Genomic DNA, 118,268 nt, shown 5'->3' with positions numbered 1-118,268 from the left:
AAACAGTTCTACTGAGGTTGCAGATCGAATCTCAGAGGGCAGAGCATTGCACAGAACCAGGGCCTAAATGGAGAACGTTCTAGAACCTGCGGATTTCTTCTTGGCTCTTGGGATCAATAAGAGACCAGCATTTTCAGAGCGAAGGCACCGGACCGGAACATAGGGGGAAATTAAACCTAAGAGACATGATGGAGCAAGTCCACGCACGATTTTGTATACTACCAACAGAACCTTAAAATCACATCTTTAGCTAACAGGGAGCCAATGCAGGTTAGCTAAAATGGGGGTAATGTGATCAAATTTTCTTGTCTTAGTTAAAAGCCTCGCTGGAGCGTTTTGTACCAGCTGAAGGCTCTTGATTTTGGACTTCGGGAGACCGGAGATTAGTGCATTACAGTAATCGAGACGGGAGGTAACCAAAGCATGAATTATAATCTCCGCTCCGACTGAGACAGCATAGGGCGAATTTTAGCAATGTTGCGAAGATGTAAAAAAAGCTGTTCTAGTAAGATTCTTAACGTGTGTTTTAAAGGGCAGATCGAGGTCAAATATGACACCTACATTTTTGACCGAGTCACTCTGGGTGATATTACATTTGTCAATGTTCAGAGCAGTTTTTTAGAACAAGTCACGGCATTTAGATGGACCAATAACTAACATTTCGGTCTTTCAGAGTTAAGGCGCAAGAAGTTGAGTGACAGCCATTATTTTATCTCAGTGAGGCAGGCCTCCAAATTTCCACAGTTTAGTGAGGCAGATTCCTCCATTCCACCGGAAGATACAGTTGAGTGTCATCTTAGCAATGGAAACTGATATTACACTAAATTATATCACGTAATGGAAGCATGTAATACTGAAAAGAAGGGGCCCAAGTACTGAACGCCACAGGTAACACTATAAGGCTAAGATGTAATTTCGCCATATTTAACACAAAGCATCAGATCTGAGAGGTACAATCTGAACAATGAAAGGACGGACCCTGAGAGACCCATCCATTTTTCCAGCCGATCTAGTGAGATACTAGGGTCCAAAGTAACAAAGGCAGCACTAAGGTCCAGCAGCAGCAACAGTGATGAAGCGCCAGTAGAAGATCATTGGTTACCTTAACAAGGGCTGTGTCAGTGGAGTAATTAGCCCTGAATCCTGATTACATAGATTCAAAAATATTATTCTCAGATATAAAATCACTTAGGTGGGTTCAAATCCAGCTCCCGGCCTTACTGTGCGGAGCTTGTATGTTCTCCCCATGCTTGCGTGGGTTTCCTCCGGGCACTAGGGTTTCCTCCCACATTCCAAAAACATGCATTTCAGGTGAATTGGCCGGTCCAAATTGTCCCTCGGAGTGACTGAGCGAGTGAGTTGTCTGTCCCCCTGTGCCCTGCGATTGGCTGGCAACCAGTCCAGGGTGTCCCCTGCCCACTGCCCGATGATTGCTGGGACGGGCTCCAGCATCCCCGCGACCCTACTGAGGATAAGCGGTGCAGCTGATAAGATGAGATAAAATCACTCAGCCGCTGTGGCCCAACTTTTTCAAGTACTTTAGAAAGAAACGGTAGGTTTGACAGATCTCATTTGGTTATACATTTCCCACTTGTTGCCTATGACTTCTCTATCATTTAATATCCTACAACATTTATTGCACCAAGCCAAGGCCGAAATTTACAAAATAAAATTGTCATGGCATTCTAACAAACAGAACGTGTGCACAGGTTACCGGCTGCCATCTAGTGGCATACATTTTAATTGTTCTGACTTGCACGACGGTACTATGTGGATTTGTAAATATTTCAATTAATTTTCGACTGTAATTTACCCTAGAACCCTATTCATTGGAAAAAGTCTCATTTAAATCTTTGAAATTAGAATGTTCATTAAAATAATGTAGTTAACATTTTTCACAACGAAATTAGACGTGACACACCAGGATAACCAAGTAAAAGACTTGCAAAGGAAAAAAAGTTCAGATTAAAAAAGAATACTTGTATAGATATGCAGTACTGTATTTGTAAGCTAGTGCTCGGAGACTGGCCTGAATTCCACATGCATCATAAATATAGTGCAATGGAAAATAGTGAAGAGACATTGGCAACATCAATGAGTAAAAATATGACAAACTCTTAATAATCCACCCCCCTCCCTCCCCACTTTTAATCATGAAAAGTGTAACCACATGTCAGCGCCTTTATGTTTTGTTTATTTAAAAAAATTATGAATGAAATTATTAGGTAAATTGTGTACGGGTTGAATACAAGCAAGCAAAATGGATTGTATTTTGCTTACTTTTTAGGGACATTTAATACAAACAACAAATTGGAAATTAAATTGCGTTCAGAGTAAATTGTCCATTGTAGGGTTCCTTAGCCGCTACGGTTTCCATGGTAACAGTAACTCGTCGATGTCAAGGCAAATGTTTGTTTAACGGATCTTAAAACTCGCGCCAAATGTCATTTAACATGACGAAATGGCACAGGTGACAATTAAAAGTTTATATTTAAAACGTGAGACACAACTTTGGTTTTATTTATGAGAACCGAACGAGCGCTTGTCGCATGAAAAAAAGGGTCGACAATCCGCATCAAGATGTCAGAAGTGCTCCTCTCTTGTTCTGACACGGAAGAAGAAGACGTCGATGAAGAGTATCAAGAGGAGGTTGGCGTTGAAAATGTTTACAAATGTGTTTTATTGACTTGTCTGAAAACCAAGTTACTAACTGTAAACTGGTTAGTTGGAGTTTGGGGGATTAGCAAGGTGGAGGAAAGAATGTAAGGGATGTTTAAAGGGAAAAAAGATTAACTGGGATTTTATTTAAAAAAGGGACGGATTTGGTTTTATTGTAAGCATGGGATAAGGGGCCTGAGAATCGACGTGACTCTAAACATGCACATAAAATACTATATTCCTTCATTTTTCTTTCTGCCGCTTATCCCCAATAGGGTCGTGGGGGTGCTGGAGTCCATCCCAGCTAACTTTTTGCAGTGGGCAGGGGAACCTCTGGACTGATTGCCAGCCAATCACATAGCACACAGATACAAACAACCCTCCACTCACACATTCATGCCTAGGGGAAATGTTTACATTTTAATTGACGTGCTTGTTTTTATGTAAATGGTCTGCATTTATATAGCGCTTTTCAAGTCAATGAAGACCTCCCTAAGCACTTTACAATGTGCTTCACACTTTTCCCTTTTACACACTAACTAACCGATAGCAGCGTCAACCATGCAAGGGAACTACCTGCTATCTATTCAGTGTCTTACCCAATAACATGGAGGAGCCGGGAATCGAATCTACGAGGTCTTGACCCCAAGATGAGCGTTCTACCTCCTGATGCCGCCCATTGTGCGATTTTTGGGAAGGAACAGGAGTGCTAGGAGAAAACACACTCAGACACAGGGAGAACATGTAAACCCCACAAAGGTAGGCTGGTAGCTGGATTTTAACTCGAAACATCTGAAGTGTGAGGCAGATAAACAATCACCCACCATGCCGGCAAGACTTTAAGAAAAAAAGACATTTAAAAAAAAGAATATCAGGATAGATAATTTACGTTCTACGTGTTCTGTCAAATAGTTTAATGACATTTACCAGCGATATTGTTTAAAAATAAGACTAGAATAAGATAAGACGATAACTTACAGTACACATAGGGCAATATATGTTTTCACAATTTTGTGTGCTTGTTTTGGGCAGTGATAGCCATTGTGAAAAAAACTCTGAATCTGTTAGTCCTCGTTTGAAGGGACCTGAACCATCTGTGAGGGCAGCAGGTCAAAACGGTGGTAGCTGGGATAAGAGTAGTCCTTAAAAATGTTGTCAGCTCTACCAGCAACGTCCAGCCGGGCTGCGCAGAGAGCAGTCGATAGTTTTCTGGGTTGTGTTAATGACTTTCTGTAAGGGTATTTTGTCTGCTTTTCCTTCTGATCCAGAGTTTGATTTCCTTCAATTTCCATTCCAAACATGAATGTTAAAAGAAGATATAATGGGGAGATATGGGAAGAAGGAAACGCGAAAAGGCAGAAAGAAGTAGAAAAGTAACGATTATAAATAGGGATGAAATGAATGAGAGTAAGATGGAAGGATATATACAAAAAATTGTATATAAATGAAGAAAGAAGGAGAAAATGAAATTAACTAATTAACTCGGATGGTGCAAAACAACACACTTGATGATCTTTCATTATCTTTACTTAAATTTTGGTACTTCAGGCCTACGATGAGATCCCAGCATCGCTGCTCAGCTACTGTGAGGCCTCCAGATTGCGAGCGGCAGCTTGTGAGACGCTCATCTTGGAAGACCTCGAACGTATGATCCCTAACAGAATTTAATAAAATACAAAACTGATATATTTCATGGCAAGAAAAAAGGGAAACTTTAACCATTTTCTAAGCTTTGTTATCTCCCTTTGCATTGCGTATTTGTGTGATTTCAGATCTGACTGCCTCAGAACACAATGAAGAACCAATGAGGGAAAATTCTGACAAGATTGACACGGACAAGAAAATGAAATGTGAGATGGTAGGTTTATTTGCTTACATAATGTTGTGCACTGTACACTTTAAATTGCTTAAAACATTTTTATAAAAGAGTATCTTCTACTTGTAGTTGTATCTGTACAATTACCTCTAACCTCATGATGTCATTATCCATGCAAAGAGAAAGGTTTTTGTATTACAATATTTATCCAACCAAGGTATGTATTTTACTTTACCCTCCTCTTACATCACTTAGTATGCAATTTGGCCTTTCTAGATGTCTTATGCACATTGCCAAATCATTTCGCTGACATTATCACATGAACAAAAATGTCTGATGCAGGAAGACTTATTTGATGAAGAAAATGAAGACAGCAGCGCCCCCACTGGCAGTTCTCCGAATGAAAAAGAGTTGTCAATTATACCGTTGGCCAACCATGGTATAATACTGCAGAAATGTTAATGATCACAAGACGGCGCCATAATACTACTGTGGTTTCTTTTGTTCACCAAGTTTCAAGTGTGACTGAACTACAGCTGGAAATTGAGCGAGGGGAGCAACAGTTTAAGGAAGAGCTGCAGAGATTTATGGAAGTGAAAAAGGTGAGTTTGGGAAAGTCTCAGAGGTTTACCGGTGGCAATGTTGTGTGTTTCGGCTCTGCAGTTGCGTCAGGAACAGGCGGATACGATGGAGTTAAAGGCAAAGGAAAAACTTGAGCGTGAGTTCCAGATTCAGCAGGTTAGTCTTGTAAAGAAAACCCAGGAAGTAAACAATTGAAACCATGATGCGAACTGTTATCAAATTTGGTATGATTTTATAATACTAATACTTTGTTCAAACAGGATTTAGTCAAGGCCATGAGGAGACAAGTGGGGGAGGAGGTGTTACGGAGTAAGGAGGAACAGAGGGTCCTGGAAGAAAGGAAGAACAAAGAGATAAAAGATGAGAATAAGAGGAAGCGGGAACAAGAACAGGAAAGGTTAAAGGTGAAACTGAAGGATGAGGAGGAAAAGGACAAAAAGAAGATAATGCAAATAGAGCAAGAAATTAAGATAGCAAAAGACAACAAGAGGAGGAAAGAAACAGAAAGTAAACTTGAAGAGGTAGTGAAATTAAGTCGGAACAAGGAGGAAGATGATAAGGCAATAATGAAGATACAAAATGAAGGAGAAAGCATAGAAAAGGAGCATGTTCAAGCTCAGAGGACACAAACAGACACAGAGGAAAAGAGAAATAAAAGGGAACAAGAAGAGAGACACAAAGAAATTATAAAGCAGAGGATAAAACAAGAGGAGAACAACGGGTGTAAAAAATCGGACAGGGAACAGAAGGAGAAAATGATGAGCAAATATGATGAGAACAACTCAAGTCTTGCAGAGAAAGAAGAGAAGGAAAATGATAATATCATTGAGGAAGACAAAGTCTGGATGAGGAAAACGGAAGTAGAAAGAATGAGGACGGACATAAAACACAGTGATGAAAAAACAAAGGAAGCAAAAATGATACATACAGAAGAAGACTTGATTAAAAGGGAACAAAAGGTGAGGAACAACAAAGAAGTTAATGAAAAATTTGAGGACGTGGAGGAACAGAGGTTGAGAATGGAAGATCAAGATTGGAGCAGGAGGAAAAAGATATACAGTGAAGGAACAGACAACCAGGAAAAAAGAAACACGAGTGACCAGACGACTGAAGACGAAAAGAGGAATCGGCTGGCCTTAAGAACAAAGGAAGAAGAAACATTAATGAAACTGGAGGCGGGAAAAAAGTGCTGTACACAAAAGGAAGAACATGTAAACTGTAAGAAAAAGCTTGAATCTAATAAAAATCAGGACGATGTTGAAAAGAGCATATCAAACAAAGTGACAAAAAAGCTGGACAAAAATGGTGACAGGACGAAAGAGGAGAGTAATAGGATACAGGAACATGAAGAGATGATAAAAAATATAGAGGTTAAGATCATTCAGAACAAGGAGATGATGGATGGGGTAATGAGGAACTCGGAAAGTGAAGGCGACAAGAGAAAAAAAGAGGGAGAAGGGATGAATGTAAACGTGGAAGACAGGTGCAGTAAGGTGAACAGGAAAATTAAAGCAGAAAAGGCAAATACAACCACAAGTGGGGAAAACGTGAAAGTTGAAAGATCAAAGGTAGGAGAGATCGAGCAGGCCTTCGAGGATGTGGGAAAGACTAAGGAAAATGAGGGAGGAGAGAGGAGTGAGGAATGGCACAATAAAAGCCTTGATGAAGACAATACAACCAACTGTGACAAAGACACGAAGAAATGGACTAAAGTAGAGAAAAAGGAAAGTAGTAAAATGTCTGAAGAAAATCAGATACTGGAGAAGGAGGAAAGGGAGCAGCAAAGTATGAAGCAGTGGAATGATGACCTGACTTCAAACAGGGAAGAAAAAGAGAGAACATATAAGCAAAAGAGAGACAAGGGGACTCAGGAAGATGTAAAGAATGAAGAACTTCTGAAGACAAATGAGAACGACTTTGAAGACGAAAAAAGAGGAGAATTGAAAATAATCTGCAGAACTGAAACAAAAAAGAATATAACCCGTGAGAATATTGAAGCAAGCGTCCATCAAAACATCCACAAGAACAAGTATGAGACCAATAATAAGGATGTACCTCACAAAACCCTTCAAAATATTAATGAGAACCTTCAGGAGAACATCCAACAGAATGTCAGTAAGATCATCCAACAAAAGATCCATGAGAACATACATCATAAAATTCTTCAAAACCCCCGGAAAAACCTTCAGGAGAACGTTCATAAGAATGAAAACATCCAAGTTAATTTTCTTAAAAGCATTCATGACAACCAGTCAAAGATCCATGCTAACATCGACAATAGGAGCTCTCAAAACATTCAAGAGAACGTCCCTCAGATTGTCGCTGAAAACATCCAACGGCAGATCCATGAGAACATCCATCAAAAGATCCTTCAAAATGGCCATGAGAACCTTCACAAAAACGTCCATCAGAATGTGAGAGAGAATAATCAACTGAAGGTCAGTGAGAATGTTTTGGAGATTTATCAGAAAATCAGTGGACACATCCAACCCAAGATCCGTGAAAACATTCATGAAAATATCGATCCAAACATCAATGACAACAACCAGGGAAACAACTATGAGAACATTCAGGATAAAATACATCAGAAATTTAGCGAGATCATCCAACAGAAGACCCAGGAGAAAATTCATGAGAGCATCAATACAAACATTCATGATAACAACCAGGAGAACAACGAGACCATTCATGAGAACTTTCAGGAAAATGTCCACCCGAAACTCAGGGCGAGCATTCGACCAAATATCCATCAGGACAATTCCAAGAACATCAATCCAAACATCCATGATAATAGCCATGAGAACCTTCACGGGAATTTCCAACAGAATGTCAGTAAGAGCATCCAACCGAAGACACACGAGAACATTCTTGAAAATATCAATACAAATATCCATGACAACAACGATGAGAGCATCCAGGCGAACATCTATGATAACGTTCATCAAAAACCCTCATGCCAAAGCGGCCTCTCCCAAGTACTGGTTCAAAGGAGGCTTTCTTGGATGAAAGAACGTACCCCGTGGTCAGAATTGCAGAATAGGAGCATCCAAGAAAGTTCTGTTGGGTCCAGGAGAAAGAGCAGAAGCTGTGCACAGAACAGTGACTTTCCTCCGCTTTGTCCCGACAAGTTGCTACAGGCTACAGGCAGGGCCGTCCTGCAGGAGGTGAACCACAGAAATCCTGGTCTACCAACTTCAAAAAAACTGAAATGATTCTCTTATTTTGTTTCAGGTAACCATCTTGGTTCTGGAGGACTTGTCAGGCTGCAATTTGTCCACACTGGCGCAATGTCCTCAACTCCAATCCCTCACGCTGAGAAGATGCGGATTAAAAATCTTGGACGGGATTAGCAAGTTAGAACAGCTGTGCTATATTGACGTGCAGGTGAGTACATCTTTAATTGTTGTCCATTTTGTCACGAAAATATATACTTTTTGGTTGCAGGACAACGACATCTCATGGATGGACTGCGAAAACATGGCTTGCCTGAGAGTTCTTAAAATGAGCCGCAACAAATTGACATCCATTCATGGCCTGAGTGGAGCAATGAATCTAGATGTACTAGAACTTTCCTACAACAACATAACACGCATTGGTAAAGGCATATAAAAATGAAAAAAACTTTTACGTTGTAATTTCTATTGTGTGGCTTAGGCGCTAGTTAGCCATATTTAATATTCTCCACTAGGGAGCAGCATTATAATGCTTATGCTCTGCTCTCTAGTACAGAAGACGAGCCCAACATCAAACACTCCGCTTGAGTATTCATTTCAGATAATTTCATCCTCCAATAAAAGGGAAATCTTATTTCCATTAGACATTGGGAATTATTTAACAGATCAGCGTCTTTAAATACATCATCAATTCTTACCAAATTATTGGAAAATAGCCTATACTTTATACATGTATTTGTAATTTATTTGATGCCTTTATACAAGGTAAATGTTTTTGTGTTCAACAGAACCTATTTTAAATCTATTTTAGCCACAAACTTTGTCATGACATAATAATAACTTAGTAACAACATAGTAACAACATAGTAATACAATTAAAAAAAAACAAATGTTAAACCTGCTTTGAACAATTACAACAGGGTAATAACTTAATAACAACATAGTAATAACATGATAAAGGCTTATCAAACTAGTAGCCCCTCATTCTAATCAGTAAAAAAAAGGTAGCTCTCAGGTTCAAATAGCTTGGCGACCTCTATTCTACGACGTCCCCAAAAAACAAGGAGAAAAAAACTCCAAGAGCTTTTGCAAATTATACTAACAGCAATTTTAATTATTAAGAACCACTTGAGAAGAACTGTGTTTTCTTTTAAAAGCATGTTTTCAAAGTATTGTTATTTTTCATCACTGCAACTCTTAGTAAAGATTAAATTTTACAATACATGGTGGTTCCGGTTCCCATTAAAAACAAGCATAATTTCCCCTTATTTTTACAAAAATGATAACTGGGGTCCCTTTCTCACTTCTAGCTGGTTTAGGGTCTTTGAGTCGACTTCACCGCTTATCTCTGGACCACAACCAACTGGTGAGCACAAAAGGGCTGAGGGACATCTGTACCTTGCTGCACCTCGACTGCTCCCACAACCACCTGGGCAGCGTGGAGGGCCTCGAGAGCAACGTTCTTCTGCGGACGCTCGATCTGACTGGAAACAGCCTCACTGAGGTTTTGTTGAACCCTAACTCAAATAAGACAAATGGCTTACTCAGATTTTGGTTGAAACAATAATTTTGCCAAAATCAGATTTCCATAGAAAGCTGCACAAATCAGTCAACAATTATATTGCAAATAACAAAACAAACAGAATTCTTGCCTAAATCAATGATTTAACATTGGCAAATGTTCTCTCTAAATCAGCATTTTTTTCTTGAAAGTCCTAAAAATTACAATCATGCAATCATGTTATTATGTGACAATTTGCAAATCTAAATATTTCACAAGATGCAAAATAAACAAAATAAAATATATACACATAAAATAAAGATGATTAAAAATGTCAGGAAATTGCAGTTTTTAACTTTTAAAAAAGACATGTAAAATAATGGTATTTTTACACAATACCAAAAGAGAAAAAAAAACATGCAAAGTAGCTTATTAACTGCTTTTTAAGGAAGTTCCTACAGAAAAGATCCACTTTGACGTGAAGTTAAAAGATATATAATAAAAAAGTACACGTTAATACTTAAAAATTCATAAAAATAAAAACATGTTTATTTTTTTTCCTGAAAAAAAATATGATTCGTTTTTAGAAATAATAATTTAAAAAGCATCGCATCATCATCGTCAAGATTTTTTAATTTAGTTAATAAAAATTGCTATTATTATACTTAGCAGTTTAATGAAACAGCTCATTGTATATATTAATAATAATACAGGAGACATGTACATAACCTTAATGTTCAAAGATCCTTTATATATTTGTTTGCGCCTATTTGCTTTCATGTTACTTTTATCAATTGTGATCCAGCCCTGGTGTGCATTAGGTTAAAGAAAAAGGAGTCAGGGATGTGAGGTGGATTGGGGGTGGCAGAGTGATTTCCTACGCGTGTTCAAGGTTTATTTTCTTGGATGAAAATGGTCAAAGTAAAAAAAAAGGAATTTTCCAAATACAGTCCAAATGCCAACCCAAATCCCCAAAAAGGTGAATAAATAAGAGTTTAGCCGAGCGCGTCTAAGAGAGACCTGTACATGCCTGCACTATACAAGCAACTTGACAGAGACAGCAATGATGAGTTCAGCCAGAACATGGCATCAGCAAGTAGAATATTTTGTAGTTCCGGACACCACTTTTAAGGATATTAGGAGCGATAGAAAATATTCAGAAGGTAGCAGTTGTAGGCCTGCCCATGTTGGGGGTGCATCATCAAATGTTGAAATTCATTATTTGACTATAATGAAGCAATGTAATAGAATTGAGCCCATGTTTAACCAGCAAGTCGTCAATAAAGTGCAATTAACAAGTCTCAGTCCAGAAGAACACATACAAGTGTAGTAATTACTAAATGAAACCACACTGTTCTGCCCGTCTGGAGCGTCTGACATTGATGGATGGAGCACGCTAACATTTTTGTAACCCCCCTCAGCCGGCTTGTGGTTAAGTGACAACCGGGTTATGTTCCTCCACTGCAGCCGCCCACTTTGCACGACCATGTCCTACTCAGGGAGCTGCGCTTGGACGACAACAGCCTGGCTTCCCTGCACCATCTCCCTGACTCGTGGCTGCCGCACTTGCAAACGCTCACATTAGCGCGAAATAGGTAAAATAAAACTGTGATTAAGTGTAGTAAACAACAATACAGTAATCCCTTGATGTGTTGCGGTTTATGTATTGCGGTTTTGCTACGGATTTTCATCGTGCATTGTGTTCTGCATTTTGATTGGCTAATAGGAAGAAGATGCTTTCTATCGCCAACAAAGTTGGACCCCTCCACCTGCTAAACTTGCTCCGGAGTCATATACGGGTCTTTGGAGCTCCTTAATGGCTCTCTGGCGCTTTTTAAATAATTTTGATAATAGAAAAAATATATATGGTTTCTGTAGGACAAAACAAGAAGGTAAATGCTGTTTTCCATACAGCTACCTGATGGCGGCAAAGTATTTTGAAAGAAAAGTGGTTCGGGTCCTTAATCCATACAGTTGTGCAATAAAACATCAGGATTATTTTGAATTATAATTTTAATTATAGTTTTTGTAAAAGGAAAAATAAATTGTATAGAGGAATTTTATTTGTTCAGCAAATACTTGAACCTGTAAACTGGGTTTGTTCTTGGGTAATTGATAAAATAATTTATAATTGAATAAAAAAATAAAGGTTTCTACTTCGTGAGTTTTGACTATCACGGCATGTTTTTGGAACACAACCCCCGTAGACAACAAGGGAGTACTGTAAAGTATACAAATATTCACAAACAGGGTGCAATGTGGTTCAATAGGAATAATGTAAAATCTGGTTGTCCGTTCTTCTCTATATCTGTCAATCCATTTATTTATTCTATTTACTTTTTTTTCTATTTTCTGATATTTTCTTTTTTCACTATTGTTCTCTTCTTTTTCTTTTGTTCTTCTTTTCTTTTTTTTTCTTTACCTGCATTTATTCAAAAAGGTTGAAATTTCTTTAGAGCACCTCAAATGTTTTTCAATTTGTACATTTTTTTGTAAAATGCCTCATATGAGAGGTATTTCTAATATTTGGAATCTCTCAGAGTCAAATAAGGCAAGAAAAACATTAGATAGATAGATAGATAGATAAATACTTTATTCATCCCCGCAGGGAAATTAACATTTCCAGCAGCATCCCTTCGCTGAGAACAATACAATAATAAAACAAAAGGAATACAATATACAAATACCCAATGTGACGTGCTAATACCCACTGTAGCATGTTGTATAGAGTATTTAAATACTGGTAGTGCTACATAAAATACACACTGCAATAAAAGTACGGTAATATGCAATGTAGGGGGTGTGGTTTAATGTGGGCCTTTACTCCGCTGGGTGGAATTAAAGAGCCTCATGGCATGAGGAAGAAAAGATCTCTTCAGTCTGTCCGTGGTACAAGACAGTGACAGCAGTCTGCCGCTGAAGCTGCTCTTCTGTCTGGATATAATGCTGTGTAGTGGATGTGATGAATTGTCCATGTTTTACTGCAGCATTATTTTTTCAGCTTTATGAAAAAAGGTTGTTACTTTAAAGATCGCACCCAATTCTATATGCGTATTTCAAAAAGTTGTGACCTTAATAAAACCAGTGTCTGAAACTCATGACAAAAAGTTAGCGGACACCATGGGCAGACAACTCGGAAAAGTTGCCTGCCCAGCCATAAAGTTGCCTGCCCCATTTTTCACAATTTGAAACACAATAAGACGACTAATCGCAAAAAAACCCATTGTTACAAATTCTTAAGGATTGCTAATCAGAATGTATAACAAAACAACACTTTAAAATTAAGTTTATTATAAATCCACTTATAACATTCATTGCATTTATATGACATCGCTGTATTCCATCTGCCATCAGCATGTACCTGTATTTACTTATATTCATTCATGTTCTTTTGAATATCTCTTCTGGGGCTGAGGTTTTGGCTTGATTCCTAACCACTTAACCATTTTACTTGTGTTGCCTGTGCGTCTACTTTGGAAAATCATATGAAAATGCGCGACATTATAGCGCTCTGGAAAGTCAGGAAGCACGAAGTTATTCGATACAGGGTTCTGATTGGCTGCCGAGTATGCAAGTTGCCAAATGAACCAAAATTTCAAAATTTCCAAAACGAACGAAGATTTGGAAATCGGAATACAACGTTTTACTCCCCCCCCCCCCCCCCCCCAAAAAAAAAAAAAAAAAACGTTTTTTTTTTATTTTTATTTTTCTTGAAAAAGTTGTCGGCCACCTGGGCGGAGATGTTTTGTAAGTTGTACGCCCGACATAAAAGATGCACGCCCCGGGTGTCCGGGCAGACATTATTTCAGGCACTAGCAATGTAAACAGTCCATGATTGCAAAAAAATAGAATAAAACCAATGACAGAGAATGGACGCTAGTGTTTCTTATGTAACAGCAGCTATAGCTGGTGCTGGCTAAAATATGGTCCGCAGGCCAAAAAATGGCCCTTACAACCAGTAATTTTCAACCACTGTGCCGTGACACACTAGTGTGCTGTGAGAGATCGTCAGGTGTGCCGTGGGAAATTATCCAATGTCACTTTTTAAAAGTTAGAATTTACTAAAACATTTATGAATCATTTTCTGCAAATATTATGTCATTATCAAGTGTCCGTGCTGTAAACACTGGGGGTATTATAAATTATATTGTAATTTAACATACTGTTAAGTGTCATTTCATAACCATTTTGGTTAGTGGTGTGTCGCTAAATTTTTCCAATGTTAAAAACATGCCCTGGCACTGCCTTAGACCACTGTTTGGAACCCAATGAATTAAAGCATATAGTGAAATTCTATATAACGTAGCTGTCGTGTAGAAAAAAAGTAGTAAGTATCTCAGAGATTTCTTTCTTTTTCGGGTGGATGAAAAAAACAATATTATCCCGCAAAATATGAATAACAGATTTTCTTTTTTTTTTAAACATGAAATCAAAATTGTCCTCATTTTCATTCAAAAAATGTAGTAAACATTGTTTACATCTGGATTAGACATCAGGAAAAAACATGTAGCAAGGATAAACAGGCTAATATTTACACAATTACTCGTTCAATGACTCTTAAATAAACCATTTACCATTTTTTTCACATGACAGCGATACGGATGTATCTTTGTGTGTTCAAGGCTCACTCACCTGCCTGACATGTCTGCTGCTGTATCGCTAGCTACTTTAGACCTGCATTTCAACTGTCTGTCAGGTAATCAACAGTAAAATGTGCAAATGTATAAATGAATGTCAAACTGTCAAATAAGAAAACATGTCTCTTAGATGTCCAGAACGTGTGCCAGAGCCTAGAAGGATGCTGTTCCTTGGCTGAGGTTCACGTCGCTGGTAATCCTCTCCAACGGGAGAGCCGCTGGAGGTGAGAAGTCGGTTATTTCTCACTCGCGTGAAAAATCACCTGATTTGTCAAAGCGGCACATTCCTGAATTTTCCCGGCATTTCCCTTTGGGATCAATAAAGTATCGAGCGACGTTTTGACAGGAAGTCTGCAGCTTGTCGGTGGAACTGCGTGTGGTTTTCTTATACGTTAAAAAATGTCAAAATAATCTCAGCATTCTTTCAATCTGGGTTACTTACCCCATAGAGTTTTAATGTCAAATATTTTGTGAATGTGAAAACATTTCCAATTTAAAAATTTCAATACATATCCCTCCACTATTTATATTATTATTCAAACAACTCTTGCTACATGTATGTATTTTTTTTTGGAATGTATCCACCACACTTGAAATTACAGTATTCCCTTGATTTTAGCGTTCAGTAACCACCCGCATTAAGTGAATTTCCCCCAAGTAGGAAATATATTCATTTATGTCTTATAGAGTAGCACACAAAATCTTTTTTGTTCCCCCAGGAGCTCAATGTATCTGTGATATTTCCTCATAGCATCATTTCTATATTTATATTATTATTATTATTATTTGTTGTATGTGCATTTGTGTGTGTATATGTGTTCTCCAGTATAGATTTTAATAGAACGTCGGCCATTTCCATATATTTTCAACTCAAAGCTTACTCAAGTAGTCAGGAAACCAATAGAGGTGAAAGGCAAGATGTATTAGTATGATACTTCCATACCACATCCCCATTGGATCAGCATTCTGAAACAAAGGACAATAAAGGAAATAAGAAATTAACAAAATAAACTACAATAAATACATTTAAATTAAATAAATAAAAGGTGTAACACAAGAAATCTGTTGACTTGTGCCCATTACTGGGCACATGCAGTTTCCCTCCTTTGGAATACATTTATGCCGCAAAGCACTATGGGACTTGTAGGACAGCGATAAAGGATGCTCAGCAGAAACAAGCACTGTACTTTGTTAATTTTTCTAAGTAAAATAAAAGAAATTATACTTTATTTCATGGCAAATTTTAAATGCTGAAACTACGTCTATTTTCACAAGGGCGTTTTTCCTGCTTCTACGCTAAGATCCGATCGCTGGCAAATTGCATGTATAAGGGGTATTGATTTGTTACTAAATGATTAATTCTGATTTCTCCAATCAGAAGGCAGTACCCTAATTAGTAATTTTGTAAAATGCACTTGTGAAGAGACGCCGTAATTTTGCAATGGATGCAAAAATTGCCAAAACTGATTGATAGAAAAAAAAAACACCATTCGAACTTCTAACTGCGTCATGCCGATTACATTTTCTGCTTAAGTCCCATTTTATTGACTGTGTGAATGCTAAGGTTTAGGCAGTTCTTTAACACAATACCTAAAATGTTTATTTTACAATTCTCATATTGCACGTTGAATTATTTACTTCGACATCTTGGTTGTCCGTCACCACTTTAGGTTTGAGGCAACTGGAAAAAAAAAATATTCTCACATTATTCTAATCGTATTTGTTGAATAAGCATGCATTTCTTATACAGGCGTGATCATAAATTGATTGACGACCATTCTGTAATGGCAGCAAGTCCAAAACAAAATTAAGTCAACGCAAACTTCCTGCCAGAAAAACCATTAACATTTGGCTTAGGGATAATTGCATTACGGATTTTGTCTGTAAGAGCAAACTGAAGAGGCAAAACATTAGCGGCGAGACTTCGCTCAATGATTCCGTCCTCTGTGTTTTAGCAGAGATCGGTTACGCAATGTTTTCCACCATTAAAGCAATTCCCCCGGGTCTCAAAATAACATTGTCTTGTCAAAATCAACAACGTTTAAGAATTACAGAACACTTAACATGAATTGTGACGTGCTGGTTGAAAACACTGAACTTGCACGGCACTGAAATGTCTTTGAATTGCCAAGAATATCTTTTGTTACCATGACACCTGTGATGGAACTCGGTCAATAGTGTGTAAACTTTGGCCCGAGGACCACATATGACCCTTCATACTTTTAATCCGGCCTCCCAAACGTATATGGTTAGAATATCATGATATTATTTACATTGCCTTGCAAAAGTATTAGTCCCCCAAGAACTTTTTGACATATTGCCATATTTTCTAAGAATCAACAACATGTGAGGCACAAAAATGAAAAGAAATAAAATGTATTCAACATTTTATATTGTGCTAAAAAATAGAAATGAAATAAAAGTAGGAATGGCAAAAATATTTTCCCCTTTTGAGTTAATGCTTTGTACAACCTTTTTTGCTTCAATCACAGCCATAAGGCTTTTTGGGTATGTTTGTATAAACAAAAATATTTCCCCATTCTTCCTTAAAAAATTCGTCTAGATTCTTAAGGTTTGACCTGAGGTCTTTACTTTGGCTTGGTCATTTTGACTTCTTTATATTGTTAGTATTAAACCATTCTGTTGTAGATAAGTTCAGGGTTCTTGTTTCTCAAGGAGAGGCTAAATTATATACACTATCCCTTTAAGATACTCATTGCCCTTTTTTTGATTAAAATTTGTAAATACTATAAAAATATTTGGAACATTTTCATGAAAGCATCCCCTCTGCATTAAAAGCTCTTTGAAATGTATAAACCCACCCCCCAAATATCTTCCGGTGGACTCCACGTGACCTTCTCAAATGCCCAAAAGTGGAATTTACATTTTGTATTTCCACCCTCACGTCTTTCATCCCGAGCCAGCAAAAACAGTGACACGCATTAGGAATCTCATCACCGTGGAAAAAAAACACAGATACCGATAAATTTAGCTTCCTCTTTAAGAGTTGTGTTTCTGGAGGAGAATCCTTGCAGTGTGAAATATAGTAGGGAGGAAGGATGTAGATGATATATAGTAAAATTCTTAGATGTGTTGTTTTAAAAATATTACACAAAGTAGGGTGTCACTCAGTAAAGTGTGGACCTCTTAGGAAAAATATATTTGTTTATTTATTGCATATTTTTCATTTGTCTTGTTAGCAACCAGACTAGTACCTGTGTTAGGGAGAATTCTAGACATCTACTGTATGCACAATACCCTGCAAAAAAGGGGGAGTTCTATTCAAAGTATCAATTAATCTTTCTATATAGAACTATTAGTCTCTTTCCGTTCAGTTTTGCATTTGAAATGCCTATTTTTCTGCCATTTTGGTACTTTAAGAAAATCCAAAATTGTTACATTTATTCAATTGTATTTATAAAAGCAGACAAATGTATGCAGTACATTGTGACACGTAACTGTAAAATATATATTTAATGCTTTGACTAGATCTTAAAAATACATATGAATAAAGACTTGATTAATTGATTTTGGATTGGAAAATCTATAAGAATGATTTTTCTGAATTACAAAAGTAGTAATATAAAATAAAATGTTCCATTTTTTTCATATTTTTATTGTTTAAATATGAATATATTTCCGCAACACTGCAATGAGTCAAATTCAAAATTAAGTACTTTTTTTGTAAAATAATTACAATAATATATAGAAAAATAAGAACAATAAGAATCTATTTTCAATAACTTATTATTGTCACTGAGAACAAAACCACAATTTAATTTTTTTTTAATGACTTAAGGAAACCCATTTACCCGTGATTTTGTTTTTTGTATTTGTTGTATTGCTGAAGATTAGATTTTTTTCACCCAGCCCACTGGCACCCCACCCCAACGATCTCATATGAGGTCTGAAAGTTCTTTATTTATTTAGGTTTGGCCTTACGTTTGAAGAGTGCCAGACAACATGCCCGCAGGCACGCAACCGAATCCCGATCTGTATCCAAGAGACAAAAACACAGTCAGGTCGTGACAGACGACACCTAGCTGTCAATCATCGGCAACAAGGAAGTTCTTAAAAAAACGTCTTGTGGTTTAGTAAAGCAGCCTTTACCCAAAAACGTATCCAAAAAACGTCAATGTTTATTCCAGAAGGCATTTAATATGACACCTGAGAACATCAATTTTGTTCAATTTGAAGACTTGTTAACAAAGAACTGAGCCCAGCAGTTGCTGAAAAGAACTCATTCAAAGATATTGGCGTGTCGCTTTCAGGCAGTTTTACCGAAACTGTCCAGTCAGGTCAAGTCACATTTATTTGTATAGCCCTTAATCACAAAATGTCTGAAAGGACTGCCGAGGTTACAATTACACCAACCCCTGATCTTAAACCAACATGTGGGCAAGGAAAAACTCAAAACCTCAGCTCGAGGAACATATGAAACCTTGTGAAGGGGCCTCACAAGTAGTAATCCCCCTTCCATGATGACTAGGGTTCAATAGATTTAGCACTGGCTAACAGTGCACAAAACATAGTAAACATCAATAAAAGAAAAAAATCGGTAATACCGGTATGTTGAAATTTGTCCAGAAAGTGCATGACAGCAAGAATGCCGCAAGCCTGTAAAATAGTCCAAAAAAGTCCCTGACAGCAAGGAAACATCAAGCTTGTAAACATCCATCCATCCATTATCTGCACCGCTTATCCTCAGTAGGGTTGCGAGGCTAACATGCAAACTCCACACGGTAGCTTGAGTAGAACCTCCACACTTTTCGGGCTGCGCGCTAACCACCCGCCGCGGTGCCGCCTGACTGAAATACAGTGTAATAAAAAAGTGTAAATAAAAATAAAACACAGGTCTTGCTGCCTGTGTACTGAATGCATGATCACATAGCGCATTTTTTTTTTTTTTCGTTTCAGACTGCTGAAATGGTCCACCAAAAATGAACTGCCCTGTGTGGCCGCAATGCAATATCCTTAGTCGACTATTGCTGAGAGTCGCGGCCAAGAGAGTAAATTTGTAACGTGCATGGCGGCTCTTTTTAAACTGTTCTGCCTTAAATGAACAACACCCATGTGTCCCCAATCCATTATCCCTGGTCACCTATTTCTGCGACCAGAAGAAAGCAGAGTGCAGTTTTGTCGGGCCTGGTGGCTTTTGTTTTGCTGTTATGTCTGCCAGAAAGTGAACTACATATGTGTCAGCCATCTATTATCCAAGATCACTGATAGAGCGCACTTTTGTCGGGGCCCTTTAAAATGCATGCACAGTTTGGACCACGACGCATTATCCCTGGTTGCTGAGAGCTCGGGCGGGCAAAGCGCTTTTTCTTTTTTTGGGGGTTTTGGGTTTCTGATGGGTGCCGTTGTGGCCTGCCTAAAATAACGAGCATTGTTTTGGCCACGATCAAATATGCTCAATCGACTATCGCTGATATCTCTGGCCGGCATAGCGCTTTTTTTTATTCTAGGTGCTAAAGCAAGCTAATCCCACAGCAAAAATCTTACAGTCCATAAATAGTGGATGCAACAGTTGTATCCGTCCATGCGTAGCGTAAGTCTATTTTTCTGGCCAGCCACGTATAGCCCACCATGTAAACAGACTGGACGCATGCAGCTCACTTTTGGAGCAATGTCATTTTTGTGCTTGTCCCCTAATCAGATTGCTCGCAATTGGCATGTATAAGGGGTAAATCGTTTGTCACTTGTCATGTAAACGATTCAATAGTATTGCTCCAATCAGAACCCAAGGAACGGGATCGGTTTAAGACTGCTGGCTCTCTTAAAGTGAAGCAGAAACTAAACCAGAAAAATGAATTAATAGAATAAAATCCAAGATGCAGCAATTTTTCTAAGGTCGATTCGCAATAAGGCAGGGAACACTGTATTGACAAAAACATCAAATGTTTTGGAACCAATCATATGTTGCTCTGTGCATCGCTATCAAATATATAATCTTGTTTTAAAAAAAACAAGTTTCTTGCCTAAAGGGATATTTTTCTTTAAATGTTATTATTATTGATGTTTCCCAGCATCCTGCAGTGTTTCCACTAGCTTCACATATTCCCACATTTAGACGTCCCTGGAAAAATCTGTTTCTCTGTTAGATGATTGGGATTCCTCTGCTCGGACATCCTTTGCCTCAGGCCGCTGTTTCAGAAGCCCCCACCCACATGGTCTGCCACTAAGCAAGTCCTTCACCCTCGTAAGACCCTGTAGCTTAACAAGCAACGCTTGTTACACTTTACTACATGTGCAGGACGACCCCTATGTGTTTGTTTGTCATAAATATTGTTAAGTTGCATGCAATTACAGAGGACAAAAGGGCTTTATAAAGATTAGATGACATGTTAACACATTTGGGTACTAAAAACCTAAATACTTCGATGTTAAAACACTTACATTTGTATGTATAAGAATATAAAAATCAATTATTTAATTTGTTAAAATTTTCCTCAAAAGACTCCTGCTTCAGATAACAAAATGGCTAATTTTCTGAATCGGTTAAGTGGCTTAAAACGCACTTCTATTCTATAGTATATGAATAACGCATAATTCATGTTGACAATGTCTGTGTATTATTTGTTATTGCAACATCCATTGCAGCCTGGTCATCCTGGAAGGGGGATTACCTTATATGCGGTCCCTTCTCAAGGTTTCTTCATTCACTTCATGTTGAGGTTTTGAGTTTTCCGTTGCCCTCATGTAGGTTTTAGATCAGGGGATGGTGTAATAATAGTCTGTGGTTTGCAATAATCTGTGGTCTGTTTAGCCCTTTGAGACTGTGATTAAGGGCTATACAAATCAGATTCAGATTCAGATTCAGATCTACTTTATTGTCATTCTAGTACACGTGTATACAGAACGAAATGTCGATGCATCTGACCCCCACAGTTTCCTTGAATGTACAGATATAAATAATGTTGTATTGTATTTTGGCTACGTATAGTATTTTACCATAGTGCCGATAGTGCAAGAAGAGTAGCTAACCAGATGCGCAAAATGGGCAGTCAGGTTAACAAGTCAGGTACACAGTAACATTAACACTGTAACAATAACGCTGTAATTACAATAGTGCAGAGAGCAATGTGCAAGGAGTGGCAAGCTATAAAAAAAACTGCCAGTAGTGCAAAAGTCAGATTAGCAGCCGTTTAGATTTAAGTTAACTATATGTTAGATTGACCATTTAACAGTCTAATGGCCAGGGGGACTAGACTATTGTGGAGCCTGGTGGTCCTGCACCGCACACTGCAGTACCTCTTCCCAGAGGCTAGCAGAGTGAACAGTCCATGATGGGGGTGAGAGGGGTCCCCGGTAATGTTTTTAGCATGGGATAGGCAGTGCTTCTGGCCAATGTCCTGAATGGAGGGAAGTGTAGTCCCGATTATTTTCTCTGCTGTCCTCGTTACCCTCCTCACACTACCCCAGTCGGTAGCGCTGCAGCCTCCACACCACACAGAGATACAGCTGGTCAGGATACTCTCTATGGTGCCCCTGTAGAATGTAATGAGGGAGGGTGGGGGCAGGTGGGCTCTCCTCATCCTCCGCAGGAAGTACAGGTAAACTTGACTTGACTTTTAGTACTTCATATTATGATGAATTCTGTCCAAAAATTTTGGTTTTGTTTTAGAAAACTTGTTTTAGGGGCAATTTATTTTTCACGGTGATAAGAAAATAATTTGATGTTCATTGCTGGCGATGACGGCGGCGCAGTGGTTAGCGCATGTGCGGCACAGTTCTGAGGTCGTGAGATCAAACCTCCTGTGTGGAGTTTGCATGTTCTCCCCGTGCTTGCGTGGGTTTCCTCCGGGCACTCCGGTTTCCTCCCACATTCCTAAAACATGCATGTCAGGTTAATTGGCCGGTCCAAATTGTCTCTAGGTGAGCAAATTTTCTGTCCCTGTGTGCCCTGCAACTGGCTGGCAACCAGTTCAAGATGTCCCCTGCCCACTGCCCAGAGATAGCTGAGATGGGCTCCAGCACCCCCGCGACACTACTGAGGATAAGCGGTGCAGATAATGGATGGATGGATGGATGCTTACAATGAAGAATGTGGTCCTCAGGGTTCCTACAACTTCTTGAAATTCCTAAAAATGCTTGCATTTTAAAGTATTTTCAAAGATGGAAAAGTGCTTGAATTTTGGGTGAAGTGCTTCTAAATGCTTGATATTGTTACCTTGTTTCACAACAAGTCTGCTTTAAATAGGCATTATTTGTATGGCATTGTCCTATGATGCGTCATTGCCCCCTACGGTCGAGCCTAAGATTACAGGTGATTGTTACAATTTAACAGGGCACTATGAAATATGTGTTAGTGCAAGGATTACGTCCCAATTATAGAAATTTATTGTAGACCATGCAAAAAGATTATGGTAGCGTTTCCCATTGGTAAATTATAATAGGAAGATCTTCCTGTCACTGAAACTATAATTTACAAAATACCCTTATTGAATGATTTTGAAACGATATCATCTCCTCTGCTCAAAAGTTTAAGGACATTTCGTTGTGTCAATCCCGTGCTACTTTATTACTTACTTAAGTTATTTCAACAAAAAAGAATACAGTATTTTCTTCCAAAAATGCATTGATTAAAATTAGAGAACACTTTCAAGTGCCTCCCACCAGTGTTCCCTCTAAGCTGCGCGCGTGCGCAATTGCACATTCTCAGCGCACAAGAAAATCTAGCCAGCGCACAAGGGTCCTAAACGGCTCTTCAGGTTGTTTTCGCTTCTTTAATCTCAACATGACCAAATATTATGTAAAATGATGCACAAAATGACTTAAAGGAAGGGGGTAATAGAACAAAAATGAAAAAAATACCAAAATGAAAAAGAAATGAAAAGCTGAGAAAAAAGGAAGAAAAAAAAGAAGGAAACATTTAGAAAAAAGCCAGAAAAAAAGAAAAGAAAGAAATGTAGGAAAAAAGTAAATAGAGAACAAAAAGAAAAAAAGTAACAGGTCAGAAAAAATAAACACAATGAGATTTTTTTAAAGGAATTTTTGAAAAAAGTAGAAAAAAAGTTTGTGTTGCATTCAAATAATTTCCAATTATATCAAGTGAATCTTGTTTCCAACATTGTACTTCCACTAAAAAATGTGATTACAGTTCTGTATCTTACAACCGACTAAATAAGCCCCCAAAAATGTTAATATTATGCGACAAAATATATCAGGAAATAGAAAGAAATGGATATCTTGTGAAAGAATTGTAAGAAAAAACGACGTTTGTGGGCCGTACAACCATTGCAATAGTACATGAGTTAATTCGTTCAAAAGAGAAAAAAACTTTTGCATTGCTGGAAACTCAGCAAAATGTAACTTGATGTCAAGTTTTGGACATGTTTGATAAATAATTATCTTGCCACACTTGGGATTACGGTTGCTCACTGTTGTTTCAAGCGTTGCTCACCGACTTTGTGTGAATGCTCGGACCCATGGAAAATTAGAGGGAACATTGACTCCAACATGGCGGCGCATGGATACATGCTTGCGGCTCGTTGTCCAGCTAATCTTCTATTTATTGCCGTTCTCTTGCCTTTTTTGCTTTCACTTTTGGACACATGTGTGGCCAAAAACACTTACAGTAGGGACGAACTTATTCGGTTGGGTGGGCGTCTAAATTTCGACTTTTCGGGCACTTTTTATAACGCCTATGATATACCGAGCGGACTTCAAAGAGACCCGGCATCCTTGTGGACAGCTATTCCTCTTAATAAACGACGGCGGCGGCCCCGTAAAGAAAGGAAACAGAAGCGTGGTTGCCGTGCAGGTAGATGTGTGAAGCGTGTGAAGTCCAAGCAGCAAGATGGACGCGAGGATGTAACTAATTCCACCATTCATTCCTCGCCGGACAACCGACGCTTTAAACTCAGCGCTCACGAACGGCCACAACGCCGGGAGCTTTTGAAGATCTCGACAAAGACTACAAAGAGTTCAGCTAAGTCAAATGATTCAGCAAAGCTGAAATTTGGTCTGTTAAATATTAGATCGCTTGCTCCAAAAGCTTTACTTGTTGATAACATTATTCGTGATTATAAACTTAACTGTATGGGTCTTTGTGAAACGTGGTTACGCCCGGATGAGCACTTAGCGCTAAATTATGCCTCTCCCCCAGACTACGAGAGTAGTCATATAGCACGCACGCTGAAAAGGGGTGGTGGTGTTGCGCTAATCTCTGAAAAATCGCTCAAATTTAATACACGTACCTCTAATAATTACAAAACGTTTGAGGCTCTTGTGATGCGGTCCCCTCAATTGTCAATTGATGTAATAACTATCTATCGTGCACCTGGGCCATACACAACTTTCTTAGACGAATTTGCTGAACTTTTGTCTGAACTAGTAACCTATGCAGACAAAATTATAATTATGGGAGACTTTAACATTCATATGAACTCCCCACACAGTTCACTTACTATTGCGTTTAGTTCTCTAATTGATGCATTTGGTTTTACTCAACTGGTTGACTTGCCAACCCATAAAAATGGGAACACGCTAGACTTGATTCTGACTCGAGGAGTTTTAACCTCAAACATTATGGTGCTACCATGTACTACTGTTATCTCTGATCATTATTTAGTGACATTTGAGGTGCTAACTAAATGTAGAGTTAATAAAGCTGAGGGATTTAGCGGACGCAATATAAGCACTGGCACAGTTTCTGAGCTCTTTGAACTCCTTCCTGGAGCAGTTGCGTCCTTTCCTAAATACAATGGCTCGATTGACTCACTCATGAATGAGTTCAATACCACCCTGACTAGTGTGCTGGATTCAATAGCGCCCATAACACTAAAATCACGTCCTAAAAGACGCACACCTTGGTTTACTGATGAAACTAGAACCCTTAAAAAAGAATGCAGGAAATGGGAGAGAAAATGGCGCGCTACCAAGCTTGAGGTTTTCCATCAAACCTGGTGTGACAGCTTGTTAAAGTATAAAGCGGCCCTTGCCTCTGCAAAATCGGCCTACCTTTCGAAGGTGATTGCGTCTCAAAAGAACAACCCCAAAGCCCTTTTTGACACTGTAGCATCGCTTACAAGGCAACAGCCTATCGCAGACAGCTCGACACACTCTGCTCAGGAGTTAATGGTCTTCTTCACTAAGAAGATTCAATGCATACAGGAAGAAATTGCAAAAGATATTGTTAGTACCACACGTATTAACGGACTGAAATTTACAGATGCACGACAGGGTGGCTGCCCTGGGAAAATGGCCGGTTTTAGTGAACTGTCACTTGATGATCTCAAACAAGTGGTGAATGCGGCCAAACCGACAACTTGCCAGTTCGACCCGCTCCCAGGTTCACTTATTAAAAGTCTTTTTAGCGTCCTTGGGCCTTCAGTTCTAAATATTATAAATACATCACTCTCCTCAGGTGTAGTTCCAGCAGCTTTTAAGTCCGCCGTTATTAAACCCACACTGAAACGACCCAACCTTGATCCAGAAATATTAAGTAATTACAGACCTGTGTCAAACCTACCTTTCCTCTCTAAAGTACTCGAAAGAGTAGTGGCACAGCAGCTGAATGCTTTCATATCGGAGAATAACCTTTTTGAATCCATGCAATCAGGATTCAGGGCTAACCACTCTACTGAGACAGCTCTGATCAAGGTAACAAATGATCTCCTAATGTCAATGGATTCTGGCGCTTCATCACTTTTGCTGCTGCTGGATCTTAGTGCTGCTTTTGACACAGTGCGCCACAATATCCTACTAGAACGGTTGGAAAAATGGATTGGTCTCTCAGGAGCTGTCCTCTCGTGGTTCAAATCCTACCTCTCAGATAGGACGCACTGTGTTAAATATGGTGAAACGACATCTGAGCCCTTTAATGTTACCTGCGGTGTTCCGCAGGGTTCAGTGCTCGGCCCCCTACTTTTCAACATTTACATGCTTCCATTAGGTGATATTATTCGCAAGTACAATATCAGCTTCCATTGCTACGCAGACGACACTCAACTATATCTTCCGTTGGAGGAATCTTCCACACTAAACTTCGGAAATTTGGAGGCCTGTCTCACTGAGATAAAAGAGTGGATGTCACTCAATTTCTTGCGTCTTAACTCTGAAAAGACCGAAATGTTAGTCATTGGTCCTTCTAAATGCCGGGACTTATTCTCAAAAACTGCTGTGAACATTGACAAATGTCACATCACACAGAGTGACTCAGTTAAAAATTTAGGTGTCATATTTGACCCTGATCTATCCTTTGAGATGCATGTAAAGCAAATCCTTTGAGATGCATGTAAAGCAAATTACTAGAACTGCCTTCTTCCATCTTCGCAACATTGCTAAAATCCGTTCAATACCGTCTCAGTCTGATGCGGAAACAATAATTCATGCATTTGTTACCTCCCGTCTCGATTACTGCAATGCACTACTCTCCGGTCTCCCGAAGTCCAGAATCAAGTCTCTTCAGCTAGTACAAAATGCCGCAGCGAGGCTTTTAACCAGGACAAAAAAGTACGATCACATAACACCGATTTTGGCTAACCTGCATTGGCTCCCAGTTAGCCAAAGATGTGACTTCAAAGTTCTCTTAGTATTGTACAAAATCATACATGGACTTGCTCCCTCTTATCTCTCAGATCTGATCTGCCACTATGTCCCGGTCCGAAGCCTACGATCTGAGAGTGCTGGTCTTCTGATGATCCCGAGAGCAAAGAAGTCTTCTGCTGGTTCGAGAGCGTTCTCCATCCGGGCACCGGTGCTGTGGAATGCTCTTCCCCCTGAGATTCGATCTGCAACCTCAGTGGAAATGTTTAAATCTAAACTTAAAACTCACTTCTACTCCATTGCATACGAATAACCTACTCCTCTTGTCGGTTGAAAATAGTTTGTGTAATATAGTGTAACAATCTGTGAAGCCCTTTGAGACTCTTCGTGATTTAGGGCTATACAAATAAAAATGACTTGACTTGACTCCCACCTAATAGTGCTGTTTTAGCACATGGTGTTATTTTCCTTGTTTATATGTCAACCCCTATTTAACTGACTTTCATACTGCATTTCAGAGCATCTGGACTGAAGGCCCACACTGTAGTGAATAAACTTCTCATTACCAAAAAATTAAAAAAGCTAGACTGAGCTTTACCGAGGAGTATGTGTGCACAGAGGACAACTGGTCCTGAATTCAGTGATAAGAGTAAATTTAATTTATTTGGTTGTGATGGGAATCATTATGTTAGGTGACACATTAGAGAAGAACTAAATCCAAATTGTGTAATGGTAATGGTGTAATCGTAACCTGTGCAGTCATTTGAGATGTTTAAAGATTAAGGGTCATACAAATAAATTTGACTTGACTTAAAAAAGTCAGTGCAAGGTGGCGGAGCAAGTGTCATGAGCATGTTTTCTGCAAGAGGAGTTGGGCCTCTTGTACAGCTGCTTGGCAGAGTGAATGTAAATGTGTGTCAGAACCTTCCTCAACAGCGCATGGTTCCTTACTTGCGTTCATCACCCAATCAGCCTGCAGTCCCCATGCAGGACAATGCTCCGTGTCACAGAGCAAAACAGGTAAAGAATTTCCTTGAAGGTGAAAACATTAAATGACATGGCCTGCCCCAAGTCCAGATCTCAACCCAATAGACAACCTTTAAAAAAATCTTTGGTGACAAAGTTATGGTCAAGGAACCCACTACAATTACCAAACTGTGGAGGTGGCTGGAAGGACAATTGACCAAAATCACACCAGAACAGTGTAAGACTAATGCAATCCTGTGGCCGCATATGTGCTGAAGTCATTCACAACAGAAGCCTGTCCACTTCTCACAAATTGCTGACAGTTGGAACCTTCAGATTTTTTTCCCATGTCATTGTTGTTCTCTAATTTTGATCAGTGTGTTCTCTCGTTTTAATCAGTGCCTTTTCTGAAACATATTTTTTTGAATGTAATGCCTTTATTCAATTTGTAGAAGAAGTTGTAGAAGCATGGTATAGGCACAACAAAATGTCCTTAAACTGAAGATAGTATTATTTCGAAATAACGTCATGATTACCAATTTGAAACACCTGTGCCCGCTCCTTTGGCGCCAACTGCTTCGGTCTCTGATTAGGTCACTGAACCTATGTATACCCACCCCTATCTGTCCCCTTTTGTCAGTCCGTCTGCGAACCTCAGTTAACACTAGGCATGCCTTTTTTCTACCCTGACTTCCACCTGTTTTTACTCCCGTCTGTCCCCCCGCTTTGACCTCTTTTTGTCCCTGACCATGTCTACTCTCCTTTCCTGGCCTACTACTCGCTTCCGACCCCGACCACGTTTCCGACACCACCATCGCTCGTCATGGAAGATCCACTTCCGTGTTCAGAGCGACCTGCTTCCCGCGTCCAGCAATCACCGGATCGTGGGCGCAACCCTTTCATTTTCTTACAATAAAACTTGTGAGAAAACGCAACGCAAGTGGGTCCTGTCTACGTTCTGGTCCTGACAAATAATTCAATTTTTTACAAGTTGTTCTCCAATTTTGCTATCCATTGTATATGGGGAGAGATTTGTCTCAAAGATATTTTGATCAGATCCACAAATATATTTGCAGTTTACTCAAGATCTACGAATACTAGATGGTAGTGTGCCCGCTTTGAGACTGGGAGGTCGCTGGTTCGCGCCTCGGCCGAGACATACCTAATTGGTAAAATGGCGGCGCCCTCTGTTGGCTGCGGCTGCATCGGCTCGCTACAACGGGTCAGGTGTATCGACATTTCGTTCTGTGTAAATTGTTACAAAGAATGACAATACAAAGGAAATTATTATTATTATTATTATTATTAAATACAAGATGAAAAATGGCATATGAAAATCATAAATATATTTGTGGATCTGCAAAACACACGATTTACACCGGATTTCTATTTTTGATAGTACTGTTTTGAAAGTCCTTAAAAAAATGCTGTAATTTGACCATGAAAAAGGTGTACAAACCCCGGGTTCTATTTTGTCTATTGACATTGTTTACCTGCAAAGAAGATTGATTAAGATGCTCGGGTTGGGTTATTTCGACTGTAATTGCACACTGTTGTTCGTTATTTTGACTATTATTGTGCACTGTTTACATCATTGTCACTATTTGCCAAACATCTTGCTGTATTCCTCCCCTTTAGGGTTGATCTGCTTTTTGTAACCTAGGATATTTTGGGGAAGAACCTTTAGAACAGGCTTGATTTTTACAACATGGGTTTTTTTTTTTGGTCCTCTCCTGTTCTTGCAAGTTAAAAATGTAATTGATTTATTCTCTCTTTATTTTAAGTTTTTATTAAACTATAAACTCACCACTTGAGTTGTTTTCCAAGATAGATAAAAACAATTTATCTTGTCAGATGCGCTCTACAAGCAACAGTATCCAGTCTGAAGATGATCGATGGGACGGAAGCAGACGTTCTCCAGAAAAGCCTGCCAGTTGCTAGGCTGATCGACTCTTCATTAGAGGGTCTCCTTGGCTTGATTCGGATGCAACTTGAGCAATTTGAAGATTTTCAGCAACAGCATGCCAAGCAGCTCAGGTAAATACTAAACTATTCTTCTGTCAAAGTAGATGCAAAGACGAGATACGACATGAGTCAATTCTGTGGAACACAGCTAGAAATTGCCATACACCGGGGATTGAAACATTTCGTTGTTAGCTAATGCATATATACATTCAAATGAAAAATTTAATTTTATTTACCTTTAGTGTGACGTAACCTACTGGTACAGTGAAGTAGCAGGTGAATGCATGGGGAGGGGGGCTTGAGGTGCCAGATCAAAATGAAAAAAAGATTTTTAGACTTGGATTGCCTCCTTATTCTTAAAAATTGTCCCTAATGTCAATTGGATACGACCCTGCAACTTGGCAAGAGTGGCGATTTGTGTGCCTTCTTCATATCAATCAATCTGAAATTTTATAGAGACAGCAATTATAACGGTGAAACTAGGGATGGTGATGATGATGATAACAAGGGTGATTCTTATTATGAAGTCACTGTGCATCCACAGAACCTATGTAATTATGTATATTTGTGAGGTATTTGTTATATGTAAATACACGGGAGACCTGGCGGTAAGACACAATTATTAAGGAAGTCTTAAGGGTATGATTAAATAACCATATCCTTCTTCCTATTCCTTTTCGGACAAGTTACGTTAAAACTTTTTTTTTTTTTTGACTTGTTGTTTTGTTTTTGTTTTTCTCATGTTCGAAATAAAGTTTCATTTAGTCACTCAATCATCGCAAGCTTTGTTTGCACGCATATCGTGTTTTTGCTTCTCCCTAAATAAAAGAATCTTGGTATTGTATAACCTAGTCGCAAAGTCTTCACGATGCACGTGGATTCTGAACTGAATGGTGAAAAAGGCATTGTGGGAGGTAGTTCAGCCAATAGAATACACAGTATATTTGGAGTATGGTGTGACGAAAACCGATAGCTGACCAGCCATTTCTTTATGATGTCGACCAACAGCTGACAGGCATCTTATAAACGCAACACTAAATATGCACCAAGTGTACAAGTTTTTGGGCGTACAGAATAATTCTTATGTCTCTCATACATCCGTGAAAATGCCTTAACGAGCCGCCCGACCCCATTTTCATAAATTGAAAACGTCATTAGGCGAGGACGCCGTAACCAAGGGGTCTTTTATATTAATTTTGTCACTGACTCCACCAGGCAATTAAAAAACACAGCAGACAACAGTGGCACATAGGACACCTTATCCTTTTAACCTCGTTCTTTGAGAGCCACGAGTCGGCCAGGAATGCAGGGCTACCTTTTTGTTATGTCTGATGCACAGGGTGTAGCGAGCCTTAAGACAACGTTCATCTATTTTCACAAGTTGCCGGCCCGCGGTGCTTTTCGGACCACCAGGGCTTCAAAAAAACGCCGGTCAACTTTCCACTCGTCTCCTTGACCCGTCCAAATTACGCCGCACAAAAGATGAAAAGTGGCATCGGCGACTCCCACAGGTCACGCCGAGGACTGCTATGGCTTGAGGGAAGCCCGGTGTTGTCCGGCCCTGACAACGTGCCCTCTACTTCCCTCTGGCCGGCGGACAATGAGCCGGTTTGTGGTCTTTGCGGAGAACATCGTTGCCATTTAACCCCTGGCCTGACCCCCGTGTCACAGCCAGGCCCAGACGAGAGCGAGCGCGCTGCCCACTCGGCCGTCCAGTAAAGCTAGAGGAACCATGGGGTCTGGCGGGGGTACGATTTCACAACTTTTCCCGACAGGATGCATGATGAAAGAGATTGCGGACTATATTGTGGAATATCATCCTTACCTTGCAATTTCTGTGTTAGCAAACCCGTTGCAAAGTGATCCAATATGTCGAGTTTGCACAACAACGACGTGTAAAACTAGAAGGCGAAAGGTTCACAAAGAGGCTGTTCTTGAGAAAATTAGACCGGGGCTCTTAGATGTTCGTGTATTTGTAGGTGATGTGACCAATCACATAATTTAGTGTACCTATGAAATTTGACAGAAATTCATTGTTAGAGTATTGAAATGTGTCATATTGCATATAGTCGCAATTGTTTGAGTTTTACAGTTATCTTTTAAATCATATCAATATGTTAATCAAGTTAACCATTGAGTGGTAATTTTTGCACCTTATGATTATCCATGGGCAGCACGGCAATGTAGTGGTTAGTGCGTGTGTGGCACAGTTCTGAGGTCATGAGATCGAACCTTCCTGTGTGGAGTTTGCATGTTCTCCCCGTGCTTGCGTGGGTCTCTGGGCACTCCGGTTTCCTCCCACATTCCAAAAACATGCATGTCAGGTTAATTGGCCAGTCCAAATTGTCCCTAGGTGTGAATGAGCAAGTTAGTTTTCTTTCTCTGTGTGCCCTGCGACTGGCTGGCAACCAGTTCAGGCTGACCCCTGCCCACTGCCCGAAGATAGCTGGGATGGGCTCCAGCACCCCCCGTGAGCTTACTGAGGATAAGCGGTGCGGATGATGAATGGTTATCCATCTACCTAAATGTCCTTATGTAATTTTTTGTTTTATTCCCTTGTTGTTACAATATATATTCATTATACAGTTGCAACATTCTTATCCAACCACCTGCAGGATTCACTTTGGACAAAAGACTGGTGTGTAGGTGTTGCTTTGAGAGTTTTCCACTAACTTACAGTTGTGATCAAACATTTACATACACTTGTGAAGAGCATAGTGTCATGGCTCTCTTGAGTTTCCAGTTATTTCTACAACTCTGATTTTTCTCTGGTAGAACAGAAGTCACCTGCTGTAGTCGCTCATAATCACTCACAAGAAGTTGGAGGCCATGCTATGAAGCTCATTTCACTGACACAGTCATCAAAACTTATAATTCTTGTTGCTGCATGTATATTTTTGATTGAGAAGATGTGATCACTTTTTCTGTTAACCCATAATAAATTCAGAAAAGAACCCAACCTCAGGAATGTTTTTTGTGACAAAGAACTGTTCCAATCACTCTATCAGAGAAAAATCAGAGTTGAAGAAATAACTGGAAAGTCAAGAGAGCCATGAAATTATGTTCTTCACAAGTGTATGTCAACTTTTGACCACAACTGTATGTGTTCCGGCAGCACGGCGGGGCAGTGGTTAGCGCGTGTGCGGCACAGTTCTGAGGTCATGAGATCGAACCTCCTGTTTGGAGTTTGCATGTTCTCCCCGTGCTTGCGTGGGTTTCCTCTGGGCACTCCGGTTTCCTTCCACATTCCAAAAACATGCATGTTAGGTTAATTGGCCGGGCCAAATTGTCTCTAGGTGAGCAAATTTTCTGTCCCTGTGTGCCCTGCAACAGGCTGGCAACCAGTTCAGGGTGTCCCCTGCCCACTGCCCGAAGATAGCTGGGATGGGCTCCAGCCCCCCTGCGACCCATCTGAGGATAAGCTGTGCAGATAATGGATGGATGTATGTATGTGTTCCGCCCCTTTTGTATATAAATATTTGTTTGCCATTTTTAAAGTGCACTCGTGCTATCATTTCAGCCTTGTTCTGTGCTCACAAGCCCTGAATTTTCAGTTCAAATGGCTCACTCCCTTGTTTTTACCTGTCTCATCTCGCACCCCGGATGTTGTCTCAAACAAAATGAGGGAGGAAAAGTCTGTCCACATGGGCTTATTCTAGTCTTTAGTTTGAAGCGGGACTGTTTTTTCTACCTCGATGTGTTCGTTTGACATCAAGGTTGTATGACGGGTAAAACTAACGTTGGAGTTGAGGAGTTTTTATTCAGAATATTCCGGGAACAAATAAGGTGTCAGGACCAGAACAGAGACAGGACCCACTTGCGTTGTGTTTCTCTTAAGTTTTATTGGAAGAAAGGGAAAGGGTTGTGCCCACGATCCAGTGATCGCTGGGCGCGGGAAGGAAGTTGCTCTGAACGCGGGAGTGGAACTTCCGTGGCAAGAGATGGCGGTGTCGGGGTCAGAAACGAGTCGTAAGCCAAGAAAGGAGAGTAGACGTGGTCGGGGACAAAAGAGATCGAAAGCCGGGACAGGAGAATAGACGTGGTCAGGATCAAATCGGGTCAAAGCCAGGAGACAGACGGGAGCAAAAAACAGGCGGGAGTCAGGGTCGAAAAAGGCTTGCCTAGAGTTAACTGAGGTTTGCAGATGGACTGACAACAGGTGACAGAAAGGAAGTGGGTTTAAATAGGGACAGGGAGCCAATCAGAGTCCGAGGCAGTTGGCGCTAAAGGAGCGGGCACAGGTGCATCACATCGGTAATCATGACATGAGGGGCAGGCTGAAAATCTCTTCTATAATATGCGGGCGGGTTATGTAAAAACAAAGTGCTAAAATCCTTACTTCACACCAGCCCTTTGTCTAGATTGGTTCTGGTACTGTTCAAACTTAAGGCTGTTATCCAACTGTAAACTAAAATGACTTCTTGAAACAATGTAGGGGACTGATTAACAACTTAATGAATTGATACATGAAGAAATCCAATATATATATATATATATATATATATATCATGAATAAATAATTACAATTCAATACATGAATTATCATAATGCGTTAGTCACAATTAAATAGGGGAAGGAGTCATAAATGACTGAAATAACAAGTTTGTTAATGAAGAAATCACACGATCATGGCTATATATATATATATATATATATATATATATATATATGCAGTGACACATTTCAATATTACAACACATTCTAGGACGCAATATCGTTTCCCACTGTAATTTTCAATGATGACTTATTAAGACGTTTTTTTTTTTTTTATCCGCAAAGCTCAATTCGAACAGTGTTTTACATTCTCAGAGTGACCCCGGAGTGAACCAGCAGGTATAAGAGGGAAGGTTACAGGGGTCGCATCCCTTTGGACCTCCAGCCCCCCTTCCCTTTTTGTCCCACTGTGAAGGGGAGAGGCAGGTCTTTGTAGGAGGCGAAGGAGTCTACGGCTTATTATTGGCTTTGCTCCCCTAGAAGATCCCCCAGGCTTGAGGGTAGAAAATTGGGGATCAGAGACACACTGCTAATGGATTCATTTAGTTTTAATTGGGTGGCTTTGTAGCCACTTAATGAAAGAGTCACTAACTACTGGGAGGACAAATACAAATGAGACTTACTTGAGGGTTCACAATAACGTGAATGAAGACTGTTGTCGGTGTTCAGTTGGCACAAAAATGGTACAATAGTTGCCAAAGGAGAACACACCGGCCGTTGTTGGTGGACAATTCCAAAGGTTATATGAGTTATGAGATGTTTTGCATTTACTTACCTTCATTTCTTCATTTCTTGTAAATACCTGGGCTGGATTTATTGCAAAAATTGACAAAAATGATTACAGTTACATGCATGCCATAATCCAATCAGAAACCGAAAATTGGATTTTTGGAACAAACAGAATGAATCGTTGACATGCTTAGAGACAAAGGATTAACTCCGTATACATAGCGTTTGCGAGTATTCCAATTACAAAGGTGAAATGGAAGCGAAGCTTTTATGCTAATTGACATTGTTATTTTTGCATTGAACTCTTGACATTAAAGAAAGACATTTTTCATTCATGCCACTCATCAAATTCAATGGTGCACTAGAATTGTTTACTCCACGCTCCATTTCTGTATCCTATTCACAAAATGTGCTCATACATGGTGAGCCAAAGGGATAGATTTACAATATATATGGATGTATAGAACTGTAGCCTTTTCACAATGGGCGGAAAGGAAATTCAATTTTCCATGAGTTCTCAACCCATAAACATCAACATTTTAGTGAGGAAACTTGAATATCTATGTATAATTCGTCCCACAATGTTTTGCTGCACAAAAATGATTGAAACTGCATGTGCACACAAGCTATGGGTTTACTTGAACGCGTCCAGGTATAGGTCACTGGAAAATGAAGGCACTAAACCAACTTGTCAGCGTCTGCCACACTACCGTCCTCCAGGGGTTCCTCATAATCCGCACCTGACTAATTAAAAACCTGTATTTAAGGACTGTGTCGACATCAGAGGCTGTTGGGTCATTGATAGATAGATAGATAGATAGATAGATAGATAGATACTTTATTCATCCCCGTCAGGAAATTCACATAGTCTTCCATGTATCTCCCATCTCATCAGCTGCACCGCCTAGCCTCAGTCGGGTTGCGGGAGGGCTGAAGCCCATCCCAGCAATCATCGGGCAGTGGGCAGGGGACACCCTGAACTGATTGCCAGCCAATCGCAGGGCACACGGGGACAGACAACTCACTCGCTCAGTCACACCTGGGGACAATTTGGACCGGCCAATTCACTTGAAATGCATGTCTTTGGAATGTGGGAGGAAACCGGAGTGCCCAGAGAAAACCCACACAAGCACGGGGAGAACATACAAACTCCGCACAGCAAGGCCGGGAGCTGGATTTGAACCCACGCAGGAGGTTCCCACGACCTCAGAACTGTGCCGCACACGCGCTAACCACTGCGCCGCCGTGCTGCGTCTTCCATGTATGTCTTTTGTTTTCTGGTTCTGATAGCGTGTTAATTATTTTTTGACTCTTACTTTGTTCATAATTTTGTTTTTAAAGAGACAATGTGTAATATTTAATGCCTCCTTGTGGTACAAAAAAACATTGATTTAAATTATAGGCAAAAATACATATACCATTGTTGATTTTTGTTGGTTGAGAAATGTTGATTTCTTTTACATAGCGAAACCCATACCTCATAGTCACTGCCATGTTTGTCTGACATCTTGCTGCAACGCTTTTTTCATTTGACACTGGTTTTCGTTGACATCAGACAATACAGTGCTATTTAGTGATCAAATATTTCATTATGTACCTTTCGATAAATACCATCTTTTCTTGGAGCACCTCGGCCTCTGGTCCTATTTCCCTGTACTTAAGTCCATCAGCAAAACATGACACCAACCATTGCAATCGGAATACTCTCAGTCGGACCAAGACCTTAATCGGATTACTCATTTTCATGGCTTATATAATACTGGCAATATACCATTTCCATGGGATTTCTGCCTGCATGTAAACTTACCCAATTGCTTTGAATACACAAAACTCTGAAGCCACTAGACATTAAATAAATACCATCCTTGTTTTGAGCACCCTAGCCTTTGGTCCTGCCTACCTGCACTTGGGTCCACCTGCAGAACATATTACCAACCATTGAAATCTCAATACTCGCTGTCGGTTTGAGATCTTAATCACATTATGTGCTCATTGAAATGGTTTTATATAATCGGAATACTGGCTATATCCTGGTTTTAAATGGATCATTGCCTGCATGTAAACTTACCCAATGACTTTTGACAGCAAAACCACGGATCCATTGGAGAGGCTCAAACTTTCCTGCAGACACTGGACGGAAGCTTTCTGCCTGGCTGAGAAGCAACGGCGTGCCTTAGAATTAGAATGCTCTCCATTTGAGCAAAACCCAGCAGGCCAGAAAACCTCAGAGGAAACATTTTGCGAAGTTTCACCTGTTGGGCCCGGCAATGTAACATCCTTTTGCGACCAGCATGCACCAGCAGTCGAAAGAAAGAACAGTGTTGTCGTGATGTCACATCATCAAGAGTCCAACGCTAAATGGTGATAAAAATGCAGTCTCCCTATTTACACAATCGTTTTTTGGAGTGGGTTGATTTTTTCTTTTCTACAGCTCTTCAGAATCGGGAGCTTGTGGAGGAAAACCAGCAGATGGAGATAACCTTATACCTGCTGTGCTGAGGAACAACACTGCCCAGCACCAAGCAGCAACTGTCATCCAGGTAATTATTTTAGCCATGCACCTACCTCTGTTGACTCTCCTCATCTCAGACAAAGCACCTCAATTTATGATGACGAGAGCTATCCATTGAAGATTAAAGCACGTTAAAATGAATTATTGGTCGAGTGTTTTAAGAAAATATCTCGCCGCCCCCATTTAGGAATAATTGGAAATGTATTCAATCTTGTGCCACTCCTACATAACGTGTAGCCATTTTGCGCTTATTCTCTGTAGGGCTTTCATTTACAAAGAGCGTGTAATTGAATGCTTGGTGGAAGTCTACTATTCAGCATAGATTGAGGCGAATGGGTTTTTAAGCAGTGGGATGCTCAAATACTTAATACAGTTTTACAAAGGGCTGTATAAATAATATCGGTGTCTGAAATAACCTCCGCCCGGACGCCCGGGGTGTGCATCGTTTACGCCGGGCGTACAACTTACCAAACGTCTCCGCCCGGGTGGCCGACAACTTTCTCAAGAAAAAAAAACAAAAACAAAAAAAAAACCCTGAAAGATTATTTTTTCAAATCAAACGTTTGCTTCATTCTGATTTCGAAATCTTCGTTCGGTGTGAAAATTTCGGAATTTCGGTTCGTTTGGCAATTTGCATTCTCGGCAGCCAATCAGAAGCCTGCATCATATAACTTTGTCCTTCCGGAATTTCCAGAGCGATATAATGTCGTGCATTTGCATATCATTTTCCAAAGTAGACGCACGGAAAACACAAGAAAAATGGAGAAGTGGTTAGCAATCAAGCCAAAATTCAAAAGAAGCTACCAAAATTTATGACGCTACAAAACGTAAACGTACGTTAAAAGCATCGAGGAAAGAGGAGTTCATGGGGCTTGTAGCGGACGACGCAACGCAAACTGAATGAATGAAGATGAGTCAATACAGATGTCATATACATGTTATAAGTAGATTTATAATAAACTTAATTTTAAAGTGTTTTTCTGTTATATATTTTGATTATCAATCCTTAATACTTCGCAACAATGGAGTTTTTTGCGATGAGTTGTCTTATTGTGTGTCAAGTTATGAAAAATGGGGCAGGCAACTTTTCAGAGTTGTCTGTCCTGGTGCTTTTTGTCATGAGTTTCAGACACTAGTAATATTTTATTTTATAAAAAAAAAAAAAAAACTGTACTTCTACCCCGAATCATCGCATGAAAATCTGTATTTACTTTAGATATGTAAATTTTAAATAGGTTTCCTTAAACATGCTTGCGTGCTTGTGTTCATGTGTTGAAAAAAAAAACCCGGTGATTTATCAAATTCCAAAGGATTTTTGTAGTAGGATCCCCCCAGTTCTCCTACAATTCCCACCGGGTCTTTTTGGATTTAGAGGCACACTGGAACTCCATTTGTCTTGCACCAACTCGCAGTCAGGCAGAGTTCAGGGGAAGAAAGAAAAAAAAATAGAGTTCAATGTATTTCATCATGCATCGTATTTTAGCGCAGTTATTCATTGAGCTTAGAAAAAAACCTTTTGCGTGTGTTCCACATTCAGGCTGGATGGAGAGGTTTCACGTTAAGGAAGAAGCTAGCTTCTGCTCTTGCTGCTGTAGCATCCCTGCAAGGAGAAGAGGATGCTTTTGAGTTGCAGGACGTTGAGGAATTTGTCCTAGATAATGTAAGTAGGGAATAATTGAGTAAGTATTTCATGTGTATGTGTGTGTGTGTTTACACAGCATTCCCTTGATTTTCACGGTTTACTCGTTTGATTCTATGACCACCTGCATAAGGTGAAACTCTGTCAAGTAGGAATCAAATATACTGTAATCCCTAGCTATTTCATGCTTTGTACTTTGCGGCTTCAGTCAATCGCCGGTATCAATATATTCTGTTATCCATTATCCCCAATCGCTGCGAGCAGGGGCCGGCAGAGCGCATTTTTGTTGGGCCTAGAGAAACCTTTTGTTTGTTCTATCTTCCAAAAGGTGGACTGCATTTGAGCACCTGAGATCCGTTACCCCCTATTGCACATTGCTGTGAGAGGGGACCGGCAAAGCACATTTTTCTCGGGCCTGGCTTTTGCCCTAACTGTATTTCCACCTAAAAGCAATTGCACTCGTGCATCCGGGATCCATTATCTCCAATCCCATGTTCATGCATGCGGGATCCAGCAGCAGGCACCTTTGTCAGAAGGCATGCCGTTGTGCCCCGATTAAAATTAAAGACACTGTTTTCGCTGTGATCCATTATCCCATAACGACTATGCATAAAGGAGGGAAGGGAATAGCGCAGTTTTTTTTTGTTTTGGACTGATAAATCTTGCCATTGTCGCTCGCCTAAAATAAAATGCACTGTTTTCGTCACGATCCATTATCCCCAGTTGACTATTGCTGAGAGCGGGTGCTAAGACAGCAAACTTGTGTGGTGCGTGGTGGGTCTTCTATTCAGTTTTTTTTCCACCTAAAATGAACATTATCCTTGCAGTTGTTATCCATTATTCCCATTCGACTATTTGTGGTAGTAGAGGCATATTTTAAATGTGTGTGATAGCTACTTCACTGATTTTAACAAATCCGGTTTTTTTTTTTGCACCATTTCCCGCAATAAACAAGGGTTAACAGTAGCGTGTGTGTGCGAGTGTGCGTGTGTGTGTTTGTGCATGCGTGAGTATTTTAAGCCCATCCGATCTTTAAGGGGGTCGCATCAGACCTAAAATGTCAATCATTACGTTTGGGTTTGGGGTGTGCAGGGCTTCTTTCTCACTGACTTTTTCCCTTTTTTTAAAAAAAAAAATGATCCACCCGCCGTTGTACTTTGTTTCTTTTTCTTTGTGGCGGATCTGCAATGGATTCCGTAACCCTTTTGTGCATCCGTCCCTTTTTCTAATTACCACGTTCACTCTCGTTGGTGCGCTCGTTCTTAACGTCACACTCCTGCCGAGTACTCACATAAATGAATAATATGAAATTTCAGTTTCACTTTGGTCTCAGTTCCTCAAATCCAGTTATTTGGTCCGTCTAAGGCTGGGCCGTGCTTCACTACCAGTGAGCCTGGGCTGAGAGTTTTGTTTTTTTGTTACTAATTAGCGCAAAGGGCACCTAGTTTCAGTTGCATTTCCAAAATAACAACCAATCGTGTTATTACTATGTTGTTACTATTTTATTACCAGTTTAATTTTTAAAATTAAGGTTGAATAGACTCTGTCATTACAAAGATAATTTTACCAGAAAATCCGAATGACTCGGCACGGGTGAGCTATTTTCAGAACGTTTCCACGTGCACCTTAGGTGTCCTTAGGGGGCACCCTGGGCACCAAGTTGGAGACTCTTGCTATATATAAAGAATGTGTTTACTTTTGAAAAGAAAAAAAAAATCCAGAAATATTTGAATGAATTTATTCTGTCCGTATGGAATGTAAAGGGAATACTGGAACAGGATTGGATTATTTGCCAGGACGCTCCTGCCACATGTTCCTCGGAGTCTCGACAGCCATCGCTTTGCCAGGTAAGGTTTCAGAGATTTGCACAACAATAAGTCTTTGTGCCGGGGTCTCATACTCGCGGGCTGGGGGCTAACTGCGGCCCCCCAGGATGATAGTTTGAGGCCCCTGCCTTAATAAGAAATTAAAGAGACAGTGTGTATTGATTTCCCACTAGATGGTGCTGTATTTCATTTTTCCACCAAAAAAGGGGACTCAAAGTGACCAAAACGCACTTTATTACTTTTGAAAAGAGAAATAAGAAGAAAAAGAAAAGAAAAAAAGAAATAAAAAAGAAACCAAAAAAGATGAAAAGGAAAGAAAAAGAAAAGAGGAAAAATGTTATATTTTGGTTTTGTCTTCTTTCTCTTCATTTTCTTTCTATTCTTTCTTTCCTTTTCCTCCATTATTCTTTTCTGCTTTCTTTCTTTCTTTTCTTTTTATTATAGTTTTCTTTTTTGCTTCGTTTTCCAATTTTTTGCATCCGTAATTAGTATTTCTTTTTTTTTTTTTAAATCATTTTCCCCTTCGTTTTGTCTTTCTTTGAGAAAGGCTGCGTAAAAATTGGAAGGAGAAGGGTGCTTTATGCTCACTTTCACTATCCGTAGTTTGTAGTCTTCGTTGGATTCATTTTTGGTTGCACTACCCATCACAGCGACATCTAGTGGACAAATATAAAACACTGTCCCTTTAAGAACGTTTTTATCAGCGCTGTTTTTGTGAATAACCCCATATGGCCCATCCTCACCCGGATCCTCGCTTCAGCGCCCCCCAACTCAATCGAGTTTGAGACCCCGGTCTTTGTGTGTGAGTCCTATATTTGTTATAGTTTGATAGTTTTTGCTAAACGGCCTTAAATATAAAGAAAGGCTATTCATTTCCCCACTACTAAATGCCTATTACTTTTGTTTCCTCCCTGTCAAAGGAGTTATTTGCTATTCCCTTTGTCACAGCGCTCAGGGAATTCCTTTCTCTCTGTCACTGATTGATCTTTAAATATGTTCACTGGAAAAACAATCCGGCTTTTTTTTCTTGAGACCCAACGTCATTTTTCACATGGCTTTGTTTTCTCTGCCTTCATTTACCTCCCATCGGATCTTTACTTTGGCCTGGCCAGCTCGCCCGCGTTGTACATCATTTGGGTCCTAGTGAAACGGCCCAGCAGCTTTTACGACTGCCGTAGTGTTATTAGTAAGTATTGTTTGCATTGTAGCACCCTGGCCTCAATCCGGAACGTTCGCGGGTTCTACCACCACTGCCCATGCTGAGCCTTACGCAAGCCTGGGAAGTCAGAGAACAAGAAGACAAGAGGGTTGCAACACAGAGCTCTAATAGGTACGACTGAGAACTGCCAACTTTATTACAATAGATTTCCCTATTGTTGTACTGACTTTTGCTACAATCGTCTTTGGAATTGCAAGTGAGGAAATAATAATCATTATTTATTCATTTAGGAAAAGGTCATCTGGAAACTCCATGGCAAGTGACTTTTCTAGGAGGTCAGAAAAAATTCTGGAGGAATGGTAAATTGTCTCACGATTATGAAGAGTTACAAGGTTTTACAGTCACTGACAAGAAGTACTTCAAAGTAATAGAGCCTCACAATAATGATCCTTTACAAGAAAACATTTAAATGTGTATATTTTTGGAAAGAACACATAATCTTAAAAAATACGATAAAGAATAGAATAACATGTATTTTTTGATTAAATTGCAACAAGAAAATAACATATTTTGACATTACATATATATAAATTTCTGTTTGAAAAATCTTTTTTTTTTGTTATGCAAGAATTAAGTAACATTTTTCAAAAATAAACCATTGTAAATTCGATAGCTAAATATATTAGACAACAATGATTTCTGTTTTATTTAAAAAAAAAAAAATTGTTTTACCTAAATAAACTGATTCGAAAGAAACGTGTTTTTAGCTAAAGACATTTTACATAAAATTATTTAGATATATTATTCAATGATGAAGTAACAGGCAGCACGGGTGGTGCAGTGGTTAGTGCGTGTGCGGCACAGTTCTGAGGTCATGAGATCGAACCTTCCTGTGTTGAGTTTTTATGTTCTCCCCGTGCTTGCGTGGGTTTCCTCCGGGTACTCCGGTTTCCTCCCACATTCCAAAAACATGCATGTCAGGTTAATTGGCCGGTCCAAATTGTCCCTAAGTGTGAATGAGCGAGTGAGTTGTCTGTCCCTGTGTGACCTGCAACTGGCTGGCAACCAGTTCAGGATGTCCACTGCCCACTGCCCGAGGCCAGCTGAGAAGGGCTCCAGCACCCCCGCGACCCTACTGAGGATAAGCGGTGCAGATAGTGGTTGGATGGATGAAGTAACCTTTTTTCCTTAAGTTAACTTAATCACAAAAACATTGCATTTTATTTTTTAGCTAAATACATTTTATAAAAATAATTTCTGTTTTAGGTAACATTTTTTGGTACATGAACATAATTAGAAATCCATTGTATTTCTTCTGCATTTTTATTATTCAGTATAGTCCTTTTATCACAAGAAGCACAATTGTAAGACAATGCATTTTTATGAAAAATATATTACAGAATATAACATTTTCCATTAGATTATGAATATTCTCAGTACAATACAGTATTTGTTCATTGTTTCCATAATTGATTTCTTATTCCGCAATTGCATGAACCTGTGTCTGTGCCTGCCCTATACAGAGTCCCACATTGATTCAGTCTCAATCTATTTGACCTTTAAATGATAACAGCTTCTTTACATCCATTAAGAGTGAAGATTTTTAATTATGATATGCCCATAGGGGCTTCACTAACAGGAAAACAGCTGAGATGATGCTGAGGAGAGCCCAGAAGATGAAGTCAAAGCGGAAAAGCACAGGTATGTGATATAAGGTTTGAAATAAGGATGCATGTACTTTTCATCTATCAAGGGGAATGTATGAGGAGGATGTGGAAATCTGACAACATGATAGCCCACTTAGAAGTGCCAGACTCTAGTTTTGTGAAAAGATGCTAAAGGAAAGTACAGTATTTCCTCAATTTTTGCGGTCGATCCGTTCCATAACCACCAGAATAAAGTGGATTGCTAAGAAGTAGAAACCTTATATGTACTATAGATTAACATAATAAATCTGTTCACTTGTGCACACAGGATAGTTTTTAGGTCGTAAAGCACTGTGGGACTAGTACAGATACACACAAACTCCGGCTCACTAGTTAAAAAAATGTCTCTGTATTGGTTGACTTCTCTAGGCGTTTTCTGTTTTATTTTCTGCCCCCATAGCAAAAATGCTTTAGTCAATATACGATAGATGCAACAGATGTATCCATCCATATGTATTGTAACTTACTAGCTAAAAAAATCTTTATATTTATTGGTTGATCTCTTTGGGAGATTTGCATTTTCTGCCTGCTTAGCAATTGTATTCATCCATATCTAGTGTAAGCCTATGCTTCTGAGCACACCATGTGAACAGATGGAACGCAGCAACGAGCCCACTTTTGGAGTTATAACAAACAAGCGGGGTGCTTGGCTGATTTTGGTGAATGACTCAAAATGAATCTTTTAATGTCAAAAGTTGAATGCGTGAACATCTATTTTCTTAAAGGGTCAGCGTGTGTTATTTGGCCTTTAGATATCACTGTATTGTGTAGTGCAACTGAAGACTAGTGCTAAAAAGCGAAAGGAAGATTACAAAATATAGAGACCCAAATTGACCTAAACGCACCATCTTGTTTCCAAATTTTCTGACCAGCCTTTAGCAAGTTTTGGGGTTTCTAGGTACCTGTAGCAGCATAGAGGGTGGACAATGATGTCAACTCCCTTTAGGTTCAGCTCATGTTATGTAAAATAAATTCAAGTTCATCAAACTTTTACATCAGATATGCATGCAATCCGTAATTTTTTTTTTTTAAATGAATGACGTTTTTTACCACCAGGAGGTGCTATGTAATACACACTGTATCTTTATTGACAGCGCTCATGCTTGCTCTCAGATCGGATTTCTCCCAATCGCATTTTTTAAGCTTTCATTCGTTTTTTCATGAAGGCGTTACACGATTCATTTGGATTATTCCGATCAGCGCCCAGCAAATAGAAGGCATTTCCCCGATTGGTTTATGTGTACTGGTGCTCGTAAAGTGATGCCTACAATGCACGATGTACCCAAAAATCCATCAATGGGAAAAAAATATGCGATGCACTAAGGATGCGAAAATTGAACGCCGATATGGCAAGGGAACTTTTATGACTGTTGATCCTATTTTGACTTCACTTGAGGATAGAAAAAAATGATAATATGCCCCCAATTAACACTAAACGTCACTGACGGCATTTCCTTAAATGAAAAAAACCTAAATTGCCGGGTTTGATGGTCTTGTTGGTTTCTCGTTCTGTGTTCTGACAGCAGAGCACCTTTCCAGCTCGCGTGCGCTAACGAGCCGTAACGTACAGCAGAGGCTAGACTCTGTCGCTTCTTGTTGAGTTTTTTTTAACGGAAAGGGACGAGGTTTGCGTCGATGTCTGGAGTTGACGTGGCCCTGCCGCGTCGCTCTAACGGTAGTCCAGACCTTTGATCAGCTTGTCGTCTTGTCATCCCGCCCCGACGCCGGCCAGGTCTTTGTCGAGTATAACTGGTGGTGGCAAGCAGAGCCGTGCTCTCATACTTCCCAGAAGTGAGCTTGCGGTTGGCTGTGTTTTTTTTTTTTTTTTTGAGGCCTGATTTAAACCTTTTTCTGTGTAGGTCCGTCAAAGCATCTGAATGTCTGGAGTTACCAGCCACTTATGACTCTCCAGCTGGAGACTCCAAACAGGCTTGCACGGTGTAGTCTGAGTGCTAGCAGGGGTAAGGATCTTTATAACTACTTGAGGTAATATAGCAGCAAAACAATTCATCTAGATTCAGTGCAGCCTTTCTCAATGTTTTTTAGTTACTTAGCCATTGTGAATCAGTTTTTTCAGCCAAGTAACCATAATCAGGGAAAAACATTTTTGATTGGAGGTACAGTGCCATGGAAAAAGTATTTGCCCCCGTCCTGATTTTGGTGTTGCATATTTATCACTCACAAAAGTTTCAGATCCTTAAACAATTACAATACCAAACAGAGAAAACTCAATGAAATACAAAATGCAGTTTTGAAATATTGATTCAATTTTTTAAAGCACAAGAAAAAAATCAAAACCTGTCTGTCCCTATGTGAATCGCCCCCTGAACCTAATCGTGTGTTGGAACACCTTTGGCACAGAAATCAAACATTTACGATACTAGGTAATGAGTCTTTCACAATGCTGTGGAGGAATTTTGGCTCATTTTTCTTTGCAAAATTGTTTCAAATTTGCCATATTGAAGGGTTTTCTAGCATGAACTGCCCGTTTAAGTCACACCACAGCATCTCAATTGGATTTAAATCTGGAGTTTTTTCTTTTGAGCCATTCAGAAGTGGATTTGCTGGTGTGGTTAGGGTTAGGGTTAGGGTTGTTGTCCTGCTGCATGATTCAGGAGCGCTTGAGTTTGGGGTCACAAACTGATGGCCGGTCATTCTCCTTAATTGTTCATATTTATAACAAGAAAATATGTGCACTGCAAAATAAAGGACAGTGAGAATATTTAGGAAAAAAATGAATTCAATTTCCTTGATTTGTTATGCTATTTTTTTGGAAAGAATTATTTACTAAAAAATACATTTCGGTAGCTTCTCATTGTAAATATTGTTATGTCTTACTTAACCAGGGAAAATTTTCCAAAACTATCCTTACAGAATAACGATGATAGTTTTGCTACCGTTAGACGGTTTTGATTATTTTAAATATATATTTCTTATTTTACTCAAGAAACAAATTTACTAGAGAAACATGTTTAAATACTGTAACCCCATGCTACTTCATGCTTCATACTTCAGTGCGTCACGGGTTAAAAATATTCCGCTATCCATTCTCTTCGATTGCATATCTTGGCGAGAAGGGAACCGCACTTTTATTTTTTTCGCCTTTACTGTTGTTTGGCCTAAAATGATCTGCCCTTGTGTGGCCACGATCCATTATAACAATCCCACATTGCAAACAGGACTGGCACATGGCACTTTTGTTGATCCATTATTCCTGGTTACCCTATGCTGAGAGCAGGGGCCTAAATGCGCCATTGTTTCCTGCCTAAAATGAGCTGCACTGTTTTGGCCAAGATCCATTATTCCCAAACTACTATTGCTAAGAGCAGGGACAAAGAGAGCAAATGTGTGTCATGCTTGGTGGCTCCTTTTTTTTAATGCTCTTTCAGCCTAAAATGAGCAACATACATGCTACTGGGATATTATCTACAGTTTACTATTGATGCAAGCAGATCCTGGCAGAGGGATGTTAAGAAAAGGGTGTTGCAGACTTTTGCATATTGCAGGGGTGGGTTATTGTGCCCATTAATCACAAATAAAGTATAGTAAAATTAAAACAAAATCTGCAAAATATTTTGGGTTTTTTATGTATGTATTATTGCCTTGCATGCTTTATTAGAATACTAATAACCAATTGCCATAGAGTTGAGAGACTTTGGTGAGGTGAGATCTTCTGCTATCTTGTGAGAAGGCGATTCATTGTTCTTTTCACTGTCAGTAGCATAGAATCCTCATCAAAAATGCATCACTGATGATTAATAATTCTATGCCAAAGTAACTAAAATTGGATAACCCCGCTGCACAGTGGTTTGGAATCACTTCGCTAAGCCAACGATTTGTCAATGACTCTCTCCGGTTTCTCTGATCCTTAATACACCCGTGCCGACCTTATTCGACACACCCCTGGCTGTGACCTGTGGAAGGCACCCCAAGTACCTCCTCCTTCTCGTTCGGACCTCACCCCCCAAAAAGCGCCCGAGGCCTGAGGAGGCAGCCGGGCCTCGCTCGGCCCGACACGCTCTGCCCGACAGGGGTTAACGTTTTAGGGGGTTTGTAGGCCGGGTCCTTCTGGAGGTGATTAGCCCCGAAAAGCAATGACAGATTCTTTCCAAGATATCTGACGCGGCATGTTTATTTTATCCGGGCTTTGTGTGGATGTGCTGGACATGAGTAACCCACTTGAAACGGGTATCGGCTTACGCGGAGACGGGGAAGAGGGGTGGCGGGGGTGACGCGCCTCGAGATGTTTCGTTGTGAAGGGAAAAAAACATTCCTTGGATGGTTCCTGTTGTCAAGCGTGCCAGAGGGAGCGATGTGTTTCTTCCACAGTGTTGTATGGATCCATTTTTGTATTTGATGCCCCTGCACAATTTATTTGTTCCGCCTAGTTTCAATGAAATCGTACTTGTTGTGGACACAATGTCTTTGACGTTAAGTGTCCCATTAGAGTTAGACATGTCACTCAACTATGTTATGCTTGTTAGTGTTCCGAGGAGCCACGCAATTTATTGTTTCCACCCTGTCTTCCTTAAATCGGAGCTATCTGGATTCCTGACTGAGTGTATTAGTAAATAATGCTGGAAGTGCTCACGTGCTTGTTCCTCAATACCAAAGTGAAAAGCTACGACATAGTTGCCTCAATTTTGTAGTTCTGGGGACACCATCATGGTCCCCACCTAAAAACACCTCAGTAGCTTGCAGACCGGTTCTAAAAGTAGCTTACCAGAGATGGGTCATTTTGTTTTGGAGAAAATTTAACCTATTTTAGCCTATTTTAGCCTTACTTCCAATAATAACAACCTTCTAATCAAATAATACTAATATACTGTAAGCCTGTATTGTATTTAAACTGACGTTCTAAAAATACTATAAAAAAGCCACATGTTAAAAGAAATACACACCCAAAATATAAGTGAAACATGGACCTAAACAACAGTATTTATTTAATTTTGTATTTAATTTGTAAAAAAAATGATATACTGGAAATAAAGATAAAAATAAAACAATTTTAAACCATTTACCGTAACTTTGAAGCAGCGCTTTGATGGCAGAAACTCTATTACACTATTTTCCTATTTTTCAACCATTTTCTTCTTCTTGATATTTGTTGTCACTTTTTTACACTTTTCCTTATCGTTAACTTTTGGGTAACCATTTATTCTGGTCAAAAACAATAAAAGGGAATAAGACACACTAAATCACAATAAAAGGAGATATGGTCCCTCTCAAACACAAGACTGAACAAGAAGAAGAGATCAGGCAAGGAGGTGAGCGTGTGAACAACGGCCCTTGGGTGTCTATGTCTGTCTTGCGTCCCATAGTTTTTATTTTGTTATAAGTGCATATAAGCTGACCCCCCGTTTTCTTTTGTGAACTACCGTACATTTTAGTCTTTTCTTAATTCAAGTTGCAAATTTACCATAAATTCAGTTATGGTTGTTTTCTAAAGGATACTTTTGATTTGTTTAGATTAGGGCAATTTTTATGCTTTAAGATAATTTGTAACAGAGAATATTGAACCAGATCTTAGTTCACATATCATATCATACCAGAGCAATGGTCCAGGAATGGCCAGTTTTCTCTTTGAAGACAAGATTTGAACAAAATCCTATTTGAAGTAAAGCCTACTTTATGGACGTTGAAAATTCACCCAGAATTCAGTCCTGGTTATTATTGTCTAAATATTTTATAATATTTTGTAGGTGAAAAATATGTGTCGACGAATGTATTTCGTCGAAAAAATTCAATCTACTTGTCCATGTTTGTGTTGCTGAGGAACAAATCCAATATGCTTGTCCCGCCCAAGTCTTCTGGTATCAGTTGGAACGGCGTCTTCGGCTATAATTTGTGTTCCAGTCGGATGACGTGGTCACTTCACAATGTTGTATAGGTCCGTGTTTGTGTTTCAGGACGCTATGCAACAGTTGTCCCATTTTTACATAACCTAAAGACTGTCTTTGTTTAAATGTGTAGTTGTGTAAATAAACAACTAGTTGCACTGGAAATCCGCTTTACGGGATCATAAACAATTGGGGGGACAATGCGGTATTATGATCATCTTTGAAAAGGCATTTATAGTTTATCCGACCGACTCAAGAAGAGTTTGAGACAGATGGGGAAGAAGCTTGTCATTTCTAGATTCCCCCAGGCTAAATGTCTGTTCCTCCGCCCGACCTTCTGATATTCGGTCTTCTCCTCGGCGCAGAGAAGCGCCGGCTTAATGTGCTTAAGAGCCTCTCTTAACAGGCGTGAATCCTACGGAGAGGGCTGGGGGGTTGCCTGATATCCTGCAGGAGTACTGAAGGGTCTCTCTGGGGGGTTTAAGATTTGCGTGGGGTGAGAAGGATCGTCTCAATTCTACTGCCTCGCTGAATGTTGTTTTCCGCTTTTTCAAGTTCTTTAATAAGCAAAGAGCACTTTGCTGAGCAAAATTGGCCGCAAGTGATATTGTTTTTGTCAGCTTTAATGCAAACATTCAACCTGTAACAACATTTTGTGATTTGATTGACTTGATTATTGTTTTTATAGAATATATTTTAAAAACCATGTCATGTTTGGAGATTGAATTTATTTGACTAAAAACACAGTTTTGAATCTATGTATGGATGTTAGGGTGAATCGAAAGGACACACTGTTTTTTCTGTGTTTTTATGATTTTTCAATGTAAAACTTTTCTTTAACATTTTAATATATCATCGCTGTCATGTGAAAACCATTGTTCTCTGAAAAAAATTTGTTTGTTCACTTAATAATTAGGTAGACAAAAACACATACCTGAATTAAACTACAAGTCAAATTTTGTAGCCTATGTTACAAGGCAGCTAAAATTCAAAAGATAGTCTTTAGTATACAAAAAAATGATGTAGTTTTCTACATAGAAGACAAATTCTGCTTTCAGTGTAGATGAATGCTAGTTTTGTGGCACTTAAAAAAAATGTGGACGCAAACTTATTTGATGATCATCAAAACGTTTATCATTCGTATCGAGACTATCTCAGAAATTTGTTTTTTGTTCATTACCTAAATCGGCCCTCAATGGTTTATTAAAAAGTAATTCAAAGATTAATTATTTTCTAAATCTTGCTCTTTGCTATCATAAAATTTGTTTTTCTAAGAAAATCATTTTACGGTATAATAGTTTTTTTTCATCCTTCTTCGATAAGATATGTTTTTCACCCAGAATTATTGATCCAATTTCTCTTTAAAACATGTTTAATGTGAATCTTTTAATAAATTAATCTAGTGGTGTTTTGTGACCGTTGCCATAATTGTAATCCTGATAACTGAATCCTTCGACAGAGTAACTCCTACATAACCCTTGTAATCAAGGCCCCCACATTTCAACTCCTAAATTTCACACTATAAACTCGATCCCTGAATTGTGATTCTAATTTTTAAGTCGTGTTCTCTCAACCGATGCCAATCCTTTTATTTTACTTCAAATACAACAGTGGAATAATGTTTTTCATCCATCTTATAAAATGAATTTTGGAGAGATACGACTTTTTTTACATGAAATCAATTATAGTACTTCCTATTTCATTTGTAATGTTTTTTAATACATTTTTATTGAATTAAACTTTGAGTTTCTTGTGTCAATACCCACATTATAACCGTAACCCTGGTAATGTTATCATTCAACAGAGAAACACAAAAAACCTGGAAAACTAAATCAGTAGAGCCTAACTCTAAATCACATTGAAAACCTTATATTTTCACATAATGTTGATCTCTAATGTTTAATTCTGACTCCTTAACTCAAAGAGCCTAACCTATTCCTAAATCCTGAATATACAGTTATATGGTACTTTAAATCTAACTAAAATCCCTTAACTTGAACTCCTTGACTCAAAGCCTTAATCCCTTAATCATAATCCTCTGGAACTCTAGCCTTCTATCTTTACCATGATCCTAACACTAACCTCCTGTTTCAACTCCCCAACCCTAAATGTCAAGGGTTCTCTTTAATCAACCATAAAACTAGTTAAACGCTAGTTGCCATCCACGTTCATGAACCAAATTGACATGACATCATTTTAATCATGTTAACCGTGGAAAATGCACACATTGTATTTAATTAAACCTTAATTCATCGTAGCAGAAAGCGACTCCCGAAGGCCTCATCGGAATGGGAAGCGCGAGCATCCATTTTTGGGGCCCCGAGGGGGGTCCCATCCATCACTTGACACTTTTAGTGGTCTTCGTCAATTAACCCGTGAAAAGCGGCCGCACTTTCCCCACGTCGAAAGTGAGCAATAAAGGCTTCATTAGTTCCAGTGACGGACCGTCAGAATCCATTATTAGCCCACACCCGTCTACTGCCGCCCCTACTGTCAGCAAAACGCAAATGTTTACTCTGAATTACGGCTTCATTATGGGATTTCAACACGCCTCGTAAATCAGACCTCGCTCCAGAAAGCTGTCCGACTGCAGAACCGCAACCAACGGCCACGCGTCTTTCGGCAGCTGGGAATCTTTGATAACAAACACACAAAGCTCTTTAAAGTGAAAGTAAACACACCAGCGGCTTTGGCCACACAAGATTTTTGCTTTCCAGACCTGTTGTAACTTTTAACAGCGGAGCTCTTTTTATTAGGAATCAAGCACCTTTCGGAGATGTATTTTTTCTTTTGTTATCATGCTTTCTGTTTTATATTTTAATAAGCCTGCAATACGAACAAGATAAAAATTTAAGAACATATGGAGGACTGTCTCAGAAAATGTTCTGTTGTACAGTCAAAAAACGAAAAAAGGCATATCCTGGATTCATTCTAAATCGAATAAAATATTGCACTGCTTTTTTTTTTTACTGCTAATTATAGCTTACAGGCTACTCGTATAGATTTTCATGATATGCTAATCTTTTGAGATGGGATGAGTTTTTGTTGAACTCACGGTTCACGGATCCTTTAGCCACATGGATCGTCGGGGCACCAATAAAGACGCAACTCTGAACAGCCTTCTCCACTGTTGACGGTCCCTCGCCTGTTTTTGGGTCGTAGCAAAGTTGGCACCAGTCCATTCCATAATGTTGAGGGCCCGGTTCTTCTTCGGTCTTCCTCTCCTCCTGCCACCTTGGACTGTGCCCTGGAGAATGGTCTTGGCTAGTCCTGATGACCATACCACTGAAGTTTCCGTCTGCCCACAGTTGACAAGAGTTCTTCGTACGGTCCAACGTGCCTTCTGATTGTATTGCGCACCGTCTCGATTGTCACCTGTGACATTTATTGATTCTTGTCTTGCGCTCACACAGTTCAGCAGGTGGAACCGGGCCCGGGTCTTGCAAGATGGGACAGGACTCGGGAATGGCTCCAAAACCAGAACACTTTGAAGGACTCAGAGAGGTAAGGTGTATCAGTTTGACACCAAGACCATTTTGCCTTGATTTTAGTTGAGTAATTGCAAAAGGTTCTGGAGGCCACCATATGACAGAAAAAAGCTTTGTACGTGATTTCATTTGAACAGTTGCACGGGATAAAATTATGAAATGTAAAGTGATAATGAAAGACAGATATAACAGGGGCCCGCCCCCCAAAAAAGAAAATGAATGCAACGATAATTTGGGGGAAGACCTCACCAGCAGAAAAGATCCAGTATTTTTTAACTCTTTTAATATCAGTTGTGTGAATATTGAAAAATCTTCTATCAAATTGAGTGGGAAATTTAGGACCATACTAATGCTAAATTATTCTGTCATCCCCTGCAATCTTATTAGTTGGTTGGTTGGTTGGATCCCTTAACCACTAGGGTAGTAGAGGCACCATTTCCTGTGGTGTGTTTGGGCAGATACAGCTTGGTGGCGCCCATCCCTCTCCAGGCTAATATCGGTTTCCACCGCATCTCGAACCGCTTGTCAGGAAAACGTGTTAACCACTGCACTACGGAATCAAGAATAAAGTATATGGCATGACTACTTGTTGTTCTTTTCTTTTTATAGCTAGTGTCCCTAACCCTTTTAAAGCTGAGAGGTTTTTTTCTCGTTATGGATTAGTGCATTGGGCTACTAGTTGAATATGCATCAAAAAAAACAAATCATAGTGTTACTATCGTGTTATAACTACGTTGTACTTATTGGAACTAGGCGTTTTGAATCATTTATCTAAAATTGCATTGCTACATTGATAATATTTTACAACCATTTTTTCTTCTGGGCTTAAAAACCTACTCATGTTGCCTCCTCTTTATAGTCGGATTATGTTACAGTAATGGTGAAAAATGTTCTGATTTATGTACTATAATTTACTGTACTGTATTAAATAGCCGCAGATTAGCATTAAATATTCGCCGCGCATATATTTGCAAAACAGTCAGCCATTGAAATACCCCCAAATTATTGCATAACAAATACACAAACTAAATAAACGAACCTGTGACCTAAATGTCTGTATACCCCTAATTAATTTTGAGTGTATATGGGTGAAATCCTCCAAATGTTTCACAAAATGTAACATTTAGAAGACTTACCCTCGAATTGTTTAACGTCTTTAACATTGTACTCAGTTCGACCTCGTCTGCCTGACTGTTGTACTATAAAGAAAATACATATATTTTTATTTTCTTATTGATAAACTTTTCTATTAGGATTTTAAAATGTGATTTCGGATGTTAAGCTCGCAATAACAGATGCTGCTTTTTTAATTTGCTAAACTAATATAGCATTTCATTGTTATGTGGAAAAAATCTCATCTCATCAGCCGTACCGCTTATCCTCATTAGAGTCGCATCTCCAGGCAGTGGGCAGGGGACACCCTGAACTGGTTGCCAACCAATCGCAGGGCACACAGGGACAGACAACTCATTCGCTCATTCACACCTAGGGACAATTTGGACCGGCCAATTCACCTGACATGCATGTTTTTGGAACGTGGGATTTGAACCCACGACAGGTTCCCATGACATGAACTGTGCTGCACAAGCGCTAACCACTGCGCCGCCGTGCTGCCCCTGTGTAAAAAATGTATCTCCCAAATTCGTTTTTTTAGGATGATAAAAGAACACAATTATCACCAAAGTAATCATTTCAAGTATCCTGTTTTTTTACAGTAATGTAACAATCCATTTAATATTGATTGATTTAGAAAACTCTTTAGAAATGCATCTAATAAACCATTAAAGGATCTTTTAGATTATAAACAAACTTAAATTTTGGGGCTTTTTTCACATGACAATGTGCAGTAATGTGATACATAATTTTCAAATTTGTCATCTTCAGCAAACATTTCTTACCGGACATCTCTGCCGACCCACTAAGCAGTGTACGACATCGACGATCTTTAGTAAGTGAGGCATGTCACTTTTAAATCCATGCAATGTTTATCTTACTACTACTAATAATAATAATTTTTACTTCAGGTTCTTATTACATGTTTATCTGGGAATGCCAAATCCAATCTTGGTGAAAACAACGTACATTATCAATAATTAATGACCATTAAGACTTTTCAATCTATTCATTAGCCAGAAGCAGAACGTCTGGAACGCCACATCTCTGGAGTTTGGTCTTTCAACAATTTACCTGCGCAAGAGTTTCCAGAGAACAAAAACACTCCTGGACTTTCACCTCAGTCAAGTGAGTCATTTCATGATGTACTGGATTTTCTGGACTGTGGTTAAATCGCAGCCCGACGGTGTTGAGGTTCAGGGTTCAGTTCCAGCCTCCCTATGCAGGGTTTGCATGTTCTCCCCGTGCCTGTGTGGGTTTTACTCCGGGCAGTCCTCCCACATTCCAAAAAACATGCGTGACCGGTTGATTGGCCGGTCCAAATTGTCCCTAGGTGAGAGTTGTCTGTCTCTGTCTGCCCTGCGACTGGCTGGCAACCAGTTCGGGGTGCCCACTATCAAAAGATAGCTGGGACGGGCTCCAGCACCCCCGCAACCCTAGCGAAGATAAGCGGCACAGAAAATGAAAGGATGGATGAAACACAGATGTTTTCATAGTTCTGCCGGGGGTGCGACTTGTACTCCAGTGAGACTTATATGTGAAATTATTAAAAATAATTATCATTATTATATCGTTGAGATTTACATATTTTTTTTACCAGTATATCATTTCACATGTTTTCACACCAAACCACAAGAGGGTGTTCTAGGCCTGTGATGATAATTTAAACCTTGCCCTTTTGTGCAGGGAACATTTTTTTGGCACAACACCGACCAATATTTATGAAAACAACTTAGAAGAGCTGAACAAAAATGGCACAGAAAAAAAATCTGATTCTGCAGATTACAAGCTGCAAATAGTGAAATATGCAACTAAAAACGGTAATCGAGCAGCAGAAAAGTACGTTGGAGTTTGCCAGAACAAAAGAGACCTTGAATCTGACGTAAGCAACGTAGGAGCAAAAGGAGGTAGCAGCGCATCATCTACCTACTGAGTTAGGGGAATTGTCTACCGGTAAAAGTGACACCGAGGATTAAGATTTCATTGGATTGAGTGATTTGGAGTGAAGTTGATAGTTTGGTAAGCATGTTCTTTATGCTAGAGTTAACTGAATAACTCCTTATATGTTCTGTCATTACTGCCATTACTAGGCATGTCGATCATGTAATATTAGTATCCCGCACACTCATTCAGCCTGTTGTATTCCATTTTATTTTTACTCTAAATCACCTATCAAGTTGACATGTATGTTTTTAGTGTTGGATTTTATCAAATAGATTTCCCCCCAAAATGTGACTTCTACCCCCGCTGCAACTTATATATGTTTTTTCCTTCTTAATCATGCATTTTTGGGCTGGTGCGATCTATACTCTGGAGTGACTAATAGTCCGTAAAATACGGTAGACAAATGTCACTGTTGTTTTATAAAGCTCAGCCAAAGACATTTTACACATTTCCTACTGTTTTTTTAGAGAAATATCCCTAAAACTATCTATATATTGAAGCCAAATCCCCCTAGTGGCAAGTGGCTAGAGTCAAGAACACCTTCCCTACCTGACACCGAAAATTAAGCCTACACCACCGCAAAGGGTGAGTTGCTGTGCCATGCAACCCTTCTACAGCAGAGACCCGACAGCATACACTGGCTTACCCCCTCCGCATCATATGTAAGTCTAGAGAAATATCCCTGAATATGTCATAAAAAACGGCCGATTGAACTACCAGATGACTGGTTCGAACAGGGGTACTAGAAATGGCCCAGAAGGTCAGTCTCGGGACACGGTATTCCTCCTTTAACCTAGAGAAAGAAAAAAAAAAACCAAGAAGAAAAGGTGGAGGAGGACTAGGTCTTGTGTGAGTGGCCTGACAAAGATGCCAGTGAGGGCAGATGAGCACATGAAAGCGTCTCAGGGAGGCTATGTGAAAGGGAGGCCTGTCCTGTTTTGTCCTGTCCTGTCCCCCAACCCCTCCACCGACCCTTTAATGAGACTTAATTGGATTCTGATAATGATTTCGAAATGATTACCACGAGGTGCGTCAGCCCCGAGGAAGAAGAGTGCCTTGTCCCCAAAACACCGCCGAGTTTGGGACAACGAAGGACAACACAGACCTCTCTTGTTTGCACTGAAATGTTATCATGTTTGTAAAATGTACAGTTGACCCACGGGATACACCAATAATCCGTTTTGAGGTGGGGACTGCAAAGCGAAATGACGTTAAGTGGGGTATGGAAACCTATATTCATTAGCTAATGTTACCAACTTATAAACTGCTGTGACTGGCTAAACAGCTATTTTTAACTAACCAAATTTACAACCTATTTTTTCCGACTAAAATAACAACATTATTTTAAAAGAATTATTGTTACTTTAAGTTGCATAACTTAAGAAGCATACCTCATACCACGTATGAATGTCTCATCTCATCTCATTAGCTGCACCGCTTGTCCTCAGTAGGGTCGCGGGGGTGCTGGAGCCCATCCCAGCAATCATCGGGCAGTGGGCAGGGGACACCCTGAACTGGTTGCCAGCCAATCGCAGGGCACACAGGGACAGACAACTTGCTCGCTCATGCACACCTAGGGACAATTTGGACCGGTCAATCCACCTGAAATGCATGTCTTTGGAATGTGGGAGGAAACCGGAGTGCCCGGAAGAAACCCACGCAAGCACGGGGAGAACATACAAACTCCGCACAGGAAGTCCGGTAGCTGGATTTGAACCCACTCAGGAGGTTCCCAAGACCTTAGAACTGTGCCGCACACGCGCTAACCACTGCGCCGCCGTGCTGCCTACGTATGAATGTAACATATCAAAATTTCCCTTTGAATAGAAAAAAACACAATTCAGTAAACCTCAAACATTAAACATTATTTCTGTATCACAGATAAAAACTTTAAAATAGAAAACTACTATATAGTAAGTACTATTTTGTGCAGTATACGTGCATATAAATAAATAAGCACATGATCAAATATACATGATGAAGGGAAAAAAATATTTTGTTTACCTTTTGTGTGACGTCGCTCGAGATGGTAGAATGGAGTACAGGGTGGATGCAGAAGGGGGTAAAAGGTTACATGGAATTTAAATAAAACTGATTTAAAAACTTCCTCTTTCGAGGACTTCTAATGCCCCATGGATATATTTTCTTTAGCCAGCTCCTTATTTCTTAGGAAGGGTAGAATTTTTCATATTTCTTTATTATGTCAGGTTTCCTTTCCACGGTCGTCATATTCGTGCTTCTTACGTTAGCATCTTGGGATCCATAGCTAATAAATACAGTAATCCACTACCAACTATTTAAGTCTTTACGAACCATACAAGACTATGAACTGAGTGTAGAAGGGAGAAAGCATTGTGGGAGTTCAGCCAGTAGGATATTGGCTTTTTCATTATAGTATTGTACTGATAAAAGTAATTAGTTACAGCTTCTAGTTTATTGCTGGAGGTGAGATCTTGAGCCCAGGTTTGGGCTTAAAATGTCAATCATTAAGTCGGCCGGCCGGCCTTTTGTCTCGACGTTTTTTTTTTCCCACCGTTGTCAGCGTGTGGTGGCGCTGGAAGAGGTTACCCAGCAGCCACCCGGAAGTAAAAAAAATCCTCCTCCTCTTCCTAGTCCGTGTGTAAGCCTCTCTCCTTCACCTGCTCGTAATCCCACCGCTGCCACCAATGTAGCGTGTCGTTTTGTGTGGGAAATGGATTGCTCTTCGTTTGTGAAAAAAAATACTCAAAAACACTTACGGACTCTTTGGAGAGCGACAATCTTAAGCACCTGTTTATTGTAAACACACCGAACTCTCTCCAAAACTAAACTCACGCTCCCCGACACTCTCGCGACATTCGTCGCTCTACTGACATCATTCATGCGCACCTCGCATTCTATGCCTACACTATCTTCAGCGCGCTGAAAACTTTGACATTTTTATTGTTTAATATCTCGTGCATCCATTCAATATGGTTGGTGTAAAGTGTAAAGAAGAGGCGAGCCTTTTCATTTGAAATGAAAGTGGAATAAGAAAGCTTGATGCGGTTGAGAAAATGGTCGGAACGCTTTTTTCCGGCCACTTTTTATCATGGAAGAGGACCTCTTGAAGCTCATCTTCCAAATGTAAGTTAAACGTCACTTTATTAATCTTTATAGAGCATATTATTTTATGAAATGTTTATTTTTTAGCACGAAACAATACAGGTTACTTAAACAAACCATAAATATATAGCACTGAAGCAACCTACGAACAAATTCAACTTTCGAACGATCGTCCGGAACCTCTTGTTCGTAAGTAGGGCAGCGTCTGTACTGACATCACTTATAATTGCGTACTCGGAACGCAGTGTTATGTAACGCGTTACTGCCAACACTGACCATGGGTAACAATCCAAGAATGATGCCTTTCTTGTTGTATGTTTGTTTTTCCCTACCAGAACAAGACGTTCCTGGCACATGGAAGAAGGAGCGCATGTCTTTTCGGGATGAGCCAGTGCGGCGTAGCGACGGCTGGGGTGGAGGGAAGAAGAGACAGAAAGGAAAACGCTGATGCATCATTAAAAAGGAACCATTCAAAGGTCCAAACATCTGCCAGGCGCTCACTTTGTGTTAGGCTAGCTAAACAAACTATTTTAGCAAAACACACTTCGGAATAGACGACAGAAACGAAAGCTTCCGAAGCTTAGACAAAGCTAGATTTGAGGGTGCAAAGCTGGTGGTAAGTTGACGCACTTATTCTCATAGCCTGGTTATTCTTTTGAACACCTGAGTAGCCGGCAAACAGGTTCTGTAGATAGCTTACCAGTGAAAGCTCATTGTGATTTTCTAGGAGGATTGCTTCTCAACTGGCATGAGAAATCATTTACACCATCGATGTCTTTAAGTACATGATCAGTTCTTACAAAATTATTTTTAAATATCCAATCATTTATACATGTAAACCACTCATTGTCCTTATACTTGGTATTAGTATAACAGAATTATAATAAACATGAAAATACATAATTTGATACTATTTTAGGCTCTTTTAACACTACTTTAACACATTGACTGCCACTGATATAGATATCAACTTTAATATGATATAGATATTTCAGCAATACTTTCATTAAAACGTGTTTACAGTAATCGACGACATTATAGGTAATTTTTTTTTCCTCAAATTGGGAAAAAAAAGTGTATACAATTAAATTGTTTAAAATCTATATCAGTCAATGGCAGTCAATGTATTACTACATACAACCTGGTGATAAAATTGTAACAACATAGTACAGATGCTGCCCTACTTACGAACGAGGTTCAGGACGATCGTTCGTAAGTTGAATTTGTTCGTAAGTTGCTTCAGTGCTAAATTTTGTATGTTCAAGGTTTATGTAAGTATGTTTAAGGCTTGTATATGTAATCTTTATAGTTTTGTACTAAAAAATAAACATTTCATAAAGTAAATATAGTTGAGTTCAACTTACTTTTGGAAGATGAGCTTCAACAGTTAGGCAACCTCCTGCTCCGAGGTAGAGACTGGCCATAAACAAGCAATCCAACCATTTTCTTAACCGCATCAAACTTTCTTATTCCACTTTCATTTCAAAAGAAACGGCTCACCTCTTCTTTACACTTTACACCAACCATATTGAACGGATGTATGAGATATTAAACAATAAAAATGTAAAAGTTCTTAGTGCACTGGAGATACAGTGTAGAATGTTTACACACAAACTAGGAAGATGAAGCGGATTTCCTCTTCGGGGTGGATGCTGGGTGACCTCTCACAGCGCCACCACTTGCCGGAAAGAAGCACGACAGTAATGTCCTGCACTCGGAAAAAGGTATGGGAGCCTCTGTAATAACACGATGAGTTACTTTATAAATGCATGCCAAATTTGTAGCATGTAGCGCTAATCTAACAAAAAAGTCTGTCTTAGTTTCTAAAAGCTCGATGACCCCTGGTTTAAAATATTTCAGGCTTGAGTTTGCTAATTAAATATGCTGTTAAAAATTACCAAAACGCACTCTTTGTGACTGATTGCTCATTTGTTATTATTCACCGTATTTTCCACACTATAAGACACAAGGGATTATAAGGTGAACCTTCAAAAATATTATTTAATAAAATATTTTTTCATATATAAATTGCACTGGACTTTAAGGTACATTAAATTAATGCTTAAAATCCTTAAAAATGCTTGAATTTTCATGTTTTTTCAAGGTTGGGAAAAGTGCTTGAATTTGTGGCCATGGTCTTGGCAATTGATAAACCACACGTTGAATGAAGACGAAAAAAAAACAAGTCTGCTTAAAAGTGACGCCAACGTGCCTTAGTTCGCACATAAGTTAAACTTTAAAGGGAATATGCTTTATTTTCTCTCCAGTTTGATGTAATAGTGTGATGTTAGTAACAAAAACAACAAGAATACTTAAGACAACAGAAACCGCAGTAAACACGAGTGAAATGGGGCACAAATACTTTGTTTCTGTCAGGACTATAACGGAAACAGGACCCACTTGCGTTACATTTCTCACAAGTTTTATTGGAGGAAAGAGGAAGGGATACGCCTACGTGATCCGAATACGGAAGTCGATCCTCCGTAGCGGGAGATGGCGGTGTCAGGGACGGAAAAACAGGTCGGTTGTCAGGACAGGAGAGCAAAAACAGGGTCGGGAACAAAAACGGGTCGTAAGTTGTACGGGAGAGCAGACGTGGTCGGGATCTAAACAGGTCGTAGCCGGAGACAAACGGGACAGGTGGGAGTCAGGGGTCGAAAAAAAAGGCTTGTCTTGAAAAAAACGGGGTTTGCAGACGGACTGACAGCAGGTGACAGACAGGACTGGGTTCAAATAGTTACAGGGAGCCAATCAGAGCCCGCGGCGGGTGGCGCCAAATGAGCGGGCACAGCCAAGTCACATCAGTAATCATGACATTTTCATTTTCTAACTCCCTTTCATTGAATGATATATTCTGGTTTAACATTTGGTTTAGGATACATGACATTTTCTTGCTCTTTTTCCTACAGGCAGCTCTCAGTGACCTCAAACAGGGTTATGGATCGATTCACATAAGATTTTTTTTTTAATGGTACCAGAAAAAAATGATAATTAGCTTTGAAAGTCCTTAAGATTTTAAATTCGGTCATAAAAGAGGTATACGAACCCTGAGTCAAAGAACTTCTAGCGAATGAGATTCCCTGATGAAAGTGAAGCATTTCTTATTTCTCCGTCGCCGAGAAAACCAAATTCTACGAGGAATGCCAAGACCCCCCAAAAAAAGCTGGAGAAACCCGAAGCCGCGTCAAGGGGATAGCGTGGCGCTAGCAAAAAGCGTGGGTAAAACGTCCGAGCTAATTGCTGGCTCTAATAAGAGCTGCAGGATGTTTTTCTACAAATTGAATTTAAAAAAGAATGTTAGCCGAGCGGTGTCCTGACTCCACTTTGGTGGAAGAGCTAGCGTAAGGTATTTCTTGACCTTTGGCTTACTTTATGTTGAACACAAGTCCAAGACTGCATAGCATTTATACAAATACTTTTAAACGTATCCTTTGTCAAAAACACTAAGAGTGTTTCATAGTATCATGGGTGGTCAGCGCGCAGCCCCACGGTGCAGAGGTTCAAGGGTTCAAGTCCGGTTATTGCGGCCTACCTGTGTGGAGTTTGCATGTTCTCCCTGTGCGGGTTTCCCCCACATTCCAAGAACATGCATGTCGGGTTAATTGCCCGGTCCAAATTGTCCCTAGGTGGGAATGAGGGAGCTAGTTGTCTGTCTCTGTGTGCCCTGCGACTGGCTGGAAACCAGTTCAGGGTGTCCCCCTGCCCACTGACCGAAGATAGCTAGGACGGGCTCCAGCACCCCCGCGACCCTACTGGGGATAAGCAGAGCAGATAATGGATGGATGGATGAAGTAATATATTTTTCCTTAAATTAACTTAATTACAAAAACATTGCCTTTTATTTTTTAGCTAAATACATTTTACAAAAATAATTTCTGTTTTATGTAACATTATTTCCTTGGTACATGAACTTAATTAGAAATCCATTGTATTTTTTTCTGCATTCTTATTATTCAGTATATTCCTTTTATCACAAGAAGTGCAATTGTATGACAATGCAGATAATGGATGGGTGATTTTTATAAGAACGCAATGATGCAGGAGCTCTAACACCAACTAGTGTCCATTTGTGCACGACACTGCTCTTTATGTTGATCACATTGAACACGTTTGTCGAAAACACAGAAAGTGCCTCTGGTAACATTGGCCTTTTGGTAACTATGAGTTTAAGTATAATCATCTGAAAATATTTTAATAACTTTCCTAAATGGCAAATGATTTAAAAGATGGCAGAAACTATTACTCACAACCGGTCAGGCTTTTTAATCCGGCCAAACAGACAAAAATGGTAAAAATACAATGATGATAATATGCAATACCCAATTGTAAATAAAGTTCTAATAATAATTTCTGAATAATTCTTGTCCCCAGTGCCTCTTTGTGTGTCGCTCCCAAAAAAGTGTTTTCATGATCCAGTAATATGTTTGTCAGAACCAGAACAAATGGTAGACCCAAACGCGTAACGTTTCACAACAAACTTTATTGTGGAAGCGGAAAAGTCAAACGCGGGAAAGCAAACGCCAGCAATTCGGCGATCGCTGGGCCGGAGGAGCAGGGAGCTCAAGAGATCAGAGCGTGGTCGGAAGGTGGAAACGAGTTAAGCAACCGGGACAGAAGATCGGAGCGGGGTGAGTGGACGGAAACAAGTCGGGCAGCCGGGACGGGAGATCGGAGCGTGGTCGGAGAGAGGAATCAAGTCAGGTATACAGAGACTATTGGGAAGCCAGGGACGAGCAAGAAAAAAGAAAGGAAGGGACTAACGGGAGCCAGAGTCAAAAAGTGCTTGCCTTGCATGTACGGAAGATCACTGGGAGACTGACAAGGAGTGAATGGAAGCGTTAAGTTTATATAGGAGGGAAACCAATCAGGTATTGAGCAACAACTGGAGCCAAACGAGCGGGCACAGGTGAGGGCAATGGGCAATCGTGACAATGTTCTGTGCACAGGGCCAACATTTAAATACCTATCTACATTTTTCTGTTATTGCTATTTTTTTAATGTCGTACTTATTTTATGAAGATATTTATCAAATTGATTGCAATAAAGCCCTATTTCATTCAGCAATTTTTCACTGCATATCATCAGGTTTAGAACCTAAAACCAGGATCGCAATATATGATTTGGATTTGAATCCAGAGTGTCTAAAAACAAATCTAAACGCATATTAAGTGAAAATTAACATGTCTGCAAGTGTATTCAAAAACTGTCTACATAATGTCATAATCACATATTGTGAGGTATTGGATTCAAGACTATTGGCAAATACAAATAATCAAATAGACTTTATTTTACACCCTGCCAATTTTTTAACACAATGCGGCCCGCCAATCAAAACGTTGATGGGCAAGAGCTCTAACACCAACTAGTGTCCATCTGTGCACAACACTGCTATCACGTAAAAATATAACAGATTTATGATACTCTGTATACAAAACAGATGGATTGTTTTGTTCTAAAATGGTTATTTTTTTAAATCCCAAAACGATTATTTTGACTTTTTAATAATAATAATAATAATAATAATAATTTCCTTGTATTGTCATTCTGTAACAATGTACACAGAACGAAATGTCGATTGCACCTGACCCGTTGTAGCGAGCCGATGCAGCCGCAGCCAACAGAGGGCGCCGCCGACCACTTTTTAAGTCTTAGGAATGACTCGGCCGGGGCGCGAACCACCGACCTCCCAGTCTCAAAGCGGGCGCCTTACCATCTAGGCTACTGAGCTGGTATAGGGCAGGTAGTGGCACCTTGAAGTGGTATAAATAATACATTTACCGTTGTAAAAAGCATCTTTCGCCACCAGCCCTGGAACCAAAATCCACAGTAAGCTCGGTGAACTTTTCACATTTTAGTCCTCAGCAGGGGTCCCCGGCTTCAGTCACTTAAGAAGTCCCAAAAAGCCCCTCACACCCCATGTTTATTTGGATTTTTCCTCAAGTGGCACTGCACGCCTTCCCCGAACCCAGAGAGACACTCGGCATCACAACACTGAACATTTGACAACTGGAATCATCAGAATTTCATGTTCTTTATATGTTTTTTCCTTGTAAACTGTATTCAGTTTACCTACTAATTTTGCCACCTGATTAAAAACTGTATTTTATATCATTAGCATTTAAACAAATAACATTACTGATTTCTTTGTATTTACAAATTGCAGTTTATCATAAAAATCCAATTATATCTCATTTCAGAATTGCATAAAATTTCACAATGCAGTCATTATACAATGAAATTGTGGTGTGGATACAATGAAATCATAGGTGCAACAACTAATCGATCGTTTATTTAATCTAGAGCTATTTTTCACTCCATTATTTTGGGGGGTAACCTTTGAATTCAACATTCAAATTATAGAATTTGAAAATTAAATATTCACTTTTTCAGTTTCTTTTTCATGATAGAATACCTACTATCAAACCGTGGAACCTTCTATTTTTTTCTAATGTTTGTGAGTCGGATTTCAGCAGATTTTCCTCAATATTGCGTTTTTTATTTTGGAGGGATGTAGGTTGCTTTTACTTTTTAAAATAATGATTCATAATTTTAGTTTTTTGTTTTTATCATTTTGACTGGGGAAGATTCAAACCATGGACAAAATTCTCATTAGTGAATTGATTGAAATCATGTTCAGTTTTACATTACAGTGGTTGAAACAATTTTTTTTTTAGATTATTCGAGATGTCATTTGATTTAAAAAATAAACATTTTTGCCGTTATATTCGGCTTATAAACTAAAGTTATTTTGTAATTGTATAAAAAAACTCAGAAAATTAGAATCTTGTGATTAAGTTCTACATTTTCCGAAATACAATTATAAACAAATATGCCATACATTCTGGAGTCATGACAAACTAACTGAAATATGGCAAGTCTCTTATTGTTTCATTATTGAGGATTATGGGAAAAAACACAAACATCCTATTTAAAAATATAATATTATGTAAAAGGGTACTAATAGGTTGCAAGATATAATATAAAATGATAAAAAGCTTGGGAATTTCATTTGTAATGAGTCCAGAATGTACAATAAAAGCGTAAGCATTAAGTGTAATAGGAATTATGGCCTTTTAGTAATGGTGAGTCAATGTCTAACAACTAGAACATGTTTTAATAAACTTTACCTAAAGGCAATTTATTTAGGGTTGGCCAAACTACGCCCTGCGGACCACATGCGGCCTGTCAGAATTACGGGGCTTTACGAAAAAATATTTAACTTTATCACAATATTATAATTTTCTGAGACTTTATGGTCTTTAATACAATTCAGTGGATGGAAAAAGGTTACTCACTTGTTCTATACCATTAAATGAAAATTGTATTTGCATATACTCCAAACTGGCAGCACGGCGGGGCAGTGGTAAGTGCGTGTGCGGGACAGTTCTGAGGTCATCAGATCGAACCTCCTGTGTGGAGTTTGCATGTTCTCCCCGTGCTTGCCTGGGTTCCCTCCGTGCACTCCGGTTTCCTCCCACATTCCAAAAACATGCATGTCAGGTGGATTGGCCGGTCTCAATTATCCCTAGGTATGAATGAGCGAGCGAGTTGTCTGTCTCTGTGTGCCTCTGCGACTGGCTGGCAACCAGTTCAGGGTGTCCCCTGCCCACTGCCTGAAGATAGCTGGGATGGGCTCCAGCATCCCCGCAACCCTACTGAGGATAAGCGGTGCAGATAATGGATGGATGGATGGTTAGTTGAATGTTTGGTTGAGGAGACTAAAGAAGGTTTCATTAGATCCAATGTAGTGAATTGAGATGATGTAGGCATTGATTATTAGAAAATTAAAACGTGAGAAAATAATTTAGTGCCATTTCTGGTAGAGGTTGGCAATACAGCGATATTTTTTATCGAGCCGATCCAAGTAAATCGATATACGTATCCGACACTGATGCTTTTTGCATCGAAATCTCAATATCATCAACTAAAGTAACCACTCCCCCTTCAGGTAGTTTACAGTTGTGATTATAATCATCTTAAAATTGTCTATAATCTATTAAATCACTACAATGAAAACTTTAATAGTTAAAAAAAAAAAAAATATATATATATATATATATATATTCCTATAAAAAACTGTTTCAGAACAAGAGTCAACCCAAAAAGCAGCAATGTAACGAAATAACAATTATAACAAAGTCAACATGACAACTAGAATACCTTCCACAATAGTTTGAGCATGAAGTCAAACTGAAAATAGTCTAAACAATATAATGTAAAAACAATTAACAGTATAAAATAAATAATACTTTAATGACAACATTCAAAATTTAATGAAAATACACTTTATAACAATGTCAAAAGAGAACAAAAATACTGTTTTTTTTTTCTGACTATAAGCCACACCCAAAAACTCTCAAATTTGTAGAGCCAGAAATACGCTAAACAAATCTAGCAATGTACAATTATAAAGAAATACATTTTCGTGGTGGAAGCAGATTCCCTAATATTCATATTTCATGTAATATGTTTTTATCTTCTGTTTTAATAGTATGCACCTTATAGTTTGGTGCGCCTTATAGTTTGATTCGCCTTACATACGAATACATCTTTCAGAAGGGGGTATTTTCGAAGGTGCGTCTTATACTCGGGTGCCCCTTATAGTCTGGAAATGACGGTACCTTTCGTAGCACAATATTAGGAAAATAAAATTGAATCAAGTGTAGTCACAATTGGAATAAATTTGAAAGTTATTATGTATGTATATCGTAATAGTCAAAACGGGAAAACAATATCGATTTGGAGACAATAATGTCAATTCGATCCAAGTACTTCCAAGTATCACTGATCTCGATAGTTGGATCAATCCGCTCACTCCTTAATTTCTGGAGCATATTGTAAGGTTTGGTACCGTGTGGACTGGGCCGTCCGTGGGAGGGGAGAGGCTAGAGAGGGAAACCTGGATGTCATTCCAAGTGGGGGTTCTCCTTTTGGGGCAGGGGGTTTATAAAGTCCTGCCTCCACTGTGATGAACGAACCACTCAAGATGATGATGATGGACTTCATGGACGACAAATTTGGCCTGAAGAACCAGGCCATGAAGGCTGCGGATTATTTCATGGAACCGCCTTTGGAGAGCTTGGAGGGCGGCGTGTATTTCTCCAAAACTCCCCCGAAATGCGCGCAGGGCTTCGGGGATCACCGCGCATCACCGCGGACGGATCAGCACGGTAAAAGTAGAGTTTTTATAGATTTAACGGAGCACATTTAGAGAAGGTTTTTGAAAACGTGTTTCGGGCTTTTTTCGTTAGGTGGCTTCGGCGCGGCCAAGGCGGAGGAGCTTGCGGGTTCGGCGTCTTGTTGCCGCGGCGACGACGCGGCGGACAACGGGGCAGAAAAGGGCGACGATAAAGTGACGAGTAGCAAAAAGCGACGCCATCGGACCACTTTTAGCAGCGCCCAACTCGACGAACTGGAGAAAGTCTTCCAAAAAACGCATTATCCGGACGTGTACGTGCGGGAGCAACTGGCCACCAGGACCGAACTGACCGAGGCCAGGGTGCAGGTGGGCACCGCATACGTGCAATTTGATATTAGAACGGACAAGCGGCTTATATGAACGAAAGAGGAAAATGAGAGTAAAAAATGTGAAAGCTAAGTAAAAAACGAAAATCAAAGGATGCGAGAATCTTTCGCGAGTACACGCCAGATCTTCGTTTTGCACTGTTATAAAGTCTACAAAAATGATCGCTAATTGTTCATTTATAAACTTGGAAGGATCCGTTCTTAGCGTTTTCCTGTTCAGTGCGCTATAATTCGCTCAAAATGCAAAACAAAACACGCGTGCGCTTGGTACGCGCGCACGGATCAACCAGGATAAGCCAGGTTTGCACTGTCTCTTGCAGGGTTGGGTAAGGTTACTTTAACTGGATTACCTTCAATTACTTTTGGATTACCCCAATACCAAATATGCTAATAAAAGACAAAAGAAACTATATAGGAATAAAATTTACTACATTTTGTGCAGGCTTGGGGAGTAATGGAACGGCAAAAATGATGTTGCAAGCTGTTAGGATTTATTTTCATTTTGTTTCTGTCGCATTTTATGTTAGTTTTGCCGGAGATCAAAGAGATCAAAGCCAGGAGAGAAAGCTTACCACGTGTTGTGACTCATAATTTTATTCATATTTAGTTTCTTTTGTCTTTTATTAGCATATTTGGTATTGGAGTAATCCAAAAGTAATTGAAAGTAATCCAGTTAAAGTAACCCTACCCAACCCTCTTGTCGATATCGTAGTTTCAATGGGCCCGTTATTCGTGTACAGAAAATGCTAGGGTCACACCTATAAAAAAAGGCTTAATACAAGCATTGATGGATCAGTTAGAATATATCAATAATCTCAATACCCGGGATAAAAACATTAACAAAAATAGTATTCAGTAAGTACAATTTATTGGTAGTCTTTGTGCTCAGGCAAATATTCCTTTGTAATGTAGCAAAATAATGTCTTATTAAATGTTTTTTTTTCATTTACATTGATAGGGAATTACTTTTCCTTTGCCCCTTTGCGTTGTGAAATGGGCAAAACAAGCGCTGGAATTAAGCAGTTCTGTTAAGTTTTTGTCAAGAAAACTGCGCCACAATTGAGGAACAGAACAAAGTTGTTTGCTCGACAAACGCATAGTTCAAATGGCCGAGAATCACCTTTATACTACTAGGGCAAGTCCTGAGGTTTTGAGTTTTTCCTTGCCCTCATGTAGGTTTTACATCAGTGGATAGCGTATTATTAATAGTCTGTAGTCTGTACAGGCCTTTGAGACTTCTTGTGATTAAGGGCGTCACAAATAAACATGACTTGAAAGTGTACTACAATTCGCTCAAAATGCAAAACAAAACACGCATGCGCTTGGTACGCGCGCACGGATCAACGTAAGCCAGGTTTGCACTGTCACCGAGGCCATAAAATGATTGCAACTTGTTGATATCGTAGATTAAATGGGCCCGTTATTCGTGTTTTTCTGGAAAGTGTACTACAATTTGCTAGACAAATACGCATGCGTGCGTGCGCACTGACAAACGCACGCCGGGAATTCGTTTCAAACGGTTACTGAGTCCACAAAATCATTGCACGCACAAACGAACGCGCGTCAGATATTTGTTTTGCAATGTGTCAGAATCCAGAGAGAATAACGCGAATTCTCCATTTTTTAGTTATAAATACCCACTATTAATATTTTTCTTTAAAGTGTAATATAATACGTAACAGCTTATGCAAAACAAAACACGCAGGGTACTCTTGTTCCACTCTTATAGAGGCCCTGAAACCATTACAAATTGTTAATTTCTTAGTTTAAAATGAAGTGTTTCTCTGTAATGTTTATTATAATTCAAAAGAGATGAAACTCAACATGCAAAACAAAACATGCGCTCGCTTGCGTGTATGCACCAACAGACACAAGCCAGAAATTTGTCTCAGACTATACAATAATCGAAAATTGTTCACTTTTATGATTAAAATGACTTGTTATTAGTGTTTTTAGGTTATTCAAAACATGTTACCAAACAAAATTGTAATTAAATGCATACGATTTTCTTTGTTTTTTTTTCAAAACACGTAGAAAAAAGATTTGTGGTTATTTTCACAAGGGTCAAAAAACATTTAGCAATTCTTAAAATGCCCCCCCCCCCCCCCCCAAAAAAAAAAAAATGCAATTTGAGCTCTAAATATAACACATTTGCGTCGTTTCGTGCCTCACTCAAAACGAAAGCAATTTGAGGTCATTGTTTTCAATGAGTTTTAAATTTTAAAGTTAGTTTCTTCAGTCCTTTCTGTTTGTTTACAGGATTTTCACGTGTCGTTGTATTCATTTATTATTATTATATTTTAAACCCTTTATTTCTCACACACACTTTAACAAGGGGTTGGGTCACCCATCATACAGCAACACGAACAAAAAATATATACAATTGACATACCCATAAATAACAAAAAAAAACAACAACAAAAAATGTTAATGAAATAAATGAAATAAAAGGTGAAGTGTTAAGACATCAAGTAAAAATTGTGTGATAAGCTTCCATCTTTTCTCGAATTGATCTAGTTTTATTTTTTAATGAATGATTTAAAATCGATTGCCTTGTAATGTTTCATTAGAACAAATGAAGCGTTGGCAAACTTGATAAAATAAAAATCACAATTGTCTCTAAATTCTATTCTGTTATTCATATAATAAAGAAATTGTTGGGTATATTTAGAATACATTATATATATATATATATATATATATATATATATATATATATATATATATATATATATATATATATATATATATATATATATATTCGTTAAATTTTTTGCATGGTAAAAACGTGTTTAGTGTTCTTCTCAATTTATATAAGGAAGTCGAGCAGAATAGTGTAATTATTATTATTTGCATACATGTTTGACTTAAAAATGCACTCAAGCTTCCCAAAACCTTTTAAGCCGCATCATTTATACGATCTTGTCAATTAAAGTGTTACAGAGCAGTTTTGTAAAAAAAAAAAAAACAATCCATCTGTTTAACAACTCCTATTATTAAATCTAAAAATCGAAACAAATCAGTATTTTGAGCGCATGCGTTGTGGTAAAGAGCAGCTTGCCGGTTTCCTCTGTGTCGCCACGAAAAAAAGCCGCACAGTGTTTAAAGGGGCAATGTTTAAAATGTAGCAGAAAGGCTGCTTGTAGTTCAGAATTTACAGTAACATTTCTCTTAGAGCTGAGTTTGGCAAAACGCCGGTTCCTTTCAAATATTTTTTCACTGACAGACAAAAATTTGCCAAAGATGCTAAAAGAGACATTAAAGTGACAAGTGATCCTGCCGGACCAGCGTCTTCGTATTTGAGGATGATACATTTTCCAGGATCGGATAAATCCACAATTGATAATATGACCAAGGGTAGCAAAAATATTGTTATCTGTGGGATGCAGGGAAAAAGCAAGTATTCCGGCCATAAATTTCATATGGTGGGTCAGGGGAAAGTCAAAATCCCATTTCTTTGGTTATAATAAGTCTGTATTTATAGATAGCTCTCAATAATACCGTCAATTTCTATCGTGTATTGAAATGATAACTGAAGGAATTTCGAACACGAGGCAGTTACTATTCATAATATATGTTATGTTCCACTAAATGGACGCAGAACGTCGTTACTCAGATTTGACAAGTATTAGTACCTCACTTTTGGGGTTTTTAATACAATTATTATTGTTGTTGGTGTCTAAATTGGAGCCAAGAGTGTCACGCTCCTCCAAACATCATTCATGAGATTATAGCTCGTATGAGTTTCACCTCATTTCTCAGGAGAGAACACCATAGAGTATTTTATTTCGCTATTATTATTTGCAAAATTCTAAAAGAATTCTACCACACACACAAATATAAACTTTCATTTTATATAAAAAAACAATGCAGGTTTCAGTTCAGGGGGTGCTTTAATTGTGGCCTGTGCACCCCTTTGAGACTTTTTGTAATGAAAGCTTATAAAAAAACATAATAATTACATTTTTTAAAAAGGATCGTGATTTATCTTTAGTTATGTACCCCAGTTTTAAAGTAAAATTATTTTTAACATTTTTGAGAAATAATAATTAGCTCCTAATTGTCGAAAAAGTGTTTTAAAAGTGTAGTATAGTCAAAATGTAACGACTGTATTACGAATCCAAGTTGAAAAAAATTAAACTATTTCTTTACTGATTATACTTACTTCAAAACGTTTTTAAGCTATTGAATTATTGTTGAAATTTTTTTCTAACGACTTAAAAATGTTTTTTCCGTTTGTGTGGATGACCGAATGAAAAATGAAGTGTGTATGTGCTGCACTTTAGAATACATTGATTTATTTGATTATACATACTTCAAAACGGAGAATTCATAACCTATTATATTACTTTCATTATTTTTGTTTGGAATAATTTAAAGGTGAGTTTTTCCATTGGTAAGCATGACAACTTGAAAAAAAAGGGTATGTATTTCAATTTAAATTAAATCGATAACATATATTTTTGATTTCTTCAAAACGTTAAATTCTTAAGTTATTAAATTATTTCTATATTTTTTTTATCTCATCTCCCATCTCATTGTGGCCGACACTATCTTATCCTCATTAGGGTCGCTGGGGGGCTGGAGCCCATCCCGGCCATCTCCAGGCAGTGGGCAGGGGACACCCTGAACTGGTTGCTAGCCAATGGCACACAGGGACAGACAACTCATTCGCTCATTCACACCTAGGGACAATTTGGACCGGCCAATCCACCTGAAACGCATGTCTTTGGAATGTGGGAGGAAAACCGGAGTGCCCGGAGGAAACCCACGCAAGCACGGGGAGAACATACAAACTCCGCACAGGAAGTCCGGAGCTGGATTTGAACCCACGACAGGTTCCCATGACATGAACTGTGTCGCACAGGCGCTAACCACTGCTCCGCCGTGCTTTTTATAATAACTTTAAACTGATCTTGCAGTAGCTAGGTATCACCTGAAGTGATAAGAAAATGCATGTGTGGTTACATTTTAATTGACAATTTGAACAATTTCATAATCCATCCATTATCTGCACCGCTTATCCTCAGTAGGGTCGCGGGGGTGCTGGAGCCCATCCCAGCTATATTCGGGCAGTGGGCAGGGGACATCCTGAACTGGTTGTCAGCAATTTCATACTGTTTTTAAATATTCAAATTGTCATTTCGAAGCTATTCTTTCAGTTTAAATGAAGTCTAACATTAAAAAGCTTTTTGACGTTTTAATAAGAAAAATAAAAAAAGAAATACTTTAAAGGTTCATTGCCTCTACATTTAAAGTTTGATTTAAAGAAAAAAATATTAATGCTTCTCTTAAAAAAATATTTTATATGTTAAACTGCAGTTAAAACTTAAACCATCACATCTAAATACAGTGGTACCTCGGTCCTCAACCATAATGTCAGGACCAGAACGGAAACAGGATCCAATAGCGTTACGTTTCTCACAAGTTTTATTGCGCCAACGATCCGGTGTTCGCTGGACGTGGGAAAAAAAGTCGCTCTCGTACTCGAATTGAGCTCCGAACTCGGAAGTGGATCTTCCGTAGCGAGCGATGGGGGTGTCAGGGACAGAAAAACGGGTCGGTAGCCGGGACTGGGAGAGCAAGGCGTGGTCGGAAGCGTGTCGTAAGCCAGAACGGGAGAGTAGACGTAGTCGGGTGACAAAAAGAGATCGTAAGTCGGGACGGAAGAATAGATGTAGTCAGGAGCAACACGGGCCCTAGCTGGAGACAGATGGGAGCAAAAACGGGACAGGTAAGAGTCAGGGTCTCAAAAGGCTTGCCTAGTATTCACTGAGGTTCACAGAAGGACAGAAAACAGGGGATTGACAGGACTGGGTTCAAATACTGACAGGGAGCCAATCAGAACCCGCGGCAGTCGGCGCTAAAAGAGCGGGAACAGCTGAGTCACATCAGTAATCTTGACACAGAATGTGTTCCTGGTTGTTGGTTTAGTACTGAATTTTTTTTCCCATAGGAAACAATGGTAAGTATTTTAATCCGTTCCACCCAAAAAAACCCAACCTAAAATATTAAGAAAAAGTGTATCCAATCAATATTAAAGACCAAAAATGTGTAAATAATAAATATTAAACATAAAAAATGAGAAATATAAATGATTTTGTATCAGTTATATACCTATGAACAGTGATGTGATGGCATACTGGATATAAATAAATATAAATAGAAAAAGGTTAACTAATGCTATCCCGCGGCAAATCCTTGTCCTCGATAAAGATTAGAAGCAACTTTTCCATTTCCTCGATTATCTGAGGCCTTTGCCTGGTCACCGCTGTCACTCCCGCCATCAGCTTTCTTTATCGCTCCTTTATGTTTTATAAAAGTCGAAATGGACTTTGCAATGCCATAGTGCATGGCGAGATCGGACACTCGAAAACCACTTTCATACTTTGTGATTATTTCCTTTTTCGGTCCAAGACGCTTATTTTCTCTACCCCTTCATCTTCCCTATTAATTACATTTTAAAGATAGCTCCTCTTTTGTGTAAAAATATAACAAAATCTCACAGATATACATATTACACGGGTCGGATATCAATAATTATAACAACAATAGTCACATATTTTATACACTAATCATCGTTGTACCCATCTATTAACGTTATAGTATTACTAGTTCACTAAATATCATTGTGACACCAATGATAATCACAACAATAGCAATAACAGTTATGATATAACAATAGTAACAATAACAACAAGGTTAACTCTAGTTCTAAACGCAGTATTTCCAATCTCTAGTAGCACTCATACCCCATTTTCTTCATCTCTGTATTCTGCCAGTAATGTTTTTGTATTGAAATTTGAACACGTGAATAGTTGGACATTGTTTGATCTCGTCTCGTAAATTGTTCCAAAGTTTGACTCCGCACACAGACACACACATACTTTTCCTGGTGGTTCTCACCTTTGGGATTTTGAATTTACTACAGCCCCTTAAGTTATAACTTCCCTCTTTCCGAGTGAATCATTTTTGGATATTTTCTGGCACCGTGTTTTTGTTGACTTTAAATAGCAGTCAAAAAGTTAAAAATTTTACTAAATCATCCAATTTTAATCATTAGGACTGCAGGAATAAAATATTACTATGATCCCGATATCTTACCCTGTGTATGGTTTTAATTGCACCATTTGGGAGGATAAAAAGGGGCTTTAGTGAACTTTTGTAATTAATGCCCCAGACCCACGTTCAAAAGCAACGCAAAAGCACAAATTAGGAAAAAAATAACTTTGAAAATGACGTACCCCTTCACTCATTAACTGCTCCACTCGGCTCTAGTCGGCTCCACTCGTTACGCGCCAAATCTCATTCGATTAGACTATTTTCGGTTGGGCACCGAATTCTGTCTCAAAACATTCTTTGCGTACATTCTTTGGTCAAACAACGATTTGATTGAGCATTGAGGCTGGGGACCAGGGTCAATGTTCCCTGTAATTTTCCACGGGTCTGAGCGTTCACACAAAGTCGGTGAGCAACGCTTGAAACAACAGTGAGCAACGGCAATTCCAAGTGTGGCAACTAAATCATTATCAAACATGTCCAAAACTCGACATCAAGTTACATTTTGCTGAGTTTCCGGCAATGCAAAATCTTTTTTCACTATTCATTGAATTGACTAATGTATTATTGCAAAGGTTTAACGGCCTACAAACGTCATTTGCTTTTACAACAATTCTTTCACAAGATTTTTCTTTTTTTTCCTTGTATCTTTTGACACATAATACTAACATTTTGGGGGGTTTATTTAGTCGGTTGCAAGATACAGAACTGTATTTAATCATATTTTTTAGTGGAAGTACAATGTTGGCAACAAGATTGACTTGGTATAATTGGAAATTATTTGAATGCAACACAAACTTTTTCTTCTTTTTCCCTGTTTTTTCTCTTTTTTTTTTAATTCCTTTAAAAAAATCTCGTTGTTTTTATTTTTTCCTAGCTGTTACTTTTTTCTTTTTGTTCTCTATTTTTTCCTTGTTTTTTCTCTTCCTTTTGTTTCTTTTTACTCAGCTTTTCACTACTTTTTCATTTTGGTATTTTTTTTCTTTTTTGTTCTATTTCCCCCCCTTCCTTTAAGTCATTTTGTGCACAATTTTACGTAATATTTAGTCGTGTAGGGATTTAAGAAGCAAAAACAACCTGAAGAGCCGTTGGGACCTGAAAGAGCCGGTTGTGTTTAGTAAGCCGAGCCAAAGAAGCCGGTTCTCGAAAAACTCTACTGACTTTACTTTTCAACTTCGTTCGACGTTGACTTCAAAATAACGCATTTAGAAAACAGCATCAGGGAAACCTGTGTATTTTTACCTTCATGCGCTGTAACTTTGACTCAATTCGCTTCTTAATTAGCAATTTCAAGCCCTGATTTTTGGGCGCTGGCTAGATTTTCTTGTGCGCTGAGAATGTGCAGGCAATGCGCGATTGCGCACGCGCGTATCTTAGAGGGAACATTGACCAGGGTACCACCGTATTTGACATAAGAAGTTGATGCCTTTTTAAAACAGCAACACTTTCCAAATATTTTTCAATTGGTAACAATTTTTTGTATTCAAAAAATGAGATTTGATTGTTAAAAAGAAACTAAAATGTTAAAGAAAAATAATAATAACGACTTTCAAATACTCTCAAATGATACTTTTTCTTATTTCTCTATTTATTTTGGGACGTTTCACCTTGGAGTGTAATACAAATTGGGAGCATGGTTAATCGTTTTACAGGAGTGAAGCCTCGTTTTATCGCAGGGGTTACGTTCTAAAGCAGGGGTGTCAAACTCATTTTAACTCAGGGGCCACACGATAGAACAAACATTCTGTCGGGGGCTGGACTAGTAGATTCAAGAGAAAGAAAAAGAGAGAGGAAGAAATAGGAGAAAGAGGGAGGGGAAAAGGAGTGAGGGTGGGACAAAGAAAGAGAAAGAGAGAGAGGGAGAGCGCGTGAGAAACAAAAGAGATAAAAAAAGAAGTCGTGAAAGAGGGGGAAAGAAAGGGAGAGGAAGAAAGAAATCCAAAGAGAAATAGAAAGACAGAAGGAGAGAAAAGAGACAAAGAGGAACAAAGGAAGAGAAAAGGAGAGAGAGAGAGAGAGAGAGAGAGAGAGAGAGAGAGAGAGAGAGAAATAAAAGTACAGTGTCTTTGTTCGAGGCACCTTTCTTTGGCAACATCAAGTGGACATATTTCAACCTGCAGCTCGTTTTTCTCTTGCACTTCTCTGAGCGTTGTCTCGCGGGCCAGATTCAATCCCTTAGCGGGCCTGATTTGGCCCGCGGGCCGCCTCTTTGACACCTGTGTTCTAAAGGAACCTGTGTTTGGTAAAATCCATGATTTTTTTTTAAATTATCGTACAACTAAATAGTCTATTTACCGAAACCGGAGGCAGTGTCTGAAATAACGTCTGCCCAGACGCCCAAGGCGTACCTCTTTTACGTCGGGCGTACAACTTACAAAATGTGTCCGCCCGGGTGGCCGGCAACTTTTTCAAGGAAGAATAAAAAGAAAAAAAACCCAAAAGATTTTTTTTTCAAATCAAACGTTTGCTTTATCCTAATTTCCAAATCTTCGTTCAGTTTGGAAATTTTGGTTCATTTGGTAATTTGCATACTCGGCAGCCGATCGGAAGCCCGCATCGAATAACTTCGTGCTTCCGGACTTTCCCGAGCGTTAGAAGGTTGTTCATTTGCATATCATTTTCCAAAGTAGACAGAGAACACAAGAAAAATGGAGAAGTGGTTAGGAATCAAGCCAAAACCTCAACTCTAGAATAAAGATTCAAAAGAAGCTAACAAAATTGATGACACTACAAAACGAAAACATACATTAAAAGCATAATGGAAAGAGGAGTTCACGTGGCTTTTAGCAGACGACGCAACGCAAACATTGCATGAATGAAGATGAGTCAATACGTACTGATGGCAGATGGAAAACAGCGACGTCATATACATGCAATGAATGTTATAAGTAAATTTATAATAAACTTAATTTTAAAGTGTTGTTCTGTTATATATTCTGATTATCAATCCTTATTACTTTGCAACAATTGTTTTTTGTTTTTTTTGCTATTAGTCGCCTTATTGTGTTTCAAGTTGTGAAAAATGGGGCAGGCCACTTTATGGCTGGTCAGGCAACTTTTCAAAGTTGTCTGCCCTGGCAGGCAAATTTTCGGAGTTTTCTGCCCTGGGGTCCGGTAACTTTTTGTCATGAGTTTCAGACACTGCCGAAGGGGAACATATTTTTACAGGATTAAGCATTCGTTGAACAAATTTTGTTTTTATTTTTACAAATAGCTTCAGGACGGCCAAACAACAACAAGCAGGGAGCTTGTTTAGCCAATTAGAATGCAAAACACATGCGCAATGCAAATTCGTGAAGTTGTAAAACTGTGAAAAGTAAACCATGTAATAGCGAGGTTATATTGTTATTGCATTGTAAAAACACTTGGGTCCAAAAAACAAAATAGGTTAAAAAATGGACTAATTCCTCGCTTAGATTTGAACAATTTCTTTTAGTCTTTTTTAATCTTTTAGTCCAACTAAAATAGTTTTTTACAAAATAAAATCCAATTTTGTACCCTTTGGGGCTCTTTTTAAAAAAAAAAAAAAAGATGATCTTTTACAAAAATGATCCATTTTTTTGGGTTGCTCTGTACAATAGGGCCCTATTTTTTCATTTTTTGTTATTTCATATGAACAATAGGATTTTTGGAGAAGCAGCAATGTTTTAACATAAGCTCTGTTTTTGTTATTTAAAATTTGTAACCAAGTTTGGGTTGTTTGATTTTCACAACTCCTCAGTGACCAATATGAGTTTCTTTAGTATGAGTATTAGGAGGAGGCTGATAACTGATATTTGGAGCCGATATTCGTTTCCTGTAAAAGCTTAACAATTGGCATAGAATAAATTCCACGATGCAAAAACTAAATAATTCTTTTACATTCAAATTCAATTTTAATAGCTCCTTGAAACCTTTTTCAGTAAATAAATTCGAATTTCAACACAACTAACATAATCTTTCACTTAAGCCAAAAGCTAACAGTGCAGGAAATAAAATTAGGCATAGCAACTTGTATAAAGTGTCATGACCAGAACAGAATCAGGACCCAATTGCGTAACGTTAACCACAAGTTTTATTGACAGTAAGTGGAGGGGCAGCGCCCATGATCCGGTGCTCGCTGGACTTGGGAAGCAAGTCGCTCTCTCAATTGGATTGCAATCTAAATATGGAAGTGGGCGTAACAGGGACAGAAAAACAGGTCGATAGCCGGGACAGGAGAGCAAAAACGTGGTCAGGGACAGAAACAGGTTGTAAGCCGGAACGAGAGAGTAGACGTGGTCGGGATCAAAAAACATGTCGTAGCTGGAGACAGATGAGAAGATCAGGAACGGAAAGGTGGAAAAACAAGTGCAAAAACGGGACAGGCGGGAGTCAGGGTCAAAAAGGGTTGCCTACTATGAACAGAGGTTCGCAGACGGACTGACCACCGGAGAGTGACATGATTGGGTTTAAAAAGAGACAGGGAGCCAAATGAGCGGGCACGGGTTATTTAAGTCAGTAATCATGACATAAAGGTACATAAAAACGTATATAGCTCCCTGTTTGTTTTTTTTTTTTTTTACAATAAATAAATAAATAAATATGTCAATACAACCAACATGACGTAAATTAACCCAAAACAAAAAGTGTAGCGAAATTTTAACAAGTTTGTGAATTAAATAGTGTGGGCACTCTTGTTTTAGAAATGGATTGGCGAACTGATGTTATGGTAACAGCTAATTACTCAGCCTTCCACTTAAGCATGCTTTTTATGCCCTCTCTCAATCACAAACACACATGCTTGATTGACAAACTAATGTTTTGTTAAGAGATCATATATTAGTCCCCACCTGTGCTTTCTTTAATCAAGCTAACTAGGCTTTTTACGCTATCTCTTGATCACACACGTGCTTTTCTACCACGCACTTTTCTCAATTATCAGTCGGCTTGATTCACAGGCATGTTGGGATCGGGAGTTAGCAGAGCTGCCGTTGTTTACTCCACTCGAACGTTATTCTTCATGCTTTAGTGGCTCCGCCCCCAGTCACCTATCCATTCAGAAGGCGCGGGGTGGGTGGTGTGCAAGACAGAAGGCATGAGAGAGGGAGCGAGGGAAGGAGAGGCTCGGCTGCATCGGAGCCTAAACAACCCAGTTTTAAATATGATTAATGGGCCCATCAAATCGATGAAAATGGTGATACCAATATCCATCAAATTCCCAAATATTGGTGCCGATAACCGGTCGACCACTGGTCAAAATTGAACCCAAGTCCCTGCTTAACCCAAATTAGGTTATTTTTCACCCAAGTGTTTTCGCAGTTTGTCATTGACAACAACATAAGTGCACATTGTTTTTGAGATTTGACATGACATGTCAGAAAAAACATGAAAAACGGCCCTAAAAGATAAAAATAAGATTAAAAAAATAATAATATTGATGATAATTTAATGTTATTTGTCCGGTTGTGTATGTGTTTGTGTCAGGTTTGGTTCCAGAACAGAAGAGCCAAGTGGAGGAAGCGAGAACGTTATGGACAAATCCAGCAGGCCAAAAATCACTTTGCCTCCGCCTACGATTTGTCTGTTTTGCCTAGGACTGACAGCTACGGGCAGGTACGTGCATCCAAAACACATATTTTACCAAAAATAAGAAAAAATAGGTCCCTAAGATGCCTGTCTACTACTAGTCGACACTATATAAAATTGTGGTCTCCTATTGGTTTGTGTCACTGCATCAAGTAAATATAAATAAGCTATTGGCTGAACTACTTCTCACAATGCATTTCTTTTCATTTAGTTCAGAATTGTGTATGCTTCATAAAGGACCTATTATTTGGCAAACAATTAAAGAAATAGTAGTAGGAGTAGTAGTAGTAGTCACGAGTGATCATAACTAGCGTGAGCTTGTCCTAATAAGCTAGCTCATTAGTTTAGCATGTGACAACAAAGATATTTACTCTGCTATTTATCATTTCTGTAATTCTCTAGTAGTAAATAGAAATGTTATAATTCACTTTTCATTAAAATATTTTGCCAAGAGCCAAAGGGAATATGAGTTATAGGCGCTATTGTCATGAACCGGAACAGGATCAGGACCCAAATGCGTGACGTTTCTCACACAAGCTTTTATTTTACGGGAAATGGGGAGTCATGCACGTTAGGTGGCGGTCTGGCTTAGAATGACAGGAAGCCAGAGACCGACGAGATCGACACCAATTGCCCGAGCAGATATCGGACAGATGGGGTCGATACCGGACAGGACAGGACAGACAGGATTGATATTGAAACGGAATATCAAAATAAAACAGGACAACCTAGACGGAAACTAAAACTGGAGATAATAATAAACAGGACAAAAATAGACAGGAACAAAACTGGAAACCGATATTAGACAGGACAAAATAAACCGTAACAATACCGGACAGGAAATACCAACAGGAAACGGGACCGAGTCAGAACCCACGTCTTGCGGGGCATAGGTTCGTTGACGGACTGACCAAGGTTGAGTGAGAGCACTGAGCTTAAATAGACAGGAAGTCAATCTGTCAATCTAGCCGCAGCTGGCGCCAATTGGGCGCCATGGCAACCGTGACAGCTATTGTGGGCTTTTCCCACTAAGCTAGCTCAGTAATATAACATGTGGCATCAATAAGGGTATTAACAAGACTATGTAGTCTTTTTAAAACGTTCTAATAGTAAGAGATATAATAGCATTAACTTTTATATATAAGTAGTAGTAGTAGTACAAGTTATCAGAACTAATGTGAGCTTGTCCCATCATGCTAGCTCACAAATTTACCATGTGTCATCAATAAGTATAGATACTTTACACTTTATTTATTATTTTATAAATCTATAATAGTAAAAAAGTATAATAGCATTAGACTTCCTTTTATTTAGAGAGGTAGAAGAATAAATTCGTTATGCTTTTGTTGTAGATTACATGATGCATTCCCAATGCAGGAATTTGCATACGCAGCATAGTTCACGATCGGTTTTATTCGGGGTGTAATGTATGAATAGAATCTAGATCACCGTCCCATTCTGGTATTTTCTCCTATTTCTTTATGTCCCAGCAGATTCCGAACAACTTGTGGTCTGGCGGGCCCCCAGCCGGCCCCGTTGTGTCCCCCTGCATGTTGCCCCGAGGCTCGCCCCCCTGCGTGGCCACCTACTCCCCCCGCTCGGCCCCCCCGGCTGCCGGAGATCACGGCCACGGTTACTTCCCCAACCAGCAGAACCACTTCGGACACCTCAACAACTTTTGCGGCGACCCGCTTCTCTCGCCAGGCGGCGGGGGCGGCCACCACGCTTTCGAGACCAAACCCGAGTTCGAGAGGCGCTCGTCCAGCATCGCCGTGCTGCGCATGAAGGCCAAGGAGCACGCCGCCAACATTTCCTGGGCCATGTGATCCTGTTTCTAGAGCCAGAGACCCTTTGCGCCGCTTCCGGAGCCAAAAGGCTCGAAAAAACACTCTGCTGCCATCTCCCGATACTTACTTGTGTTTTCGGATTTTTGGTCCCCTGCTGACCTTCTTCTTGAACCAAACGTGGACTTTCTTTTCTAGAGCCTGAAATTCACATTCGAGACTGGGGGTGGAAGTGCTCTTAAAAAAACAAAAAACGCTTGGGCTCATCAACTGTTCTCAAATTACAGCTTCTAGAACCCAAGACACGCTTGTCTGATTCCAGAAACAAAGTCAAAGTTATTGCTTCTAGAACCACACAGTGACTCCTGTTCCAGAGCCTAAAAACAAGAAGTCTTGGTATTGAAGTTCTCTGAAAAAAGAAACGCCTGGGTTTGACCATCTTCTAAAACCAGATATTGTGTCCCACCTGTAGAGCCCCCATAAATGTCTTGAGGCTCAGGAGCTAGAATACACCAAAGCTTTAATAATAACAATACGTTTCATTTTATTTCAAAGCACCTTTCAGAACACCCAAGGTTGCTGTACACAGGATATAAAACCTAACAAACAAGCAATACATACAAAAATATACTGATACACATTTGGGTCTTCAGTTTTTTGGTCCGATGCTGACCTGCCTTATGAACCAAACATGGACTCCCTTTCTAGAGCTTCAAAATCACATTTGACTCCAGGGATTTAAGTTATCTCGGGAAAAACAACACTTGGCCTGATCAAATGCACTCAGACTAACTAGTTCACCTCCAGAACCAAAGTCAGCATAATTCCTTCTTGCCCCAACCTGGTATTCCCTCTCTAGACCCCCCAAAAAAATCACATCTGAGTCTGGAGGTTGTTGAAACAAAACACTTGGCATTCAATTCTTGTCGACCACTTTCTAAAACTAAACACACTGTCAAAACCTCTTGATACTTATTTGGGTCTTTTGACTTTTGGTTCTGTGTTGAATTGCTTGGTGACTCGTTTTCTATAGCCTAAATATCACATTTGAGTTCCTGGATCAAGGTACTCTTGAAATACAAAAACACTTGGGGTCATCAAATACTGTACACTCAAATCACAGCTTTTAGAACCAAAGACATGCTTGTCTGCCTCGAGAGCCACTTCTAGAACCAAAGACAAATTCTTAGCCTTATAAGTATGAACGCACGAAACACTCTATTGTCATTATCTAGTCATTTGATGTGCCTTGCGATTTAAGATTCCGAGATGTTCTACTTCTTGAACCAGCACAACTTGAAGTTACCTCTAGTGCCTGACAATATCATTTAAGTTTTGAGATTTTGGTGCACTCCTGCGCATGTGACCACAATAAAATCTCAAACTTAAAATATAATCTCATTTCTAAAGATCACATGTAGACCAGCTCCTAGAACCGAAGACATGCTTGTCCGCTTTTAGAACCAAATTCAGTGTAGGTCGCTTCTAGAACCAAAAAAGAATTTTTGAGCCTCACAAGTCTGAATGCACTAAAACACTTTATTTCCGTATACTGAAGTCTTCCAATGTTCCTTCATACCCCTGATTTAGAGTTGATTTCCTTCTTGAAAAAGCAAAACTTGAAAATTTGAGTCTTGGGATTAAGGTGCACTCTGTTACGCGTGACCACTAAAAATGACCATGAGTGCATCAAATACACTCTCATTTTTTAAATGGTACACCAGCTTCTAGACCCAAAGTTGGAAAGGGCTTCTTGAACCAGATATAATGTATACCAGTTCAAGGACCATTAAAATAATTTTCAAATCTCAGGAGTGGAAACGATGCCTTAAGTCTTTATATGACTTCGGACTCTTGATCAGATCCCGACGTGCCTCTTGGACCAACCAAATATGGACCCATTCCTAGAGTCCCAAAATCACATTGAAGTCTTGGGATTGAGGCACAATCCTTGGACATATCAAAATGCACTCTCAATTTTTTTAACCCACTTTAGATCCAGCTTAATTTCTGTTGAATTCTATGGCTCAAGGAAACTTTTCTGAGGTTTAAGATTAAAGTGGACTTCAGTTGCCATAAATGAAAGAAATATGGAAAAACATACTCTCAGTTAACAGAGGCACAGAACTGTTGGACATCTCAACACTTAACATGAAAGCAAAAAGATGTTCCTTCTAGAGCCTAAGGACAAGCTCTTACAATCTAAAAACGGTATCTGACTTCAAGATCCAAACAAAGTCCAGAGGTTCTGGAGTGAGGTGAACTCCACACATATGAATGTAATCAAAACCACTCTGGGGTTCAAAACACATCTCATGTTTTCATGCTCATCTCCTAAACCAAAGGAATTGGTTTGTGCTTCCATAGCTGGAGAAACAAAACATTTATGGAGTGAAAATGGACCTAATAATGTGTTTTATCGTAAATTTGTGATGTCTTGTTTGGACCATTCACAATGAAATGCTGGTCTTCTGTTAGAAACTTCAGCTTCTACAGCTGAAGTCACTTTGACCTGCTTTTATAGCCAAAACTTGTTCTGGAATACTATAGACTCTAGTTGACGCAAGTCTGTATTTTAAACGGAAATAAGGACAAGCTTCTGAAAAAAAACATTTCCACTTTGAAAATAAAAACAAAACATCAATCTTGTTTATATACTGGCCTTTGGAACCAAACCACCCAATGTGAAAGGACAAATAAACCCTGATACGCCAACGAAACTGTTAATCCAATTCATTTCTTGAAATGAACATTGATATCTACGCTCAACCCTCCATGGGAATCAAACCCGCTGAATTAGGAGTTTGAATACCACTCAACAAAAAAGAAAACGGATCATACTTTAGAACCTAGACTTGACTAGAACCAAACAGTACTAACACTTGACTTTTCTAGTGTTAAGGAACAATGACATAACTTGCTTCTAGGACACGATCCCCCTTATACTAACTCATCCATCCATTATCTGCACCGCCTATCCTCAGTAGGGTCACAGGGGTGCTGGAGCCCACCCCAACTATCTTCGGGGAGTGGGCAGGGGACACCCTGAACCGGTGTTGGTTGCGTTTGTGTAAAGCGGATTTTGATGAGTCATCTTCTTTCGCTTTCATTAATCATAAAAGCTAAAAAGAAATCGAAGTCACCTGAACATGAGAAGTTAATTTGGCCAATTAACCTGACATGCATGTTTTTGGAATGTGGGAGGAAACTGGAGTGGCCGGAGGAGACCTGCACAGGGAGAAAATGCAAACTCCTCACAGGAAGAGTGGTGGCTGGATTTGATCCCATGACCTCAGAACTATGCCGTGGACATGCCAACCACTCATCCGCCTTATACATGGTAAATAATCATTTTTATGACATTACAACAAAAACCAATACCCCTTAAAAATCTCATAGAACTTGTCCTATTCTAGATTTTGAAAACTCATTTCTGAAACCATATTTGCTCTGAAGCTTCCCTGATACTTTTGGAATAAATACAAATTTATTATCCACCACAGCAACAAAAACATGAATCTGATTCCTTTCAATCTATCCATCTACCCTGTTCATATCCCTCGAGGGGTGACTGACATCAAAACAAACACACACAAAAACAAAAAAATAAAGGGAAAAAGTAGCAAAAAACACACGCAAATGTTTTTGGGACCATGACCAACCCAAATGCCCGAACTCACAAACGAGTTAAGCTCCTAGCTTCCATTACATTTAGACCTCTTTCCTGCAGTGCACTCATAACACCATCCATCCACATCAATCGCGGCCTTCCTCTTGGTCTCCTTCCATTGACTTCTCTGTAGATCCTCTTCAACATTCGCTCCTCATCCATCCTCTCCATGTGTCCAAACCACCCGAGTACTCTCTTATCCACACGCTTGCTCAGTTCCACTACTACTCCAGTTCTGTCTCTCACAATTTCATCTCTCAATCCATCCAATCTTGTCACTTTGAACATACTCCACTAACACTTCATCTCCAAAACTGCGTTCGGGCTCCAAGATCAGCTCCGCCGAGTGAATAGAGCTTCAACCAATTCTCATGAAATTCAACAAAAACGTTTTTTCCAATTTCAAAACCCAAACCACACAGACCCTTTTCTAAAGAAAATGTACAACATAATATTTTGCTTCTAGAACAGAATCCCCACTCATACTGACCCACTTTTGGCAGAAAGGACAAATAAATCAATAACTTTTCAGGAAGAGCAACAAAATCCCAAAATTTCTCGAACAAAAATAAATTAAAAAAACGGAAAGAACTTGCCCTAATTAAGATTTAACCATTCTACTACGGAAACAATAGTAGCTCTAGGGCTTCTTATAATTTTGGTGTAATCGAATATTTCTTATCCTCCTTTGCCAAAAACAAAAATAAATTTAATTCTGGAAAAACAAACCCTCCGTAACAAACTCCGCCAAATTAATAAAGCGTGAACAACCACCCCTGGAAAAACAAATCATTAATAAAAATCCTACCGTGAAACCAAACAATACAGACAATTTTCCAGGGAAGAGTCACAACCACTAACCTGCTTCTAGAGCAGAATCCCACTTATAGTGAACCACTATTGGGAATAAAACCAGTGACCTTCAAGAAGAAGGACACATTAAATCATCACCTAACCCTTTCTAGAGCTATGACAACAACAACAAAACAACCCCCCTAGAAAACTAATAAAGATGCTCTGTTCTAGATTTTGAAAAACCCTTATCTGGATCCAAATGATCACAGAATCCTCCGTGCTTTTTTTATGAAACCAAAATAAGTAGAAACTCACCCCTGAAAATACAATAAATTACCCCAGTAGTCCAAAAAATAATCTTGATATTATAATTTAAAAAAAAAAATCTAGATCTTCCACTAAGACAGCGGGGTCGAACAGGCAGCCTGCGGGCCGGATCAGGCCCGCTAAGGGATTAAATCCGGCCCGCGAGACCAAACTCAGAGAGGCGCAAGAGAAAATGGAGCTGCGGGTTGAAATGTCCACTTGATGGTGCCAAAGCCTGGTGCCTCTGACAAATACACTGTACTTGTATTTCCCCCTCTCTCTCTCTTTTCCTCCCTTTTTCTCTCACTGTCGCTTTCTCTTTGACTCTCGTTGTCTCTTTCTTTGTTTCTCTTTGTCTCTTTCTCTCTCTGTGTCTTTTTACCTATTTTTGCTCTAACTTCCTTTTTCTCTCCTCTCTCTTTCCCTCCTTCTCCTTTCTCTCCTTCTCTCTTTCTATTTCTCTTTGGATTTCTTTCTCTCTCTCTTTCTTTCCCCCTCTCTCACTATTTCTCTTTTTTATTTCTATTGCTTCTCGCATTCTCTCTCTCTCTTCCTTGCTTTTTCTCTCACCCTTTGTCTTTCTCTCTTTCACTGTCGGTGTCACTCTTTTTCTCTTCCTTTGTTCCTCTCTGTCTCTTTCTCTGTGTCTTTTTACCTTCTTTTGCTTGAACTTCATTTTATACTTTTCTCTCTTCCGCCCCCTCTCTCTTTCCCTCCTCTTTTCTCTCCTTCTCTCTTTCTATTTCTCTTTGGATTTCTTTCCCTCTCTCTCTTTCTTTCCTCTCTCACTATTTCTCTTTTTATCTCCGGCCCCCGAAAGAATGTTTGTTCTATCGTGTGGTCCCCGAGCTAAAATGAGTATGACGCCCCTGCACTGAGATATACGACAGCCACTAAAGTTTCCTCCAGAAATGAGGTGGAGCAATTTTCCTACGTTTTTCTTGGCTTGGTCTAAAACAGTTCATTCGTTCCAATCACTGCTCAGAACTCTTAATTTTTCATGCAAAACTGTAAATAAATCACATTAATTAAAACGCTTGAACGGAGCAGTACAAATGATGTCCACTAGAGAGCAGCAGAGCAAGACTTTTTGTTTTGTCTTAGGACGTGTTTTGAAACTTCGTGTTTTTTAAATTGTTAATGGTCTGCATCTGTAGAGCCTTTTTCACTGAAGACCTCCCAAAGCGCTTTACAATGTACTTCACAATTACTCATTCTCACAAACACACACACACTGATGGCCGGGGGCAGCCGTGCAAGGCGCATACCTATCGAAGGCATAAGGGGTTATCTTTAAAAAAAAAGAACATGGCAAACATTCTTTACAACGAGATTAGACGTGGCACTCCAGGATGAATTAGAGAAAGACAGAGGAAAAGTAAAAAAAAAAAAAAAAAAGTAATGATTGTAGATTGGCACAAGTGCACAAGAAAGTCAATGCAATGACAATTAGTGCTATGACATTTAGCAGGAACATATTTACAAAATAAGTCAAGTCGTGTTTATTTGTGACGCCCTTAATCACAAGGAGTCTCAGAAAGCTGTACAGACCACAGATTATTGCAAACTACAGACTATTATGACACCATCCCCTGATCTAAAACCAACACGAGGGCAAGGAAAAACTGAAAACCTCAACATGAGGAAAATGAAGAAACCTTTAGAAGGGACCGCAAATGAGGTCATCCCTACAACTCGATAAATAGGGCTGAAGCCACATGTTGTTCTTTAGCTCAACATGAGGAAAATAAAGAAATCTTTAGAAGGGACCACACATGAGGTCATCGCCCTTCTAGGAGTACCATTTAGCAGTCATATCCAGCATATCGGCATGAACATTAATGTCGCTCATGCAGCAGTAACAAATTGGAAACCTCCAAATGCAGTAAATAAAAGGTTTAATTGATGAGAATTAGTTATTCAAGAAATAAAATATGAATATTCATTTTCTATACGTAGGCAATATTAAGATTTTTTCCAGGTTTGTGCATAGTCATGTACATATATATATATATATATATATATATATATATATATTAGTCCAACTGAGACTACTATTTTTTTTTAAATAAGCATACTTACATAGTATATTCCGACTGTAAAAATGAACTTTGTATACCTGCCAAAATCAGAATTTCTAATGCACGTCCATCGTCTTCCTCGACCTGGAGATTTCGGCAACAGACAAGATTGAGGCTGTAGCACGAAAATGTGATCCTCCGGGGACAAAAAACACAAGATGAGGCGTGGAATGACGGCAATATGTAATACACACACAAAAACAGACACACATGTATACGTACATATAGTGCTGTTCAAAATAATAGCAATGCAATGTGACTAACCAGAATATCGCAGGTTTTAGTATATATTTTATTGTTACATGCCAAACAAGTTACCAGTAGGTGCAGTTTAAATTCTCAGAAAACAAACCAGACCTCGCATTCCTAGTAGGCACGCTCCGAAGGTTGGGAAAATAGTTCAAAGAGGTGTGTTCAAAAACAGCAGTGTCTGCTGTTGACTGTACTAACTCAAAACTATTTTTTATTTCCAAAAAAAAGGCAGGATTTATCAATCCTAATATTTCGTTTCATCTGTGTGACATGGATTCAACCAACTTGTGGCACCTTCTAGTTGTGATTTCCCTCCTAGATTAATTAACAACGTTCCACAATTAATTTACTTTCTTGGTTTTGTCACAAACAGAATTTTTTATATCACCCCACAAGTACTCGATTACTCAGATCTGGGGATTGGACTGGCCACTCCGTAACATTAATCTTATTGGTTTAGAACCAAAACTTTGTTTGTCTAATGGCGTTAATTACCTCCCGTCTCGATTACTGTAATGTACTACTCTCGGCCTCGCAATGTCCAAAATCAAGAGCCTTCAGCTGGTACAAAATGCTGCAGCGAGGCTTTTAACTTAGAGAAGAAAGTTTGATCACTTTAACCCCATTTTAGCTGACCTGCATCAGCTCCCTGTTAGCTTAAGATGTAATTTTAAGGTTCTGTTGGTATTATACAAAATCATGCATGGACTTCCTCATATCTTTCAGATTTAATTTCCCCCCTATGTTCTAGGCCGGAGCCTTCCCTCTGAAAACGCTGGTCTACTAGTGATATTTGGGTTGACTTGCGCTTTTACTTCTCGTGTTGAGGTGACTTCGATTTCTTTTTAGCTTTTATGATTAATGAAAGCGAAAGACGATGACTCATCAAAATCCGCTTTACACAAACGCAACCAAACGGAAAGAAAACCTTCGATGCACTCCGTGAATCATTTTCTCTGACTTACGTGATCGCCCATTTTCCAAATTGTGTTTAATTTTAGCGTCCAAGGCAAGGTACTTTTTATGTGTATACGTTATTATTGCCTGCCGTCTCGATTGCTGTAATGTACCACTCTCTGGTCTCCCGAAGTCTAGCATCAAGACTTTGTAACTAAAACAAGAAAGTTTGACCCTGATTTTAGCTAACCTGTATTATCTCCTTGTCAGTTCAAGATGTGATTTTAAGGTTTGTTGGTATTCTACAACATTTTGAAGGACTACCCCTATCTTCCTGTTTAGAGCCTTCGCTCCTCGGAAAATGCTAGTCTACTAGTGATCCCAAGAGCCAAGAAGAAATTCGTAGGTTTGAGAGCTTTCTCCATTCGGGCCGCGATGCTGTAGAATGGTCTTCCACAGTGATTCGAACTGCAACCTCAGTTGAACTGTTTAAATCTAGGCTTAAAACCCACTTAGCTTAGCTTATGAAAGCTATATTTCATGTTGACAAATTTTGTGTATTGTTTGTTAATGCTACATCCATTGCAGCCTGGTCATCCTGGAAGGGGGATTACCTCTCAAAGTTACTTGATTTCCTCCTGCTGACGTTTTTGAGTTTTACCTTGCCCTCATGTAGGTTGTAGATCAGGGGATGGTGCCATAATGAGTGTGTTAGTTAATTGACATTTTAGTTTGCATCATATATTCATTTTATCCCTTATTCCTCACCCATAAGTACAATTGACACCCAGAAAACGACATTAATCCATTCTGAGTGAATTTGCTGTATAGCGGGGAAAAGAAACCTGCGGTAATAATTGAATGGGTTCCGTACCCCAGGTAAAAACGTCAAGATAACAAAATACAGTGGAACCTCGGTTCTCGACCATAATCCGTTCCAGAACCCTGTTCGAGAACCGATTTGTTCAATCACCGAAATCGATTTTCCCATTAAAAACAATGTAAATCGTTTTAATCCGTTCCAACACCCTGAATGTTTAAGCTAACCCAGGCTAATCGTACGTTTGCGTTAGCGTAATCTTCCGTACGAAATATTACACTAACATGAACGTGTAAAAATAAAAAAATCAGGTCGTTTACAAGTCATTTAGCACAACAAGTGGCTAGCGCTTCATTGGAAAGGGGGGCTCCGTTCCAACACCCTGAATTTTGGGCTCAGTTCCAACACCCTGAATGTTTACTTCGAATCATAAAGCTAACCCAGGCTAATCGTAAGTTCGCGTTATCGTAATCTTCCGTACGAAAGATTACGCTAACACGAACGTGTAAAAAAATAAGATAAAGAAAAGAATTATGAATAGGATTTCTTACCTTTGTGGTGGTCAGCAGAAGGCGCATGCTGTATTCCCTAGCAAGATCGGAAACTCGCACACCTCTTTCATATTTAGCTATTATGTCTTTCTTAAAGGCAATAGTTGTACTTTTCTTTTTTGACCTGTCCTGCTTGCACCGACCTTCTTCGGAGGCATAGTTAGGGGCGAGAACACTCCGTTCACCGATATCAAAAGCGAAAGCAAAAAGAGGCAAGTGCGCACGTGATAACAGTTGGTCACGAGGGGTGGGGGCTATCTACATGATCTACACCCGTACGCTGCTGAGCATCGCACTCTAGCGTACGCACTCATGCATTACCAGCGTTCGAACTCCAAATTTTTGACCGAACAGCGAAGCAAGAATTTCTCGAAATTTTTGGTCGAACACCGATTTGTTCGAACTGAGAGGCGTTCGAGAACCGAGGTTCCACTGTAGTAGATCGCAAGTAGGACTGTTCCTTGTTGTTGTGCATGTATCAGGTTGGTTTGATTTCGGTTATACAAGAATAATGGCCGGTATTCTACTTGGGCAAGGTTGTCGAGGCTGTGGTTTGTTGAAAAAGCACCAGTGAGCCACTAGGGGGCCCCAAGAGTCCCATGGCCGCATGGAGTGTCAGTCAAGCCAAGTCAGAGCCACTTGTACACAAAAGCAGATTATCCATTTTGTTGGTATATATTGGGGGTTCCTTGACACAAAACCTAGCTAACGACACTTTTAGAGGCCTAAAGTACAACTGTAAATTTTCATGAAAATTGCTTTAGCTGTTTGGGAGCCTATAGGCTACGAACACACACACACACACACACACACACACACACACACACACACACACAAATCAGGATTTATAAAGTAGTTTAGATCAGATGGATTGATACCTTGGATGCTGTAATTATTATTATTATTTTTCAAACTGTTTTTTTTGTGATTGTATCCCTCGTGACCAATTTAAAAACAACAACAAAAAAACATGGGTGTGACTAGAGATGGTGGAGTGGAGTAGCGGGTGGATGCAAAGGGGGACATGTGACAACGGCGGGGCATTAAACATAAGACTGATTTTAAAAGTTCCACTTGAGAGCACTGTCATGCCCCTGTAATGTTTTCTTGCTTGATTCAATTCTCTCCCTACTAAGCTCGTTGATTGCCTATGGCCAATTCGTTAGCTTTCTTCCAATATTTTAATGATCGCACACTTATTTTCATAAGTTATCATGTTTTTTATTCTCCCTTTAGCATCACTGCAGGCCTTGGGACCCACAGCAGATACAGTACAAAATTAAGTATTATAACCATACCTGTCAACCTCCAAGGCTCCATGCATGTACAAACTGTCGTATTTTCCCGTACAAAATAATCGTACACCATGTTTATTTTCCGGAATGATGCATGATGAGAAATCCCCGGGCGGCAGACGCACGCGATTAACAAATTTGCGTTTTTCCGTACAGATTTCCTTGTACATCGTACTCGTCTTAAAATGCATAAAAAAACGTACATTGTATGGCAAAACCGTATAGGTTGACAGGTATGTATAACTCACTCGTTTCTGAACTCTTTTAAGAAAAAGGTATTGGGGGAGGTAATTTAGCAGTATTTTGATGATGCCGTGACGCAAACCAATAGCCGACCAGCATTTTATATGTCGGCCAATAGCAAGCAGGTGTTTTGAGACTTCACTTAATATGTACGATTTGAATTGTTTACGTTTCTGAAGACGCTAAATCATTGTTGTTGATGACGTACAGTCTGGGCAAATGCCATTAAGAGGGGCTGAAAAAAAACATCTTATTCCACACCGTATAGTAAAAATGTCATAAGGTGGGGCACCACTAGGGAGCGTCAAAGAGCCGCGTGGAGCTTCAAAGCTGCTTCTGATTTAATTTCCGTTTTTTCTTTAATTTTCAACATTCAAGTCGAAACACAGGAAAAGGATCTTATTTTGAAAATTCAATTTCCAACCTATTAATTCCACCTTTGAGTCGAAGTGGCCAAGTTATTACAGATGAATGTTCTTACCCATGCTCAAATCAATGGCAATCTTCCGTCCTTTCACCTCTATTAGCTATCTTGTCGATTCATCGAGTTATGATGGCAAAGTCACGTCATGTTTTTACCTCTGTGGTGAAAACTCTTTTAATGGCGTTGCGAAAACCTTCAACTCGTCTTGTGGGTCATTTATCGCGAGGAAGTAAAATGTCACTTGTGCTGCATTCAGTGTCTAATGTAAAAATGGGACGATTTCATATTATGTTATGTTGATCTTTCAAGCTGAGGGACCCTTTTTGCTACCTACAAGTTTGATTTGGATTTCTAAAATAAGAATGTATCTTGTACTGCTTACTATGTTGTTATGGCGTTATTACCAGGCGAATTATGGGAAGAGGAGAGAAGGGGGGAAAAAAGACAAAGAAAGAAGGGAAGAGAGAAATAAAAAAGACAAAAAGGAGAGAGAAGGAGTAAAAAATAAGAAAAAAGAAAGATAAAGAGAGAGAGCAAGAAATAAAGGGTTGAAGAAGGAGCGAAGGGGAGAGAGTAGAAAGATTGGAATAAAGGTAGAGATAGAGGGAGGGAGGAAGAGACGGAGAGAGATTAAGAAAGAGTGAAAGGGAGTGAGAGAAAGAGGGACATACAGAAAGAAAGGGAAAAATAAAAATAAAAAAGACATTAAGAAAGAGAAAGCGAGAGAGAATTAGAGAAGGAGACAAAGAAGGAAACGACCAGCACAAAGGGTAGACCCAATTGCGTAACATTTGTCACAAATTTATCGAGATAGAGGAAAGGCAGTGCCAACGATCTGGTGCTCGCTGGACACGGGAAGCAAGCCGTTCACGGGATCAGAGCGTGTTCCGAATGCGGAAGTGGATCTTCCGGAGTGGGAGATCATGGTGTCTAGGCCGGAAAAAACAGGTCTATAGCCGGGACATGAGAGCAAAACGTGTTCGGGATAAAAAAAAGGGTCGTAAGCCGGGACGGGAGAGCAAAACGTGGTCAGAGTCCAAAAACAGGTCGTAGCCGGAGACAAACGGGGGGATGAGGAACAGACGGGTGGAAAACGGGTGCAAAAAGCGGGACTGACGGGAGTCAGAGTCAAATTGCTTGCCTTGTAGAAACAGAGGTTCGCAGACGGACTGACAACAGGCGAGTGAAAGGAGGGAGCTTAAGTAGGACGGGGAACTAATCAGGAAGCCAGCAGCGGCTGGCACCAAACGAGTGGGTACAGGTGAAGTTAATCAGTCATCATGACAGAAAGAGAAAAAGACACAAGAAGGAAAGAAAAAAGGAAAGCAAGAGAAGACAGCGGGAGAAAGAGAAAAAGAAAGAAAAATAGAAAGTAAGAGAAATACAAAAGAAAAAGAGAGAGACGAAAACAAGAGAGACATGGGATTGAATTGAAAAATATTTTTTTGACTAGAAAGTCACAATGACTCAGCACTGGGGGCACCTCAACTGTCCACACGGGGAACCCAAGTGCCTGCGGGCACCACGATGGAGACCCTTGATATTAAAGATAAATGGTTAAAAGTGTTTTTTTGCGTATTTTGCACCCGTGTTGGGTAAATTCTTCATCGTGCCGTGACACCCTTGAACTCATCTTGTAGGTACCGAAATGTCACTCGTGTTGCGTTCAGCGGCAATTGTATAAAATGTGATTAAAAGTGTTTTTACGTTTTCTTATTTGTGTCAAAGACACCCATGAACTCATCATGTACCTTATTTATCCAAATGTGGCGAAACGTCCCTCATGTTGTGTTCAGTGGCTAACGTAAAAATGTATTTTAACACAATTTATGTCGATACAACTGATAATTGATTAAGAGTGTTGTTACGTTTTCCTAATTGCGTCAAAGACCCTTTTGAACTCATCTCATTAATTTATCAGAATGCGGTTTAAGTTCACCAGTTTCGCGTTCAGTGTCAAACGTAAAAATGAAGTCATCGAAATAACTGCTTTAACAGTGCTTCCAACGTTATTCCATCTGCGGAAATTCTCGATTGCGTCGCGACACCCTTGAACTCACCTCAAAGGTAATTTATCTGAATGTCATTAAACGTTCCCCGAGTGGCGTTTGGTGGCAACTGTAAAAACGGGTGAATTTCAAATAACGTCATTTTGATCTTACCGATAATTGTTCGGAAGTGTTTTTTCCCCGATTGTTCCGTATGTGTGCAAAGTATCATCATAGGAAAGATGAGCGAGCGTTCCTTAGGGACAACCAAATTATGCCTCGCTTAGATAAGGTTAATGCCTCCGCCGCATAGCGCTAGCTAAAGGTCAAGCGTATTCATTGCCTCTTCTCGAAACGCGACTCGCTCGCTAGCGCGCTAACCTTCCTACCGTAGTGCTTTGACGCAGTTTTTGAAAAAAAGAAGAAGAAAATGCTCACGTTGCATTGGTTATGAGTGTTCCCTATGTTGTGTCGGCAAAGTGAGGGGTTCTCGAGACGGAGCCCTGTGGGATTCCCGACAGACGAGGTGATGTTTGTTCAAATAAAAGCATTGTCCTCTTCATCCTCACGTCTTAATCGTCCCTCATGTGCGTGCTGCGTTCGTTGGCAAGCGCGCGACTCATCACACCGCGCAGATGTGCGCCTTGCGTAAAGCGCTCTTGCTAATAGCGGCTAATTGCTAAAACAGCACTGGAAAACACTCGGGCTCATTAAAGACTCCGTACACATTTGTTATACGTAGAGGAGGAAAAATATTGAACCTGTTTTTAAAGTTGTATTACTGTTAGCGCCCATACGGCTTAAATCACGACCTAAAAGACGCACGCCTTGGTTTACTGATGAAACTATATCCCTTAAACAAGAATGCAGGAAATCTGAAAGAATATTGCGTGCTACCAAGCTTTAGGTTTTCCATCAAACCTGGTGTGACAGCTTGTTAAAGTATAAAGCGGCCCTTGCCTCTGCAAAATCAGCCTACCTTTCGAAGGTGATTGCGTCTCAAAAGAACAATCCCAGAGTCCTTTTTGACACTGTAGCATCACTTACAAGGCAACAGATTATCCCAGATAGTTCTACCCATTCAGCCCATGACTTTATGGTCTTCTTTAATAAGAAGATTCAATGCATACAGGAAGAAATTTCTAAAGACAGTGTTAATACATCACATATTAAAGGGCTGAAATCTATAGATGCGCCACATGGTGGCTGTCCAGGGAATTTGTCCCGATTTAGTGAACTGTAACTCGATAATCTTAAACAGGTGGTGAATACGGCCAAACCGACGACTTGCCTGTTCGATCCGCTTCCGGGTTCGCTTATTAAAGGTTTTTTTGGGGTCCTTGGACCTTCAGTTCTAAATATTATAAACATATCACTCTCCTCAGGTGTAGTTCCAGAGGCTTTTAAGTCCGCTGTTATTAAACCTACACTGAAACGACCCAACCTTGATCCAGAAAGCTTATGTAATTATAGACCTGTGTCAAACCTACCGTTTCTTTCTAAAGTACTTGAAAAAGTAGTGGCACAGCAACTGAATGATTTCATATCCGATAACAATCTTTTTGAATCAATGCAATCAAGATTCAGGGCTAACCACTCAACTGAGACAGCTCTGATTAAGGTAACCAATGGTCTCCTACTGGAAATGGACTCCGGCGCTTCATCACTTTTGCTGCTGCTGGACCTTAGTGCTGCTTTTGACACAGTGGACCATAATATTTTACGAGAACGGTTGGAAAAATGGATTGGTCTCTCAGGAACCGTCCTCTCGTGCTTCAGATCCTACCTCTCAGATAGGATGCACTGTGTTAAATATGGCGAAATGACATCTGAGCCCTTAAGGGTTACCTGTGGTGTTCCGCAGGGTTCAGTAATTGGCCCCCTTCTTTTCAGCATTTACATGCTTCCATTAGGTGATATTATTCGCAAGTATAATATCAGTTTCCACTGCTACGCAGATGACACTCAACTATATCTTCCGTTTGAGGAATCTGCCACACTAAATTGTGGAAATTTGGAGGCCTGCCTCACGGAGATAAAAGAGTGGATGTCACTCAATTTCTTGCGTCTTAACTCCGAAAAGACCGAAATGTTAGTTATTGGTCCATCTAAATACCGTGACTTGTTCTCAAAAACTGCTGTGAACATTGACAAAGTCCAAAATCAAGAGTCTTCAGCTGGTACAAAATGCTGCAGCGAGGCTTTTAACTAGGACAAAAAAGTCCGATCACATCACGCCAATTTTGGCTAACCTGCATTGGCTCCCTGTTAGCCTAAGATGTGATTTCAAGGTTCTCTTAGTATTATACAAAATCATACATGGACTTGCTCCCTCATATCTTTCAGATCTGATTTCCCCCTATGTTCCGGTCCTAAGCCTTCGTTCTGAAAGCGCCGGTCTACTGGTGATCCCAAGAGCCAAGAAGTGTTCCGCTGGTTCGAGAGTGTTCTCCATCCGGGCACCGGTGCTGTGGAATGCTCTTCCCCCTGAGATTTGATCTGCAACCTCAGTGGAAATGTTTAAATCTAAGCTTAAAACACACTTTCACTTTATAGCTTATGAATAGCCTTTATATATATTTTTTTGTTGTTGACAATATCTGTGTATTATTTGTAATTGCAACATCCTTTGCCTGGTAATCCTGAAAGGGGGATACCACATGTGCGGTCCCTTCTCAAGGTTTCTTCATTTTCCTCATGTTGAGGTTTTTAAGTTTTTCCTTGCCTTCATGTTGTTTCCAGATCAGGGGACGGTGTAATAATAGTCTGAATTAATAGTCTGTGCAATAACCTGTGCAGCCCTTTGAGACTCTTTATGATTAAGGGCTATACAAATAAAAATGACTTGACTTGACTAACATACACTTAAACAACATTTATCCATTCTGAGGTAGGGACTGTAAAGTGAGATAACTGCATAGCGGGGGAAATGAAACTATAGTAATTAGCTAATGCGTTCCAAATCCCCAGTACCCAAATTAAAAAAAACACTAAAACAATCTAATAAGAAAATGGTACATGGTAAGTACTTCTTATGCATAATATAAATAAAAAGATGTCACTCGACCTGGTCAAGGGGAGTAGCAGGTGGATGCAGAGGGTCAAAAAAGCGGTGGCAGATTAAAACCGCAACCGAAATTTAAAGCCTTGCGAGGATTGTCATACCCTTAGAATAGTTCCTGGCTATAATCACCTCATTATTTTTCAATAGTCGCAGCCACATATAAAAGTGTAGCGATTTGTGTGCCCTCTTCATTTTTCTTGATAACCGCAAGCTTCATTTCCATGGTTATCATGTTTTACTTCCCTCTTTAGTATCACTTGCAAGATTTCCTTGCTATAATTGCCTGATTAACTTTCCAATCATTTAGTACCATTTAGTAAGTGTAGTGTTCCATGGTTATCAAGTAGTTGCTTCTTCCTTCACTGAAAGCATTAGACCCATATTGAATAAATACAGTACACAAAATACAGTTTCCAGCCACGCAAAATAAGTTGGGAAAAATGCTGTAAAGAGGGGCCAAAAAACACTGTAGGGGGAAAATCTCATAAGGCGGGAATGCCATATCTTGGGGTGCTACTGAATATTATCTACGGTGATCACTCTTTTCACAAATGTCTCTATGTACAAAAGTTTTGCCTAAACGGTAAATTATTGCCTCTAGTTACAAAGCATACAAAGTCAAAAGTACAGCACACTCTCTGCCAGAGTTTTACCTGGCAACTTGGTGCATATGCGTGAACCCCGGCATGCTCTTCGTGTCCCCTACCCAATCTGTAAACATAGTACTGTAGGGTACCACTACGAAAAGCTATTATTCACAATGGATCCCACGAAAGACATGCATAAAATTGGACATGAAGCAAAGAAGAGGAAGAGACTTTTTCTGTCCACTAAAACAAAGCAATAGATAATAGAAAGGTATGAAAACACACCGCTGTGTAAGAGAGGAGGACGCAGCCATCATTCCATCAGCCCGAATTAAAGACATCATCACACATCGAGCTGTCGCTCATTATGACTGCCGCATTTCCGACGCATTTGCAGAACCCGGCAAAAGCAGATGTCAATGGATCAGTTTTTTAAGAAACCCCAGGCAAAAAAGCTCAGTTAATATTTGTATTATTCCCTTTATTCTTTGTTTTTTTTACATTAAGTGCCTCTTTTTATGATTATTGTATAGTAATCCAATTTTAACATGTATTTGTTTCATGTTCTGATGCTCTTTTATGATTTAAAAAAAAAAATCATACTTTTGCGGGGCTCGGAACGGATTAGAGCATTTACACTCAAAAGGCACCTCTACTTAGAAGTATTTCAGGTTACAAAGCTAACCCCAGAACAAATAAATTTGGAAAGGTACCACTGCATTATAAATACTAATTTTATTTCATTTTTTTGGGTCGAATGTTTTCTTTTTAATATGATGTATATCAGATTAAATGGTTTTATTTGTTTATTTGTAAAAAACAACCTGTTTTAAAGCTCCTGTTTTGCATTTTTTTTTACCATGTTTACTATCTAAATTTAAAAATTTAAAGACAGAGATTATTCACATCCATTATCATTGTTGTGTTTATTACAATACAATAAAGGGAAAGTACGCTATTTATTGTGACATTTGTTAACAGTACCACAAAAAAACGTCAGTCTATGTTTAATTGCATAGATTCCAACAGCAAAATCTAATTAAGGCTCATAAAACCCTTTATCAAATACATTCCAGGCCCCGTGAATCTCATACGTATTCTTTTACAATTAGCGCTTAAGTGATTAAAGAAAGGCGACACCCTAAAAAGCAATAAATGCAATGTTATACCCGCACGGCTTCTTTCATTTTCTCTCCGGATTATTTTACACAATTATTCAGATGAGAAAAGGAGTGGCTTTACTTTGGAGAGCAGAAATAACAAGCAAACTAGTTCAATCTTTAAATGATTATTAATTCAAAATATTTATGATAATCGTATATTACAGTAAAAATTAATATAAAGAAGAAGAATTTGACAGTTTTTCCGAATTTGTTTTTTACTTGTCTGTTAGTAATTAAAATATATTTTTTGTTTTTAATAGGTATCAATGTTTATCTATTTTCGTATGATTTTGAACATTTTGTAATATTTTAACATTCTTTGAGGATAAAAATTCAAAACCGTAATCAAAATCTGTGGGAAAACTCATTCAGTGCTTACTGGAATTTCTGTGTATTACAGTGAAGTAAATGTACGTTGAAAAAATAAAATGAAGTAGGTAAAAGTAATTAGAATGTTAAAGGTGGGGGTGCGTATTTTGAGGCGTCCATGAAAAAATAATAAAATGTTGAAAAATAAAATATTTTCTCTGAGGAGTATGTGTTGACAATACCCAAGTTCAAAGAGCCTTTATATATATTTTTTTGGCCGCCGCGCCTATCTGGTTCCAGCCATGAAGTGCATACCCCTGGAGGAAAGGAGGCAGGGGGCGGAGGCTAGGACAGTGATTTGGCGCGTGTGCCGGTTGTTTTCTTTGATTCTAGAATGAAAATGGTGAAAGTAAGAAAAGGACTGTTTCAAATACAGTCCAAATGCCAACCCAAACACCCCATGGACAACAAAAGGAGCTTAACAGAGGCTGCAATCATGGTTTCAGCCAGAAGAGGGTGTTGGTAAGAAGAATATTTTGAAATTACAGCACCTTTTAAGATTATATTTGTAAGATTTTGAAATTGACATTGAAAATAGTTTATAATCAATCAGGTACGGCAATTAAAACTCATTCAGAGCCGTTGACAGCTTAGATGTCAAATAGTTTCTTACTGTCAGTGAAGTTAATGGAATTTTTTTTGAAGTAAGTCAAAAATTAATTATAATGTCCATTTTTCTTAAAAGTTCTTTAAAAATTACATATTACATATTATATTACATACATATAGCAATCTTTAAGTACAAAGATCAAACAATTAGAAATAAAGTCGGAATTAATAATTCAGATTTATTTCTCAAATATTTTACGTTTTTTAAATCGCACTTGTCAGTGGAGGTTCATGAATTTTTATTTTTATTTTTTATGCTTTTGAAAATACCTAGAATATGTTTTTTGTTTTGGGGATTTTTCTTTAATATTTTGAAATATTTTTAACATTTTTTCAAATATAGAAATCTAATAACAAAACAATTGCAAAAATAAACATGCTTTTCATATTAGCTTGCTAGCCATTGGTTGTCCTGACTTGAACTGTAGGATGCTCGCTAAAGTGTTAAGCACAAGCAGCACCGCCTACTGGATTGGAGGCGAACAGTCAGGCCTTCAAACAATTTCTTTCCACTTTTGTAATACCGTTTCTTTCTAAAGTACTTGAAAAAGTTGTGGCACAACAGCTGAATGATTTGATATCCGATAACAATCTTTTTGAATCAATGCAATCAGGATTCAGGGCTAACCACCCTACTGAGACAGCCCCGATTAAGGTGACCAATGATCTTCTACTGGCAATGGACTCAGGCGCTTCATCATTCTTGCTGCTGCTGGACCTTAGTGCTGCTTTTGACACTGTGGACCATAATATCTTACGAGAACGGTTGGAAAAATGGATTGGTGTCTCAGGAACCGTCCTCTTATGGTTCAGATCCTACCTCTCAGATAAGACGCACTGTGTTAACTATGGTGAAATGACATCTGCGCCCTTTAGTGTTACCTGTAGTGTTCCGCAGGGTTCAGTAATTGGCCCCCTTCTTTTCAGCATTTGAAATTCGGAGGCCTGCCTCACGGAGATAAAAGAGTGGATGTCACTCAATTTCTTGCGTCTTAACTCTGAAAAGACCGAAATGTTAGTTATTGTTCCATCTAAATGCCGTGACTTATTCTCAAAAACTGCTGTGAACATTGACAAATGTCACATCACACAGAGTGACTCAGTTAAAAATGTAGGTGTCATATTTGACCCCGATCTGTCCTTTCAAACATACGTGAAGAATATTACTAGAACCGCTTTCTTTCATCTTCGCAACATTGCTAAAATTCGCCCTATGCTGTCTCAGTCAGATATAATAATAATAATTCGCGCGTTCGTTACCTCCCGTCTCGATTACTGTAATGCACTAATCTCAGGTCTTCCAAAGTCCAAAATCAAGACACTTCAGCTGATACAAAATGCTGCAGCGAGGTTTTTAACTAAGACAAGAAAGTTGGATCACATTACCCTGATTTTAGCTAACCTTCATTGGCTCCCTGTTAGCGCAAGATGTGATTTTAAGGTTCCTTTGGTAGTATAAAAAAAAATCATGCATGGACTTGCTCCCTCATAATAATAATAATAATAATAATAATAATTTCCTTGTATTGTCATTCTTTGTAACAATGTACACAGAACGAAATGTCGATTGCACCTGACCCGTTGTAGCGAGCCGATGCAGCCGCAGCCAACAGAGGGCGCCGCCGACCACTTTTTAAGTCTTAGGAATGACTCGGCCGGGGCGCGAACCCGAACCTCCCAGTCTCAAAGCGGGCGCCTTACCATCTAGGCTACTGAGCTGGTGTTCAGATTTAATTCACCCCTATGTTCCGGTCCGGAGCCTTTGGTCTGAAAACGCTGGTCTACTGGTGATCCCAAGAGCCAAGAAAAGATCCACAGATTCGAGAGCGTTCTCCATCCTGGCCCCGGTGCAGTGGAATGCTCTTCCCCCTGAGATTCGATCTGCAACCACAGTGGAAATGTTTAAATCTAAGCTTAAAACACACTTCTACTCTATAGCATATGAATAACCTATATCTTATTTTGATAATATGTGTATTATTTGCCCTCATGTAGGTTTTAGATGAGGGGATGGTGTCATAATAGTCTGTAATAATAGTTTGCAATAGTCTTTGATCTTTGCAGCCCTTTGATACTCTTTCTGATTAAGGGCTATATAAATAAACATGACTTGACTTGACTTCTTTAATTTGCGCAGCGTACGTCAATGCTAAGATAAGGCTAATCTTTGAAGAGCGGGATGAAGCTTTAAGATGAAAAACAACAGCGACCAGATGATGAAGGTGCTGTCGCTGAGTCAAATCAGGAGACTTCTCCTGCTAGTAGTATCCATGGAAACCAGTACTATCTGTTTCATGTAGGGAAAAAAGCCCAAACCAAAATTAAAGCTTGGAAAGTGATGGGCACCACCAGGATGTACTTGCCCTTTTGTGCCGTTACTGTTTTTCCAGGTTACAATGACACCATAACCTGATCTTAAACCAACATGCAGGAAAGGAAAAACTCCAAAATATCAGAAAGAGGAAAATAAGACACCTTGACAAGGGACCTCACAAGTGGTGATCCCCCTTCCAGGATGACCAGGATGCAATAGATTTGGCATTGGGTATGGGTAACAGTGAAAAAAACATACCAGCCTTGCACAGCCGTGATCTGTTATCCCCAATCCCATACTTCTTCAAACATGGATCGGCAAAAGGCACTTTTTGTTGGCCCTCGCATCTCTTTTCATCCCTATCATCAGCATCATCCTTAAATAAACTACATTTGCACGGCCGTGATCCGATGTCCCAAGTCCAAAACTACTGCAAACAGGGACCAGCAAAAGGCACTTTTGTTGGAAGGGTGCCGTTTTGAATGAAACGCACTCTTGCAGCTGTTATCCATGATCCCTGGTCAACCACTTCTGAGAGCAGGCTGAGTACATTTTTCTTTTCAATGTTGGTTGCTGAAGCCTGCCATTGTGGCCAGCCTAAAACGAACTGCACCTTTTTGACTGTAATCCATTATCCCCGGTCAACTGTTGCTGTAAGCTGTGGTTGAGAGTCTTAAATGAACATCACCCGTGATTCAGCGTCCCATTATCCCTGGTTAGTTACTGGGTCATTACAGTTCTGGGTCCCATTAACCGCGATAAACAACAGATCACAGTATATGAATTTGCCTGCTGACATGCACAAAAGATGACGAATGCTAACTGTCCTAGCCACCGTGAGAAAAGAGATACAGTAAGAAAAAGAACATTTTAGTGCACAGAAGCGAAATCTTCCTCCTCAGTGGTTTCTCAGCGCTTCGTCATGGTAGGAAACAAACTTTTGGGTTACGCACCAGCGACCGTGCGGAAAGCGATGCGTATGACGCTTACGCCCGTTTAGCGCCTTCATTGATCCTAAACGGCATTGCTAACCCACCATTACGCATTAGTTAGCTTCAAATGAGAGCAAAGACGTTTTTGCTAGGACCTTCTTGTTCGTTGGTTAGCTTAAAAAGACGGAAACACGATGCACAAACTCAACCGACCAAGTGAAACATCACAAAACAGTGTCATTTAACAATTATTTTACGCCGCAAAGACAATTCAGTAACTCAAATAATATAACTTCTCTACTTTAGCTCACACAAACAAAACATTTTGTAAGATTCACTACTAAAAAATTAGCTAAGTATCTGTCAACAGTATTAACTATACCTTGCTGAACATCATTTTATAATGCAGCTAGCCAATGAGCTGCCATGACTAGCTCCAAAGCTAATTTTAAGTCACAAATTTGCTATTTTATACGACTAAAATAACACTAATACTACTATTAGGTCCCTGTAACAATGGTGGAATGCCTATTACAATTAACAAAAGTAGTGTTTTAAGACATACCTTGACATCAAAAAAAATATTACAGTAAACCCCTAGGATAAAACATTAAAGAAATCCATTCTGAGAGGGAGGAGGGGCAATTCATGATACATGTATAGCGTGGTATAGAGCTAGTGCCTTCTGAATAAGAATTGCCCAAATAAAGACATAAAAACACAAAATAGTAAATAGTAAGAAACTTTTACATAATAAACCTATATAGGAATAAATGACATTATCAATAAATGTAAAGGAGTAACACAATTGTATTTACCTTTGGTGTGACGGTACTTGAGCTGGTCAAGTAGAGTTGCGGGTGAATGCAGGAGGGGAGACGGCAATGGTAGATTAAAACTAAAACAGATTTGAAAACTTTCACTGAGCTGATTCATGTGCCTCCTGTGTATTCCTTAATGATAGTGAGCTTCGTTTCCATGGTGATTGTGTTTTGGCTACCCTATTAAGCATCAATGCCAGCGTTGAGACCCATAGCGAATAAATCCAAAAAAATACAGTATTGTATCGCCGACTTGCAGTCTTTAAGAGGCACAACATATTCTGAATGAATGAAGAGAGGCATTGTGGGAGATAATTCAGACAATAACAAAAGAGAATTTTATATGACGTCGACCAATAGTGCACAGGCATCTTAGAAACGTAACTAAACGTTTTGTAAGCTTTTGGGAAAACATGATAATCTGTTATTGATGTTGTATAGTGGGGAAAATGCCATGAAGAGGGGCTGAAAACAAATTCCAAACCGTAAATGGAAAACTTCTAAAGGTGGGGTTGCCATATCTCGGGGGTTTACTGTCGTAAATATAAAATAACTAGTGTAGGAAATATCGCCGTTATAAATAAAGCCTGGGTAATCGGACTAATAATTGTTTTCATGCCGTTACAACGCCGTTACCGTTACTGATGGTCAAAGGAGTGTTTTACTTTAAATAAAGTGAGACGATTCGTGTTGGCGTGGTCGGGTGTTTACGCTACTTCCGTGTCACTCGCAAGTAAACCATAACATACAACAGTAAATATTTGGGGACACGCCGAGCATACTGAGTAACAATGTGGCTTTATGGGTAATGTATTTTGTATTCTATTATTTTATTAAGCAGATAAGATCACACCGAGAAAGGGGCAATTAAATTGTTTTATTGTTAAATTTTGTTGTGAACCAAATATTTGAAGTGCAGTCTCCCATTTCTACGTGACCAGTGTCTCAGGTTGTGAGAGTTTGATGTATCCATTTTACACGGCAGTGTTAAACAAACTTGATATTTTTGAACTGTTTACTTTTGTTGTGTGAAAATACTTGAAGTACAGGAGCATATGTAGACTTGAGCAATTATCTGACTATAGATTATGATTTATTCTATTGAGTGAAACCCACTTTATATCATTTTACAGTTGACTTTTGTTGTGAACCAAATACTTGTAGTAGACTATGTCTACTTGACCAGTTGTCTCAGGTTGTGAGAGTTAGATTTGATTTATTAAACTCACTATATATTGTTTACTGCTGATTGTTATTTTATTATATTGTTTAATGATTATTTTTGTTACAGTGTAGGATAAATCTGTTGCTGTGAGAAGGTTCTATAGCACAACTACCTATCTGTTCTTCTCATTTCAACCGTCTCAAATACTGCTCAAAAAATTTCAAATGTTTTGACATACAAGAACTCATTTTTAAAGCAACGGTAATATTTACTTCCCCAGGTAAGTAGTTACTTTTCCTATAGAGTAATTCAGTTACTAACTCAGTTACATTTTGGAAGAAGGAACTATAATTCATTACTTTTTAGAGTCATTTGCCCAACTCTGAACATAATAAATATATGTCTGGCATCTCGCAGAATTTGGTATACAAGTTTCGATTCTTAGTATGTGAACCAACCATGAGTACTGTAACAACATTTTATGAGTGTAGCGTCAGTATCTGAACGTAACAACCGCTATACAAATAACAGATAGAATAAGATCTGTGTGTTCTGTGATCTATTGCTTCTTCCTTGGATTGCCGAGCAGTCTTTTCCTTCTTTTTCCCTGATATCCATTACGTTGCAGACACTTTGCAGTCACGCATCTTTATTGTGTCGTTGTGTGCGCACATCACGTTACTGCCTCGGGCGTCACACCGAAAGAATTGGCTTTGAAGGATTGGGGGAGGTGCGTTGGTGCCAGCGGAGGGGATTTAAAACAGATTTACAGAGTTCGCCATCTGAATAAGAAACCACACAGACCTGTAATCCTGCTCAGCTAAACTAAGAGGCTAATAGTAACCGTATCGCACAAGGGGAACATTTTGGAACATTCCCCAACAAGTTGACGTCAATAACCATCGTAGCGGAATGGTGAAACCCAAAACCATTAAGATAAGAAACATGACGAGACTTAAAAGTGCAACAAACTGTGATTCCATACAAAAAGCTGATCATCTTAAAGGGCCACTGTGTAATAATTGACCTGCAGATGTTGGTGTATTGTGCAGTGCAACCAAAAAAAAAACAGAATGCAATAAACTGGGGGGAGTCTTGAATTTGATAACCGCAAATTGAAGCCTTGAAAGGTCTTACGCTATGTTTAGACGTCTGGAATTTAACTCGCAAGTGTCTTCATTTTTTCATGTCTTATCTGTGTGATAGAGTTAATTACTGTGTATTAAGTCAACTTATACAAAAGTATGCAACGTTCATCCGTTATCTGCACCGCTTATCCTCAGTAGGGTCACGGGGGCTGGAGCCTATCCCAGCTATCTTCTGGCAGAGGGCAGGGGACACTCTGAACTGGTTGCCAGCCAGTCTCAGGGCACACAGGGACAGACAACGATGCACTCGCTCATTCAGACCTAGGGACAATTTGGACCAGCCAATCAACCTGTCATGCATGTTTTTAGAGGAAACCCAAGTGCCCGGAGGAAACCCACGTAAGCACAGGGAGAACATGCAAACTCCGCACAGGTAGCCGGATGTGAGACCCATGACCTCAGAACTGTGCAGCCGACGTGCCAACCACTCAGCTGCCGTGCGAGCAGGTATGGTATGGAACATCCATCCATCCATTATCTGCACTGATTATCCTCAATAGGGTCGCAGGGGGGCTGGAGCCCATCCCAGCTATCTTCCGGGAGTGGGCAGGGGAAACTGGTTGCCAGCCAGTCGCAGGGCACACAGAGACAGACAACGATGCACTCGCTCATTCACACCTAGGGACAATTTGGACCAGCCAATCAACCTGTCATGCATGTTTTAGAGGAAACCCAAGTGCCCGGAGGAAACCATCGCAGACACGGGGAGAACATGCAAACACCACACAATAAGGCTAGAACTTTATCGATCTCTGACCGATGTTGGTCGAAATATCCAGATGTCCACGTTTTCGCAAATGCAGCATTGTGTTGGAGCATTACGTACAGTCTCTAACCCGCTGTCGTTGTTGGAGTAACTTTGGGATGGGAAAATGTACTGTAGGTTAAACCTAATAGGGTTAAGTGGTTTCAAGTATAACTGGGTTTTGGCTCAACAGGGGAATGAGTGGGACAGGGTCGCCCAGCTGAGTCCCAAACCTAGTCCAGGGTTGGCCACGGCCGGGGGCCAGTACCCCCTTGGGTGCTAGCGGGGTTCGACCGCCCTTGCAAACTAAACCTCATCCGCCTGGTACACAATACCTTTCCCGCTCTTTCGGGGGTCACCTCCTGCGTCTCAGATTGGTCTTAAATTTCATTGGATGTGGTCTTGAAAATGTCTTAAAAAGTCTTACATTTGAATGGAGAAAACCTGGGTTTCCACCGAAAGCACGGAAAGAATACAAACTAGACAATTCCCTCGGCAATTGTGGGAGCTGGGACTGGATCCGGCAGTTGTTCGCATGTGAGCATGAAGTCGTTAAATTCAAGTGAGATGTAGCTGTTACTTTGAACATGATTCTGTAAATGTAAATGGTCTGCATTTATATAGCGCTTTTCAAGTCAATGGCAAGCACTAGCATCTAGCCGTTAGCACGACTGGTTGGCATGTAGCTGTTAGCAAGTAGCCGTTAACATGAGTCAATAGAATGTTTCCGTTTTCCGCATGTTGATGTTAGCATAGATTGTTATCATTTAGCAATTAGCACGAGTCGTTAGCATGACTCGTCAGCATGTAGTCGTTAGCATGACTTGTTAGGATGTAGCCGTTGGCCCTGACTCGTTAGCATCTACTCATTAGCACGTAGCTGTTCGCATAAACTGTAAGCATGTAGCCCTTATCATGGCATGGCACATAGTTGTCAGTATAACTTGTTACCATGTAGCTGTTAGCATGACTCTTTAGCATGTATCCATTAGCATGACTCGTTAGCATAACTAGATAGCATGTAGCTGTTAGCATGACTCGTTAGAATCTACTCATTAGTATGTAGCTGTTAGCATAAATCGTTATCCTACAGCACTTAGCCTGACTCGTAAGCATGTAGCCCTTATCATGACACAGCATGTAGTTGTCAGTAGAACTTGTTACCATGTAGCCGTTAGCATAACATGTTAGCATGTAGCCATTAGCTACTGAGTCTACAGCACTGATGGCAATGAGTTCAAAATGGCGGCGCCCTCTACGGCGGCGGCTGGATCTGCTCCCGACAGTTTCTCACATTCTAGTCAAAAACCCCAATCTTCGACTCAGTTTATGAGGGCGAACAAAGACAACTCTAACTGTAGATTAATATACGATCGCAGTTTTTTGCTGGATATGCGAACATCCAGAAATCCAGCGCAAATTTCGACGATCACTCTGGAGTGTTTACTTAGCCTCGGAGTGCTACGTCAACAGAACGAAGCGGCCGACAAAGCAGCGAGTAAAAGTGGCAAGCGGAAGCGCTGTGACCGGGGAAGGAAACGAGGTTGTCGGGCCGGGCTAACGGCTCGGATGAAGGCTAAACCCTTCAAAACGCCTCTACCATCCATTTTCCTATCCAACGTCCGCTCCCTGGACAACAAACTGGACCATTTACAAGTGGAATTTACATCGAACCGCGAATTGACGAACTGTTGTGCTTTAATTCTGACGGAGACATGGCTAAACTCATCTATCCCGAATGACGCTGTTAGCATTGTGGGGCTAACTGCTTTCCGCGCTGATAGAAGCGGCGAACTCACCGGCAAAAGCAAGGGGGGCGGTCTATGCATTTATACCAACAACAACTGGTGTAAAAATGCGAAGATAATATCGAAACACTGCTCACGAGACATTGAGCTTTTGACGGTGATCTGCAGACCTTTCTACCTACCGAGGGAGTTTAGCGCGACCATCATTACTGCCGTGTACGTGCCCCCCAGCGCTAATACGAAGGAGGCAATGGACGTTCTCTACCGAACTGTGAGTGAACTGCAGCATGCTTACTCCGAGTGCATTTTTATTGCGGCGGGGGACTTTAACCAGGCCAATATGAAAACAGTTCTCCCGCATTTCCATCAGCATGTAAACTTTGCTACAAGAGGTAGGAACACATTAGACCTGGCCTACACAAACATCAAAGGTGCATATAAAGCAGCCCCCCGCCCCCATCTTGGCTCATCAGATCACCTTTCTATTATGCTAATTCCAGCATACAAGCCCCTGCTGACCAGAGAAAAACCTACAGTGAAGCAGGTGAGGGTGTGGTCTGAGGGGGCAATGGAGGCACTACAGGACTGCTTTGATTGCACTGATTGGGACATGTTTAAATCGGCTGCCACTTACAACAACAAAATAAATATAGATGAGTACGCCATTTCTGTGTCAGCCTACATCAGTAAATGCGCAGAAGACGTCAGCAATAACAAAACTATATGCACCCGTGCCAATCAGAAGCCCTGGATGACTGCTGAAATACGAAAACAACTAAAAGTACGGAACCTTGCCTTTAGATCTGGTGACAAGGAGGCGCTGTTATCAGCGAGGGCTAACCTGAACCGGGCTATCAGACTAGCAAAGCGAACGCACAGTCAAAAAATCCAGGAACGTTTCCTCAGCACAACCAACACCAGGGATATGTGGAAAGGCATTCAGGCCATCACCAGTTACAAGCCAACCACCGCCCCAGTGCAGAACACTAGCATGGACTTTCTGAATGACCTCAACAAATTCTTTGGAAGGTTCGAGGCACAAAACGGCACCCCTGCAGCGAAAGCGGTTCCAAATCAGGGCGAAAGAGCACTCCACCTGGACTCATCTGACGTGAGGAAGACCCTGAGAAGGGTCAACACAAGGAAGGCTCCAGGCCCGGACAACATTCCGGGGCGGGTACTTAGGGAGTGCGCCGATCAGCTGGCTTGTGTACTAACAGACATTTTCAACACCTCGCTAGACCAAGCCAAAGTACCATCATGCTTCAAATTTGCCAACATCATCCCAGTGCCAAAGAAACCCCAGATCTTATCACTCAACGATTACCGGCCCGTTGCACTGACTCCTATCATAATGAAGTGCTTTGAGAGACTGGTTAAAGAGCACATCACCTCCAGTCTCCCCTCCTCATTCGACCCCTTTCAGTTTGCCTACAGGACAAACCGCTCCACCAGGGATGCCATCTCCTCTGCGCTTCACCTGAGCCTGACACATCTAGAGGAGAAGAACACCCATGTGCGGATGCTGTTCCTGGACTTCAGTTCAGCATTCAACACCATCATCCCACAACATCTGGTGGACAAAATGAGACTCCTGGGTTTCAACACCCCCCTGCGGAACTGGCTGCTGGACTTCCTCTGTGACAGACCCCAATCAGTGCGGATAGGTCAGAACAGTTCAGATGTCATCTACCTCAGCACGGGCTCCCCCCAAGGCTGCGTCCTAAGCCCCTTGCTGTTCACCTTGATGACACACGACTGCGTCCCTAGGTCCGCCACAAACCACATCGTGAAGTATGCTGACGACACAACAGTGGTGGGCCTCATCAGGGATGACAACGACCTGGCCTACAGAGAGGAGGTGGAGCAGTTGGTGGGCTGGTGCAGGGACAACAGCCTGGTCCTGAATGTCGACAAAACTAAAGAGATCATTGTCGACTTTAGGAAAAACCAGCCCAACCATGCCCCACTTTGCATCAACAACAAGGCTGTGGAGGTTGTCAGCAGTATCAAGTTCCTAGGGGTGCACATTACAAACAAACTCACCTGGTCCGTAAACACTGCATCACTGGTTAAGAGGGCACAGCAGCGCCTGTACTTCCTGCGGAGGATGAGGAGAGCCCACCTGCCCCCACCCTCCCTCATTACATTCTACAGGGGCACCATAGAGAGTATCCTGACCAGCTGTATCTCTGTGTGGTGTGGAGGCTGCAGCGCTACCGACTGGGGTAGTGTGAGGAGGGTAACGAGGACAGCAGAGAAAATAATCGGGACTACACTTCCCTCCATTCAGGACATTGGCCAGAAGCACTGCCTATCCCATGCTAAAAACATTACCGGGGACCCCTCTCACCCCCATCATGGACTGTTCACTCTGCTAGCCTCTGGGAAGAGGTACTGCAGTGTGCGGTGCAGGACCACCAGGCTCCGCAATAGTCTAGTCCCCCTGGCCATTAGACTGTTAAATGGTCAATCTAACATATAGTTAACTTAAATCTAAACGGCTGCTAATCTGACTTTTGCACTACTGGCAATTTTTTTTATAGCTTGCCACTCCTTGCACATTGCTCTCTGCACTATTGTAATTACAGCGTTATTGTTACAGTGTTAATGTTACTGTGTACCTGACTTGTTAACCTGACTGCCCATTTTGCGCATCTGGTTAGCTACTCTTCTTGCACTATCGGCACTATGGTAAAATACTATACGTAGCCAAAATACAATACAACATTATTTATATCTGTACATTCAAGGAAACTGTGGGGGTCAGATGCATCGACATTTCGTTCTGTATACACGTGTACTAGAATGACAATAAAGTAGATCTGAATCTGAATCTGAATCTGAGTTGGCCTGGTATCAACCGGCCCCAAGTAACTACTGAGATTGACTGTTACCGTATCGCGCTTGAGTACATTTCTGAACGTTTCCGCAGTAGTTGACGTCTCTAAAAAAGAGAACGGAATACGGAGAATGTGTCGAGAATCAAAAGTGCGACCTTGAAGGTTTAAACTAAGCCAACTATGATCATAGCAATCTAACGCTACGGTTAATATCATAGCCAGCAGGGTGAGCCACAACATTGGCAGTGAGTTAGGCATATAAAAGGATCTTTGAAATGTGTGATAGTATCGTTACAGACAGGAGTTTTAATATGATGTGAATTTTTAAGAAATCTAACTAACTATAATCGTTTCAACCATGACCTTGGTAACGATTGTAGCTACTTGTTTACCACGGGGAGGACAATATTCAGTGTTAGCTTGAAAAGCAGCCTAGATCAAAGATGTCTTTGTGTGTATCCACACATGAACGCTAACTGAGTGACGTGATGTCCTGACAAGTAAAGGCAACACCTGTTTTTCTTTACTTGCGCACGATGGTGGGCCGTGGCACTGCAGGTTGGTGACCCCCACACCATCCCCCCGCCCTTTCCTCCTGAAAGTGGAAGCATCTGGAGGTCTAGCTTTGAACAGGAAACACCCTCCATTGTTTTCCACTGCTAGCAAAGTCTGGGCCAGTTGTGATAATGTCATTCCACCAAGTAGTGATAATAAAAATAATCGTGATGCATATTTTGGGCAGAACTGAAAGAGTTTTAGGATAGTTAAACTTCTGCGTTATGAAAGCATCAACTAACACTGTCTAACACTGTCAGGGGTCACCAACGTGGTGGCCCCTGAGGACAGCCGAGGTGCCCGAGGACCTGTTCTGAAAGTAGCTCAGCAGTGCTTAGTCGAGGTGATATTCTGGTGGAATTATTTTTTAGGGGTAGACTCAGTCGCTTTAACCCTTCATCTCTATTGTTTTCTCTTTCTTTGTCTTTTGCTCTTTTCCTTCTCTCTTTCTATTTTTCTTTCTTTTATTTCTGTTTTTCTCTCATTCTCTCTCACTTCCTTTCTATGCCTTCCGATCTCTCTCTCTGTTGTTCTCCCTTTCTTTCTGTATTCATTTTGATCTCTCCTCTTTTCTCTCTTTCTCATTCTTTCTCTCTCTCCCTTTCTTTCCTTCTCTTACTCTTTCTTTTCCTCTTTCTTTCTCTTTCTCCAATGTTTTTTCCCTTTCTCCCTCTCTTTCTCTTTCCCACTCTCTTTTTATTTCACCCTCTTAATCACTCTTTCTTTCTTTCTTTCTTTCTACTCACTCTCTTATTATTTCACTCTCTTACTCTCTGTCTGTCTGTCCGTCTTTCTTTTTCTGTCTCTCTGTCCGTCTTTCTTTTTCTGTCTTTTTTTCTTTCTTTTTTTTGTCTTTCTTCCTTTCTTTTTCTGTCTTTCTTTCTTTTTCTGTTTTTCCTTTCACTTTCTTACTTTCTCTTTCTTGTCCCTTTTCTCTCTCTCTCTCTCTCTCTCTCTCTCTCTCTCTCTTTTCTTATACTTTGACTTTCTTTATTCTTCTTACTCTAGCTCTCTCTCAGTTCCTTTCCTTATCCCTCCTTTATTTCCGTTTCTTTCTCTCTTCATTCTACTTCCAATAATTAACATGGTAATAACGTAGTAACAACATAGTAAGTAGAACAAGATATGTTAAATCCAAAATCAAAGTAGGTGGCCTTTGCGCTAATAGGTAGCAAAAGGGAGCTCTCAGCTTAGAAAAGGTCAGAAGGGCCTAACACGTTTTAACAAAAAAATCAAGTGACTTTTACTTTCTGTGTTATGAAGAGTAAACACCAAGGGTGTCTTTTGAACACCAACTGTCTTTCACTTTATGTTCCTTTTCACGCAAAGTAGCCAGAATCAAAGTAGAAGCTGTGGCTTGTTGATGATGAAAACTCCCCTGGAGACAGAAAAGATCAAGTGGTTTCCAGTCTGTAGCAACTACTATACATTAATTAGCGCCTATCTGATAAGCTTTTAAATAATCTTATGATTTGAACTCCAGGTTAATGCTTCACTGTCATACTTTTTTGCTTCTTTAGAAGTTGACTTTGTACTTTCGGTGACACCTGAGAGTGTTTAAGTGATTTAGCCATGAAGCTAGCAATTATATTGTCTGTTTGTGTACACATTTTACACGTAAGCAGTACTTACTCCATATTTTCGTTGCTTTGTATCTGAACTGGTTGATTGGATCCCACTAGAGGTCGTCGGGGGCAACATTACCATTGGTGTATCTTGGGCAGTGCTGGGAATAACGTAACGTAACGACGTTATTTTTTTAGCAGCTGAGTCATTATTGTTTCCGCCATTATCGTTACCGGTGGTCAAAGGCACTGCATTATTTCGAATAAAGCGGGTTTTCGCTCTCCTCCGAGTCTATTTACGTTCACGTCGCCATTCAAAATAGCGACTAACCATATACTTTAAGCATCCCGACTCATGTCATTTGTGGACGAAACGTCATAATGAGCTGGCTCTTGGAAGTGGGAGTCGCCTATCCACGAATCGAATGCTGGTTTCATTGGAGACACTTAATTTCTCTTGTGATTGTTCAAAAATTAAAATACTTGTTTTTTTAAGGGGTCTGTGCTGTTGACTTTTAATTTGTTGAATACAAAAAAGGTTAAAGTTGTTTTGTATGTCATCGTTTTCTTTTTAGATTTATAAAAATTTTAATCCATGTTATTTCAGTGATAACTGTTGGGTTATTCATAATATTCATAAGGATTAAACAACCAAATAAACGTAAAATCCGTTAAACAACCAAATTAACGTAAAAGGCCATTTGGGAGTTGAAAGAGTCGGCTCTATTTAGTGAGCTAAGCTGAAAAAGTCCGTCCTCTAAAAATGGTCGGAATTCCCATCTCTACCACAGACCAGTCGCGTTCGATTTCCGCATTAAACTCACTTCATATTGTTTACTGCTGATTGTTATTCAATGATATTGTTTATTTTTGTTGAGCTTCAAGTGTAAGATAATTTTGGTGCTGGTGACATTCAATAAATATTACAGGGTTTTTAAAGGACAACACTGAGAGAAGCGCAAGAGAAAAATGAGCTACAGTTTAAATATGTCCACTTGATGACACCCAAGTCGGGCACCACTCGCAAAGCGACTGTAGTAGTATTTTTTTCTCTCTGTCTGTCTTTTTTCTCTCTCACTCTTTCTCCCTTTCACTCTCTATTTCTCTTTTTCTTGCTCTTTTTTCTCTCTATCGCGTTCTTTCTCTATTTTTCTTTCTTTCTTTTCTGTTTTTTTGCTCACTTGTTTACTCTTTCATTCTTTTTTCTCGCTTTACTCTTTTCTCTCTCTGCATCTCTTTCTCTCCTGTCATTATTTCAATCTTTCTCTTTATCACTTTCTTTCTGTCTGACCTATTATCCCTCTCTCTCTTTCTGTCTCTCTCTTTCTGTCTCTCTCTGTCTCTCTCTCTCTCTCTCTCTCTCTCTCTCTCTCTCACACCATGTAATTTTCTCTTTCTCTCTCTCTCTTTCTGTTGTTATCACTTTCTTTGTCTTTCACTTCCTGTCATTATCTCTTTCTCTCTCTATTCATGTCATCATCTCTTTCTCCCTCTCTCTTTCTGTCATTATTGCTTTCTCTCTCTTTTACTTCCTGTCATTACCTCTCTCTCTTTCTTTCTGTCAATGTCACTTTCTTTCTCTCTCTCGTTCTGTCATTATCACTTTCTCTCTTTCACTTCCTGTCATCCTCACACTCTCTCTCTCTCTCTGTCTTTCTCTCTTCGCTCTCTCTCTCTTTCTGTTGTTATTGCATTCTCTCTTTCACTTCCTGCTATTATCTTTCCCTCTCTCTCTTTCTGTCATTTCTCTCTTTCTCTCTCTCTATCTCCCTCTCCGTCATTTTCTCTGTCTCTCTCTCTCACTTCCTATCATTATCTTGTTCTCTCTTTCTTTCTGTCATTATCACTTTCTCTCTCTCTCTGTCTCTCTCGCTTTCTTTTATGTCATGATCACTCGCTCTCTCTTTCACTTCTTGTCATTATCTCTCTCTCTCCGTCTCTCTTTTTCTCCGTGCCCTTATATCTTCCTCTTAAACCTACTAGTCCGGCCCCGTGAGATTTTTTCTCTCTAGCATTTGGCCCCAGCTAAAATGAGTTTGACACCTCTGCCTTACTTGGACTGTGTGGTTGAAAAAAACT

General features: G+C 39.7%; 2 protein-coding genes and 1 long non-coding RNA gene across 3 annotated transcripts; 2 read left to right on the top strand and 1 right to left on the bottom strand.

Annotated features, from left to right (window-relative positions):
- The first annotated feature begins 2,529 nt into the window (after positions 1 to 2,529).
- On the top strand, positions 2,530 to 60,574 carry lrriq1 (leucine-rich repeats and IQ motif containing 1). The gene is made up of 27 exons (XM_088339343.1): positions 2,530 to 2,649; positions 4,207 to 4,303; positions 4,431 to 4,516; positions 4,817 to 4,913; positions 4,988 to 5,076; positions 5,138 to 5,212; positions 5,317 to 8,220; positions 8,288 to 8,440; positions 8,501 to 8,651; positions 9,540 to 9,733; positions 11,198 to 11,325; positions 14,353 to 14,426; positions 14,498 to 14,591; positions 29,680 to 29,862; positions 37,099 to 37,374; positions 37,445 to 37,553; positions 39,063 to 39,185; positions 40,928 to 41,011; positions 42,199 to 42,320; positions 42,440 to 42,508; positions 43,774 to 43,850; positions 45,715 to 45,816; positions 52,858 to 53,019; positions 53,109 to 53,199; positions 55,068 to 55,131; positions 55,313 to 55,424; positions 59,660 to 60,574. Exons 1-27 carry the CDS (start codon positions 2,581 to 2,583, stop codon positions 59,770 to 59,772), a joined length of 5,898 nt encoding a protein of 1,965 aa, XP_088195469.1. The 5' UTR covers positions 2,530 to 2,580; the 3' UTR covers positions 59,773 to 60,574.
- A 7,709-nt stretch (positions 60,575 to 68,283) lies between these two features.
- Positions 68,284 to 85,046, top strand: alx1 (ALX homeobox 1). Its single transcript, XM_088340456.1, has 4 exons — positions 68,284 to 68,494; positions 68,576 to 68,829; positions 81,354 to 81,482; positions 82,949 to 85,046. Exons 1-4 carry the CDS (start codon positions 68,293 to 68,295, stop codon positions 83,279 to 83,281), a joined length of 918 nt encoding a protein of 305 aa, XP_088196582.1. The 5' UTR covers positions 68,284 to 68,292; the 3' UTR covers positions 83,282 to 85,046.
- Positions 85,047 to 106,417: 21,371 nt separating this feature from the next.
- On the bottom strand, positions 106,418 to 116,544 carry LOC148362875 (uncharacterized). The gene is made up of 3 exons (XR_015850911.1): positions 116,424 to 116,544; positions 116,257 to 116,350; positions 106,418 to 106,497 (listed from the first exon to the last, which is right to left on the bottom strand). It is a non-coding gene; the product is annotated as an uncharacterized LOC148362875 (long non-coding RNA).
- Between the last annotated feature and the right edge of the window lie 1,724 nt (positions 116,545 to 118,268).

This window comes from Urocampus carinirostris, chromosome 7 (genome assembly GCF_059441175.1).
Source record: "Urocampus carinirostris isolate Australia breed hairy pipefish chromosome 7, RoL_Ucar_1.0, whole genome shotgun sequence".
Lineage (NCBI taxonomy): Eukaryota > Metazoa > Chordata > Actinopteri > Syngnathiformes > Syngnathidae > Urocampus > Urocampus carinirostris.
The sequence above is the reverse complement of the archived record's forward strand: the minus strand, read 5'-3'. Positions and strand labels throughout refer to the sequence as shown.

What these genes read in the sequence shown, in the direction of transcription:
- alx1 (XM_088340456.1), top strand. Translation starts at nt 68,293, where the DNA reads ATGAACGAACCACTCAAGATGATGATGATGGACTTCATGGACGACAAA. An exon ending in TGACCGAGGCCAGGGTGCAG is followed by an intron (nt 68,830 to 81,353) that starts GTGGGCACCGCA and finishes TGTTTGTGTCAG; the next exon opens with GTTTGGTTCCAGAACAGAAG. An exon ending in GGACTGACAGCTACGGGCAG is followed by an intron (nt 81,483 to 82,948) that starts GTACGTGCATCC and finishes ATGTCCCAGCAG; the next exon opens with ATTCCGAACAACTTGTGGTC.
- lrriq1 (XM_088339343.1), top strand. Translation starts at nt 2,581, where the DNA reads ATGTCAGAAGTGCTCCTCTCTTGTTCTGACACGGAAGAAGAAGACGTC. An exon ending in CATCTTGGAAGACCTCGAAC is followed by an intron (nt 4,304 to 4,430) that starts GTATGATCCCTA and finishes GTGTGATTTCAG; the next exon opens with ATCTGACTGCCTCAGAACAC. An exon ending in TAGTCTGAGTGCTAGCAGGG is followed by an intron (nt 45,817 to 52,857) that starts GTAAGGATCTTT and finishes TTTGGGTCGTAG; the next exon opens with CAAAGTTGGCACCAGTCCAT.